The sequence below is a fragment of the Oncorhynchus mykiss genome, chromosome 22 (genome assembly GCF_013265735.2).
Source record: "Oncorhynchus mykiss isolate Arlee chromosome 22, USDA_OmykA_1.1, whole genome shotgun sequence".
Classification (NCBI taxonomy): domain Eukaryota; kingdom Metazoa; phylum Chordata; class Actinopteri; order Salmoniformes; family Salmonidae; genus Oncorhynchus; species Oncorhynchus mykiss.
The window spans coordinates 12,836,135-12,980,313 of NC_048586.1; the positions used below are offsets into that span (position 1 = coordinate 12,836,135).

General features: G+C 41.3%; 7 protein-coding genes and 1 pseudogene across 11 annotated transcripts in view; all 8 read right to left on the bottom strand.

Moving 5' to 3' along the window:
* Positions 1-379, bottom strand: part of ifngr2b (interferon gamma receptor 2b) — a 6,476-nt gene extending 6,097 nt beyond the window's left edge. Inside the window, exon 1 of the mRNA XM_021578978.2 lies at positions 55-379. Coding sequence (XP_021434653.1) covers positions 55-109 — 55 coding nt within the window. The 5' untranslated portion in view covers positions 110-379. The remainder of the gene's footprint in view (positions 1-54) is intronic.
* Positions 380-19,495: 19,116 nt separating this feature from the next.
* On the bottom strand, positions 19,496-31,101 carry LOC110501422 (interferon alpha/beta receptor 1a-like). Its single transcript, XM_021578981.2, has 6 exons — positions 27,601-31,101; positions 26,894-27,020; positions 26,567-26,745; positions 25,988-26,145; positions 20,449-20,593; positions 19,496-20,329 (listed from the first exon to the last, which is right to left on the bottom strand). The coding sequence occupies exons 1-6, from the start codon at positions 27,647-27,649 to the stop codon at positions 19,917-19,919; spliced, it is 1,071 nt and encodes a 356-aa protein (XP_021434656.2). The 5' UTR covers positions 27,650-31,101; the 3' UTR covers positions 19,496-19,916.
* A 1,283-nt stretch (positions 31,102-32,384) lies between these two features.
* crfb5 (cytokine receptor family member b5 precursor) lies at positions 32,385-51,801 on the bottom strand. Its single transcript, NM_001281380.1, is given in 7 exon segments — positions 32,385-33,040; positions 33,498-33,652; positions 33,840-33,993; positions 35,991-36,151; positions 40,983-41,167; positions 41,537-41,669; positions 51,699-51,801. Coding segments are annotated over 7 exon segments (1,209 nt in total). The 5' UTR covers positions 51,751-51,801; the 3' UTR covers positions 32,385-32,671.
* A 14,039-nt stretch (positions 51,802-65,840) lies between these two features.
* LOC110501423 (interleukin-10 receptor subunit beta) lies at positions 65,841-76,520 on the bottom strand. 2 transcript variants are annotated; one of them, XM_021578982.2, is made up of 7 exons: positions 76,312-76,520; positions 75,585-75,708; positions 69,485-69,654; positions 69,077-69,231; positions 68,118-68,265; positions 67,790-67,935; positions 65,841-67,650 (listed from the first exon to the last, which is right to left on the bottom strand). In XM_021578982.2, exons 1-7 carry the CDS (start codon positions 76,373-76,375, stop codon positions 67,552-67,554), a joined length of 906 nt encoding a protein of 301 aa, XP_021434657.1. In that variant the 5' UTR covers positions 76,376-76,520; the 3' UTR covers positions 65,841-67,551. The 2 variants fall into 2 exon arrangements, with proteins under 2 accessions (XP_021434657.1, XP_021434658.1); XM_021578983.2 differs by having other exon boundaries at positions 65,841-67,653; positions 76,312-76,519.
* A 106-nt stretch (positions 76,521-76,626) lies between these two features.
* Positions 76,627-83,039, bottom strand: LOC110501424 (interferon alpha/beta receptor 2-like). Of its 2 annotated transcripts, XM_021578985.2 has the most exons (7): positions 82,875-83,039; positions 82,269-82,392; positions 81,248-81,423; positions 80,826-80,989; positions 79,861-80,020; positions 79,572-79,687; positions 76,627-77,103 (listed from the first exon to the last, which is right to left on the bottom strand). In XM_021578985.2, the coding sequence occupies exons 1-7, from the start codon at positions 82,912-82,914 to the stop codon at positions 77,077-77,079; spliced, it is 807 nt and encodes a 268-aa protein (XP_021434660.1). In that variant the 5' UTR covers positions 82,915-83,039; the 3' UTR covers positions 76,627-77,076. The 2 variants fall into 2 exon arrangements, with proteins under 2 accessions (XP_021434660.1, XP_021434661.2); XM_021578986.2 differs by lacking the exon at positions 79,572-79,687 and having other exon boundaries at positions 82,875-83,037.
* Positions 83,040-92,067: 9,028 nt separating this feature from the next.
* Positions 92,068-99,213, bottom strand: LOC110502048 (annotated as a pseudogene).
* A 7,203-nt stretch (positions 99,214-106,416) lies between these two features.
* On the bottom strand, positions 106,417-115,963 carry LOC110501425. The gene is made up of 9 exons (XM_021578987.2): positions 115,896-115,963; positions 115,605-115,656; positions 115,106-115,215; positions 111,378-111,498; positions 108,662-108,819; positions 108,285-108,433; positions 107,989-108,148; positions 107,773-107,900; positions 106,417-107,482 (listed from the first exon to the last, which is right to left on the bottom strand). Exons 3-9 carry the CDS (start codon positions 115,152-115,154, stop codon positions 106,586-106,588), a joined length of 1,662 nt encoding a protein of 553 aa, XP_021434662.2. The 5' UTR covers positions 115,155-115,215; positions 115,605-115,656; positions 115,896-115,963; the 3' UTR covers positions 106,417-106,585.
* An 11,291-nt stretch (positions 115,964-127,254) lies between these two features.
* On the bottom strand, positions 127,255-139,711 carry LOC110501426 (uncharacterized protein C21orf62). 3 transcript variants are annotated; one of them, XM_021578988.2, is made up of 3 exons: positions 139,059-139,711; positions 129,777-129,911; positions 127,255-128,093 (listed from the first exon to the last, which is right to left on the bottom strand). In XM_021578988.2, exon 3 carries the CDS (start codon positions 128,028-128,030, stop codon positions 127,302-127,304), a length of 729 nt encoding a protein of 242 aa, XP_021434663.2. In that variant the 5' UTR covers positions 128,031-128,093; positions 129,777-129,911; positions 139,059-139,711; the 3' UTR covers positions 127,255-127,301. The 3 variants fall into 3 exon arrangements, with proteins under 3 accessions (XP_021434663.2, XP_021434664.2, XP_036814675.1); XM_021578989.2 differs by lacking the exon at positions 139,059-139,711 and adding an exon at positions 130,037-130,131; XM_036958780.1 differs by lacking the exon at positions 139,059-139,711 and having other exon boundaries at positions 129,777-130,027.
* Positions 139,712-144,179: the final 4,468 nt, after the last annotated feature.

Consider the following 144,179-nt stretch of genomic DNA (forward strand, 5'->3'; position numbering starts at 1 on the left):
TCAAATCGAAAATAAAGAGTGAGGAATAATCCAAGGGAGAAAAAAGTGTTTTACCTTGTTTGATGACTTGACAGAGTGCCCAAAACGACAAAACACATTTCACACACATTTTACTCGATCAGTGAGCTATATGCGACGGCAACATAACCTTATACATCACTACATTGTGACTAGCATTATAGCGAAACCTACGTGCAATTGAGAAAAACTATGTTCACGTCACTTCAACACAGCTACGACCGGGAAGCGGTGTTGCCAAGTCCAGGGAAACTCTAGGGCTAGGCCAATAACCCCGGAAAACCCGCCCACAAAGCCTGAAAAATCCCCCCCAAAATAGTTTGGCAGCATTGGGAGTTTCCAGGTTCATCCATTAAACCCTTTTTCTTAACGTTATCGAGCTAATTAAGAAGGAATGTCTACGCCATTTTTAAAGAAGTACAATTCGGTTTTCCATCGAAATAATATTTTTTTTTAAGTTTAAGAATATTTCGAAAGAGAAAAGATAAATCGACCTTATTAAACTCTCCAGATCATTTTCCATCAATGGATATCGATGTAACTTGTTTTGACTGCTATGATTAAACAATAAGGCCCTATGATGTGTGGTATATGGCCAATACACCACGGCTAAGGGCTGTTCTTTCAACATGTACCACAAACCCCTGTGGAGCCTTATTGCTATAAACTGGTTAACAATGTAATTAGAATAGTAAAAAGTGATTCCCATGGTACACAGTCCGCTATTCAACCATTTATTTTTACTGTTCTAATTACGTTGGTAACCAGTTTATAATAGCAATAACGCATAATATATGCGTAAGAACAGCCCTTGAATGTATATTGGCCATATACCACAACCCCTCGTGACTTATTGCTTATTAAATGAATAAAAAATTGTGCATCTGCATAACTATAGATAAATCCAACAGGAGAGTTTGAGTGATAAAAGTTGGACAGAAGATCTCAAAAAACGAACGGCTATTTTCTGGCAGTTGTGCCTTCATTATGTGCCAGATTTTAAGACTACAAACCATAATAAATTGCCTATTTTCGAGATTGACTTGTTATTTCAATAGGCATAGGCTACTGACTAAAATTGCAATTAAACTTTGCCATGGTTTGCTGAGGTAGATGCAGGTAGCCTGTAGCCCCTGAAGGCCAACATCTAATTTAATGGAAAAGTCCAATATTAAACTGACATTTAAATGTGGAGAAGGATACATTCGCGATAGAGCTGTGATCGTGATCACAATCGATAACTTCCCATTTAATTAACTAAACATTAACAATTGCATAATAACACAAGGCTACAACAACAAAAAATGAGTTATAGGCAAGTTATTAAATTCGTTTGCCAGCTCCAGGTAGGCAATAAGTGGCACAAATTGATTTGCAATGATTCCAGTGATATCATCAATTCAGAATCTCTATTATACTGTATCAAATGGTAGGCTACAGTAGCCTACAATGGCATAGAAATTAATAGCCCACTTGATGGCCAACAGATGCAAATGTAGCCTATCATTCTCCACATTTAATGTCATTTGCATTGTGAACTTTTTCCCCATAACAGAAGCACGCGAGGGAGTTCCATAACTTCCATAGCGCTCCAGAACCTAAAACTAGACCCTAGAACTGAGCATGAGTAAAACCCTTCGCTTGATACGGTATCCATAAGAAAGGTAGACGTTTACTTCAAACCACCTCTGAGCGAATTTATCTAAAGAGATCTAGTGCGCCTAAAGACATTTTCCAATGCCTTGTCTCAGTTATATCAGTTCTAGCGCGTTAATATGTTTTATGGAAAAAGGGTGTCTCGACCAATCTAAATAGCCGACCTACAACTGGTAAAACTTTGTCACGTTGTGCGCGCGATGTGTTCTGGCTCCTTGACTCAGCTGCCTCTGTTGCAGCACTCTCAACCAGTGCTCTCAACGCACCCACCTCTTTGGCCCTCCCCAACATTCATTCACTCACCCAGTCACTCAGTAACAACCTGCTCACTGCCTAAAAGCCGGCAGCAGATCAGTTAAATATATATATATATATACAGTACTGTTCAAAAGTTTGGGGACACTTAGAAATGTCCTTGTTTTCCATGAAAACATACATGAATATGAATAGGAAATATAGTCAAGACGTTGACAAGGCTATAAATAATGATTTTTGAATTGGAATAATAATTGTGTCCTTCAAACTTTGTTTTCGTCAAAGAATCCTCAATTTGCAGCAATTACAACCTTGCAGACTTTAGGCATCCTAGTTGTCAATTTGTTGAGATAATCTGAAGAGATTTCACCCCATGCTTCCTGAAGCACCTCCCACAAATTGGATTGGCTTGATGGGCACTTCTTACATACCATACGGTCAAGCTGCTCCCACAACAGCTCAATAAGGTTGAGATCCGGTGACTGGGCTGGCTACTCCATTATAGACAGAATACCAGCTGACTGTTTCTTCCCAAATAGGTATTGCATAGTTTGTAGCTGTGCTTTGGGTCATTGTCCTGTTGTAGGAGGAAATTGGCTCCAATTAAGTGCCGTCCACAGGGTATGGCATGGCGTTGCAAAATGGAGTGATAGCCTTTCTTCTTCAAGGTCCCCTTTTCCCTGTACAAATCTCTCACTTTACCACCACCAAAGCACCCCCAGACCATCGCATTGTCTCCACCATGCTTGACAGATGGTGTCAAGCACTCCTCCAGCATCTTTTCATGTTCTTCTTTGTGATCTGAACACTTCAAATTTAGATTAGTCTGTCCATAACACTTTTTTTCCAATCTTCCTCTGTCCAGTGGCTGTATTCTTTTGCCCATCTTAATCTTTTCTTTTTATTGGCCAGTCTGAGATATGGCTTTTTCTTTGCAACTGTGTTTAGAAGGCCAGTCGCCTCTTCACTGTTGACGTTGAGACTGGTGTTTTGCGGGTACTATTTAATGAAGCTGCCAGTTGAGGACTTGTGAGGCATCTGTTTCTCAAACTAGACACTCTAATGTACTTAGTTGTGCTTAGTTGTGCAATGTGTCCTCCCACTCCTCTTTCTATTCTGATTAGGGCCAGTTTGCGCTGTTCTGTGGAGGGAGTAGTACACAGCATTGTATGAGATCTTCAGTTTCTTGGCAATATCTCGCATGGAATAGCCTTCATTTCTCAGAACAAGAAGAGACTGACGAGTTTCAGAAGAAAGTTATTTGTTTCTGGCCATTTTGAGCTTGTAATCGATCCCACAAATGCTGTTGCTCCAGATACTCAACTACTCTAAAGAAGATCAGTTTCATTGCTTCTTTAAGCAGGACTACAGTTTTCAGCTGTGCTAACATAATTGCAAAAGGGTTTTCTAATGATCAATTAGACTTTTCAAATGATACATTTGGATTATCTAACACTACGTGCCATTAGAACACAGGAGTGATGGGTATTCGTTTGACTAGTGCAATTTATCACTTTCGCTATAAACGCAACTACGAAAACTTACGCAGCAGGCTAGGATAATTAACGTAGCCGGTTAGGAGACTGGGTTAAGGTTAGGAAAAGAGAGGGTTAGGGTTAGGGGAAATGCTCTCCAAACTTATGGAAAGGTACTTTGTTTAGTGCAAGATTTCAAGTATGGGTAAATGCAAACGGAAGTGTCTGAAAGTGGGCGTGTCAACAGAAGTAGGAGGCTCAACATCCATAGGCGGTACACCAGCGCTCTGTAATTGGTTAGCAGGTTTTGATTGAAAGTGTTTTTTTTAGTTTCTTAACACGTTTTTATTGGGTCAGTTACCGACCATGTGAGACAAGACTTGGAGAGCTAAAAGGCACTATGTTCTTGATAGAGAATCATCCTGTGTCATTTGAATATTAACAAAACACAGAATGAACACCTCACTTATAGCCTAATTATTAAAATAACATTCATTTTGACATCAGTTATTAGTCTTTTACCAGTTTTTCATTTATTACAAATAATAATAATTATAATTACTGTTGTGTAATTGGGCAGCAAACACCCTACCGGTTTTTCATTTACCAATAAATCTATCTTTGATTATTATAGCATCTATTTTATATTATCATAGCATCTATTTGACGATCATCAGATGATGACAATAAACTTGTGTTTGGCTCAATATAATATCATTTCATCGCTATTCTCATGAAAACGAATGGCACAAGTAATGATAGATGGACTCTCAAAATCACTCATAAATGTTTAGCCTGGTTAGATGGTTTCCAACATGAAAAGCATTCAAACTTGTCATGTAGGACAATGATGAAAGACAGAAAGAGGGCATTTTAATATGAGATATTCATCTAACAAGGTACACCCCAAACAGAATGGCATCTGGAGTATACAGGAGGAGGTACTGTAGATGTTGACTTGGAGGGGTGTCATGATGTTATGTCAGTGTTATCATCCTGACTAAACCAGTTGCACATTACAAGCATCTACGCCTAATCTGAATCCTAAAGGAACCCACCACTCTTCACAGACCTCTTTTCGTACACTTGACATTTCTGCCAATACAATGTACAAATTGTAGCTTGGCATGGCATCATGACAATAATGAAAGCCAGAAAGAAATCATGAAAGAGGCCTTCTATGCGATGTTTCTTGCATTACCATGACTGATCAAAACTTGTTTTCTCATGGGTCTCTCTTGTCCCGATGTGGCAGACATAAAGTGAGAAAAATGTTTTGAACATCAAATCCCTGTATCGAATCGCAATACATATCGTATCGGTACCTAAATATTGTGATATGTTATTGTGAGGTCCCTGGTAATTCTTAGAAGAATGTCTTGACCTCCCCCCTTTTTTCTGGTTTGTCAAACTTTATTCCCACGTACACATTTTGAGAAGCAACTGCTGTAAAAGATGGGCGTCATTGTTGTTGTGTGTGTGTGTGGGGCACATAGCCAAAATATTAAAATAAAGGTAATTTTGACATTAGTTAAGTCTACCCGTTTTTCATTTATTACAAATAATTATAATTACTGTTGTAGAATTGGGCAGCAAACCAGCTTAGAGTGGATAGTATTTAAGGAATGACAAGGGTTAACAATAAAATCCATCACTAATAGGACTCCCACCAGAAAACAACAACAGACGATGGCAAATAAACTTAATGACTTTTACATTACTTCTCTGCCAAGTGTGTTGAAGGGATAGCCCCTTTTTTTTTTTAAATGTCACCTAAATGACATACCCAAATCTAACTGCCTGTAGCTCAGGCCCTGAACCAAGGATATGCATATTCTTGGTACCATTTGAAAGGAAACACTTTGAAGTTTGTGGAAATGTGAATTGAATGTAGGAGAATATAACACAATAGATCTGGTATAAGAAAATACACCAAAAATAGAAAAAAAAAATATAGAACAAAACAGACATCATGACAAGAGAGACACCACGACACTACATAAAGATAGACCTAAGACAACAACATAGCATGGCAGCAACACATGACAACAACATGGTAGCAACATAACATGGCAGCAGCACAAAACATGGTACAAACATTATTGGGCACAGACAACAGCACAAAGGTCAAGGTAGAGACAACAATGCATCAAGTGAAGCAGCCACAACTGTCAGTAAGAGTGTATATGATTGAGTCTTTGAATGAAGAGCTGGAGATAAAACTGTCCAGTTTGAGTGTTTTTTGCAGCTTGTTCCTGTCGCTAGCTGCAGCGAACTGAAAAGAGGAGCGACCCAAGGATGTGTGTGCTTTTTGGGACCTTTAACAGAATGTGACTGGCAGAAAGGGTGTTGTATGTAGAGGATGAGGGCTGCAGTAGGTATCTCAGATAGGGGGGACTGAGGTCTAAGAGGGTTTTATAAATAAACATCAACAGTGGGTCTTGCGACGGGTATACAGAGATGGCCAGTTTACAGAGGAGTATAGAGTGCAGTGTCCTATAAGGAGCATTGGTGGCAAATCTGATGGCCGAATGGTGAAGAACATCTAGCCGTTCGAGAGCAACCTTACCTGCCGGTCCATAAATGACGTCTCCGTAATCTAGCATGGGTAGGATGGTCATCTGAATCAGGGTTAGTTTGGCAGCTGGGGTGAAAGAGGAGCGATTACGATAGAGGAAACCAAATCTAGATTTAACTTGTGCTGAGAGAAGGACAGTGTACCGTCTAGCCACACTCCCAAGTACTTGTATGAGGTGACTACCTCAAGCACTAAACCCTCAGGAGGTAGTAATCACACCGGAGAGGAGAGGGGCATTCTTCTTACCAAACCACGTGACCTTTGTTTTGGAAGTGTTCAGAACCAACCCATACAATTCCAATCCGTCAATATAATTGACAACTATCATCAGAAATCAAGCAATATCAATCAGAAAATGGGGCGCCCCTGACCCAATAGTTGGTCAGAAAGTTAAAATCATTGTTTCATATCGTGGTGTAGCTGTACTGTACAGACAATGACACAATAACGCAAGATCACAATTCCAGCATGGCCGACAACCACAACTCCCTTGCCCGCTATAGGAAGTTAAATGGTAATTCATAAATTATAAGTGAGCATTGCATTTGCAGCTCCAAAATTAATAAAAACATTTAAAGGGTAGTTTTAAACGTGATCTCTGAACGAGCTCCGGCAACTCGTGGCCCAGCTGGCTTTTCTGACACTGACACAGCTTTACTGACATTGCTAGGCTGCGGTTGCGTTGCTGGCCTGTGGGCGAATCGCAGATCTTCACGGGGGTGTTCCAGTTGATCTTCATTGCTTCATAATTTCTGGGTGTATTACAACGGATAGATAACATGCCAGATTAACATAATTGGTTCAGATTATTTAAAGATTTATTGGCATCTACTTGTATTCAACTTGTCAACCAGTTAGTTAGGTGCACTAGATAAGGGTCTGAACAAAATCCTACAATCCCATTCAAACCCAGAATCCTGTACTGGATTTCTCCAGACTTCTAAAACAAGATTTGGAAGGATGGCCACGCAAGGCTAGTGTTGAACAGATCACCTAGCCACATACTGGTGCTGTTCCTGCCTGATTATGTCGAAGACGTTGCATTGCACCAAGCAATGGTTGTGCGCCACGTCATCGACTGTCGGGCATTACATTCCTATATCATATGATGTGGTTAGCTGATATGTTAAACACCTATCCAAGCTTTGTGAGATCTGGCAGCTGTCTGCAATGTAGTCAGGCAGGAATGGCACCCATGTGATATAGTGGAGCGGTGTAGCAATCTAATGCCCGACTGCCAATGGCGTGGCATGCACATGACGTGCTATGCAACTATTGGTTGATACAATGCATTATCTGCAATTTGGTTAGGGCCTGGAACATGACCCTCAACTAGTTGAATCAGATATGTTAGGTTAAGGTTGGTCTGAATACCAACAGGATGGTAGATCTCCAGGATGAGAGTTAGGTAGATCTGTTGACATCTATGTAAGTACAAGGTCGTGTTTATTGGTGCGGACCACAGCAGAATTTCCTTTTTCAATGTAAAACTAAAAACAAGCGTTTCTTATAGGACAAGTTCAAGTAGTCCCTTGCAGTTTCAGTCCATTTTCATTCTGTTTGGTGCCTATTGAATACGACCCTGTACTGCCTCCAACCAAGTCCCAGGCTTTTGTGGGCTGACTGCCCCACAACGGCTCATTTGCACTTCTATAGTTTCAGTTTTGTTTTTGTGTAGAGAGCAGTCTCACTAATTGGTCGTTGACCAATGGCCGACCAAGATTCTACTTTATGAATTCAGAAAGACTGCCACTGCTCACAGGAAAGATCAAAAGCAATTATGTACTGGTCGTGGTCTCCCATTTCATCTGTGTGTAGTGTCTTTAGATTGGTCTGTTACGCTGGTCGCAGCAAGACTCTTTACTGCCACACAATCAGAGTTGGTGGCAATTGCTTTTGGTACAGCATGATAGAAAAAAACTCTCACAAGGTTTGAGTTTGAATTTATTAGTAGACAAGTAGAACATTTTAGGGCACAGTGTGAATAGCATTTACTCTTGAATTACAAGAGACAATATAATATAGAACAGTAAAAATAAATTGAAAAACTGACATTATACAGCTGTGCCAGGAAAATAACCTCTCCCTCAATGTCAACAAAACAAAAGAGCTGATAGTGGACTTCAGGAGACAGCAGAGGGAGCACGCCTCCATCGACGAGACCGCAGTGGAGATGGTGAAAAGCTTCAAGTTCCTCTGCGTACACATCACTGACAATCTAAAATGGTCCACCCTCATAGACAGTGTGGCGAAGAAGGCGCATCAGCGCCTCTTCAACCTCAGGAGGCTGAAGAAATTACTCTTGGCCCCTAAGACCCTCACAAACTTTTACAGATATCACCGCCTGGTACGGCAACTGCACCGCCCACAACCGCAGGGCTCTCCAGAGGATGGTGCGGTCTGCCAAACGCATCACCGGGGACACACTGCCTGCCCTCCATTCCACCTTCAGCACCCGATGTCACAGGAAAGCCAAAAAGATCATCAAGGACATCAACCACCAGAGCCACGGCCTGTTCACTCCGCTATCATCCAGAAGGCGAGGTCAGTACAGGTGCATCAAAACTGGGACCTAGAGACTGGAAAACAGCTTCTATCTCAAGGCCATCAGATTGTTAATTAGCCATCACTACCCAGTACCCTGAACTTAGTGACTTTCACTAGTCGACTACTACCCGGTTACTCAACCCTACACCGTAGAGGCTGCTGCCCTATGTACATATCATGGAATCACTGGTCGCTTTAATGTTTACATACTGTTTTACTCATTTCATATGTATACACTGTATTCTAGTCAATGCCACTCCGACAATGCGCATCCTAATATTTATAGATTTCTTAATTCCATTCTTTTGCTTCTAGATTTGTGTGTATTGTTAGCTGCTGTAGCACTGTTGCGAAACATTTCACTACACTCGCAATAACATCTGCTAAATATGTGTATGCAACCAATACAAATGTATTTGAATATATCATAGAATCATGTAGACATGTATCTCTACCAGTATAGAGTCGTTTTATTTTTTATTTCGCCAAGTTCTCATTTACAACTGCGACCTGGTCAAGATAAAGCAAAGCAGTGCGACACAAACAACAACAGAGTTAAACATGGAATAAACAAGCGTACAGTCAATAACACAATAGAAAAAAAAAGTGCCATGAAGAGGTAAGGCAATAAATAGGCCATAGTAGCAAAGTCATTACAATTTAGCAGATTAACACTGGAGTGATAGATGTGCAGATGACGATGTGCAAAGTCTGATAGCATAATGTAGGACATAGTGGGAATGGCTTTGTCCTAGCAGGTAGAACTGAGAAGATGTCAACTGTCAGTGCTCTCTGAGTGTAACGGCTGTTGGAAGGAAATTACCTCTATGGCCAGGGCGTGACGCTGAGTGGAGGGAGGTCGTGAAAGGGGTGTGATGGATCACTCATGTCTTTGAGGAGTAAAATGATGGCTTCCTATCTACATGGCATTAAAGTCAGCATCCACGGCCAAACAACGTGAGGGTAGAGCTGGGGAGCAGGGTGGCAAGATAACTCGCTCAAGCTCTTTCTCTAACTGACAAGCTGAACATCACCATACTCCAGCACAGTATCCTTGGATACATGAGCATTTTGTAATATGTATATCAGCACCATGTCACCAGGTCAAATTCCTGGTACATGTATATGTTCTTGGTTAAGCTTGTTCTGATTTTACAGCCCATTGTTAGACAATGATTTGGAAACAGAAGCAAAATCAACATTACAATTACCACACAGTAACATGACAATAGTGTACCGCATCAGCCGACATATCATGGAAACAGCCTCACTAGTAAGTCCCAGCAATAATCAGTGGAGTAGGTTCTTAGTGTGTTCATGGCTAAAGGCACAAAGCTTATACTGTAACATGCCTTATTGCATCCTGGATATGAATAATGTGAAGTCAGTATCATCTACTATGGGGTTTACCTTGCGCGTCATCTCGTATTATGCCTTAGTGATTTCTTAGCTGATTATGGCCCACTTCTCATATGAAGTCTGTGGTAAGTACACTGATCCATTTATGACATTGGATTAGGATATGTCTTAACAAGTGTCCTTCTGTTCTTAGGACAAAGAAGATCGTACATTTTTCCTGATCAAAGAGAGGTTTTGAAAGCCTTATTTGACCAGGGAATGACCAGGAGAGGGTTGCCTCTGCTGGCTGAGGCAGCCACCTGAACTGGACTGTCAGAGAGTGTGGTGGTGGTGAGGGTCATTAATGTTCTGTTTTATATTCTGTGAACATAAGAAATGGTTCTGTGTTTTTGTAATATCTACCTGGGTTCTGGGCAAAACATTTGGTTTAGGACTACTTCCTGTGGCCTTACTGATGATTCCCCTTTTATATAAGACATTCATTGAAAGCATCCTAACCTGCTTCCTTGAGTGGCATGGTTTGGCAGGGTCAAGTCTCAAAGCATCCCATCACTCTAGGAATGAAGAACCATCCATAAATCCAAACAATTTTACTAAGACACACCAGTATGACCAGTACTAACGGCTGCTGTCAGGTCGAAGGTTCAAATCCCCACTCTGTAGAACAAACAGGGCACTCAAGTCATTCATATCAACCAGCATCAGGTTCCTAAATCCAGGATGACTAAACCGTAACCCACCACTTACAGTATACTTTCTGTGATAGTTATGTTGTATTTAAGTGAAGTGTTGAATGTCCTGTGATGTGTTACGTGTGCCATTATTCCCAAAACAAATGCCGCTATGGAACAAGGAAGTATTCCTTCATCCATTGTTGTCGGGCTATTGGATTCAATATAGATCATTCGTTGTATAGAAGGGCTCCTTTTTCAATCATCTGCAAGATAAAAAGCTGAGTTTGTGGAGCAATATTTTTGTCTAACCTTTTAATAAAGTATTACGTACAATTACAATGTGATGCAGTATTCTTTACTATTGTGTTGCCTTCCTAATGTTTCCTCTAGAATTGGTTAGGGAATGAAAGAAGAAAATTGGCCCAGGGTCAAGCTGTCCCTCATAAAACGAAGCTCTACAAAACTGTTTATGTGTCAGCTTACAAACTGTTTATGAGAGACCACCATAAAGCAAAAAGTTTGTGCAGGTTTGGCACTTTTTTGGTATTTTACCCCCTTTTTCAATCTTGTCTCATCGCTACAACTCCCCAACGGGCTCGGGAGGTGAATGTCAAGTCATGCATCCTCCAAAACATGACCCGCCAAACAGCGCTTTTTAACACCCGCCTGCTTAACCCGTAAGCCAGCCGCACCAATGTGTCGGAGGAAACACCCTTCAACTGACGACCGAGGTCAACCTGCAAAAGCCCGGCCCACCACAAGGAGTAAAAGAGTAAAGCCCCCCCGGCTAAACCCTCCCCTAACCCGGACGACATTGGGCCAATTGTGCGCCGCCCTATGGGCCTCCAGATCACAGCCGGTTGTGATACAGCCTGGGACCGAACCTAGGTCTGTAGTGACAGTAGTGCGGCGCCACCCGGGAGGTCAGGTTTGGCTTTAATTACCTGTTAAATTGCAAAAGCAAGGCGGGCATTCAGGTATTGTGGACTGTATACATTTCTCAATCAGTGTGTCTTTGATGTAGGTTAATTATTATATTTAGATGAATTATCACAGGGTTTCCCTTCAGAACTTTTGGGGGTGTAACAACAAATTCTAAAGTCTACTGTCTCCATCTGACACATATTTTTTACATTGTTTCAACAAGTAAATGTTATGTTGTTGTAATGCCCTGATAGAATAGATAAATAAAACAATAGATAGATAAAACAGTGTCACTGATATTGTCATGTTTTCTGTTGTATGTCAGGAGTTATGGAAGGTACACAGGTTAAATTGCAGGCATTACCACCTGACACAAAACCCCATTACAGTGAGGAGGCAGGCAAACTACTGGCAGGAGATCAGGAGTTGAAAGAGATCCTGAAGGCATTAAAAGTCTAAGTTTACTGAAGAAGGTTGAAATCAACGGTGGCAATATATAGGGTCACAATAGTAAGTCATGACATTTTGAAACTTTTACCTCAAAAAAATAATGGATTTGGATTTGATAGTTGGAGTTAGATTTGAGATACAGATTTAAGATACAAAGAACAGGCATTTTTCTTATGGTTTGCAGTCTTTTTCTATAAATATTTTTAGATACTGTATTTGTTTTGACATTAATTTAATTTATTATTTATCTTGTCTATTTTTACATAATGTTTTGTTATCGAGTTGGAAGGTCATCTGGGAGGAGAAAGGAATTTGTTGAGGGCCAGGATGTGAGGGTGTTGGTGAATGGAGAGGTAGAGTCAGGCACAGGACACAGAGATGAGTATAGTCCGACAGTTCTTCAAAAATGAAGAAAAATATTCCAACACGGAAAACACAAAAATCCAAAGCACAAGAACACGAACCCACATGATAAACAATAACGCAGAAAACAGAGAGGGAAGCCAGAGGGTTAAATGAGGAACATAATTAATGTAATAGAAATCAGGTGTGTATAATGAAGACAAAACCAAACGAAAATGAAACATGGATCGGTAGCGACTAGAAAGCCGGTGACGTCGACTGCCGAATGCCACCCGAACAAGGAGAGAAGATGTAAAAAAACAACAACATGTAAATGTATTATAATCTACATAACAATTCATATTTCCTGTTACTGCACAATTATTTTCCTGCTGTAGCAAACTGACTCCTACATCTGTACATTTATAATGCTTTTAAACACACTCATACAGCACTGGGCCTCTTTTATTGTTACATCTAGGCAAGCATGCAGCTTCACAGTCAGTTTAAGGGTTTGACAAGGCTAGGGTGCAAGGAGTACAAGCCTTATTCAACCAGAAGTATAGTATATATAATTTTATTTTTAGGTAACTATTAAAATGTACTGTATATCTGTGATTCAACAATTAAATAACGGTCCTGCTCCTGCTTATAGCTGTGCCTTGTTTGTTTACATTGTTGATATTCAAGAAAGCAGATTTCTAGATCACTGGTAGAAGCTTGGAATAATCTGTACACTTGGGGTATGCCAGATGGGATATAGAGTTAAAAAAGCCCTCCCACTGGCACGGACCGACTATCTAGCATTTTGGAGGCAGGCCGTGGCATCAAGTTCACAATAAGTAAGATGCAATGCTCTTTACAATGTTTCAATGCAGAATTGTAATGTCTTGGTCATTGAGAAGAACAACATTGACATGTACAGTACAGGCAGTGGCTTGACATATTACTCCCTGTAATCCTAGATTCAGATCATTCAGGCGAGAAAAAACATCACCCAGATAGGTCAGTCGTGTCAGAAACTCGTCATCATGCAAGTGGTCAGACGAGTGAAAATTATGGTCATTAAAGAAAACTTTAAGCCCTTCTCTCAATTAAAAAAAATATGTCAATACTTTGCCCCTTGATAACCAGCGCACTTCTGTATGTTGTAAAAGCGTTACATGGTCTTTGCCCATATCAATGCATAGTGCAGAAAATACACGAGAGTTCAGGGGCCTTGCTTTAACAAAGTTAACCATTTTCAGTGGTGTCCAAAACGTCTTTCAAGCTGTTAGTCATTCCCTTGGCAGCAAGAGCCTCTCGGTGGATGCTGCAGTGGACCCAAGTGGCGTCGGGAGCAACTGCTTGCATGCGTGTTACAACTCCACTATGTCTCCCTGTCATGGTTTTTGCGCCATCAGTACAGATACCAACACATCTTGACCACCAAAGTCCATTTGATGCTGTCCAAAGCTGTCCAGTTCTTTAAAAATATCCTTTCCTGTTGTCCTGGTTTCCAGAAGAGGATATCTTCCTTAATTGACCCCCCGTAAACGTAACATATACCAGGAGCTGTGCCAGGCCCGCCAAGTCTGTTGACTCATGCAGTGGTAACGCATAGAATTCACTGGCTGGTATGCAAAGCAGTAATTGTTTAAAAACATCTCCTGCCATGTCACTGATCTTGTCACTGATCTGTCATGAAACTGTTGTTTGATGAAGGCATTGTCTGTATTGTTTTTTTGGCCTTTCCCCCAGCATTGTCCCAGCCAGGAAGAATGAAGCCTTCCACAATAGCATGGGGCTTGCCTGTCCTAGCCACTTACCATATAAGATGCTTCTAGCCCCTTCTTATTAATGTTATCTGTTGCTTTTATACAAGTCTTACTACCCAAAGGTCATCTTAATTATTGCGCCAAAAACTCCTGTGGCTTATTTTTCAAATTGCCATGTTTTGTTTCCAAATGTTTGCGCAAGAGTGAAGGTTTCATTGAGTTGTGAGATAGTACTTTTGCACTTATAACACACTGTGGCAAGGCACTACTCCCAATATAAGTGAACCCCAAATCAATGTAGTTCTCATCATATTTGCGCCTCTTCGATGGTCCAACATCCCTGTCTGTTGTTCGGTGTGTTCCCGTGTAAGGGGACAGTAGCTCTTCAGCTGCATCAGATTCACAACTGTCAGTGTCCATGCTAGCGGGGCTAACCACAAATGTAGAATTACTGATGCTAGCATTGGATGTGCTCATGGAAGCAGAACAACTTGTATTGTCGACAGGTGCATGTGTAGTACTGCTGGTTGTAGCAGTACTACTAGTAGAGCTGGTATGTGTCTCTATGGACGCGGGATTCCTTTTTTTTAAAACCATTTATCAATTTTCGAGCAAACGGAATGAGTTTGGCTATATACGGACCGTTAGTGGAATTCCTGTGAGAGAGTAACGGTTAATGTGATTGGATGTTAATTATTCAACTAGGCTACCTGTATTTGACATTGTGTTGTTATTTCGCTGAACACTAGATGGTTGAATTTTATTTTTGGCAGTGAAACGAGGCTACTTAGGCGAGAAAGAAACCTCACCCAAATGTATAGCCCCGTTGGAAAATATAAATGACTCTATGAAAATGTGAAGATTTTATTTTTTATTTAAAATGTGAATCACATTTTTATTTGGCGGACCCCCGACAGCATTGTGCGTACCCCAGTTTGGGAATACCTGCATAAAGCATCCACTTTTATTTATACGTTTATTTGGATAGGGAAAATGTACAGTACAGCAAAAACATAATGTATGTTAACAGCTCATCTACATCTGTAGTCCCCGTTTACTAATGCTGAAATTCTTCCACCTGTTAACAGAAAAACAATGCCAATTGAAACAGCATATCTGATCCGAAAGGATAATTACTAGAAGACAACAGCACATAACCCTGTGGAAGCCAAAGCTGTCTGTGTGTGGCATCGTACATATTAAGCAGCTCTTACCCACTATTCAGGGTCAAGATTCAGATGGACAACAGGCAATCAAGCAGTTAGTTGGCCAGGTACAAAGAGGCTTCTTAGCTAATAGAGCACAGATGTGTGGCAAACAAACCGCAGTTACATAAACATCTGGTTTTCATCGTCTAGGTGAAATCTTGGTGGGGCAAAATCAAAAAAATATATTTTGATGCATGCCAGCAAAGCTACTCCCCAACAATACATTAAATGGTGACAAAGGGAGGCCACAAACTGTTGGGGTCTATATAAAGCTGTACCAACAGCAGTCCCAACACCTTACCACTGTTAGACCTGGCTATCAGCGGAGCCTTGTCTGGCAGCGAAACAGTTCATTCAGCCTCATTTTTTGCCTTTGCTGATATGGCTGACTTGCTTAAACAAATGTTGTTTCTACTGACAATTGAGATGTACAAACTATGGCATCAGCGATGACGAGAGGATAGGAGGCAATCCGTAATTTTGATTAAGACATTAATGAGCGAGCTAGTCTGGACGTAGTCAATATAACTATTTGTTCAGCACTTCTTAAATGGACAGCAACAGAATTCAGAACATGGGCCTTTCTTACAGTGCTCTCCCTGTACACCAAGTTAGAACCGTAGGATAAATAAAGGGGCATATAAGCAGACAAGGAAAGCTCTTACAATATTTGATAATTACATTTCTCTAAAACAGGTTATAGGCTACATATGTACCACCAAGTCAGAACAGTAGGCTAAATTCTGAGTGGAAAATTGACCAGATCTTCAGGTCGGAGCTCTAGAAAGAGGCTAGAGTTCCCGACTTGCAATTCAGAGTTGGATGACCGTTCAAAACGTATTTTCCAAGTTGGAGCTCGTTTTTTTCAGAGTTCCCAGTTGTCTTGAACTCACTGAAGTCTGAGATTTCCCAGTTCTGAGTTTCAAGTTGTTTTCAGCGCAGCAGAAGTCATGCTGGACTGCCAGTAGATTGTCGACTTTATTCATGATGATGACTGCTAGCTAGGATTTTGAAAGTATGATGTTAACATGATCTGTCCAATCAAAGCTAATGTCGATATAACGTGATTTGATGTCATTTTAGCTATGGTCAATGACCTTGAGCCTTCTTGGATGGGCACTTCAAATGTAACTCTATGGCAGCACCCAAGGGGCTTGAATTTTCGAGCTCTCCCTGTAGATTTTGCGGTGACTTTGTGTCCCCATGAGTGACAGAACACTGAGCCAATCACGGCGCAACTAGAGAACATTACCAACCCCTACGCTCTGTATTGTCCGCTGGATGCCTCACTACCACAGAAAGCACTGAGCTAGGCTGAAACACCTGTATTTTGGTGCTGCCTTTCTAAAGATAGCAAAAAAAGAGACCTTGTTCATACGCAGCTTTATTAACTAAATTATAAAATGTACGTATTTTTTTTTTTTTACATTGTTTGCAAACTGATATGTGACAAGCATTAATGCCAAAATAACATTCAAAACAAGCTCTGCCCCACATGCCCTTAATGACGGCCATTGTGGGTAAAGATGAAATCTTGAGTCTGTATTTTATTTGAGTGGTTTATTAATATCTTGACCGGCATTCAAAAAGGAGCCTAAATGATTCTTATTTACAGTACAGTAGCAAATCACTTACATAATAACAACTTGAAGCATTGTTCAAGATACCCAAGGACACGTGACAGTAAACATTTGAATTGTTCAAGTAGTGGTATGCACACCGGTGGTATGCTAATATGGATGTTGGAATTGAGCCCGTCTCCCTCTACTGGGATCTCTTCATTCATTAATTTTTTATTTTTAATTATAGAGTTTTTAGGTACACTACTGTTAGTAATTTATGTTATTCTTCAATAACACAAACTCCAACGCAAATCAGGGGGAGAAAAATAGGTTTATTCAGATAGGACAAATCAAGATGTTGTGCTGGAAGGTAGATGTTCAGTCTCCCCTGTCCTCAGCTTTTTCCCACTGAACAAAGGAACATGATGCCATTTATAACCCCCCACCCTAGCCTGGGGTTGCCCAATCAGAAGTCCTTACAGTACAACTTGGCCAATAGCCAAATAACAAGTATCCTGCTCTCGACTCAATGTACAGACCAATGAAAACCTGGCACATGAGTTCAGAAGTGACATTCCACAGATTCTAACATATGATGAACTGAAACCCAATTCCTATTTACAATTCACTATTGACCATTAGTACTCTAGTTTTTAATCCTCTCCTCTTCTGCGTTCTGTATTTATTTTCAAAATATTCTTATGCTACCGTTCAAAAGATTGGGGTCACTTAGAAATGTCTTTGTTTTTGAAAGAAAAGCACTTGTCCATTAACTTCTTGGTGACAGGAGGGCAGTATTGAGTAGCCTGGATGAATAAGGTGCCCAGAGTAAACTGCCTGCTACTCTGTCCCAGATGCTAATATATGCATAGTATTAGTAGTATTGGATAGAAAACACTCTGACGTTTCTAAAACTGTTTGAATGATGTCTGTGAGTATAACATAACTCATATGGCAGGCGAAAACCTGAGACAAATCCAACCAGGAAGTGGGAAATCTGAGGTTTGTAGTTTTTCAACTCTTTGCCATTCCAATACACAGTGTAAATGGGGTCATATTGCACTTCCTAAGGCTTCCACTAGATGTCAACAGTCTTTAGAACTTTGTTTGAGGCTTCTACTGTGAAGTGGGGCGAATGAGAGGGGAGTGAGCCCAGTGTCTGGCAGAGTGCCACAGCTATTGCTTTTCTACAGACAATGGAATTCTCCGGTTGGAACATTATTGAAGATTTATGATAAAAACATCCTAAAGATTGATTCTATACTTAGTTTGACAAGTTTCTATGACCTGTAATAATAACTTTTTGAACTTATCGTCTGATGTTTGGCTGGACCTGAACGCGCGTTTGGATTTGTTTACCAAACGCCCTAATAAAAAAAGCTATTTGGAAATAAATGATGAACTTCATCAAACATTTATTGTGGAACTGGGATTCCTGTGAGTGCATTCTGATGAAGATCATCAAAGGTAAGTTAATATTTAATGCTATTTCTGACTAATGTTGACTACACAATATGGCGGATATCTTTTTGGCTGCTTTGTTGTCTGAACGCTGTACTCAGATTATTGCATGGTTTGCTTTTTCCGTAACGTAAAAAAAAAAATCTGACACAGCGGTTGCATTAAGGAGAAGTACATCTCTAATTCCATGTATAACACTTGTATTTTCATCAACATTTATGATGAGTATTTCTGTAAATTGATGTGGCTCTCTGCACAATCAACGGTTAGTGATTCATTTTATCTCTATTTGTGCTTTTTGTGACTCCTCTCTTTGGCTGGAAAAATGGCTGTGTTTTTCTGTGACTTGGTGGTGACCTAACAATAGTTTGTGGTGCTTTCGCTGTAAAGCCTTTTTGAAATCAGACACTGTGGCTCGATTAACGAGAATTTTATCTTTAAAATGGTGTAAAATACATGTATGCTTGAGGAATTTTAATTATGAGGTTTTGTTGTTTTGAATTTGGGGCCCTGCACTTTCCCTGGCTGTTGGCGAGGTGGGACGCTATCGTTCCACATATCCCAGAGGGGTTCAAATAACATAAAATCGATCCGAAATTCAGTGTAGACATTGTTAATGTTGCAAATTACTATTGTAGATGGAAACTGATTTTGAATGGAATATCTACGTAGGCGTACAGAGGCCCATTATCAGCAACCATCACTCCTGAGTTCCCATGGCACATTGTGTTAGCTAATCCAAGTTTATCATTTTAAAATGCTAATTGATCATTAGAAAACCCTTTTGCAATTATGTTAGAATAGCTGAGAAATGTAGTCCTGCTTAAAGAAGCAATAAAATGTGCCTTCTTTAGAATAGTTGAGTATCTGGAGCATCAGCATTTGTGGGATCGATTACAGGCTCAAAATGGCCAGAAACAAAGTACTTTCTTCTGAAACTCGTCAGTCTATTCTTGTTCTGAGAAATGAAAGCTATTCCATGCGAGAAATTGCCAAGAAACTGAATATCTCGTACAACGCTGTGTACTACTCCATTCACAGAACAGTGCAAACTGGCTCTAACCAGAATAGAAAGAGGAGTGGGAGGCCCCGGTGCACAACTGAGCAAGAGGACAAGTACATTAGAGTATCTAGTTTGAGAAACAGACACCTCACAAGTCCTCAACTGGCAGCTTCATTAAATAGTACTCGCAAAACTTCAGTCTCAACGTCAACAGTGAAGAGGCGACTCCGGGATGCTGGCCATCTAGGCAGAGTTGCAAAGAAAAAGCCATATCTCACACAGGCCAATAAAAATAAAAGTTTAAGATGGGCAAAAGAACACTGGACAGAGGAACTCTAAATGGCCTGTGAATTATCTGAGCAAAATATATTTCATATCTCCTATTGCATGGGAATAACATAAAAATAATAACATATACAGTACATTCCATAACCTGCATTATTGGCCATTATTCCCAGGCAACTCAATAAACTCAACTAGAGAAATGCATCGGGTCTTATAGCTAGTCTAAAAAAGTCTTAAAAAGTAATTTGACTAAAAGAGAATTTCCCCAAGAGCTCTCCTCTTGACAGTGAATCCAATCTGCTCCCCAAAATTCCACTAATTGCTCTACAGCAGTTTGCTATGGGGATCCATTTTTTTTCTTCTCAGTGTGTCTCTTTAGGTTGACTTGTTGTTGTTGATCCTGCGCTCTTCTTTCCACTGTCTTCTCCTGAGTAGATCCCAGAGTCCTGACTGGAGCTGCCTTGTCCTCTCTGGATGGAGGAGGAGCCACTGTCCTGCTCCGCCTCAACATCTCCCTGACCCTTGACCTGTTGCTGTTGACCCTGGCTTGTCTGCTCTACCTGTACAGCCACCACAACTGTGGCCACACAGCTCTCCTCCTGAGGCAGGAGGAGAAGGGATATTGTATCCTGTGTGTTATGCAGTATACTGCTGGGAAATGTGTGCTTTGAGACCAAACTTTTTCTCTTTTTGTGGCATCTGTAGACAGGCACTGTCGTCATCAGAGCTACACAGCCCAGCAGAGCCAGCAACACCTTCCACAACGGAGAATATCCTTAAAGGGACAAACAGAGCAGGCGTCAATATAGATGTTAAGCTCAAATCTGAAAGATCCCTTTTTCAGGGACAATGTGTATTTAAATGTAATGGTGTGTAAATGGTTCTCAATTTTACCCAGGGTCCTCACACACTGTTGCTGTGTGTACGGGCTGGTCTTATTGTACAATTTGCTGAATGCATTGACCTGCAGGCAGTACTCTGTCCAGGGCTTCAGCGGGAACAATGTTCCCTCTGTGGAGTCAAACACTTTCTCTTGTTTCTGTATGATGTAGACAAAAGCACACAGTAAGACATATAAATAGTACTTGAGTTGAGCATTTTGAAAAAACAAAAAGGTGTGACATTGATTGATAAAGCAGTGAGCTCTACTTTTTTCAGATATCTCAACAACAACAAAAATGTCAAAAATGACTTTGTTGTCCTTAAGCCATTTTGACACAACTTTGGAAGTATGCTTGGGTCTTTAACTTACTGACTGATGTCTAGAGATGTTGCTTCAATATATCCACATCCTTTTCCTCTCTAATGATGCCATCTATTTTGTGAAGTGCACCAGTCCCTCCTGCAGCAAAGCACCCCCACAACATAATGCTGCCACCCCCGTGCTTCACGGTTCGGATGGTGTTCTTCGGCTTGCAAGACTCCCCCTTTTTCCTCCAAATATAACGAGGGTCATTATGGCCAAACAGTTCTATTTTTGTTTCATCAGACCAAAGGACATTTCTCCAAAAAGTATGATCTTTGTCCCCATGCAAATCTGACTTTTTTATGGTGGTTTTGAAGCAGTGGTTTCTTCATTGTTGAGCGGCCTTTCAGGTTATGTCGATATAGGCCTCGTTTTACTGTGGATATCGATACTTTGTACCTGTTTCCTCCAGCATCTTCACAAGGTCCTTTGCTATTGTTCTGGGAATGATTTGCACTTTTTGCACCAAAGTATGTTAATCTCTAGGAGACAACACGTCTCCTTCCTGAGCTGTATGACGGCTGAGTGGTCCCATGGTGTTAATAATTTGCCGTACTATTGTTTGTACAGATGAACGTGGTACCTTCAGGCATTTGGAAATTGCTCCCAAGGATGAACCAGACTTGTGGAGGTCTACAATCTTTATACTGAGGTCTTGGCTGATTTATTTTGATTTTCCCATGATGTGAAGCAAAGAGGCACTGAATTTGAAGGTAGGCCTTGAAATACATCCACAGGTACACCTCCAATTGTTGAACTTCTCTAGGGTAGGGGGCAGTATTTTGACATCCGGATGAAAAGCGGGCCCAAACTAAACTGCCTGTTACTCAGGCCCAGAAGCTAGGATATGCATATATGGTAGATTTAGATAGAAAACACTCTAAAGTTTCCAAAACTGTTAAAATTATGTCTGAGTATAACATAACTGATATGGCAGGCGAAAACCTGAGAAAAATCCACCCAGGAAGTGGATTTTTTTATGTTTGTAGTTTTCTATTGACTGTCTATACAGATTCCATTGATTTAGGACTCACATTGCACTTCATATGGCTTCCAATAGATGTCAACAGTCTTTAGAAATTGTTTCAGGCTTGTATTCTGAAAAATGAGGGAGTAAGACCACTCTGAATGAGTGGACACTGCAGTGTCCCAGAGGTTTTTAATGCGTGCAACCAAGAGTGCGCCTTTCTTGTTTTCCTTTTATATTGACAAAGCTTTTGTCTGGTTGACATATTATTGCTTATTATGACTAAAAACAACCTGAAGATTGATTATAAACATAACATAAAACCCAGTCTCTTTCACTCCTTATATTCTATGCTTCTGATTTATCATTTATTTAATATCTCAATGTTCAAAGTTTAGCCAATTCCAACAGTCATGACGTGGACCTTTCTGGGTGTAGATCATAGCCCCCCCCTCTCACTCGCTCTCCTAACCCAGGTTTATTACCTCAGGTCATAAATACCGGGTAGAAACTACCATGCCATTACGAGGGAGAGAGTCTCCCAGAACAGAGACTTGGCCAAACACCTAAATCTCCAAAATGGGAGAATTAAACAATATGTCCACTTTTGAGAATGTGGGAAGGGTCCGTGGACACTTAAGGGACAGTTATGACGAGTGTGTTTCATTTGGGGACCTCATGAAGGACAGGAAACACACAACTATATCTCTGAATGTGTACATTTCTCAATTATAGGGTGTGCATCTAATTATTGTATAAAATGAATGAGTAAAGATGTAACTATTTGCGAAATGATGTAATGTGATGTTAACCTTTTTAAAATGAATTGTTTTCATCAGTAAAATATGCTCACTCAGTGGCCACGCCCAAGTTAATAGGCAATGGTTGGAAATTATGAACCAACACCTTTTCTACATTTCTATAAGAGGCCCCGTGACCCAATTCATGGCAGACTAAGCAAACCCCAGCGGGAGCTGTGGTTGCAAATGGTTGAACGACTACAACCTAATGAAATTGACTTTAGTTCCCGATGAAGTGAGGACTGGTGTCCACACATTCAAAAGGGCTAATTTCAACGTGGAGGTGACATTCGCCACGCTGGAAGGATACATTAACTATACCAGCCAGAATACAACACGAGCTGAGTATGGCAACTTGGTATCAACTTTGAACTCTTATTCACTAAAGAAATTCTACATCCTAGAAGTCGAGTTAGCAGCAGCAGCTGTAAATGTGCGTGGACTAGGAAAGGACAGACAATCTCTTCAGAAAGACAGTGTACTACAATGTAACTGTTCAACCACACGACGACAGACGACAACGTATCCGCCCTACAACCAGAAATATTCTTCAAAGGAGATGGGACATCTCTGCTGGGCAACTCAGGCTTCCATCTTCTAACAATCTATCGAAGCGCAGCCTAGAGTAAATATATTTCTTGCATTTTCCTTTTTCAAATGGGAGGTTATTTAGAATGCATAAGATTCTGTATTTACGATAGCATAGCTTCATAAGGTCCGATAGAGACACAATCCTTTTGTTCCTCAGTCTTCCCGCGCTTTCATTCAAACCCAACCCCCTTTCTTTGTGCAACCAGCCGTCATATCAGTTTTGTCCGCTAGGGACGTTTTCTTTTATGATATAATTAGTAATCAATGTATGATCCATCCTGTGTGATTATTTAGGTATTTAGTAAATAAACAATTCAACCAAATTTTGTATTGCTGATTCAACTTGTTAGCCAGGGTTCGTGAAGATAACCAAGAATTTTACAACGTTCAGATGAGACTGAATAAGGTGACGATTAATAATTGACTGCTATTGATATAAAAGATTAACAGGTCTTTAAGAGTTTATTCGAAAGATAACAGCTCTATAAACATTCTACCGTGGGGCCCCCGACTTCCTAGTTAATTACATTTACAGTGCCTTGCGAAAGTATTCGGCCCCCTTGAACTTTGCGACCTTTTGCCACATTTCAGGCTTCAAACAAAGATATAAAACTGTATTTTTTTGTGAAGAATCAACAACAAGTGGGACACAATCATGAAGTGGAACGACATTTATTGGATATTTAAAACTTTTTTAACAAATTAAAAACTGACAAATTGGGCGTGCTAAATTATTCAGCCCCCTTAAGTTAATACTTTGTAGCGCCACCTTTTGCTGCGATTACAGCTGTAAGTCACTTGGGGTATGTCTCTATCAGTTTTGCACATCGAGAGACTGACATTTTTTCCCATTCCTCCTTGCAAAACAGCTCGAGCTCAGTGAGGTTGGATGGAGAGCATTTGTGAACAGCAGTTTTCAGTTCTTTCCACAGATTCTCGATTGGATTCAGGTCTGGACTTTGACTTGGCCATTCTAACACCTGGATATGTTTATTTTTGAACCATTCCATTGTAGATTTTGCTTTATGTTTTGGATAATTGTCTTGTTGGAAGACAAATCTCCGTCCCAGTCTCAGGTCTTTTGCAGACTCCATCAGGTTTTCTTCCAGAATGGTCCTGTATTTGGCTCCATCCATCTTCCCATCAATTTTAACCATCTTCCCTGTCCCTGCTGAAGAAAAGCAGGCCCAAACCATGATGCTGCCACCACCATGTTTGACAGTGGGGATGGTGTGTTCAGTTGCGTTGCTTTTACGCCAAACATAACGTTTTGCATTGTTGCCAAAAAGTTCAATTTTGGTTTCATCTGACCAGAGCACCTTCTTCCACATGTTTGGTGTGTCTCCCAGGTGGCTCGTGGCAAACTTTAAATGACACTTTTTATGGATATCTTTAAGAAATAGCTTTCTTCTTGCCACTCTTCCATAAAGGCCAGATTTGTGCAATATACGACTGATTGTTGTCCTATGGACAGAGTCTCCCAACTCAGCTGTAGATCTCTGCAGTTCATCCAGAGTGATCATGGGCCTCTTGGCTGCATCTCTGATCAGTCTTCTCCTTGTATGAGCTGAAAGTTTAGAGGGACGGCCAGGTCTTGGTAGATTTGCAGTGGTCTGATACTCCTTCCATTTCAATATTATTGCTTGCACAGTGCTCCTTGGGATGTTTAAAGCTTGGGAAATCTTTTTGTATCCAAATCCGGCTTTAAACTTCTTCACAACAGTATCTCGGACCTGCCTGGTGTGTTCCTTGTTCTTCATGATGCTCTCTGCGCTTTTAACGGACCTCTGAGACTATCACAGTGCAGGTGCATTTATACGGAGACTTGATTACACACAGGTGGATTGTAGTTATCATCATTAGTCATTTAGGTCAACATTGGATCATTCAGAGATCCTCACTGAACTTCTGGAGAGAGTTTGCTGCACTGAAAGTAAAGGGGCTGAATAATTTTGCACGCCCAATGTTTCAGTTTTTGATTTGTTAAAAAAGTTTGAAATATCCAATAAATGTCGTTCCACTTCATGATTGTGTCCCACTTGTTGTTGATTCTTCACAAAAAAATACAGTTTTATATCTTTATGTTTGAAGCCTGAAATGTGGCAAAAGGTTGCAAAGTTCAAGGGGGCCGAATACTTTCGCAAGGAACTGTACATTATATGTTTATTCAGGTAATATAAATTACAGAGAATTGATTTGATAAAATAGCATGTCAAATATAATGTAATCCATAGTAAAGACACGACAGTATGTAAGTAACAGATGGATTATGAGAGAAAACCACCAAAGCGCCTTCACGTCCTGTTTCCTGCCCTTCTTTTCTATGTCACATGGCCCAACCACACAACAGGGGACAATAACACAAGTGAGTCACTTGAGGATAGGCATTGAAGAGTGAACAAAGAAGAAATGGAAACCTTTTCTTCATCTTTGCAGGCTTCAAATACACCAAAAACTTGTTTGATGTGGCAACATTTGAAAAGGCAATGCAGCGTGTCCCTTTTAGACAGAGGACATGTTACACCCCACCCCCCGGTCTCTTATCACAGCATATCCAGCTGCTAGACTTCAAAGAAAGGACAGCACAGTTTGTTTTATAATTGGTTTGGAGGATATTATGTTACGAGAAAGGGCAGTGGAGTGGCGCTATTTGCTTGTGCACATGAGATGACATGACATTTGTCTGGCCCTCCGCAGGTGCTTCCGAAAGAGCTGTTCACGGCAGTCTGCCGTTTATTCCCATCTTAACAAAACTCCTACCACCACTCTACTTGTGAATCATCACTACTACTTAACCATAAAAGCCTAGCTGTTGAAGTGAGTCCTGACCTTGCTGGGTGAATGCTTCTCCCAATACTGCAGACTGAAGAACATGTCTAACACAGATCTCATGGGGGTGTTCTGCTCCGTCATTGGCTCCCTGAAGCTCACTGTTAACATGGTGTCCCCTGGATCGAACGCCACATGGGATGGGGGGCCTAGGTCCGCTGTAACACAGGAACAAACAGTGTTGTCAATGGCTACATCACAGCCTCAACTGCAATGACATATGGCACTTGAGCACATGCTGTTTTTAAGTCTGTAAGCTAGCATTGTTCCACTTTACAGACATGATTCAAATGATCAACAAACTCACATTTTAGACCAGTTATTTGAAATCAGGTGTGTTTTATGAATCCTGTGTAGGTCAGTTGTTAGAGCATGGCACTTGCAACGCCATGGCTGTAGGTTCGATTCCCACAGTGGACCAGTATGAAAAATGTATGAAAATGTATGCACCTACCACTAAGTTTGCCTGGTTAAGAGCCTCTGCTAAATGACAAAAAATGTGTTGGAGTTGGGCTGAAACAAAAGCTTGCACACAGCCACAAAGTGTGCATGTCCAGTTACAGATGTTGTTGGCCTCACCATGTTCATCAGGAACGAACTCCAGCCTGTACCAGTCTGACATCTGACCCCTGCCCTCGGCCCTCACTCTCAGTATGTATGACCCCATGTAGGCCAGCTCCCTAGAGAAGTCACACCTCTCCTCAGTTATCCCGATACACATCCCTGTGTAGGACCTCTCGTCCGACTGTTTATGAGAACTATGAGGAGACAAGAGAGGAAAAATGGCTAGCTTGTTGGTGAGGTTCATTCAAGTACCAGACAGCATGCTTAAAACAGAGTAAACATATTTTTTACTGAATATGTACCTTTTATTGTCCTGGATTAAGAAAGGCTCTTGGTACTCACAATGTGAATTGAGCGGTGAACGTGATGTTGTGATTGGCCATGGAGTGATTCCAGTCCCATTTCATGATGTATCGAGTGTTCACTGCATCCATCCTCACATTATAAGGTCTAGGCAGCGCAGCAAACACTGAGGGAAACGCCAGAATTATGTCAGAATTCAGATGTTCTTTAGTATCACAGCAGTGTTGATGTTATAGTAACATCATAGCAGAGGTGGAGGACAATGACGACATTACACCAACATCTAGGCCTACTGAGACGTTTTAGTCTGCTGGAGCAGTATCACTCTAAGACATGATAAAGCTGTTGTAGAAGGAGTGTGAAATGAATAGAATTCGAATTAATGTGGTTAAGATATGAACCACTCATAACACACCCATGCCTAGACGAGACAGTTTACTGACATGTAGCACAGGATGTTGAGAAAGAAAAGGAAACCAATACATCTTCAGCCTGTTTTATTATGTTATGTACATAATTTTTAAACCCGTGTGGCAGCTCATCCTAAATCTGCAAAGATTGGTACAGTTCAGAGAATACACAATGACTATACACGATTAATATTGCAAGCTTTTAGATTAATTTGTAACACTTCTTTAGGTGGGATTTATTTGAATCAAAATGTCTATTCACCGCTCAATCATTGCAAAAATAAACCGAGTGGAGCGGTCTGTCGTTTCGCTTTCATTTTGAATCAAAATATTTACCGGTGTATGCAAGGAGAAAAACTGGCCATGCAAATAGGCGTAATTTCATATCTTAATCCCCGGTCTCGATCGCTTCCCTCCCCTCTATTTCCACGTCGACCCTTCTTCAGTCACGGCGACAAGGATGCGCGGCATTGCGTTGTTCTCATTATACCCTACACACGTGGAAGCGTGTGTTCACGATCGTACCTTTCCGCGCCAGTATAAGTCAATGTAGAAACCAACCACACACACAGGAAATCAAAATTACAGTGCTAAAAGTTAGTCACTGTCTGGAAGAAGCAGCACGTGACCGATACAATTTTTTTTTCAAAGAACAAAAAAGTGAAATCACAAATGTAACAGAGGTCAAGTTCACAGCATGTTACAGCATGTTACACATCAATTAATCAGTATGCAATCAAACACTTAGGCAAGACGTATGAGGTGAGTTAAATACTTTAATATGAATTAAACTCAATTTGGATGCAATAATACAGCATGTTCAGTATTGTACAGCATGACCAAAGATATAAATGAAGACAACCATTGTTTTGTGCATACTATTCACCAGGACTACTTTCAGTGGCAATTTTAGCATGTCAATCTTGGTGAGGCAAACATGTTATTTTATATGCATGCCAGCGAAGGCACGACAAAACTCTAAACAATACATGAAATGTACAACACTACACCAAACGTGATCACGACACGCAGGTTAAAATATCAAAACAAACTCTGAACCAATGACATTAATTTGGGGACAGGTCGAAAAGCATTAAACATGTATCGCAATTTAGCTAGTTAGCTTGCTAGCTCATTTGTCCTATTTAGCTAGCTTGCTGTTGCTAGCAAATTTGTCCTGGGATATAAACATTGAGTTGTTATTTTACCCGAAATGCACAACGTCCCCTACTCCGACAATTAATCCACACATATAACGGTCAACCGAATCATTTCTAGTGATCTCTCCTCCTTCCAGGAGGATGCGTCTCTCCTGAGTCCGTATGGGAGTTGGGTAAAAATCGGTAAAAATAGAAAGGACTTCTATTTTAGCCCTTGGCAACGCAGACGCTCGTTGACGAGCACGAGCAGTGTGGGTGCAATAAATTAATAACATAGATTTCTAAATGTATTTTTGCAAGCTGTGTAGTCAGGGTAGGGTAAAACTCTAAAATTCAAGCCCCTTGGGTGCTGCCATCGAGTTACATTTGAAGTGCCCATCCAAGAAGGTTCGAGGTCATTGGCCACAGATATGTGATCTGACGTAATTTCATCTAAAGTAGCTTTGATTGGACGGATCATGTCATCAACATACTTTCAAAATCTTAGCTAGCAGTCATCATTATGAATCAAGTCGACAATCTACTGGCAAATCCTAACTGCAAGCATTGCAAAGCAATCACTAGCCTGCTATTCAGTGAAGTGGCTGTGTGGTCCCAAGTCTGGGTTTAAGGGCGTCTTTTCCAAGCTTAAAATTATAAAACTTTCAACATTGGCATGCTTCATTGACAGCGTGGCCATAGTTTGTACATCTCAATTGAGTTTAAATGCATTTGGCTAAGGTGTACATAAACTTCTGACTTCAACTGTACAGGCATGTAATACAAAGAGCTGTTTGTAGCTGGTTATAATAACAAAGCATAGGAAATTCACATTTGTATTGGCTTCGGTTTTGAGGCTTTAGCTGATATACATTATGGTTATTTGTTGAATATATCTTATGTCACTTTTATCAACTTAAGTGATGCTGATCATTTCCACTTTTTTTTTAACTTTGACAAAATGTTGTTGTATTTACAATGAAAAACCTCTAGGAGGTATTTGTTCGACAGGGGAGTTTTCAGCTCAGAGAACAAATACATCAATAAACAGACCTTCAAATAAATCACACACGAGATTCAGTTCTTCTATAAGACTCAGGGGTCCAATCAGCAACAGTTGGAGCAAAGCACCTTTCATGACAAAGAGGAAGTCAAATAATGAGAAGGTCTCAGAGAACATGACACTATTCTTGATTTCAGATTCTATAAGAATCATAAAAAGGACAAACTAATGCGTTTAACATTTACATAAAAACCAACATGCACGATGGGCTTCGTTTTGAAGATGTCTTGACTGGACAAACTTGAGGTTGATTATCTGCACCATACTTGTGATTGAAAATGTTCAAATTTAACCGTTTAAACTGACGAGCTACCCTGTTTCCCCATGAATTCCTTCATTTATTTTGAATGGGGATTACCGCTTTAGTTACAGTATAGGGAAACACACAACATCTTGCAGCAGTCAGTCTTCATACATGCCAATGGACCAACGGTCACAGAATTTGCTGGAAAAAGAAGGCATGCCATTGGCAGTGACCAGCACTGTCTGACATGTAGTTTGGAGCACGCCCATCTCACGACACCATGCCACTACACTCTTCCAGCAAGGCCATAGAAAAGAAAGGTGGGCTGGGGTCTTGTTGATATTCTTAATCTGATAGATGCTCCTTCCTCTCCCACCTTTAATATTGTTTCTATGCCCTTAAAACACATAGCAACATGGGATTCCCAGAACAACCCAGGCACAAATTCACAACTGTCGCAGTGAACAGGTAGAATAAAGACAAACAGGAATCACATTAATAACATGCCATCCTGTCACAAGGTGGCTATGGATGGTACCTTGAGTAGGGGTGTAAAAGTTCACAGAACCTGGTTTTGGGGTCGCGCTACGGTTCGGATTTGGTACAGCGGGAAAATGTCAAAAGTTACTGTAGTTAATTTTTGTTTATATTTTCTGAAATGAAAACACATGATTACTCAACAACACTAAAATAAAGTGCAATATGTGTGTGAAATCAACATGTAAACATGGCTCAGACATTGTAGAAGCCTATGCTATAAGGTTTTCTTACAAAGAGAAAAATATGTGCACTTGTGTGACTCTCATAAAGGGGGCGTGTCTGTAGCGCGGTACTTTTCATTTCCCAGTTGAGGGAAATGTGAAGGGCTGTCACTTAAGTAGCTCTCCGTAGCCCTGGGAGGTCCATCCATCTGTAGTAAGCACAACACAGGGTGCATTGGCCTATTTATTGACAACTTCTGTTTCAGCTTGCTTATATAGAGTGGGTACTCGACCCCACCACTCGCCATTGGACAGAACTATTTCCTGGCTGCGCCTCACAAAAAGGACAGTTAGAAATCCGTCAATTAAGATTCAAATTGTAATTACAACATGCACATTCTGTAGTCTCTAGTTGTTTTAACGGGATAGCCTGAAATGTTTTTGTTGTTGCTCAGATTTACCCAAGAGGCATACAATGCAGCCTATAGGCCTAGTGAAATATCCATGTACAGTACCAGTCAAAAGTGTGGACGCCTACTCATTCCAGGGTTTCTAGATTTTTACTATTTTCTACATTGTAGAATAAAAACTATGAAATAACAGATATGGAATCAAGTAGTAACCAAACAAGTGTTAGAAGAATATAAAATATTTTGATTTCAGTAGCCACCCTTTGCCTTGATGACAGCTTTGCACATTCTTGGCATTCTCAACCACCTTCATGAGAAATGCTTTTCCAACAGTCTTGCAGGAGTTCTCACATATGCTGAGCACTTGTTGGCTGCTTTTCATTCACTCTGCGGTCCAACTAATCTCAAACCATCTCAATTGAGTTTAGGTCGGGTGATTCCATCACTCTCCTTCTTGGTAAAATAGCCCTTACATAGCCTGGAGGTGTGTTCTGGGTCATTGTCATGTTGAAAAATGAATGATAGTCCCACTAAGTGCAAACCGATGGGATGGCGTATCACTGCAGAATTCTGTGGTAGCCATTCTGGTTAAGTGTGCCTTGAATTCTAAATAAATCAGTGTCACCAGCAAAGCACCCCCACACCATCACACCTCCATGCTTTACGGTGGGAACTACACATGCGATCATCCATTGACCTAATCTCAAATTTGGACTCATCAGACCAAAGGACAGATTTCCACCGGTTTAATGTGCAATGCTCGTGTTTCTTGGCCCAAGCAAGTCTTCTTCTTAATGGTGTCCTTCAGTAGTGGTTTCTTTGCAGCAATTCAACCACGAAGGCCTGATTCACACAGTCTCCTCTGAACAGTTGATGTTGAGATGTGTCTGTTACTTGAACTCTGAAGCATTTATTTGGGTAGCAATTTCTGAGGCTGCTAACTCTAATGAACTTATCCTCTGCAGCAGAGGTAACTCTGGGTCTTCCTTTCCTGTGGCGGTCCTCATGAGAGCCGGTTTCATCATAGTGCTTGATGGTTTTTGCGACTTCACTTGAAGAAACTTTCAAAGTTCTTTCCATTTTCCGGATTGACTGACCTTCATGTCTTAAAGTAATGATGGACTGTCGTTTGTCTTCGCTTATTTGAGCTGTTCTTGCCATAATATGGACTTGGTCTTTTACCAAATAGGGCTATCTTCTGTATACCACCCGTAACTTGTCACAACACAACTGATTGGCTCAAACACATTAAGAAGGAAAGGAATTCCACAAATTCACTTTTAACAAGACACACCTGTTAATTGAAATGCATTCCAGGTGACTACCTCATGAATCTGGTTGAGAGGGATGCCAAGAGTGTGCAAAGCTGTCATCAAGGCAAAGAGTGGCTACTTTGAATAATCTAAAATATATACTTCGATTTGTTTAACATATATTTGGATACTAATGATCCCATGTATGCTATTTCATAGTTTGGATGTCTTCAGTATTATTATACAATTTAGAAAATAGTAAGAATAAAGAAAAACCCTGGAATGAGTGGGTGGCCAAACGTTTGACTGGTACAGTAAAATTGTTTGTTTTAATCTGGGTTCACAGTGCAGACTGAACAGAGGTCCCCCATACCGAACGAGTTGGTATGAATATGTTTACCGTTACACCCTTACTTTTGAGATGTGTCTTTTAATCTGTGTGATGTCTTTTAAGCGAGATGTCATCAACTTCAAAGTGTCCTTTGAGGGGTAGAAAGACAGACTTCAGAGAACATTCCGTATGACCCTCCTCCTTTCCCTATTACAATCACCTACAGTCTTTCCACCCAGCGCTCCTCTCGCTCTCTCCATCTCTCCTCAGACGCACACATCCACAACTCCCTCATCCGGAACTCCTTCGTCTCCAGGCTCTTCCCCCATCTCCTCCAGCTTGACCTTCTCCACTTCCTTGTCTCTCCTGATTGGCTCACCCCCACCACTAGAACCCTGCTGGCCGGAGCCTCCCTCTGTGGAGTAGACCCCAGAGTCTCCGCTGCCTTCACTGCCCTGGCGGCTATGCCTGCTGCTGTCATGCTGCAGCCCTGAGGGGGGAGCTGTGAAGGGAGGAGCTATGTGGATCTCCAGCGGCACCACCTCAGCGTACACGCTCAGATTATCACAGCACAGCTCCGACTCAGGAGTGAGGAGAATGGGCATTTCAGAGCCGAGGGAGGAGTCACAGAGATACTGGTGGTGGTGGGGGGGGGAGAAGAGGGAGCAGCATACGATTACTCAATTTATCCCAACACCCCGGAGACACACACCCACCCAAAGATACCTAGATATTACTGTTGTTTACATGCTAGCCACTGTGAGGCATGCTGCTACTCTCTGTTTATTATACATACATAGTCATATACATACATAGTCACTTTACCCCTACCTACATGTACAATTTACCTTGACTAACCTGTATCCCCGCACATTGACTCGGTACCCGCTGTATATAGCTTTGTTAATTGTGTTACTTTTAAACTTTTGTTTATTTAGTCAGTTTTGTTTTACTCTATTTTCTTAACTGCATTTTTGGTTAAGGGCTTGTAAGTAAGCATTTCACGGTAAGGTCTACACCGGTAGTATTCGGCGCATGTGACAAATAAAATTTGATAGGATGTGTGTGCTTGTTAGCCCATGTACAGCCTACCTCCTGGATGTATGCAGGCAGCTGGATGGTGGGGTAGAAGGTGTGTTTGAGGACTCTGTAGAACCTAAAGAAGGTGTAGGGCAGCAGCACCAGCAGGAAACATACTACCAGGGAGACCAGGAAGTACAGGAAGATCTGCCTCCACTGGGTGTCACCTGTGGATGAAGACAATCACACAAGTGTCCTTCAGATTACAGTGCCCTCATTAATGTGTAAATACTCCTGTAAAAAAATATATATATACAAAAAAATACACTCATACAGTATACTTACTCACACAGATACAGGTAGGTTATACACACACACGTCATGCTATTTCAAAACCAATCTCAAAGTCTTTACCTTCTGTCTGCATGCACTGGGGTGCCGTGTAGCCGCTTGTCTTGTTGTAGTAGTCGTAACGAGACTGAACCATGACACAGTACCACGTCCAGGCCTCCAGCTCAGGCAGCGTCACCAGGTTGTTGTTAGAGTTCACCACATTAGGCTTTAGACCCTGTTCAAACAATAAAAACATGTTAAAATAGGTTTTTGCAGAGTGAAATAAGATAGGGCTGTGTTTCTCAAACCTCTCTGGAGTACCTCCAGCCATTCCACTTACTTGATGTAATGCAGTACTAGCACAGTTGATTCCACTGGTGAACTAATCACCAAGCCCTTCTTCGCATGAACCATCTATGCTAGTACTAGATTAAATCAAGTAAGTGGAATGGCTGCAGAAGAGCAGATACAATTGATGTTGAAGCCCTGGGGGAGTTACAGAGAATACGTAATAAGAGCTTTGCATTCAATCTGATGCGCATTTGAATGCCCAGTCCGATATCGAACAGAATAAAAACCCTGAAACGTGTTGGCTTTACTTTTTAGAATAAATACACTTTTTTAAATATTCAACCCTTCGCACTCGTGGGGATTGTCCTATATGGATAGGGCTAAATTGAAATCGTACAGAAGAAATATGAAAAGTATATGCATAACCATGAGTACACAACTCATCCAATTACGATCGTGTTTCATCGCTGCAACTTCCCAACGGGCTCGGGAGAAGCGAAGGTTGAGTCATGCGTCCTCCGAAACATGCCAAACCGCGCTTCTAAACACCCACTGCACCAATGTGTCGGATGACACACAGTTCAACTGACGACTGAGGTCAGCCTGCAAGTGCCCAGCCCGCCACAAGGAGTCGCTATAGCATCAAGGAGCCAAGTAAAGCCCCCCCTGCCAAACCCTTCCCTAACCCGGACCACGTTGGGCCAATATTCCTGGAAAATGTGAGGTAGGTGCAACATAAGACAAATAAATTACAAGGGTTTGAGTGAGAGGTCTAACTGGTGTTTCCAAGTGGCCACACACCTCAAGTGCACAGTCCCTTACATAGGATGCCACTACAGTAACAGGTGGATAGCAACAATTGATAACCTGATGTACCTTTTCAGACAGAATTCTGCTCCAGCATAGAATGTTTGGTATTGTTTCCCTGAAAACAATAAATGTTGCTCATTGATGTGCTGTTGTTTTTATGGTAGGGTAGAAATTGTTTTTTTTCACCCTACAAAATGTATTGGTAAGTCATATTTTAGGAACTTCAAAAAACTTTTCTTACGCCTCGACCACACCGACAGCATCATTGCATTTTTGTACACCAGAAATACATTCATTTCCAATGGAACACTGCGTTTGCCTCACAGCATTGCGTTGCAGAGGCAGTTGCAGTACGTTCTGTGTGGTGCATAACGTTGGATTTATCGAACGTACCCGTCAAACTATGTGTAGACGGCTTGACGGAAATGGTAGCGGAAGGTGAACGTTGAACTTTTGTTGCACACATACCCAGATGATGCTGATGCTCATTTGATTGACAGTTCTGGTTGCCTAGAAATTGATGTTAGTCCCGTCATTCCTTGACAGACAAGTTAAATTCCTGTTTTCAATGGCGCTTCGAAACTACCTCCAGAAAAGGTTTGGTTGCGGCATTTAAAAAGCCGTAGTGTACCCTTTCAGACAAACACACATGCCGTAGCGCTTTCAAGGCGCCATATTCCATAAGTCTGAAAGGTCTATTATTGTGTTGCGTTACATAGAAACCCTGCATAGAAAACCAGAGTAGGAACACAGGTGTGTTCTTTTTAAGGTTGCGGTTTAGAGTGTTACATGTTGTGGCTTCTGGTGTGTGGGGTTTTATAGCAGTCACGGGGTTACTGAAGGGAGGCCCAGGTGCCTTAAGAAAACATAGAAAAGGGAAGTGTGAGCTGGAGAAACAAAGGTATTTTAAAAACTTATCTCTGAGGATTTCTAGTTGTTCCAAAAAAATAATGAATCTGTCCTAGTTTCAGCTAGAAACCAAAAAAAGTAACATTCACATTTGTCATTTAGTAGTTACTTAGTGCATCCATTTTAAGGTAGCTAGGTGAGCCACCACATATCAACAACAATACATTTTCCACCAATAAAGTAGCTATCAGAAAAGTCAGTGCTAGTAAGAAAAGACAGTACCCGAGGGTCATCAGACAGGTTCCAGTACAGGATGTGGTAGTACAGGGAGAGGACGTGTTCCTTCATGGAGCCCTGGGTGCTGGTCAGGGGGTCAGAGATGGTCACGTCCAGCAGGTTCCCCACAGGAGCCAGCTCAACCCTGGATGGTGGGCCCAAAGCAGCTAGACGGGGAAGAACAGAAAAATAAGCATACATAAACTTTCAGTAATCATCAAGTCAGAATCCAGCCGAGCCAACTCCAGAGAACGATTATTGGTGATCGATAGCGATCTTCCTGTGCTAGTTGTGTGTTAGGGTGTCTACGTACAGTACCAGTCAAAAGTTTGGACACACCTACTCATTCAAATCAAACTTTGTCACATGCGCCGAATACAACCTTACTTTGAAACGCTTACTTACAAGCCCTTAACTCTTTCTTGAACTGCATTGTTGGTTAAGAAAATATTTACCAAAAAAACTAAAGTAAAAAATTATAAAAAACAAAATAACGAGGCTATACACAGAGGGTACCAGTACCGAGTCAATGAGCGGGGATACAGATTAGTAGAGGTAATTTGTACATGTAGGTAGGGGTAAAGTGACTATGCATAGATTAAACAGCGAGTAGCAATAGTGTAAAAAACTAAATGGTGGTGGGGGGTGTAAATAGTCCGGGTGGCCATTTGATTAATTGTTCAGCAGTCTTAGGGCTTGGAGGTAGAAGCTGTTAATTAGTCCAGGCTCCAGTACTGCTTGCCGTGTTGTAGCAGAGAGAACTGTCTATGACTTGGGTGACTGGAGTCTGACAATTTTGGGGCTTTCCTCTGACACTGCCTAGTATATAGGTCCTGGATGGCAGGAAGCTCGGCCCCAGTGACGTACTGGGACATATGTACTACCTTCTGTAGCGCCTTACGGTCAGATGCCGAACAGTTGCCATACCAGGTGGTGATGCAACCAGTCCAACCATGCTCTCGATGGTGCAGCTGTAGAACTTTGAGGATCTGCGGACCCATGCCAAATCTTTTCAGTCTCCTAAGGGGGAAAAGTTGTTGTCGTGCCCTCTTCACGATTGTCTTGGTGTTTTTGGACCATGATCAACATGTTGCTGATGTGGACTCCAAGGAACTTGAAACTCTCGACCCGCTCCACTACAGCCCTGTCGATGTTAATAGGGGCCTGTTCGGCCCGCTTTTTCTTGTAGTTGACGATCAGCTCCTTTGTCTTGCTCACATTGAGGGAGAGGTTGTTATCCTGGCACCACACTGCCAGGTCTCTGACCTCCTACCTATAGGCCCTCATCGTTATCGGTAATCAGACCTACCACTGTAGTGTCGTCAGCAAATGTAATGATGGTGTTGGGAGTCGTGGGTGAACGGAGTACAGGAGGGGACTAAGCACGCACCCCTGAGAGGCCCCAGTGTTGAGGATCAGCGTGGCAGATGTGTTGATGCCTACCCTTACCACCTGGGGGCGGCCCGTCAGGAAGTCCAGTTGCAGAGGTAGGTGTTTAGTTCCAGGATCCTTAGCTTAGTGATGAGCTTTGTGGGCACTATGGTGTTGAACGCTGAGCTGTAGTCATTCTCACATAGGTGTTCCTTTTGTCCAGGTGGGAAAGGGCATTGTAGAGTGCAATTGACATTGCGTCATCTGTGGATCTGTTGGGGCGGTATGCGATTGGAGTTGGTCTAGGGCAGCAGTTTCCAAACTTTTTATAGTCCTGTACCCCTTCAAATATTCAACCTCCTCTAGCACCAGGGTCAGCGCACTATCAAATGTTTTTTGCCATTATTGTAAACCTCCCACACATACTATACGATACATTTATTAAACATAATGAGTGAGAGTTTGTGTCACAACCTGGCTCGTGGGACAAAGAGCTCTTATAGGACCAGGGCACATATAATAATCAATAATTTTGCTCTTTATTTAACCATCTTACATATAAAACCTTATTTGTTCATTGAAAATTGTGAACAACTCACCACAGGTTAATGAGAAGGGTATGCTTGAAAGGATGCACATAACTCTGCAATGTTGAGTTGTATTGTTTTAAATCATTTTCCACACAGTCATCTGTTTCGGGAAAGTACCTGCGTAATTGCGCAACAAACTCACTCAGGTGCTTCGCTATATCACATTTGACATTGTCCGTAAGCTTGAGTTAATTTGACCACAAAAAAAAAAATCATACAATGATGGAAAGACCTGTGTGTTGTCCTTGTTAATGCAAACAGAGAAGAGCTCCAACTTCTTAATCATAGGCTCAATTTTGTCCCGCACATTGAATAAAGTTGCGGAGAGTCACAGTAATCCTAGATTCAGATCATTCAGACGAGAAAAAACATCACCCAGATAGGCCAGTCGTGTCAGAAACTCATGCAAGCGGTCAGCCAAGTGGAAATTATGGTCAGCAAAGAAAACTTTAAGCTCGTCTCTCAATTAAAAAAAATGTGTCAATATGTGCCCCTTGATAACCAGAGCACTTCTGTATGTTGTAAAAGCGTTACATGGTCGCTGCCCATATCTTTGCATAGTGCAGAAAATAGTTCAGGAACCTTGCTGTAACAAAGTTAACCATTTTCCACTGTAGTGTCCAAAACGTCTTTCAAGCTGTCAGGCATTCCCTTGGCAGCAAGAACCTCTCGGTGGATGCTGCAGTGTACCCAAGTGGCGTCGGGACCAACTGCTTGCATGGTTGTTACCACTACGTCTCCCTGTCATGGCTTTTGCACCACAAGTACAGATATCAACATGAACAGCAGCTAACTTTGGCTACATATGGACCGTTACTGGAATTTCCGCGAGAGAGTAACGGTTAATGTGATTGGATGTTAATTATTTGACTAGGCTACCCTTATTTGACATTGTTGTTATTTCGCTGAACACTAGATGGTTTAATTTTATTTTTGGCGGTGAAATGAGCCTACTCAGGCAAGAAAAAAAAAACTCTAACCCAAATGTATAGCCCCGTTGGAAACTATAAATGGACTGTTTGAAAATGTGAATAATGAAAAAAAAAAAGGTGGGACTATGGCGGTCTGCTTGAAACATGTAGGTATTACAGACTCAGGGAGAGGATGAAGAGGATGAAAATGTCACTGAAGACACTTGCAAGTTGGTCCGCACATGATTTGAGTACACGTCCTGGTAATCCGTCCGGCCCGTGGCTTTGTGAATGTTGACCTGCTTAAATGTCTTGCACATCGGCTACCGAGAGCATGCTTCAGTGTTGCTTGCCTCGTAGCGAGCATGAAAGGCATTTAGCTCATCTGGTAGGCTCACGTCACTGGGCAGCTCGTGGCTGGATTTCCCTTTGTACTCTGTAATAGTTTTCAAACCCTGCCACATCTGATGAGCGTCAAAGCCGGTGTAGTAGGATTCAATCTTAATCCTGTATTGACGCTTTGCCTGTTTAAATGGTTTGACTGAGGGTGTAGCGGGATTTCTTATAAGCGTCCGGATTAGTGTCGCACTCCTTGTAAGCGGCAGCTCTAGCCTTTAGCTCGATGCGGATGTTGCCTGTAGTCCATGGTTTCTGGTTGAGATATGTATGTACGGTCACTGTGGGGATGACGTCGTCAATGCACTTATTGATGAAGCTGATGACGGAGGTGGTATACTCCTCAAAGCCATTGGATGAATCCCGGAACATATTAGAGACAATTGAGAAACGTATGTTTCACTGGCAGCTTCATTAAATAGTACCTGCAATATACCAGTCTCAATGTCAACAGTGAAGAGGCAACTCCGGGATGCTGGCCTTCTAGGCAGAGTTCCTCTGTCCAGTGTTATTTTGCCCATCTTAATCTTTTATTTTTATATGCCAGTCTGAGATAAGGCTTTTTCTTTGCAACTCTGCCTAGAAGGCCAGCATCCCGGAGTCACCTCTTCACTGACGTTGATACTGGTGTTTTGCGCGTACTATTTAATGAAGCTGCCAGTTAAGGACTTGTGAGGGGTCTGTTTCTCAAACTAGACACTAATGTACTTGTCCTCTTGCTCAGTTGTGCACCGTGGCCTCCCACCCCTCTTTCTATTCTGGTTAGTGTCAGTTTGCACTGTTTTGTGAAGGGAGTAGTACACAGCATTGCACGGGATCTACAGTTTCTTGAAAATTTCTCGCATGGAATAGCCTTCATTTCTCAGAACAAGAATAGACTGATGAGTTTCAGAAGAAAGTTATTTGTTTCTGGCCACTTTGAGCCTGTAAATCAAATCCACAAATGCTGATGCTCCAGATACTCAACTAGTCTAAAAGGACAGTTTTATTGCTTCTTTAAATCAGAACAGTTTTCAGCTATGCTAACAATTGAAAAATGGTTTTCTAATGATCAATTAGCCTTTTAAAATGATAAACTTGGATTACCATTGGAACACAGGAGTGATGGTTGCCGATAATGGGCCTCTGTATGCCTATGTAGATATTCCATTAAAAATCAGCTGTTTCCAGCTTCAAAAGTCATTAAAAAAATTAAATGTCTACACTGTATTTCTGATCAATTTTATGTTATTTTAATGGACAACAAATGTTGCTTTTCTTTCAAAAACAAGGACATTTCTAAGTGACCCCAAACTGTTGAATGGTAGTGTATGTGGGAACTCCTTCAAGATTGTTGGAAAAACATTCCAGGTGAAGCTGTTTGAGAGAATGCCAAGAGTGTGCAAGGCTGTCATCAAGGCAAAGGGTGGCTACTTTGAAGAATATCAAATATATTTTGATTTTCTTAACACTTTTTTGGTTACTACATGATACCATGTGTTTTTTCATAGTTTTGATGTCTTCACTATTATTCTACAATGTAGAAAATAGTAAAAAGAAAAGAAAAACCCTAGAATGAGTAGTTGTCCAAACTTTTGACTGATAATGTATGTTGGTGTGTGGTTGTGCTTAGATATGTGACTGCCTCTTTGCAACTGTGTTTATTTTGTTATGTTCTCACATTTACATCTCTTTAGTTTGTGTTTTTAAATCGGTGCCAAAGTCAGTCTTCCCCATTTCCTCTCTCTCACCGTCTTTATCGGGGCAGAAGTCTTTAAGGACCCAGTCTGAGTTCAGTCCGTCTGCACTGGCTCGGACCCTGAGCACATACATGCCCAGGTAGTGCAGATCAGAGCCTGTGAAGTTACAGTGGGTATGTATGGTCCTCTCACACACACGGCTCCAGTTCTTCTTCTTCCTCTGCATCTTATACTTCCTATTGGGGAGAGAGAGGGTCACTGATTTACATTTTAGTCCTTTAGCAGACATCGCTCTGGATAAGAGTAATTAGGGTTAACCGCCTAGCTCAAGGGCACATCGACAGATTTTTCACCTAGTCGACTCTGGGATTCGAACCAGCAACCTTTTGGTTACTGGCCCAATGTGCTCAACTACTAGGCTATCTGCTACTGATGAGACGCAGTCTTGGCCAAATACCAGATCATGAAACTCATATTGTAGCGCAAGAAGAATTAGACCAGCCACAGTTTGGGTGTACTGTAGCATGCAATATATATTATAATGTGACATGGGGAGGGGTGGAGGATGTGTCCAAGAGTGTGATACTGTGTGTGTGGTGATTTACCCCATGTACTCTGCAGTGAAGGTAACAGTGTTGCCTGTGGTCGTCTGGTCCCGGTCCCAGTCCCATGTTAGTAGGTACTCTGTGTTCAGGGTGAGCAGAGTCAGGTTCTGAGGTACAGGCAGCTCTGCAAGCACTGAAACACACAAAGGAAGACAGGTTTATTAACTTCTTGGTGACAGGGGGGCAGTATTGAGTAGCTGGGTTGAATAAGGTGCACAGAGTCAACTGCCTGCTACTCTGTTCCAGATGCTAATATATGCATATTATTAGTAGTATTGGATAGAAAACACTGAAGTTTCTAAAACTGTTTGAATGATGTCTGTGAGTACAACATAACTCATATGGCAGGTGAAAACCTGAGACAAATCCAACCAGGAAGTAGGAAATCTGAGGTTTGTAGTTTCATTTAAGTGATTGCTATCCAATATGCTGTGTCTATGGGGCCAGATTGGACTTCCCAAGGCTTCCAGCAGATGTCAACAGTCTTTAGAAAGTTGTTTGAGGCTTCTATTGTGGAAGGGTGTCGAATAAGAGCTGTTTCAACAAGTGGACTAGGCTGAGGCCAATCAGTTGTTTACTGCGCAGTCACGCAGGCACGCCGTTCCTTATTTTTCCTCTGTAATGAATACGCTATTGTCCGGTTGGAATATTATTGTAGATGTATTATAAAAAGACCCTAAGGATTGATTGTAAACATCATTTGACATGTTTCTACAAACTGTAATGGAACTCTTGACTTTTCGTCTGGATTTTGCGCTCGCGCATTGTGCCTTTGGAACAGTGAACTAAACGCGTGAACAAAACGGAGGTATTTAGACATAAATATGGACGTAATCGAACAAAACTAACATTTGTGGAAGTGGGAGTCCTGGGAGTGCATTCCGACAAAGATCTTTATTTTTATTTATTTTAAATTTTAACCCCTTTTTCTCCCCAATTTCATGGTGTCCAATTATTGTAGTAGCTACTATCTTGTCTCATCGCTACAACTCCCGTACGGGCTTGGGAGAGACGAAGGTTGAAAGTCATGCGTCCTCCGATACACAACCAAACCTAGCCGCACTGCTTCTTAACACAGCGCGCATCCAACCCGGAAGCCAGCCGCACCAATGTGTCGGAGGAAACACCGTGCACCTGGCAACCTTGGTTAACGCGCACTGCGCCCGGCCCGCCACAGGAGTCGCTGGTGCGCGATGAGACAAAGACATAATTGAAAATAATAATTTGTTCATAACTGACTTGCCTAGTTAAATAAAAATAAAATTAAATTAAAATGAAGCTTGGAATGTGCTGAGTGCAGGGAAGACGATCACGTTGGCAGGCACTGATATGGGTAGAGAGCTGTGGATTAGTGAGGAGCGGGGTCGAGGTCATTAAGAGAAAAGGAACAGTTTATTGCCCTTATGATTCTCACATATTATGGCTGTTTCATGACATTTATGAGTATAGCTCACTTCCTGTAAGACACCAGGGGCTAAAATGCACATGAAGGGGTACTTTGGGTAAAGGCAATAGTGGCTTTGACTTGCAAACATTGGTTGTGCAGATCTCTTTTCACCCATCACCAACAATGTCTGCAATCCTCTATGACATTGACCTTCTTGGTTGTCTCTGTATTGTAAAATCATGTTCACACAAATTTTTAAAAAGGCAGAATTACAACGCTCCCCAAACCTATTTTCCTTTTTGACATCTTTTATTAGCCTAATAATTGCCAGCTACTTATTTTGATTAACATTACTGTACCTAGAACACAAGGGTTTAATTTTTACTAAACAATTTGTCACAAAAATAATGTAGGAAATCTTTCTGCTTTATGGGTTAGCCGCATATACATTATCTACTGGTATCATTTTAAATTGAGAACATACAGTGCCTTCAAAGTATTCAGACCCCTTGACTTTTACATATTTTGTTACGTTATAGCCTTATTGTAAAATGGATTAAAAAAAATTAAAAACTTAGCTATCTACACAAATAACCAAAGTAGCAAAAACATCAGTGGTGAAAAAAAGAATAGGCACGATGACATTGACCTCACTAGCTAGCCAGTGCTTTTATACCAATTTTACACAGACATTTTGAATAGGAAAAACCCTGTAGAGCTAATCCTAGACAAGAGGTTTCAGTCTGCCGCGTGACTCAGAACTTGCAATAACACAACAGGAACTATCAGATGGGCTGGAATAAATAAATAAAAATGTAGAGTAGAGAATGGTTCCCTTAACAGCTGTGTGTGTGTGTGTGTGTGTGCGTGCGGGCCTGCTAAACTTCAGTGCACCCATGGGGCTGCGATTTAAAAGGGTCATTACATAATATTTCCCTATGACTAAATCTGTACGTCTCGCTCTTTTTCCACTCTCTTTCTCAGTTGCGACTCAGAATGTCTAGCCCTCTTTCTAGATTGGGAGGGCCTTGATCGAGATGAACACAATTACCCCAACCTCCTGATGGTGGCAGGCACACACACTAGTGATATGTGGGTTGACCCATAACCCACAGCCTCTGCGGATAACCACATGGTGGACGGGTTCAGGGTTATTACATTGTAGAATAAAGATAAATAATACCTTTAAAAGAAATGGATCATTGTGCAATTTAGGCTACATTGAGGTTTTACTTTCATTATTTTAGGCTATTACTGTATAAGCGTAAACTTCAGGGCTTAAAAAGGGAAACACTTTTGGAAGTAAAGCTAAGCAAAGAGATGTATTCAATCCACTAATACAAACATGTGTATTTAACACAACATCTATATTTTGATCGCCAACAAGGTTTATTTGGAGGCATGGTCAGCAACATTTTAAATTGCCATAGTAACAACTGACGCCAGTGCGCCACTGGCAGGAATCAGCAAATTGTCTGTGGTACTGAGTTTTCGCGCAGAGAGTGAATCGAAGAGAGTGGAGTCAAGTGTGGACAATGAAAATGGCAACAAGTAGTAATTCAAACACGAACTGTATAGCGCCAGGCTGTATGAATTGGTTCCAAAAAATCCATCGGAATCCCAAGGACGCACAACTTTCGAAGAAGTGGCTCCACATCCTTTAGTTTGAGCTAGCAGGATCTGCAGACAGCACTTCGCGGAGGCAGACTTCGCGATGAAGGGCACTTTCGATGCGTCAACCGGGAGTTTCCGAATGGAAAGGAGTCATAGGCCTATGTTGAAGCCCTCTTCTTGCGCCTCCATTTGACATTGAGGGTTATGGTATAGTGGTTACCGACTGTTTTTGTCAACGTTAGCTCCACCTCATTTAACTAGACTGAAGTTGACACAGCTTTTTTATTTTTATTTAACTAGGCAAGTCAGTTGCGACTCTAGGGGCAGTATTTTCATTTTTGGAAAAAAAACGTTGCTGTTTTAAATGGGATATTTTGTCAGGACAAGATGCTAGAATATGCATATAATTGACAGCTTTGGATAGAAAACACTCTAACGTTTCCATAACTGTAAAGATATTGTCTGTGAGTATAACAGAACTGATGTTGCAGGCGAAAGCCTGAGAAAAATCCAATCCGGAAGTGCCCCATATTTTGAAAGCGCTGCGTTCCAATGAGTCCCTATTGAGCTGTGAATGTCCTATCAACGAGCTTACGCTTTCTACGTATTCCCCAAGGTGTCTACAGCATTGTGACGTAGTTTTACGCAATTATGTTGAAGAATAGCCGTAGGTGGCTACATTGCGTAAGTGGTCACACGATGGCTCCCAGGGTGACTCTCGCGTAAAATACAGAGGTAGCCATTACTCCAATCGGTCCTACTGAAAAACGAATTGTCCCGACAGATATATTATCGAATAGATATTTGAAAAAGACCTTGTGGATTGATTATAAACAACGTTTGCCATGTTTCTGTCGATATTATGGAGCTAATTTTGAATATTTTTCGCCATTTTCATGACTGCAATTTCCGGGTGATTTCTCAGCCAAACGTGAAGAACAAACAGAGCTATTTTGCCTACAAAAATAATATTTTGGGAAAAAATTGACTTTGGCTATCTACCTGGGAGTCTCGTGAGTGAAAACATCCGAAGTTCATCAAAGGTAAACTATTTAATTTGATTGCTTTTCTGATTTGTGACAAGGTTGCCTGCTGCTAGCAGGGCATAATGCGATGCTAGGCTATCGATAAACTTACACAAATGCTTGTCTAGCGTTGGCTGTAAAGCATATTTTGAAAATCTGAGATGACAGGGTGATTAACAAAAGGCTAAGCTGTGTCTCAATATATTTAATTTGTGATTTTCATGAATAGGAATATTTTCTAGGGATATTTATATCCGTTGCTTTATGCTAATTCGTTTCAGGCGATGATTACGCGCCCGGATCCGGGATGGGGAGTCACAAGAAGTTAAGAACAAATTATTATTTACAATGACGGCCTACCAGTGAACAGTGGGTTAACTGCCTTGTTCAGGGGCAGAACGACAGATTTTTACCATGTCAGCTTGGGGATTCGATGGCCCAAACGCTCTAACCCCTAGGCTACCTGCCGCCCCAAAGTTAATGTTTGCTGAAAAGTAAATGTCCCTGTATTTGCTGTGTGTGTGTGTCTTGACAAAGCATACAAGACAGGAAGCTTGTTAATTCCAACTGATATACATTTGGGTTCAGTGGTCTTAACTAGGATGACATCTTCCCTGAAAATGTTTATCCTAGAGGAGACTGTGCAGGAGGCAGAGGAGGTACATGCTAATCCAAATTATTTTTAAGGCTATTGTTTATTTCAAGTATATGCAGTTATTCTTGAATATAACTATAGCCTGATAGATGCCTTAATTGTTTTCTACCAAAATGAAAGAATGGTTAGTACAGCATGCCAAACTGACCCCTGGGTGCCAGTGGTCCTGTGCTGCGGTGGAGAAGAGGTCCACCAGGAACATCACTAAAGAGCTTGGGGCCCAGCTAGATTGGCAATTTATTAGGATCCCCATTGGCTGTTGCAAAAGCAGCAGCTACTCTTATTGGGGTCCACACAAAACATAATACAGAACATCAATAGACAAGAACAGCTATTCACACTCAATCATTTATATCTATATGGTATACAATGCGGGTTTCTTTTCAATCTTTTTCGATTTGCGATTGTTGTTTAGCTCATAGTACTTTGTCCTATATTCCACTTTGTCGTTGTCTATTGTGTCACTCAATGCTAGGGGGTTAAGAAATAACGTCAAGGGCAAAACATTTTATTTGCCGAACAGCTTAAAACAGATTGGTTTTTTTCAAGCGTCTCATTCAGTTGCTACCGAAATCAACTTCTGGAGATCTCAGTGGGGTAATGATGTATGGCTCTCTCATAGCTCTGAACTCTCTGCTGGAGTTATCACTCTAAAGAATCATTTCAATGGAAGTATTTTGCACTCCGACTGTGACCCTTTTGGTCACTTTCTTTGTCTTGTTATCAACTGTAACAACATCATCCTTATTCAACTTGAAAATGATCACTTACTTGAATCTTTAGAAAAGCGTATTCTCCATTGGCTAACCAAGTTCCCGAATGCTTTACTTATTGTAGGTAGTGATTTTAATATTTCTCCGAATAATTTAATTGATAGATGGCCTCCGGGACAGTCCACTTCTATGAATACAAGTTTGAGGCAGTTTATGGAAAGGTTTGAAATTATATACAGTGCCTTGCGAAAGTATTCGGCCCCCTTGAACTTTGCGACCTTTTGCCACATTTCAGGCTTCAAACATAAAGATATAAAACTGTATTTTTTTGTGAAGAATCAACAACAAGTGGGACACAATCATGAAGTGGAACGACATTTATTGGATATTTCAAACTGTTTTAACAAATCAAAAACTGAAAAGTTGGGCGTGCAAAATTATTCAGCCCCTTTACTTTCAGTGCAGCAAACTCTCTCCAGAAGTTCAGTGAGGATCTCTGAATGATCCAATGTTGACCTAAATGACTAATGATGATAAATACAATCCACCTGTGTGTAATCAAGTCTCCGTATAAATGCACCTGCACTGTGATAGTCTCAGAGGTCCGTTAAAAGCGCAGAGAGCATCATGAAGAACAAGGAACACACCAGGCAGGTCCGAGATACTGTTGTGAAGAAGTTTGAAGCCGGATTTGGATACAAAAAGATTTCCCAAGCTTTAAACATCCCAAGGAGCACTGTGCAAGCGATAATATTGAAATGGAAGGAGTATCAGACCACTGCAAATCTACCAAGACCTGGCCGTCCCTCTCATACAAGGAGAAGACTGATCAGAGATGCAGCCAAGAGGCCCATGATCACTCTGGATGAACTGCAGAGATCTACAGCTGAGGTGGGAGACTCTGTCCATAGGACAACAATCAGTCGTATATTGCACAAATCTGGCCTTTATGGAAGAGTGGCAAGAAGAAAGCCATTTCTTAAAGATATCCATAAAAAGTGTTGTTTAAAGTTTGCCACAAGCCACCTGGGAGACACACCAAACAAGTGGAAGAAGGTGCTCTGGTCAGATGAAACCAAAATTGAACTTTTTGGCAACAATGCAAAACGTTATGTTTGGCGTAAAAGCAACACAGCTGAACACACCATCCCCACTGTCAAACATGGTGGTGGCAGCATCATGGTTTGGGCCTGCTTTTCTTCAGCAGGGACAGGGAAGATGGTTCAAATTGATGGGAAGATGGATGGAGCCAAATACAGGACCATTCTGGAAGAAAACCTGATGGAGTCTGCAAAAGACCTGAGACTGGGATGGAGATTTGTCTTCCAACAAGACAATGATCCAAAACATAAAGCAAAATTTACAATGGAATGGTTCAAAAATAAACATATCCAGGTGTTAGAATGGCCAAGTCAAAGTCCAGACCTGAATCCAATCGAGAATCTGTGGAAAGAACTGAAAACTGCTGTTCACAAATGCTCTCCATCCAACCTCACTGAGCTCGAGCTGTTTTGCAAGGAGGAATGGGAAAAAATTTCAGTCTCTCGATGTGCAAAACTGATAGAGACATACCCCAAGCGACTTACAGCTGTAATCGCAGCAAAAGGTGGCGCTACAAAGTATTAACTTAAGAGGGCTGAATAATTTTGCACGCCCAATTTTTCCGTTTTTGATTTGTTAAAAAAGTTTTAAATATCCAATAAATGTCGTTCCACTTCATGATTGTGTCCCACTTGTTGTTGATTCTTCACAAAAAAATACAGTTCTCTATTTTTATGTTTGAAGCCTGAAATGTGGCAAAAGGTCGCAAAGTTCAAGGGGGCCGAATATTTTCGCAAGGCACTGTATATTTGGAGAGTAAAGTTTCCTAATGACAAGTCTTTCACAAGGAGTAATGAGGCATGCTCCAGACAATCATTCATAGATTTTTGGCTGGTGTCTAAATGTTTTGATAAACAGGGTATTTCTGTTAACATCCTGGCCACTCCCCTTACTGAGCATAGAGCTATTTATATTGACATAACTTTTCTCTCTGATAATGGCCTTGGCAGAGCTTCCTACTGGAAGCTTAATAAGTCTATATTAAAACATGAGTTGGTCAAGATGGAGATAAACAATTTAAATTACACACTTTTGGAACAAAGCTATAAATGACAATTCATACAGTAATAACTGGGAGCTTTTTAAATATGAGGTTGGAAAATATTTAAGAAAATATGGAAGTATTCTTGCCAAGACAAAGAGAGATGAAGAAGGTGTAATTACAAAGATTGTTCAAAAGCCTGTTGAAAGTCTCTGAGGAGAACAAATCTGTTCTGTTTGAGCTACAAAACAAGTTGGATGATATGTATAAACTGAAAGCAGAGGGAGCCTTTGTCAGATCCAGGAAGAAGTGGCTAGAGTTCATATTTTTCAGGTTAGAAAAATACCACTAAAAATAATACAAATTCAATAATTAAATATTAATGATCTCATCACAGATGATCCCAAATTAATCTCTAACTTTAGTTGCAACTTCCACAGGACTTTATATTGAGGCGGCAGAGTCGCCTAGTGGTTAGAGCGTTGGACTAGTAACCGAAAGGTTGCAAGTTCGAATCCCCGAGCATGGCACTTCAAATAGATTTAATTTGAAGAGGAATTAGGCAAGGTTGCCCAATTTTGCCTTACCTCTTCCTACTTGCAACCCAACTTCTTACAAGTTCTGTTAAATCTAATGATATAAAAGGGATCTCTATATCTCTTTTATCATAAGTCAGCTTGCAGATGACACAACCCTCTTTTTGAAAGATGCTGACCAGATTCCTAGAGCAGTCGCTGTGATAAATATACTTTCCAAAGCATCTGGTTTTTGCCTGAACCTTAATAAGTGTGAATTGTTTGCTGTTAAAGACTGTGTAATACCCTCTATATGCAATATTTCAGTCAAGGAAAAAGTAACATACCTTGGGATTACCATATCTACGGATCAACAGGAAAGATGCTCATTAAATGTTATACCTATTATTGAAAAAACCAAAAAGAAGTTGAACCATTGGTTGCAGAGGGATTTATCCTTGAAAGGTAGAGTATTGCTTTCTAAAGCTGAAGGTATCTCCAGACATACTTATGCAGCCCAGTCCCTATATCTTGACAACAAAATAGGTAAAGCTGTTGACCAGGTGCTTTTCAACTTCATCTGGTAAAATCGTACACATTATATTAGGAAATCTGTCGTTATGAACTCATATGAATATGGTGGTCTCAATTTTTTTGTTGTTGATTTTCCTACTTTGAAAAATACTTAAGAAATTGGGCTAAACATTTTTTAAAGAATCCTACTTCAATTTGGAATTTCCTCCCTCATATCTTCTCCTGTTTTGGTGGCCTCAATTGTATGTTACTTTTTAACTACGACATTGATAAGATTCCTGCAAAATGATCTGCTTTTCAACCACACTAAGTATTCTTAGCATGGTTGTTAATATATTTTTAAAAAATCCCTGCATAGGTATTTCATTTGGAACAACAAGGACGTTTTGCATTTATTTTTTAAGAACTGGTTCAATAATCATATCCTGCTGGTGAGTTAACTTTTTAATGCAGAAGGATTGTCACTCAATGATGAGGAATTTTTTATCTAATTACAATATCCCTGTAACACCTAGAGTTCGCCATAGTCTTTGATGCTATTCCATCTGGAACTCTCATGTTATTTATAGGTGTAGCCAGACCTCACCTTCCTGACCTACCCTCTCTTAATCCAGTTGACTCTCCAATAGGGAAAATATGTTTCTCCTTGCTCCCTCAGAACAACAGATGCTATACCTGCTTTATTTCAAAGGGATATTGTATCCATTCCTTATGTTAGAAGTTACTGGAATACATTGTTCACTAATATCTGTTGGAAAAAAGTCTGGTTATTACCACACAAATACTTGCTTGTTAACAAGGTCAAAGAGGTCTCTTTCAGAATGATCCATAAGCATTACCCTGCGAATCTTTACCTGAAGAAACTCAAAATACATTAACATTGATTGTACTTTTTGTGTTGAGCATGCAGAAACCGTTTCACATTTATTTTGCCATTGTCTACATGTAAAACAATTATGGAAAGATATTCACAGTTTTATAATTGTTAATACTCTTGATAACTTTTGTTTTTTTTATGTGAGAATGTGCTGCTCGGTTTCCTTAACCATAATAAAGAAAAAACAATTACCTCCATAAATCTAATTGTGCTAATGGAAAAATGTCATATTCATAAATGTAAGTTCACTAATAATAAAAAAAAACACTTCTGTGTTTTCTAGAAGGAATTCGAGCAGTACATTAAGACCATTCTACATTCTTCTAATAAGAAAGCTGTTAAAACAATCAATATGTGTGCATCTTTTAAGGTCTTTGTATAATCTGTAATTTGGTGTACCTCCTAGTATACGTTATCATTGTCTGTATACTTCTTGTATGAATACATTAGCCTAGCTAATGCTGTATCACATTAGTGGATACTTACACTGCTCTCAGGGCAGGTTTGTCGGTTTTGACTAGCAGAAGTGACTTTTCGTGGCAGGTTAACACAGTGAACGTGGCAGGTTACGAGAATTAGGTTAAAGTTAGTTAAAGGGTCAGCTAAAATTGTCCATAACTGCGCTAAAACCAGTCTTGGTTTCCACTACATAATAGTACATGCCATCACATGAATATTTAGCTACTATAGCTAGCTAACGTTACCTATATTAGAAAGCAAGACACGACAATATAGAGCTAGCATTAGCTAGCTACTTACCATTGGTTATTAGGAGAGACCAGAGGAGAACGAGAGCAAAGCCCACGTTCATGATGAATAATTATTATTTAGCAAGGAATCCAACAGTACGTTTGCTCAAGCTGCCTTCACAAATCGTTCATTTCACCAGTTGCTGCGGCCAGTTGTTGTGATTGCTGCCTGGGTCTACATTACCGTTCTTCTAGCAGCAGGATATTATGCTGGCATCACATGGCGGATTTGTTTTCTTCAAAATAAGAGTCTCATTGAAAAAACACGCTAAACTTTGGGAATATCTTTTTTTTTACACTAATGTAGTACAACTGTTTTTCACAGCATTGCGACCACCAAGTTCACACAAATACTGGTATGTTGAAAGCTATTGTGTAGGCTATATTTAAGTTAATACACTTTTAAATGTTTTTTTTAACTAGGCAAGTCAGTTAAGAACAAATTCTTATTTTCAATGATGGCCTAGGAAGAGTGGGTTAACTGCCTTGTTCAGAACAACAGATTTGTACTTTGTCAGCTTGGGGATTTGAACTTGCAACCTTTCGGTTACTAGTCCAATGCTCTAACCACAATACTAATATATGTTATTGGAATTACTCAATACTTACTGCAATACCTAAATGAGTCTCTTGTGCTGGGCAACAGGTTGGAATATGGAATATATAAATATTAGGATGATATTAGGATGAGCAATGTCAGAGTGACATAGACTAAAATACAGTAGAATAGAATACAGTGTATACATATGAGATGAGTAAAACTAAATATGTAAATATTATTAAAGTGACTAGTGTTCCTTTATTAAAATTGCCAGTGATTTCAAGTCTATGTATATGGGGCAGCAGCCTCCAAGGTACAGGGTTACGGAACCAGATGGAACCCACCTAGTGATGTTAACTTAACAGTCTGATGGCCTTGAGATAGAAGCTGTTTTTCAGTCTCTCGGTCCCAGCATTGATGCAACTGTACTGACCTCGTCTTCTGGATGATAGAGGGGTGAACAGGCAGTAGCTCGGGTGGTTGTTGTCCTTGATGATCTTTTTGGCTCTTCTGTGACATTGGGTGCTGTAGGTGTCTTGGAGGGCAGGTAGTTTGCCCCCAATGATGCGTTGAGCAGACCACCCTCTAGAAAGCCCTCCGATTGTAGGTAGTGCAGTTGCCGGTGATACAGCACGTCAGGATGCTCTCAATTGTGCATCTGTAAAAGTTTGTGAGGGTCTTAGGGGCCAAGACACATTTCTTCAGCCTCCTGAGCTTGGAGGGTACTATGGTGTTGAATGCTGAGCTATAGTCAATGAACAGCATTCTTGCATACTGTAGGTACGTAGGTAGTCCAGATGGGATAGGGCAGTGCGATGGCGATTGCATTATCTGTGGATCTATTGGGGCGGTAAGCAAATTGAAGTTGGTTTGTAGAGAGAACTATTCTACCCGTCTCAGATAGTGGGGTGGGAAATACTCAGTAGGTTCTCTACTAACCAAATATGTGTAGTTTTGGAGGGGGACTGTGTCACACGGCCTGCTGATGGCTTTTCACTCTGCCCTCTTTATAGTGCCCAATGCAATACACTGTTATAGACTGTGCATGGGATACATATTGGCTTGTAGAGAGAACTTTTCTATCTGTCTCAGCTAAATTGGGGTGGGAAATACTCAGTAGGGTCTCTTCTAACAAAACCTGGTTAGTTTTGGAGAGAGACTGGTTCGTACATTTTCAGCAACACAGCTTTAAATGACCTGGGCCTGAAATCGATACACACTCAACAACAAAAGGAGATTTTAGCATGTAAATCTAGTCTAAAAAATGCAAAAAATGGGATGCATGCCAGCAAAGCCACAACACTAAACAGTACATTAATTGCACGATAACGGTGACAAACGGTGCCCCCAATATTTTAGGGCCTTCATAGAGCTGTCCCAACAGCAGAGATTTATTTTCACCATGGAGTGAATCCTTACCACTGCTACATCTGGCTATCAGCATAACCTTGTGAACCTTGGCAGCGAAACAGTTCATTCAGCCTCATTTACTGTCTTTTTTAAAAACATAGGTGAAATGGCTGACTTGCTTAAACAAATGTGGTTTCTACTGACAATTGAGATGTACAAACTATGGCATAAGGGGACGACAAGCGGATAAGAGGCCATCCGTAATTTCGATTAAGACAATTTTGATTAGGACATAGTCAATATAACTATTTGTTCAGCACTTTTGAAATGTACAGCGACAGAATTCAGAACATGGGCCGTTCTTACAGTATTCTCCTGTACACCAAGTCAGAACCATAGGATAAATAAAGGGGGCATAAGCAGACAATGAAACCTCTTACAATATTCAATGATGACATTTCTCTAAAACAGGCTATAGGCTACATGTGCACCACCAACAGCTAACAGCTTACTACACAACATACACTTTGTATTACTTTCTTAGCTACAGTACACATTATCTCTGGCATATTACAGAGTTTATGCAGCAGCATACAAGACATTTTTGGACTCACCTTGTTGTGCTGCGCTCACATGAACAGGAAGATGGTGCGGCGGTACTTTGTGGGCAAACTTTGTCATCATATTTTGTCATCAAAGTCTGGCATTCTCTGGATTTATGATGCTTTCAAGAGAACTGGGAACTCAGAAAAAAACAAGGTTTAATCATGAAGTCAGTGATCTTCAGGTTGGAGCTCTAGAAAGAGGCCCGAGTTCCCGACTTGGAATTCTGAGTCGGATGACCGTTTGGAGCTCGTTTTTTCCTGAGTTCCCAGTTGTCTTGAACTCACTGAAGTCTGAGATTTCCCAGTTCCGAGTTTCCAGTTGTTTTGAAAGCGGCAGAAGTCATGGTGGATTGACAACATGGCCAATGTTGAATGTTTATCCTTTTAAGCTTGGAAAAGCGACCCTTAAACCCAGACTTGGACCACACACCCACTCCACTGAATAGCAGGCTACTGATTGCTTTGCAACACTTGCAGTTAGCCACGGATTCCTTCCAAACTACTCATTGTTGAATTTGTGATTTCCAACTTGTGTAAAGTTTATGTCCAATGGCCGATGAGCACCGATACATTTTATCTATCATTTCTCTATAATTATATTAATCTATAATTTATTTTCATATGACAAAGTTTGAAAAGAACTTGCCAGTAGATTGTCAGCTTCATCCATAATAAGGACTGCTAGCTTGCTAGCTAAGATTTTGAAATATGATGTTGACTTCTCCAATAAAAACTACGGTAGATAAAAAGTGATTTGACACATTTTATCTGTGTCCAATAACCTTGAGCCTTCTTGGATGGGCACTTCTAATATAACTCTATGGCAGCACACCAGGGGACTTTAATTTTTGAGCTCTCCCTGCAGGTTTTGAGGTGACATAATTTTTATTTAACCTTTATTTAATTAGGCAATTCAGTGAAGAACAAATTCTTATTTACAATGACGGCCTACACTTGACAAACCCGAACGACGCTGGGTCAATTGTGCACCGCCCTATGGGACTCCCAATCACGGTCGGTTTTGATATAGCCTGTCTATATATGTATATATATATTTTTTTACCTAAACAGGTGGGGCTCTGCCTGCCCTGAATGAAGGATTGCCACTGCTCAACAACAACAAAAAAGAAACAAAAGCCACACATTTTTATTAAAACAAAATCTAATTTATTTAAAATTAAATGTAATGAATATTAACCAGGCTATTAGGACACAGTATAATCACATTTCTGAACAGTAATGGAGAAAATGACTTACAATTCGGAGGCTGATACTGTATGTGATTCTAATCTACAAAGGTTTGCAGTATACAGTAAAGGCCTATTACCTAGTTCAAATAAATAATAACAGAGACCAGATTATTTGCAAGCTATATTGTCATGATTATCGATCAAGGTGAGCAAAGGCACTTTTTTGTAGAGTTTAAAATGTATTACAAGAGAAAACAAGGCTACAAGTCTAACATTACACTGTTTAATCAATGGAGGACATTAATCATAAGTATTAAGCCTCTATGTGTTGCTTTCCAATCAAGTTTAGCAGTATGCGGGATGCTCTTTCAGAAATATAACTTGGTTCAACTATTTGTTTTTTAACCCTGGCTATAGATGACTTTCTTGCACTGACTGCAATTTTGAGAGCATAAACTGTAAATGTGGAGGAGATCACTGGCTAATACATTTACAGGTAGCATTTCCCTCACAAATGATTCTATAATATCACACATTGCCATTTTGAAGTCTCTGAAGCAATGGTTGTGAAGTCTGTCCTGTTTTCACTGCATCCAACTGTGAAATTACTTTGCTGATTTGGACTCATACGGTTTGCTTTAAAGCTGCACCATGCAGAAATGTCTCCGCCATTTCCTGGTTGCTATAATTCTAATAGTTAACCTAATTTCAGTTTGTGACAAAACAAGCAAGCATAGTGTAGAGAATCGTTGTACCATTTAAACCGGTGTGAAAAATATTTTCCATAACCCAAAACTGTTGTGTTTGAAGCTGGTGCACAAAACCAAAAGTAAAAGTTTAGAAAAGGAAGCATAGAAATAGCATACATGGAGCAGATCTACCGCTTACAAGCTGACCACACCGCTCGTGGGTTTATGCGCCTAAAAACCAATGAGGAGATGGGAGAGGCAAGTCAGTGAAGCTGCATGTCAAAAATCACAAATAGAACTAAGTTTTTTATTTTTTATTTGTTTTCATAAATTACTTATTGCATTTTCTTGTTGGCACAATAAAAGTGGCCATTGATTAAAATTCAATATCATTTGAATGAGTTATCCACATTGTAATGTTTTGAAATGCTGGCTTTTATTACAAAGGTTTCGTCATTACCATATGAACTTGATGTCATTGTTTGTGCTGCGGGCAGAATACCAGTTAGGAATGCCTAGATAGAAAATGGGGGGATTAATGGATGAAAATTGGCAAATGGTGGAAAATCTGATAGAAATTAACGATCTGGTGTGCCTGAATGATGGCAGAGAGACCAGGATTGATGTAGACAAGGGAATAGTCTGCCTTGGATCTCACTCTGGTATCCATTCAAAATTTCAATAAGCATTTCTCTACGGCTGGCCATGCCTTCTTCCTGGCTACTCTAACCCCGTTCCAACAGCTCCGTCCCCCTTCTTCAAAGGGGGTGAAACTCTAGACCCAAACTGTTACAGACCTATATCCGACCTGCCCTGCCTATCTAAAGTCTTCGAAAGACAAGTTAATAAACAGATCACTGACCATTTCGAATACCACCGTACCTTCTCCGCTGTGCAATCCGGTTTCCGAGCCGGTCACTGGTGCACCTCCGCCTCAATCAAGGTCCTTTACCGATATCATAACCGCCATCGATAAAAGACAGTACTGTGCAGCCGTCTTCATCGACCTGGCCAAGGCTTTCGACTCTGTCAATCGCCGTATTTTTATCGGCAGACTCAACAGCCTTGTTTTCTCTAATGACTGCCTCAACAGTTTCACAAACTACTTTGCAGACAGAGTTCAGTGTGTCAAATCGGAGGGCATGTTGTCCGGACCTCTGGCAGTCTCTATGGGGGTACCACAGGGTTCAATTCTCGGGCCGACTCTTTTCTCTGTATATATCAATGATGTCGCTCTTACTGCGGGCGATTTCCTGATCCAACTCTACGCAGACGACACCATTCTGTATACTTCTGGCCCTTCCTTGGACACTGTGCTAACTAACCTCCAAACGAGCTTCAATGCCATACAACACACCTTCCGTGGCCTCCAACTGCTCTTAAACGCTAGTAAAACCAAATGCATGCTTTTCAACCGTTCCCTGCCCGCACCCGCTCACCCGACTAGCATCACCACCCTGGACGATTCTGACCTAGAATATGTGGACAACTATAAATACCTAGGTGTCTGGCTAGACTGTAACCTCTCCTTCTAGACTCATATTAAACATCTCCAATCCAAAATCAAATCTAGAATCGGCTTTCTATTTTGCAGCAAAGCCTCCTTCACTCACGCCGCCAAACTTACCCTAGTAAAACTGACTATCCTACCGATCCTCGACTTCGGCGATGTCATCTACAAAATAGCTTCCAATACTCTACTCAGCAAACTGGATGCAGTCTATCCCAGTGCCATCCGTTTTGTTACCAAATCACCTTATATCACCCACCACTGCGACCTGTATGCTCTAGTCGGCTGGCCCTCCCTACATATTCATTGCCAGACCCACTGGCTCCAGATCATCTATAAGTCTATGCTAGGTAAAGCTCTGCCTTATCTCAGTTCACTGGTCATGATAACAACACCTACCCGTAGCACACGTTCCAGCAGGAATATCTCACTTAAATTGTCATTCTTCACTACTATGGCCTATTTATTGGCTACCTTCTCATACCTTTTGCACACAATGTATATAGACTTTCTTTTTTTCTACTGTGTCATTGACTTGTTTATTGTGTTATTGGCTTGTTTATTGTTTATTCCATGTGTAACTCTGTGTTGTTGTCTGTGTCACACTGCTTTGCTTTATCTTGGCCAGGTCGCAATTGTAAATGAGAACTTGTTCTCAACTAGCCTACCTGGTTAAATAAAGGTGAAATAAAAATAAAAATAAATCTAGTGCGATGGCAGAAATCTGTGAGTTGAGGAGTCGGTAGTAGGTAGAGTGATCATTACCCCATAGTATGCACAGTAAGCCAGAGGGAGGAGGTGTCAGGGGATGGAGTAGGCAGGTGGGTGTTTGGAAGGGCAAAGTGGGATCAGTTTCAAGAGTTGAGTGAGCAGCAGGTGATGTGGATATGAGAGGGGATGTGGATAGTACCAATAACTGGGTGAGAACAGCTTTAGCGGGGGCAGCTACTGAGGCTATACCTAAGAGTTCAGGGAGAAGGAAGAGGAGGAGGAGGAAAGCAGTCCCATGGTGGATGGAGGAGTGTGGGGCAATGGCGAGGAGTAGTAACAGGGCATTTAGAGTACTGAAAAGGAAACTTCCAACATCTGATTCAGTATAAGCAGGCCCAGACCCTGGTGAGAACTATCCGTCAGGCAAAGAGGTCATGTTGGTGTCAGTTCTGTGACACCATTGGAAGTGTGACACCTGTGGGAGTAGTGTGGGTTATGATTAAGAGGATGAGTGGGGTCAGAAGGGAGTGGGATTATCCAGTGTTGACAAGTGGGAAGGATGTGGCAGTAACAGATGAGAAGGCAGCGATGCATAGCTCTGCACATTTGTCAGAGGAGGAGCAGAAGGGGAGAGAGGAGGACCCTGGAGTTCTGGATCGGAGGGAGGATGTAAATGATGCGTTGAATGCACCATTTACCATGGCAAAAATAAAAAGGGCAATAGGTAAGCCTGGGTTAACTTCACCTGGGAAAGATGAGGTGTGCTATGTTATGTTGGCCCATCTTAGTGATGAGGCACTGGATAAGGTATTGGTGTTGTACAACAGAGTGTGGGAAGACGGGAAACTACCCGGCGGCTGAAAGGATGCAGTAGTGGTACCAATCCGGAAGCCAGGAAAGGACCCAACGAGGCCAACAAGCTATCGGCCAATAGCTTTAAAATCAACAGTGTGTAAGATTAAGGAAGGTATGATTACGGAGAGGCTAATTTACTTCCTGGAGAGCAGGGGGCTAGTAGGGGGCCAGTTCAGAGTTGGTTCAGGAAGGGGAGGGGAACTATGGACCCAGTGCTCTGCTTAGAAACAGTGGTCAGGAAGGCTAAGGTGAATGGTTGTTGCCGTCTTTTTTGATGTGGAGAAGGCATATGATATGATGTGGAAGGAGGAGTTAATCAAGCTTGATATTATGGAGGTAGGAGGAAGAACGTACAACTGGATAAAGGATTTCTTGTTTGGAAGGTCTATCCAAGTGAGGGTGGGCAGCTACCTGGTGGATAACGGTATACCGCAGGGGAGCGTGATTCGTCCTCGGTTGTTCTCAATCATGATCAATGATGTTTACTCTCAGGTATGGACGGAATATTGGGAGGTCATTTTTTTTCAGATGATGGGGCCTTATGGAAGAGGGGAAGAAATGTAGTCAGGAAGGTACAGGAAGCAATTGATGGGGTAGAACGGTGGGCATTAATGTGGGGATTCAGGTTCTCTGTGGAGAAAACTCAGACAGTGTTCTTTACCAGGAGGAAGGTGGGAGATGAGGTACGCTTGAGGTTATATGGGAGAAACTTGGAGAGGGTGGGGGTGTTCAGGTTCCTTGGGGTATACTTTGACACTAGGCTGACCTGGGCAGAACACATTGACAGGTGGGAAAGTGTAAGAAGGTGCTAAATTGATTGATTGATTAAATTTAATATTTTAACACAATAAAGCTTATTTTCATTGTGGTCCTTTCGGAGGGGGAAGGGGGTGGAGCAAGGTTAGGCGGCAACTGGAGTGGCAACAACCAATGACAGACACAATAGTTGTTTATTTCATAAAATGAGATAATTAGTACAGTTCCATTTCCTAATAAACAACTCTGAACAGGTACATCTCCCTGGTCTTACTTACCCCTAATATATACAGCATTCATTGTCTTACATATACACACAAGACTATCACAAAATGATGCACATTAGGCATCAAAATCCCGGGCATTTCCTTCTCATCCACGTATTATAATCTTACGACTCACTTTTGAGACGTGCTACTAATTAGCATTTTTTTCCAGTGAGAACTTGAAACTGCCCATTGACGGTATACGTTTCCAATATTTTGAAATACTGTGTGATGCACTGTCTGACGGGAAGGAGTTGGGGGGCTGGGCGTTCCCCGTTGAGGACCATTTATGTTCCATTGATCCAATCTGTAATAGACTATGGCAGTATAGCGTATGGTTCGGCAGCCCCGACCTCATTGGAAAGGCTAGATGTGGGTCATATAGGGTCAAGGACTAGAATATGTAGTGGAGCGTTTCGGACGTCTCCAGTGGCTGCACTACAGGTGGAGATGGGGGATATGCCATTGCAGATTAGGAGACAGCAGCTGGCAACTAATTATTGGGTCAGCCTACAGGGACATGGTGTGTCTCATCCTGCAAAATATATTTTACAGGCATACTGCAAACATGAGAAAGGACTGAACACAAGCTTTGGGTGGGTGTAAATCCACCATGGCTACTCCTTCCTCCAGTTGTAGATCTAGAAGTATTGGAGAGACTACAGAAAGATAGGGAGGGTGTTGAGCCATCTGATTGGTTTAAGAGTCGTCTGGTCATATACACAGACGGTTCAAAAGATCCAAGGACAGGAAGTACTGGGTCAGCATTTCTAGTGCAGGAATATGGGGTGAAAGTCAGGAAACGTATTACTAATCATCTGGCTGTATATACGGCGGAGCTGATGGCCATACTGTTGGCCTTGCAGTGGGTGGAGGAAGTTAAGCCAGAAAGAGTAGCTATTTGCAGATTCATGAGCAGTTTTGATGAGTCTACAGTCTTTCAGCTCACGTAGCAGACAAGACCTGCTTTATGAGGTGCTACAAACCCATGGCAGGATTAGACTGATGGTTATACAGATAAGATTTACTTGGGTCCCAGGACATGTGGGGATGAAGGGGAACAAGGCAGTGGGTGTACTGGCTAAACAAGCACTTAGTAGAGGGGATGTTGATGTTGTAGTTTCAATGAGCAAGGCAGAGGCAAAAAGTCTAATATGGTCAGTGATGGTGTAGAGATGGCAGGAGCAGTGGAATAGAGATACTAAGGCAGGCAGTACAGAGGAATGTCGGGGAGGAGAGAACGGCAGGACAGAAGAGCTATTTGTACAAGATTAAGGGTGGGACACAGCCATTTAAGTCATTAAATGTGATAGGAAAGCATCCAACAGAAAACTGTTATTACTGACAGGAAACAGAGACCGTGGAGCATGTATTGCTACAGTGTGGGCAGTATCAGAGGGAAATAAGAGAGGCTGAGATCTAATGAGGGAGAAGGGGATACAGGAAATTAGTTTAAAGAGTATAGTTAGTTTCTCCCTGTCTCTGGCCCACACTCCAGTACAGTAGGTGGCGGTAATGCACCATAGCTTTGGATGTCAACTGCCGATAAACCCCACCGAAGAGGACAATGAGAACAGCTATATGGACACGCCTGGTGCCCAACATGGATGACATATTTCTTAAGAGTTGAGTGCAGGCCAGTCAAGTTCTTCCACACCAATCTCAACAAACCATTTCTGTATGGACCTTTCTTTGTGCTCAGGGGCATTGTCATTCTGAAACAGGAAAAAGCCTTCCCCAAACTGTTGCCACCCAGTTGGAAGCACATAATCGTAGGGACAAATGCCACTGTATGCTGTAGCTTTAAGGGACCTAGAACTAAACAGCCCCAGACCATTATTCCTCCTCCACCAAACTTTAGTTAGCACAATGCATTCTGGCAGGTAGCGTTCTCCTGGCATCCGCCAAACCAAGATCCACCCGTCGGACTGCCAGATGGTGAAGCGTGACTCATCACTCCAGAGATGGCGTTGGTGGTGTCCAATGGTGGTGAGCTTTACACCACTCCAGCCAACGCTTGGTATTGCACATGGTGATCTTAGGCTTGTGTGCAGCTGCTCGGCCACGAAAACCCATTTTATGAAGATCCTGACGAACAGTTCTTGTGCTGACGTTGCTTCCAGATGCAGTTTGGAACTCGGTAGTGAGTGTTGCAACCTGAGGACAGACAATTTTTATGCGCTACGCGGTTCAGAGCTGAGCCGGCACAATTGTTTAGTGACTCCGTCAGATCAGAGGAAGGAGGGAGGACCAGGGATATTCTCTTGATATGTGTGTGAATTGGACCAAATTTAGTGATGCAGAAACAAGAGACCACATGTTGCCGTTTTATGAAATCTGATTATTCTGGTGACATTATGATCGATGCTTGGTTGCTGACAAATGAAAATATTATCACTTTTGGCGGCAGATAGCCTAGTGGTTAAGCACATTGGGACAGTAACCGAAAGGCCGCTGGTTTGAATCCCGAGCTGACTGGGTGAAATATCTGATGATGTGCCATTGAGCAAGGCACTGAACTCTATTTGCTCATGTAAGTCACTCTGGATTTGCAATAAAGCACTAAAGTAAAACTGCAAAAGATGTGGCAAAGCAATTCACTTTTAGTCCTGAATACAAAGTGTTATGCTTGTGGCAAATCCAAAAACGTACCACTCCCCATATTTTCAAGCATAGTGGTTTTTCAGAATAAAAAAGGAATGAGGCTAAGCACAGGCAAAATCCTGGAGGGAAACCTGGTTCAGTCTGCTTTCCACCAGACATTGGGGAGGTAAATTCACCTTTCAGCAGGACAATAACCTAAAACACAAGGCCAAATCTACACTGGAGTTAATTACCAAGAAGAAAGTGAAAGTTCCTGAGTGGCCGAGTTACAGTTTAGACATAAATTTACTTGAAAATCTATGGCAAGACCTACAAATTTGACAAAATAATAAATGGCCTAATTTTGCACAATCCAGGTGTGGAAAGCTCTTAGCGACTTATCCAGAATTATTCACAGCTGTAAAAGCTGACAAAGGTGCTTCTTCTACAAATTATTGACACAGGGTTGTGAATACTTATGTAAATGAGATATTTCTGTATTTCATTTTAAAAAAATTCTAAAAGCATGTTTTCACTTTGTCATTATGTAGTATTGGCGCAGCGGTCTAAGGTACTGCATCTCAGTACAAGAGGCATCACTACAGTCCCTGGTTCTAATCCAGGCTGTATCATATCCGGCCGTGATTGGGAGTCCCATAGGGTGGCGCACAATTGGCCTAGCGTCGTCCGGGTTTGGCCGGGGAAGGTCGTCATTGTAAATAAGAATTTGTTCTTAATTAATAATATCCTCTTCGTGCTAGGGGGCAGTATTTTCCTTTTTGGAAAAAAAACGTTCCCGTTTTAAACGGTCAGGAAAAGATGCTAGAATATGCATATAATTGACAGCTTTCGATAGAAAACACTAACGTTTCCAAAACTGTAAAGATATTGTCTGTGAGTATAACAGAACTGATGTTGCAGGCGAAAGCCTGAGAAAAATCCAATCCGGAAGTGCCCCAGGTTTTGAAAGCGCTGCGTTCCAATGACTCCCTATTTGGCTGTGAATGTACCATCAACGAGCTTACGCTTTCTACGTATTCCCCAAGGTGTCTACAGCATTGTGACGTAGTTTTACGCATTTCTGTTGAAGAATAGCCGTAGGCGGCCACATTGCGTTTGTGGTCACATTGTGGCTCCGAGAGAGATTCTCGCGTAAAATACAGAGGTAGCCATTACTCCAATCGGTCTTAGAGAAAAACGAATTGTCCCGACGGATATATTATCGAATAGATATTAGAAAAACACCTTGAGGATGGATTCTAAACAACGTTTGCCATGTTTCTGTCGATATTATGGAGCTAATTTGGAATATTTTTCAGAGTTGTGGTGACCGCAATTTCCGGCCGATTTCTCAGCCAAACGTGAAGAACAAACTGAGCTATTTCCCCTACAAAAATAATATTTTGGGAAAAAATGAACTTTGGCTATCTACCTGGGAGTCTCGTGAGTGAAAACATCCGAAGTTCATCAAAGGTAAACAATTTAATTTGATTGCTTTTCTCATTTCCGTGACAAGGTTGCCTGCTGCTAGCAAGGCATAATGCTATGCTAGGCTATCGATAAACTTACACAAATGCTTGTCTAGCGTTGGTTGTAAAGCATATTTTGAAAATCTGAGATGACAGGGTGATTAACAAAAGGCTAAGCTGTGTCTCAATATATTTAATTTGTGATTTTCATGAATAGGAATATTTTCTAGGGATATTTACGTCCGTTGCGTTATGCTAATTCGTTTCAGGCGATGATTACGCTCCCGCATGCGGGTTTGGGAGTCACTAGAGGTTGTTCTTAACTGATTTGCCTTGTAATGGTTAAAAAAAATGGGTGAGGAAAATAATCTATTTCATCCATTTGAATTCAGGCTGTAAAACAACAAAATGTGGAATAAGTCAAGGGGTGTGAATACTTTCAGTTCACAGAAGCTACTCGGTAAACAATATGCCAAGCCGTCAAATTCACTTGGTATTGACCCCACGGCTGGTATCTGGGGTACTTTCTCATTAAGGGCTGGTTTAGGAGACACATATTTAGCTTCCAATGTAGAAATCCAGTGTAGAAATCCCCTACTATAACCCATGTGTAGCCTATAATATGTATTCAATTCTCACGCTTAATAGACATTTGACAATATTGTTTGTGACAACAATATTACAGACAAGACAAATTGTAGGCTATAACATGGGACACAACATTACAGTAACATCTAGATAAATACATTAGCTATGTTGTCACAAGATAATATATTTCATTTACTTATGTTAGAGATTTGGATCACATGTAGGCCTATGTAATTAGATTATAAGGATGTAAGCATGAAGATAGATACTGGGAAAAAATATAAACGCAACATATAAAGTGTTGGTCCCATGTATCATGAGCTGAAATAAAAGATCCCAGAAATGTTCCATACACACACAAATATGTTTTCTCTCAATTTTGTGCACACATTTGTTTACATCCCTGTTAGTAAGCATTTGTCCTTTGCCAAGATAATCCATCCACCTGATCAAGAAGCTAATTAAACAGCATGATCATTACACAGGTGCACCTTGTGCTGGGGACAATAAAAGTCCACTCTAAAATATGCAGTTGTGTCCCACAACACAATGCCACAGATGTCTCAAGGTTTTGCGGGAATGTGCAATTGGCATGTTGACTGCAAGAATGTCCACCAGAGCTGTTGCCAGAGAATTTAATGTTAATTTGTCCAACCGGCCTCACAACCGCAGACCACATGATACCACGCCAGCCCAGGACCTCTACGTCCAGCTTCTTCACCTGTGGAGACCAGCCACCAGGACAGCTGATCAAACTGACGAGTATATATGTCTGTAATAATTTCCCCTTTTGTGGTGAAAAACTCATTCTGATTGGCTGGACTTGGCTCCCCAATGGGTGGGCCTATGCCCCACCCATGGCTGTGCCCCTGTCCAGTCATGTGAAATCCATAGATTAGGGGTAATGAATTTATTTAAATTGACAGACTTCCATATATGAACTGTAACTCAGTAAAATCTTTAAATTGTTGCATGTTGTGTTTATATTTGGGTTCAAGATATTTCAACTTTAAGTAAACATGCATTGATAATAACCAATGATAGGTGACAACACCAAACATTTATGAGCATTTAAAAATATATATTTATTCCCTTGGCAAGTCATTTTTAACTGTTGGGCACATTTTTTACTTGTTTGTGTGTGTGGTCTCCCACAATATAAAATGGTAAAAAGTCTATAAAACATGACTTCAAATGTCAAACGACATCTTCCAAGTGCTAATAGAGTACCTTCAACTGTTAAAGGGCCAATGCAGTCAAAAACGTGAGTTACCTGTGTTTTAAATTTCCACACTATGAGCTTGGAATAATACTGAAATTATGAAAATTATGATAATGTCCTTTAAGTATAAGAGCTGTTTGAAAAGACCATCTGAAATTTCAGCCTTTTTACGTAGGATGGAGTTTTGGCCTTCCATGGTAACATCACCATGTGGTAAATTAGTTAATAGACCAATAAGAAAGAGTTCCAAACCTCTCTGCCAATAACAGTTCATTTTCTGTTTTTGCCTAAAGCACTCCCAGACAGTCCTAGCAAATGTCTTGATTAAGAAGTTGCTATTTGCTAAAAAAGTACCTTACTCTGATTGTTTTCATTGTTACTTATAAATGATTTGATATTTAGATAAAAATGGCTGCATTGGTCCTTTAATATCCTTCACAAACACAGAGTCACACAGAGACATATAGGAACAAGCACAGAGTCACACAGAGACATATAGGCACAAACACAGAGTCACACAGAGACATATTAGGCACAAACACAGTCACACAGAAACATATAGGAACAAACACAGAGTCACACAGAGACACATAGGAACAAACACAGAGTCACACAGAGACACATAGGAACAAACACAGAGTCACACAGAGACACATAGGAACAAACACAGAGTCACACAGAAACATATAGGAACAAACACAGAGTCACACAGAGACACATAGGAACAAACACAGAGTCACACAGAGACATATAGGAACAAACACAGAGTCACACAGAGACACATAGGAACAAACACAGAGTCACACAGAGACACATAGGAACAAACACAGAGTCACACAGAGACACATAGGAACAAACACAGAGTCACATAGGAACAAACACAGAGTGCATCAAGGCATAAACACAGACCATGTAATACTCCCTTCCTGGTGTTGTGCCATTTGGACTGTGTTGTAAGTCTCTCTGATGACAGTGGTTGAACCATTCCGTTGCCCTATAGCCATGATTCCCCAAAAAATGCCAGTGTAGGCTTACCATGCATGGCCGTAATGAATGATAGGCAATATTGATCATTATCATACACTTAAAGGTCACATAAATAAACACATCACAGTAAGTAGCTCTCTTAGCATTTCATCAACATTAATAAAAATCACTAAATCCCAGATGTCAGAATATTATTTCTCAATTCTCAATAAGATACACGTCCTCTTTTCTGCCATCTATTTCAGTCCTTGTTCTCTTTTCTTACTTCACCTGGGACTACTCAGTTCCTATTTTTGACCCATATCTTCCCCACCCACTTTGGGCGTGTTCGACATTGCAGCCGACTTTAAAGGCGAGTCGAGAATGACTGATCAACAAATCACCTTGCAACGTAAATAACTTTTCAATATTATTTGTAGATCTGTCAGTCAGTCTCAATCCACAGTTTTGATACTCTCGAACACAGCCAGACGGTCTGTGTGTTTTCTCCCAGTCTGTGTGTATTACGTTCTTCCGACCAACAGATAGAGCTCTCCTTTGTCTATGCCCCACCTGGCATGACGCGGAGCTCATGGTACACCTCCTCAGGCTGGAGGCTGCTCTGTATGGCCAGGATGGAGGAGCATGGTGAATCCAACAGCTACTGCATAGAATAGAATACCACATAATTGTGTTACAGAGAACAACATTATTTTGACCCATCACCCTCCACTGCTACACACAAAGAAATACAGTCTATTATTCATTAAAACACAATGATCATGAGTCATACTACTGACCTCTGTGAAATGTTCAGGCAGCTTGGCCTTGGGTCTGAGGAAGCGGACCACCCTGTAGCAGTACCAGAAGGCCAGGGCCAGCAGGGCCACTGCCACAGCCATCACCACAAACGTCACCAGGGCTACCACCCAAGGCCTGTCATTGCCTGAGGAGTGGTTGGGGTTGGAAAAAGGACACCAGGGAGGAAGAATTTAGTTGAGCAGAGGGGACTTGGAGAAGCACTGAAGGCAGCAATCTAATCAAATCCTCATCATTTGTGTTTAACCGATGAAAGGGAGGAAGAGAGAGAGAGAGAGGCGGAAAGAGAGCGAGAGACATGGGGCTCACCCTTAGCGGTGCTCTCACATGTAACATTGCTGGGCTGGCTGTGTTTGGAGAACCTCTGGGTGTACACCCAGACCTGAACACAGTACCTGGTCCATGGCTCCAGTGCCAAGACCACTTTACGAAGTGGGGTGCATTTCATACTTTTGTCCTGGGAGGGGGTGATAGAGAAGTAGTGAGGATCGACAGCGCCATCAGATTATCCCACCCACAGTCATAACAGTTACCATTGGCAGATGGATAAGTAGTTTTTGTGCTCTGACCCTAAACCCAGAAGGTTCCCCCTAAAAGCAACAACGTGAAACCGATGCTCTAAGTAATGCTAATTTCACCATTATTTTATTTGTTTAAAATGCAATTTATACTGCCACAGTGGTAAATATTAAAATAAAAGTGTATTCCAAATTAAACAAACAACCCCACCTGTGTCAAGGCAAAAAAAACAACAACAAAAACACCCACGTGTCTGCACTTGTCATCCTGGGACAGTCAGCAAGAGGCATCAATTAATTCAGGCTACAAGAGCGTCGACCAAATGATAATCGCCGATTGTCATTAAACTGTTAGGTGTTTTGTAAAAGATGTCTCTTTCCATTCATCAAATGGCGTAAGCGCACAGTGCACTGTTCGGATGCTGGAACTATTTTGGAGTGGACGAGCATGCACAAGTAGTCTACTCTTTTTTTTTTTTGACAATAAGACAAAAACATCATGACTGGTTGTGTTCATGCCAAATTAAAAAGGTAATAAAACAATTTCGAATGTTAAATGACACGTCTTTACTATTAGATCCATAAACATGTCACGGTATAATTCGCAATCTGCTTAAACCTGTACCTCATACTCCTTATTGGCTCCCGTTACTATGAAGTACTGCTTGTTAACCACCAGGTGTGAAAGATCTGGCGACAGTCTGTTTTCCTTTGTTTTAACATGATCAGATCCCAAAATGGTCACCATACCTTCTCCTCCTGACCCTCTTTCCAGTAGGTGATATTAAAGTGTGCGTTGTTGTATAAGTCTTTGAACTCAGAGATCTTGAGCACTGGGTCGTTGATGCTCACTTCAATGACAGCACCACTGGAGACGAGCGCCACACCGGGAGGGCCTAGCGTGGCTGTAGAGAGACATTTGAAAGGAAGTGACCTAGAGGAAGTGAACACCTCTCAGATGAGGAGGGTTAAAGAAATCACACTTGCTAGCTGATAACCATAGACTAGTCTATTAAAGAGGCAATTCTGTCAGGCTCCAGGCTTTATTCACAGTGACACACTGTGTTTTACCCAACCTCTGGTTGAACAGTGCATGTTAATACACTTTCATACCCTGAAGATCTGTCAAAGCTGTTACGGAGATGGGTATAAACTCACTGTGTTCATCCATGACAAACTTCTTAGTCTTCATCCAGCGAGATGTGTCCCCCTCTCGTTCTGCCCTCACTTGGAAAGTGTACACTCCAAATTTGTTTAGATGACTGGTGAAGTCACAGCTTTGGGCTGTTGTGTTCCAACATACAACCTCATTGCGTCCGACTAAGCCCCTGTATCAAAACATGGCATAATAGTTATTGCAGTAGAATATTATTACCAGCATGGTCGGATGCTCATTAGGCAGGATTAGGTGGCGGCAGATTGACGAGGGCGGCATCTTCGGAGCTAAACTGACCAAGACGCACCAACAACAACACATAGAACCTCACAAAATTCTGCCCAAAAACAATGATAATTTCTCTCAACCAGTGGCATATGGGCTTTTTAGATGAACGCCGATGCCGCCCTGTGATAATCAGGGCCAACTTTATCAAAGGCATGGGCGCAAATGATTTTGCTTGTCCATTCCCAGCGTGCCTCTCCAGTGTGTTGTTGGACAAATAAAGGCAACAGCCTGTTTTACAAATGGTGGGCCCACCACATGGATGGATATTCATAAAATTCCATTGCCCGACACCCCAGTAAGCACGAGCAGACGTCTTTTTTTTGGTCCTGTCCGGATGTCTTTTTTGGTGTTTTACAAACGGAAGGCTTATCACATAATTGGCCATTCATAAAATGATATTTCAGGCAACAGGCTACACCTCAGTCAGCACGGACCGATGCAAATGCCTTTTGGACGTCTATTTTTGTCCAAGTCCAGATCGGCCTTGAGTTCCACAGACATTGGTTTTTGGTCCGGTCCAAATCTGAACCAATCATAGAAGTCTATGTTTGGTTCAGATTTTGTCCGGTCTGGCCCAGCCTTGATTTGGCCCAAACATAGACGTCTATAAATGACGTCTTTTCAACGTTCATACAATATCCAATAAATACAGTAGCTAACATCCAATTTGGGCCAAACTTTCTTTCAAACAATGAGTAAGACATGAGGAATACAAAGAAATGGTCAACAGCCACCGACGGACCCTCAACCAAACCCAGCACAACAAAAAGTACACAGGTGCTCTGAGTATTGTTTCTTCATCCAATGCAATGTTTTCTGAGTGAATGTATTATTATTAAACGTTTTTCTTTCAGAGAAATGTCCTATCCTACATCCTGATATTACCAGCTTCTGATCACTAGATGTTGCTGTTCCTGCTACTAGATGATTAATAGGCAGTTTATGGAAGGTATGACAGCAACCCATGCTTTGGTTTCTTTACCTGGCTACTGCTTCAAATGCTAACATTTTAGCATTTGTGGCACAAATCCAATGCAAGTAAATGGACTTATTCCATATTTTGTTGTGTTACAGTACCTAACATCTGATTTGCCAGTGTGAGTATTCAAAATGTATAACTTTTTTTTTATTTTTCTCTCACCCATCTACACACAATACCCGATAATGACAAAGTGAAAAGATGTATTTTTTGTGTGCAAATGTATTGATAAGTTAAATACGGAAATATCTCATTTACATAAGTATTCACACCCCTAAGTCAATACATGTTAGAATAAACTTTGGCAGCGATTACAACACATTATTATTACTTGTTAATTCTTCAAGCTCTGTCAAGTTGGTTGTTGGTCATTGCTAGACAGCCATTTTCAAGTCTTGCCATGGACTGGACTAGGCCACTAGTCAGGTCTCTGACTAGGCCACTCAGGAACATCTTGGTAAGCAAATACAGTGTATATTTGGACTTGTGTTTTAGGTTATTGTCCTGCTGAAATGTGAACTTGCCTCCCAGTGTCTGTTGGAAAGCAGACTGAACCAGGTTTTCCTCTAGGACAGCAGTCACCTTTTCTGAGTCAAGATCACTTTCACAGTCAAAAAGCAGCTGAGATCTACTGCTCAGATTTTTTTTTTTTACATTAACCTCACACAAACAATTTTGTAGGAATGAGGTTTGGGCAGTAGGCCTAATAGATTATCACAGGATATTGGCTCTATGATTGGCCTGCCAATATTGTTAATCAGACCATGTTATATTTAAAAACTTGAGCTTTGATAACAAAATAGAGCAGTTGGTTTAGCACTTGTGAGCCACTGTGGAGCATGAATTTAAATAATTAGCTTTTTTATTTTACTGAACTGATGGTACCTGCATCTGATGTTCAACGAGACCAAATCACGACGTCAGTGATCTTCAGGTCGAAAAGTCGGAGCTCTAGAAAGACCCCCGAGTTTCTGACTGATGACCGTTCGAAACTATTTTTCCCAACTGCCTCTCACGGCCCCTGCTCTCTCCTTCCTTACCTCCGCTGAGACTGACCAGAGAGAGGGGACACCGTCTTCCACCTGCTCTCTCCTTCCTTTCCTCCGCTGAGACTGACCAGAGAGAGGGGACACAGTCTTCCACCTGATGGCAAAACTTGAGTCGCACCGCATCTGCCTCATGCACAAATTCATGTTATTCCTATGACCAGAGAAAGTTAAATATTCCTTCATATTAAAATCGACACGATGAGCAGCTAATAATAATGATAATAAAACGCAGGGCTTTCAATACTTGGCTATTCATTCATTGCAACTGCAGCCCGAGCGGAAGAACGGAGAAGCGCGTTTTGTAATAGTGTTGAATAAAAACAGTGACAGTGCTACATATACATTTAAACATTAACTCACTCATCAAAACAGCAGCTCTTTGCTGTATTCGTTAACAGTCCCTCTGTGGTCATGGTTTTAAAAGTTATTAAATCTTAAGCAGGCGAGTAGCCTATTAAACTTGACTGTGGCCAGGGTCATGGAAGCTCTGTAGCCACGGTAATTTGAGCTATCCGATTGGGCAGCCCAGTAGGTGCTCTCCATTTAGTCACAGATATTCCGGTCCGCCGGGTAGGCGTAGTTTGTCTCATAGGAACTCTTTGCTTACCCGGTGCGCAGGACTTTTGAATCAAGTGCACCTACCGGCAACAACTCAACAGGTTTAAAAAAGGAGCGCAAGCCTTTATCGTTCGTTGGCTTTTCTACAGAAATATTTGGTGATCGACTAGGAATGCCTTGAAGACCGACCAGCTGATCGTGATCAACCAGTCGGCGACCACTGCTCTAGGACTTTGCCTGTGCTTATAGCTGTGTTTCTTTTTATCCCCAAAATTTCACTAATCCTTGCAGATGACAAGCATACCCATAACATGATGCAACCAACACCCTGCTTGAAATATGAAGAGTGTTACTCAGTAATGTTTTTGATTTGCCCCAAACATAACACTTTATATATATTTGTATATATTTAACCTTTATTTAACTAGGCAGGTCAGTTAACTTCTTTGGGATAGGGGGCAGCATTTTCACTTTTGGATGAAAAGCATGCCCAGAGTAAACTGCCTCCTACTCGGTCCCAGATGCTAATATATGCATATTATTAGTAGTATTGGATAGAAACTCAGAAGTTTCGAAAACTGTTTGAATGATGTCTGTGAGTATAACAGAACTCATATGGCAGGCAAAAACCTGAGAAAAAATCCAAACAGGAAGTGGGAAATCTGAGGTTTGTAGTTTTTAAACTCAGCCCCTATTGAAGTTACAGTGGGATTTTTGTTATGTTGCACTTCCTAAGGCTTCCAATAGATGTCAACCGTCTTTAGAAACTTGATTGAGGCTTCTACTGTGAAGTGGGGCCAAATGAGAGGGGAATGAGTCAGAGGTCTGCCAGCAGCCTTGATCAAAGTCATGCGTATTTACAAGAGAGGTAGCTCTCGTTCCATTGCTTTTCTACAGACAATTGAATTCTCCGGTTGGAACATTATTGAACGTTTATGATAAAAACATCCTAAAGATTGATTCTATACATAGTTTGATTCTATACATAGTTTGATATGTTTCTACGACCAGTAATATAATTTTTTTGAATTTTCGTCCGACCTTTCTGCTGGAAGTTGCATGCTCGTTTAGATTTGTTTACCAAATGCCCTAACAAAAGGAGGTATATAGACATAAATGATGAACTTCATCGAACAAATCAAACATTTATTGTGGAACTGGGATTCCTGGGAGTGCATTCTGATGAAGATCATCAAAGGTAAGTGAATATTTATAATGCTATTTCTGACTAATGTTGACTGCGCAACATGGCGGATATTTCTTTTGGCTGTTTTGGGCTCTGAGCGCAGTACTCAGATTATGCTTTTTCCGGAAGTATAAAAAAAAAATTAAGGAGAGGTTTATCTAAACTTCCATGCATAACATTTGAATTTTCATCAACATTTATAATGAGTACTTCTATGAATTGACGTGGCTCTCTGCAATATCACTGCATGTTTTGGAACTACTGAACATAACACGCCAATGTAAAATGAGATTTTTGGATATAAATATGCACTTTATCAAACAAAACATACATGTATGGTGTAACATGAAGTCCTATGAGTGTCATCTGATGATGATCATCAAAGGTTAGTGATTAATTTTTCCTCTCTTTGGCTGTAAAAATGGCTGGGTTTTTCTGTGGCTTGGTGGTGACCTAACATAATCGTTTGTGGAGCTTTCGCTGTAAAGCATTTTTAAAATCAGACACTGTGGCTGGATTAACGAGAATTTTATCTTTAAAATGGTGCCTAACACTTGTATGTTTGAGAAATTTGATTTATGAGATTTCTGTTGATTTGTATTCGGTGCCCAGCAATTTCATTGGCTGTTGGCGAGGGGTTCCCAGACAGGTTAAGCCTGGGCCAATTGTGCACCGTCCTATCCTATGGGACTCCCAATCACAGCCAGATGTGATACAGTCTGGATTCGAACCAGATGAGATGCAGTGCCTTAGACCGCTGCACCACTCGGGAGCCCCCGAGGACATAAAGTAAATTTCTTTGCCACATTTTTTGCAGTTTTACTTTAGTGCCTTTTTGCAAACAGGATACATGTTTCGGAATATTTGTATTCTGTACAGGCTTACTTCTTTTCACTCTGTCATTTAGGTTAGTATTTTAGGGTAATTACAATATTGTTGACCCATCCTCAGTTTTCTTGGTGAAATCCCTGAGCAGTTTCATTCCTCTCCGGCAACTGAGTTAGGAAGGACACCTTTATCTTTGTAGTGACTGGGTGTATTGATACACCATCCTAAGTGTAATGAATAACTTCACCACGATGAAAGGGATATTAAATATCTAATTTTTAAAAATTTTAATTACCCATCTACCCATCCTTCTTTGTGAGGCCATTGTAAACCACCCTGGTAGACGTGGTTGAATCTGTGTTTGAACTCCACTGCTCGACTGAGGAACCAAACAGATAATTGTATGTGTGGGGTACAGAAAACACTATTATCATACCCAGAGTGAATCCATGCAACTTATTTTGTGACATTTTAAGCACATTTGTACTCCTGAACATATTTAGGCTTGGCATAACAAAGGGGTTGAATACATTTTAGCTTTTCATTTAATTTGTAAAAGCTAACAACTTCAATGACAAATTTCTCTGATCAGGGGAATAAAAAACATCCCAAAATTCACGGGGATTGCATTGCATAGGATGAAGAAACAATACTCTGACTACTTGTCAGAGAGAACTGATACCATATACTCATTGTTGGTGTGGGGGGGGGGGTCCATGGGGGGCTTTTGACAATTTCTTTGGAATCCTCATTGTTAGAAAAATGGGTTCCAACTCAGGTGTTAGGTCCTATATTTACTGAATATGAATCCTATCAATTAAAATACCCAATTAGCTTAATTTCTCAGAGATTATATTATATGTCAACAAAATTATGTTTCTAATAGATTGTGGGGTCAAAATCCTCTTTCATGTGCTTTTTGAGGTGGAAGTGAAATAGTTGCACTCATTTCTTAAAAATATACTGTCTGTGTGTGTGTCAGTGTGAGCAATACTGTATGAGAAAAGTAGGAATGTGTGTAGGTACAAAGAGCACGCCAGAGTGTGAGCATGCCTATGTATGACACATTGAGAGTCTACTGGTAAAGTCGACTTGAAGGTGTGTCAGTTCTACCCTTTCCCAGCACCCACAGGAGGAAGTTCCTCATATTTCAAAGTGTCACCCTCACTTTGCTCCATTGTGTTGTTTTTCATATTACCACAGTCTCCACTCACCTGTACTCTGCTCTGTAGGTTATGTTTTCTGTGTGGTTCTGAGGTGCATCCCACTCCAACACTAGTCCCATGTTGACAGAGTTAATCCTGATGTTACTGGGACTTGGAAGTTCGGCTAACACTGCTGTAAAGCACCGAGATATACATTTGAACATACCGACAATATACTGTACACCAGTGATAGGCCTACTAGTAAAATTTAGATGAGGGGGCACATCAACATCAGGCAGAGCAAAATTCAGTTGGTGGTACAGTAACCGAAAAAGGTTGGGATGCTATGCTGTACATCATGCAGCAGGTGTGGAGAAATAGTATTGTTTCAGGTCTTAGACTATTTTAAGAGGTACTCGAGATATTAAGCCTGCTTCATAGAGAGAAACACTCTTGCGCAAATCTGCCATACAGCAATGCTGCTGGATAAAACCTTTAGCCTATGTGTATTTACATCATCCGTAACAGAGACCATTCCTGTGCGTTACAGAGAAGGAAGTAAACTAATATTTACCGCAATGACGACGACGACAAAATGTCAAGTGTTTCCATTGGTTCTCACAATTGGCAATACAATAGATTGAGGAATGTATGAGAGTGTTAAATACATGTATAATAGAAGTTGAAATAAAGGAATATCTACAAAAGGAGGTTTAAAACCTTCACCTACAAACATAGACAATCGCCTGTTGGTTGGCTATGCCTCCTATGGTAAGACCAAGATCAAAATACTGACCTGTAATTCCATGTAAAGTTAAACATACTTTGACAAACAAGATGGTAAAAACTGTAGATTGCATGTTATCCAAGAGATTTTCAATGTAATCCAACGACACTGAAATGTTTTGTTGGCTATATTTTTCTTGCGGCTGCTCTTGAGTTTGTCTAGCCAACTTTCTGAATGGTCTGAGAATTGCGAGGTAAGCGTAACTACGCTGCGTAAGAATACTGAAGCTTTACGTACGGTTCAAACGAAAAACATGACACGCACTGGGCATTTCCTAGCTTCGCAATATTCAGTGTCAATAATAAAGAATCGCAATAAAACGTATTCAATTTCCTCCTTTTATTACAGGTCTATAATGAAACCTCAACTACTTGTTGAATAGGACATAGTTCAATACATTTATAGAAAAATCGACATACATTTCACATTTTGTTTTTGCTTATGCCTTTTTTTTTTTTACATGTTATAATCAATCACAAAGTAGCTTTATTCACAATAAAATAATAATATAACTTTGTCATGACTCAGACATAAATATAAAGCAATGGGTTGTTATAATCTTATCACTGGATAATTGTGGGTTAAATATTTATTTGATCTCGAGGAGACCACCACCAGTCCATAGCCCAGAGTAAACTGCATCATCATCTTCTTCCTTGACACGTCTCCTCCCCTGTGTATGGCCTGGGAGGGACAAAGTCATGGTGATGGGGGTCCAACTACAGGCAGGACTGAGAGCAGGTTGAAGGGGTCAGGCTAGGGATCTGTGGGTATCTAACCACCACAGAGAGGAACAGAGGACTGTAGGCAGAGAGAGTAGAGCCAAAAAGGGTTGGGTGTTAAGCCATGGAAGAGGCAATATCAAAAGCATTATAATGATGGTGATTTAATTTCCTTTCCCCCTGAGTGAATAAATAACAATAATAATAATAATCTGTATTGATTTACATTGGTGTCAGGCAAAGTTTCAGTAGCAAAATGATCTATGTTCATATCCTGGTGTAAGCAGTTGTGGTGTTGATGTGGTGTTAATTTGTGTTACTATGAACAGACTGTTAAAAAATACTGTTTGTTGTTCAAGCAGGGTGTCAAATTAATCAGTGTTACATAGTGTTGATTTTTCATTGTAACATTTCAAGTGTTGATTCAGGTGTTAAATTAACTCTGTAAGTGTTACATTATCACTCATTTGTGTAAAAGAACCCTAATGTTGGTGTTAATAACCAGTATTACACCAAAACCACATCCATCATTTTCATATTTCCCAGCATGCCCTATTGCATGTGTTGATTAATTAATCTTGTGCTTATATAAATAACATGCATTTTTCTAAGGTAATCCAATCTGTTATATGGATTTATTGCACCTGTTGATGAAATGCAAGTTCCAGTTTAGATTCTTAAGGTAGCCGCATATCTTAGTCTTCCCAACCCTGAATGCAGGTTGTGGGTGAATAAAAATTCTAAATGTTGGATATCCCCACTCTGGTTGGATTCCAATAGGAATTACATCACTTTGCCATCCAGTATAATGTGACTTGCAGGCCTGGTTTTGCCTGTAAACCATGACTTTAAGGCAACTGTATTAGGAAAAACTAGGCTCTCAAAATGAGGCCTTATGAATAACAGTGCATTTGGAAAGTATTCAGACCCCTTGACTTGTTCCACATTTTGTTACGTTACAGCCTTATTCAAAAATGTATAGAATAAAACAAATCCTCAATTTACACACAATACCCCATAATGAAAAAGGGAAAACAGGTTTTTAGAAATGTTTGAAACTGTGTCAGAAATAAAAAAGATTAGAAAATGATTTACATACAGTACCAGTCAAAAGTTTGGACACACCTACTCATTCCAGGATTTTTCTTTATTTTTACTATTTTCTACATGTAGAATAATAGTGAGGACATCAAAACTATTAAATAATACATGGAATCATGTAGTAACCAAAAAAGTGTTAAACAAATCAAAATCTATTTTATATTCGAGATTCTTCAAAAGAGCCACCCTTAGCCTTGATGACAGCTTTGTGAACTCTTTTTGGTTACTACATGATTCCATATGTGTTATTTCATAGTTTTGATGTCTTCACTATGTGACGACCCTCCCACTCTGTCTGCCGTGTTCTCTCTTTGTTCTTGTTTCCTTATTAGGATGCCGGTGGGCGGAGTTGGGAGGGTCGTCAGCTACATGGGAAACACCTGGGCCAGGTGTGTCCCAGGATAAATAGACCTCTTCCACATTCATGGAGGAGACTCTCTCCATGCAGACACCTTTGTAGATTGTGTTGTGGTTCTTGGTGGCCTTTTGTTTGTTTGTTTGCCTTGGCACCTTTCAACACCCTGCATTATCACATTCATGCATGCAAAACACTCACTTACACTACTGATTACTGATTACACACACCATTGTATATTTTCCTTAGTTGCTTTAGTTAATAAATATATATTTTGTTACTCCTTATCTCCACGTTGTCTCCCTTTGTTACGGGCTTTGAGTCGGTTCGTGACAACTATTATTCTAAACGTCTACAAACCTGTTTTCCCTTTGTCATTATGGGCTAGTGTGTGTAGATTGATGATAATTGTATTTTAAATACTTTTTGGAATAAGGCTGTAACGTAACAAAATGTGGGAAAAGTCAAGGGGTCTGAATACTGTCTGAATGCACTGTATGCGTTGTATTGTGTTAAAGAATTGTATTTTAATTATAAGACATTTGCTTAGGATCTCACTAGGTGAAGATGGATGAAAATGGATGCAACAACAATGTCTCTGTCACTAACAAATACAGTTATGGGCCGTAACTCCACAATTCACTTGAAAAGCAAGGCACTCTGGGAAATATGCAAATAAGGCTTTACACTGTGTGTTAAACAGTGTGTTAATTTAACACTGAAAAGTGTGGAACCCTATAGACACTAAAACAGTTTTAAATTGTTGATTTAACACTTAACAAAATGCTCTAAAGGGAAAGGTGAACGCCATAACTGTATACATTTATCACTGACGTAGTGTAAACATTGAATTCTGAAGTGTTAAATACAAGATATTAGTCAACACTATAACAGTGTAACTTTAATACGAAGTTAGTGCACCACTGGTGTTGCAAAGTATCAGTGTTAAATGGCAGAATTTTGAAATGTATAAATTCAACACTTTCTGGTGGTTCTCATTTAAACACTTCAAAAGTGTGAAATTGAACACCTGCAGTGTTCAATTTACCAATCAAATTTCGCTGTGCAGTTGAATGAAGTGGCAATAGTACCAGTGTTTTGGGGAGAGGTTTGTGCATACAGAGCAGGCGACCACTATAGACCACTATTCCACAGAGGAGCACCACCAGGAGGCTAAAGGCACACAGTACACTCAGAACCACAGGCACTGGGGGACAGACAGACACCAAGGGTTACGGACTATAATTGCTAACAGATGTAAACACTGATGTAAAATAATGGCCGTGCCTGTTGTGTATGACTGATTTACCAGTGCTGTATTGCTTTGTTGTACTACACTGTGTGGTCTCTTAGCTGTGCTGTTAGGCCCTGGTACTGTACCTGTGTTGGCAGCAGTAGGGCTGGTGAAGGCACAGTGGGGCTCAGAGGGGACAGAGTGAGGGTTAAAGCTCGTAGATGGGGTGACAGTCACGCAATACTCCGCCCCTGGCTCCAGGTAGCCAATCACAGTTTTCTCAGTGGAGGTGACCCACATGCTGAACTACAAAAAGGCAGAGACATTGTCACAATGTTTATATAATGTTTATAGACCCGTTTACCATGCTGTAATGCTTTGGATAAGTAATCCACATTGATCATTGTCCACAACGGTCTAATTCATAGCCATGTGTGTAGCTATAATACCAATATCTCATTAAGAGATTAGTCCCTTGACTAATGATTTGTTCATTCATTGTTTTCTTGTATTAGATTCACTGTATCTGTACTGAATTGACAAATAACTGTGGGTTAGAGATAGGGAGATGAGATGACTGACAAAGAGATGAGGAGAAGAGACCCCTCCTCTTGAATCTGTGTAGGCGTACTTTTTCTCAGAGCAAGAGGCAGTTTCCTCGAACACAAACCAGACTGAGTGCTCCTGAGAGGTGTGGGCAAAAACCACACGTATCTACATCTGTATTCATGAAAGATAAACAACCCTCAGAGAGGAAAAATGTGCACGATTAAATTATTATATTAAACAGATACTGATCTGCTTTCTCATCAATGCCCTGATGTTCATCTCAGGTTCTATTCAAATATAACGTGTGTGGGTTTGACCACATTCTCACAACTTTATTTTCTTGGTATATGTCCTTTCACATATCTTTACACTGTAAAAAACAACATCAACCTCAAAATGATGCTGATAGGTCAAACCCAACGTGACAGGGCAAGGTATCAGAATGAGTGTAAGATCAAAGCTGTAAGGAGATGTCAGATGTCAGCTAAAGAGATATGTTAAGAAGTCCCCCCCCCCCCCCCCCCCCCCAACTCACATTTTGAACGACCAAGTCAAGTCCTACCTGAGATCCATCCCTGGTCCGGCGCACCTTGCAAGTGAACTGTCTGTAGTAGAGCTGTGTGGGGGACAGGGAGCGCTGCAGGCCCCTGGATGTGGGGGGAGTTACCTGCAGGAGCAGGCAGTTCCCACAGCCGGACACGGACACCACTGGAGGGCCCAGCAATGCTGCAACATCAGGGGTCAGAGGTTACAGTGAAGACTGAATGATTATATACAGGTAAATCTAAACAGGTAAATGATGTAACGAGGACCTCTAGAATGGACAATATTTTGTCAATTTCCTAATATTTAAAAAAAGGGTAGACTAATGTTTCACTCAAATACCATTCTCAACATGCATTTTGTCTAGTGAGCCGCGGTATTCCAAGGAAAAGAAAAGGAGACTGAAATGGAGGGGGAAAAGGTAGAGTAAAAGCATCTCACTGTCAGTCAAGGGGTAGAAGAGCATAGAGAGGGACCAGTTGGACTTCTGAGTAGTGGTGATGGCTTGAACACGGGCTTTGTAATGATAGAAGGGATCCTTGAATGTGTTAGTGAGGTCACATGACTGGCGGGTCTTCAACCTAGCACAACCCTTCACGAGCTGCCATGAGTTCTTCCTGGACGAGGGAGAGAGAGATGTAAAGAAATTAGAGAGTTTAATTTCACCAAATCTGAAATCATAATTCAAGGTTTCCAAGACCTCTCTGATGAGAAGAGGCTACCCTTCCTGTAGGGGGGAGGACGCAGAGAGCTGTGGGTTGGCAGCGCACCCCATTGCTGGGCGTCAGGTAGCCGAGCGGTTAAGAGCCTTAGGCCAGTAATCAAAAGGTTGCTGGTTTGAATACTCAGAGCCAACTAGGTGAAAAATCTGTCAATGTGCCCTTGAGCAAGGCACTTAATCCTAGTCACTCTGGATAAGAGTATCTGCTAAATGACTAAAATGTAACCAAAATGAGGGACAGTGTCTGACAAACAAACCTGCACACATTTATTTACTTACTGATTTCCATTTCTAATACAACTCCACCCACCCCCCCACCCTAGATTATTGCTGTTACTGATAGTCCTGTCTGTGAAAATCTTGACAATTTTTCATGATGTTGTTATTGATATTATTAATGAATCATTCCATTTCCAAAGTACACTTTGCCAATATGTACATTGTTATGTCATGTACGAAAAAAAGCAAATGAAAATGAATTGAAATTGATTTGAGAGAGAAAAAGAGAGAAATAGAAGGGAGAAGCTAAGGAAATGCAACACTGATGAAGATATCTACACGGCTCTACATTGCACAATTGCAGTGATTCAGTGTTGGCCTTGACCAGCTAACCAGACGAAACGAAAGCATTGGATCATCCTGGAAGACAACCCTGAAAAGAAAGTGCTTATTCAGCAGCTACGTATAAGGAGAAGTTAAATGAAATGAAAGCATGGGACTGAAGTGTAAGTGTGAGCTAACCTGAGGCTCTGAACTGTGAAATGTGTGTTGTCAGGAGTCTCTGGACCTGGCAGCCAGGTCAGAGTGTGCTCCAAGTTGAAGGAGACAATGGACACGTTGGTAGGGGCTGGGAGCATGGACACCACTGGAAGATACACACACACACACACACAGATAGACAGAGTGAGACAGACAAAAAAAAAAACATCCAAAATGATAGACAGACACAGAACAGGACAGCCAGAGAAAGAGACATTTTAGCAGAGCAAAATGTTAGTAGCAGAGACAATGCAAACGAAAACACATCAAACATTTACAGAATTTTTTTCTGTCTCAAATAATACTAACAATGAAGATAAGATACTGTGGTGTGTCAATCAATATACAGTACATTATACAGGCCTCCTTCAAGAGTTGCAACTTGCAAGAGGAACATCCTACATTAAATACTGCAGTCCTCGCCAGAAAGTAAAATGCATGACCCAAACAATCAACGAAAATCAATTGAGGGGCTGGGTTAAATGCGGAAGCCAAATTTTGTTGAATGCATTCAGTTGTGCAACAGACAAGATATTGCCTTCCCCTTCATTTCCCCCCAGAGACCCCCTTCAAAAAAACAGAGCCTACCCAGGGGTAGGTGCAGGAGCAGCAGGGTCCAAGGCCCCATCTTTCAGATTGGGTCAGGTCAGTCCAGTGGTAGCTGTGTAGGATGGCAGGCCTGGTCGTGTGTCTCGGGGTTAGAGTGCAATGAGCTGGGGCAAGGAGCTGCTGCTGTCATTATGTAAAGGTGTAAGTTTCATTTCCCCAGAAATCCCTCCCTGAGATGTTCCCCCTAACTCACTCACACACCTTATAATATCCCTGTGCCATGTTCTGTCACTCCCACACTCACTGGAATGCTGCATGCTAAAATGGGACGTACAACACTGGATTGAAGATGAATTTCTCTTTCTTTGCTGTCCATTTCAATGTAATATTTGTGTTTGTGAATGTTTGAAGTGTATGCTGTATTCGTTTCTGTATGAGGTAAGTTTGAAGGAAGCTACACAGTATACATATTTCTGTCATGAACATGAAGCTTGCTTATAACGTTATACTGAACAGAGTGCTGTCATCAGTTTATTAACTGTGTTTATAACATACAACTACAAAACAAATGTTAAGATGGTATATACAAATATTTCATTTTATTAAGTAAGTACAAATAAAAAAGGATACAAAATGTCTCCAAAAGATTCATTACAAAATGTTTGTATTAGTCATTTGACCGTTAACAGTTTGGCATGAACAAATATTACATCTCAAAACAACATTCTTTTTGCATTGATTACATACATATAAAATAATACAGACTTCAAAATGACTATATATTCCTGAATATGTAACAGTTTGGGGTGGCAGGTAGGTAGCCGAGTGGTTAGAGCATTGGGCCATTCCAGAAAGGTTGCTAGATTGAATCCCCAAGCTGACAAGGTAAAAATCTGTCGTTCTGCCCCTGAACAAGGCAGTTAACCCACTGTTCCCCGGAAGGCCGTCATTGTAAATAAGAATTTGTTCTTAACCGACTTGCCTAGATAAAAAAAATATTGGATTACAAAAGTGTTCTATAGTATGGCAAAAAGCACGTAAAGGCTACTATACATTTGTAACGGTCAAATGACGAATAATTCATATTTTGAAGACTACTTTGTATCCTTTTCCCCCCACATTGGCTTAAACACTGAAAATTATGTTGACCATAAACTTGTGAATAAGTACAGAATACTGTATTGTATAGCTTGACCTACCATTCCCTTGACGTTTGCCCATGAGCATCCCACAAACACATACGGTACACACACTGATCCCCACTTTAAAAATGTTAGGCACCAAACAGAATTTCAGGAGTACCAGAAAGAGATAAATATTTTTAAATATAGTTTAGCACATCTCATGACAACTTGGATGGTAAATGATGATAGCGAACGATATTGCCACTCCTATTTGCCATCTCTTCAATCAGGCCTACAGGAAAGTGTGTGCCCTCAGGCCTGGAGGAAAGTAAAAGTAATTTTGCTACATAAGAATAGCAAAGCACCTTTTACTGGCTCAAACAGCAGTCCAATCAGCCTATTACCAGCCCTCAGTAAACTTTGGGAAAAAGTTGTGTTTGACCAGATACAATGCTATTTCACAATAAACAAATTAACAAGATTTTCAACAAGCTTATTCAACATGTCCGGCACTTACACAAATGACTCATGATTGGCTGAGAGAAATTGATATCAAAATTGTAGGATGCTGGTTTGTTAGACTTCATTGCAGCTTTTGCCATAATCTGCTGCTGAAAAAGACATGTGTTATAGCTTTACATCCCCTGCTATATTGTGGATTAAGAGTTACCAGTCTAACAGAACACAGAGAGTGCTCTTTAATGGAAGCCTTTCCAAAATAATCCACATAGAGTCAGTTGAGCAAGAGCAAGTTGAGGAGACTAAACTGCTTGGAGTAACCCTGGATTGTAAACTGTCATGGTCAAAACATATTGATGCAACAGTCACTAAGATGGGGAGAGGTCTGTCCATAATAAAGCACCGCTCTACTTTCTTAACATCGCCATAAACAAGACAGGTCCTTGTTTTGTTGCACATGGACCACTGTCCAGTCGTGTGGTCAGCTGCCACAAAGAGGGACTTACGAATGGCCCAGAACAGGGCAGCACGGCTGGTCCTTAAATGTACACGGAGAGCCAACATTAATAATACGCATGTCAATCTTCCTGGCTCAAAGTAAAGGAGAGATTGACTTCATCACCACTACCGAGCTGTCTGTTTAAACTACTAGCACAGAGCTCAGACACCCATGCATAACCTACTAGCCATGCCAACAGTGGTCTCTTCAAAGTCCCCAAGTCCAGGACAGACTATGGGAGGTGTGCAATACTACATAGAGCCATGACTTCTCTATTCCACACCAAGTAACTCATGCAAGCAGTAAAATCAAATTTAGAAAACAGATAAAAAAAAAAATACACCTTAAACCAGGTGTACACTACACGACTTTCAAAATCCTAACATCGCTGAGCCTCTCACATTAAACAACCTTCTTTCCTGTAGTTATTTTTGTGTTGCCAACATAGTGGTGCGCACACTAAACGATGTGGCACAGACGGGGGGTCACACACTGCAAGATTCTTCACTTGGTCGTTATGATTCTCGATACCACGTGGTCTCACAAAAACAATGATGTGATTAGATTTAACGCACAGTAGCTACAATTAGCTGTGGCTCAAAGCAGCCTCAAATGTTTTCAGTAAGACATTCACGCTTGCCAGAGTTGAAATATCTTGCCAACATTTTGAATTGAATAATATTGCTTGTGAACTTCAGAGCTGTAGCAATGACACTTTTGCTTTGGTTAAAGACAAGTACAAAAGCATACTAGTAGTAGCTCCTGGTTGAGTCTACACATTCTGGGAGATGAAAACCAATGTCATCATCTCACTGGCTTCTTCTCTGGCGAACTCTCATTGGCTATTGCTGATCACTTTTCTCAAAACGTATCGTTGCACATCTCACACTACAAGAGCATTGTAGATTTTGTGCTGATAAAATCAAACATGTTTGAAAATGTTTGGACGTCTGGGACTACTCAAACACAAGATCGGTAGCCTTCAGATTGCGTCTCTGACCCGCTCACATTAAACAAGCGTCAGTGATGGCCATGCGCCCGAGTAGGCAGCGACATGGGGATTTTGTCTCCAATCTCAAAAACTTGACTAGGATAGCTAAACCGTGGCCAAAATTGTGTAGTGTACACATGACTTTATGGAATAGCAGGGACTGTGAAGAGACACACACACACAGGCACAGACAAACGAACACACACACACACACACACACACACACACACACACACACACACACAGATTGTGTGTAGATATGTGGTAGTAGGGTAGTGGCCTGAGGGCACACAATTAATGTGTTGTGAAATGCAATGTAATGTTTTTAATTGTATAGAACTGCCTTAATTTTTCTGGACCTGTAGGACCTGCCTTGATATGGATCCCCATGCCAAGGCAGCAAATAATGGGATCCATAATAAGTACAAATGAGTAGTGTAGCAGACCCATTTCCTTTACCAATCAAATTTCCCTAGACATACACTCAAGTTAGCAGGTTGTTAACTAGATAAAATGACTGAACATTTTTGTTTATCAAACCAATAATTAGCAACCTGGAATTAGTTTAAAACGGTCCACAACATGGTAAATTACGCAGGAATAAAAAAGGCAGCTCTGTTAATATGGGTCATATTTTTTTAACCGTTTGAGCTAAGACAAGACGTTTCCTTTGCAGTAAAGCTGCAAGCATGCCTGTTGCACAGCTGTGCTGTATTTGTCCTCCCTGGCACTGAGAGGCTGCGTGACAACAAACTTGCAGAGCCTACTCAGACTGGCCTGTGCTTTTGGTTATACCAGGGATTAAATTATACAATGTATTAACTTGACTTGCTCTGCTCTAATGTATGAAATGCAGAAATGTAAACACAGAAGACTCATCAGGGTCACTATCCCAGCTCGCTATCACGACTAAATTATATTTCAAAAACTGATTGAGGAATAGATGCGCAGAAAACTGACTTTATAAAACAAGTGTAATTGGCAGGGCTGAAAAATGTGGTATTATCATATGAAACGGTACTACAGTATTATAAAATGTTGGTATCATAAGTATTATGACGTTTCGGTACTGTGATATAACCGTGGTACCGGTATACGGTGCAACACTACATGAATGCATTTGTGCATTTTGCTAAAAGCTGCCCAGATTCAAGTAAATAAATCATGAGGAATAAGGTTTTGAACTGTCTGTCCTATATGTAGGGAATATAAGAAAGCTCCGAAAATATTTTTGTTCTTTTGGACACATATTTAACCCTTTGTTTTTATTGGCACAAAACTTCCTCCATACTTCCATTAATTTGTCAGGGAGGGGGTACTGTCATGTATACTTCCTCTCTGGCCTCTAGGTCACCAGGCTGCTTGTTATGGCGCGCTCCTGTCACCATTCGCTACGTGCACCAGCTCGTCATCAGACACACGTGGAATCCATCACCTCCCTGATTACCTTCCCTATATATGTCACTCCCTTTGGTTCCTTCCCCACGCATTATTGTTTCTGTTTCAGTTTCCTGTCTCTGTGTTGTTCGTGTTTCTTGTTTTGTATTATATTTCATTTATTTATTAAATGATTCACTCCCTGAACTCGTTTCCCGACTCCCAGCACACACACACACGTCACAACAAGCATGATGGTTGACGCAGCTTGTTGGTCATTAGCCAAGTGGCGATTCCCAGCCATTTCAAAGCACGTGAAGGCATCCAGTATGGTATTCATAACTTCACATCAGGAAAATTCCCACCTCCCACATGGTTACGAACACAGCTTTTTATTTAATATATTGGGTAGAAAAATCTACAATTATACTATTATCCGCACGTGTACCCAAAAAGGTACTGACCACTACCATGTGAGTTCCTATGTGAAGGTACACTATGTGTATGTATCTTTGACCTTTTTGTGCACCAGGGAACAACACTTGTACAGTAACTGTACTCTTATTTTTTAGTGTTTGTGAATATACACTACCGTTCAAAAGTTTTGGGACACTTAGAAATTTCTGTTTTTGAAAGAAAAGCTCATTTTTTGTCCATGAAAATAACATCAAATTGATCAGAAATACAGTGTAGACATTGTTAATGTTGTAAATGACTATTGTAGCTGGAAATGGCAGATTTTTTTATGGAATACCTACATAGGCGTACAGAGGCCCATTATCAGCAACCCATCACTCCTGTTACAATGGCATGTTGTGTTAGCTAATCCACGTTTATCATTTAAAAAAAGTCTAATTGATCATTAGAAAACCGTTTTGCAATTATGTTAGCACAGCTGAAAACTGTTGTTCTGATTAAAGAAGCAATACAACTGGCTTTCTTTAGACTAGTTGAGTATCTGGAGCATCAGCATTTGTGGCTCAGAATTATAGGCTCAAAATGGCCAGAATCAAAGACTTTCTTCTGAAACTCGTCAGTCGTGTCTTGTTCTGAGAAATTAAGGCTATTCCATGCGAGAAATTGCCAAGAAACTGAAGATTTGGTACAACGCTGTGTACTACTCCCTTCACAGAACAGCGCAAACTGTCTCTAACCAGAATAAAAAGAGGAGTGGGAGGCCCTGGTGCACAACTGAGCAAGAGGACAAGTACATTAGACACCTCACAAGTCCTCAACTGGCAGCTTCATTAAATTGTACCCACAAAACACCAGTCTCAACGTCAGCAGTGAAGTGGCGACTCCGGGATGCTGGCCTTCGAGACTGCACAACAATGTCTACACTGTATTTCTGATCAATTTGATGTTATTTCAATGGACAAAAAATTTGCTTTTCTTTCAAAAACAAGGACATTTCGAAGTGACCCCAAACGCTACACGGTAGTGTATGTTCTTGGTGGCACTGCTGAGACATTAATGCACTCCAGACCGAAAGGTTGCAAGTTCAAATCCCGAGAGAATTTATGCACTCTTAGATTCTATCAGATTCACGATAGAAAACATCTGCATTACGGTGTCGGAGGTGGAACTGAGTTAGAGCTATCAAATCCACAAGCATCTATCGGAATAAAAAATACACCATGTTTTATTGTCATATACACCAGATCGGTTCAGTGAAATGTGTTGTTTTACAGCAGGTGTCAAACTCATTCCATGGAGGGCAGTGTCTGCAGCTTTTCATTCCTCACTTGTACTCGATTGATGAATTAAGGTCACTAATAAGTAAGAAACTACACCTCTGACACCGCCAAAACACCAGCTATGCGGGTGTCGGCTATTGCGTGTTTACACTTGATCTGATTTAATCTAGGACATGATGTCAAGTGTCCCTGAGCACTGTTACTTTTTCTTAAAACCACTTAAGGATACACATCTTTTTTTCAATTTTCGCCATAAATTACATACCCAAATCTAACTGCCTGTAGCTCAGGACCTGAAGGAAAGACATGCATATTATTGATACCATTTCAAAGGAAACACTTTGTAGTTTGTGGAAGTGTTAAACTAATGCAGGAGAATATAACACATTAGATCTGGTAAAAGATAATACAAAGAAAAACATGTGTACCATCATCTTTGAAATGCAAGAGAAAGGCCATAATGTATTATGCCAGCCCAGGCACAATTTAGATTTTGGCCACTGGATGGCAACAGTGTTTGTGCAAATCTTTAGACTGATCCAATGAACCATTCTATTTCTGTAAAAATGTTTGTATCAAGACTGCCCAAATGTGCCTAATTGGTTTATTAATACATTTTCAAGCTCATAACGGTGCTTTCTCCTCAAACAATAGCATTGTATTATTTCACTGTAATAGATACTCTAATTTTGACAGTGCAGTTAGATTAACAAGAACGTGAGCTTTCTGCCAATATCAGATATGTCTATGTCCTGGGAAACGTTATTGTTACTTACAACCTCATGCTAATCACATTAGCCTAGGTTAGCTCAACAGTCCGACGGGGGACCCACCGATCCTGTTTGTGCCATAGGCCATCAAAAGAAGGCTATCCTATAGGTTTAAATGCAATTGCAAGTGAGGCATGCCAAGTTAATTTGCAGGACAGGCCAAAAAGTACCCAAGCGCATTGCATTTGACAGTAAATATATAGCAGAACACTAATACATACACTACCGGTCAAAAGTTTTAGAACACCTAGTGTTAGGGTTGCGTGAATTCGAATCTGGTATCAGGATAAATATGACATTGAGTCACCGATTGTATACTATGTATTTTTTATTAGCTAAGCAATAAGTGGTACATTTTCGTATATACGGGCTCTCTGTCCCACCTCGCAGGGCAAACAGAGAACTGACTTGTTCCTGACAAAGATATTATAAATATACTCTGACAGAGGTAGTTCCCGCGCCCGAGCCGGCCTGTCAGAGTAGAGACTGGGCGTGGTTTAGACTCACCCAGCCTATCGTTGATTGTTGGCGCAGAGGCTGGTCCCAGCCCCCTAAGCGCTTCAGCGGTCAGTCGTTGTAGTTGTGTAGAATATACAGTTATCAGGCACCTGGCTCCTGTTATCTAACAAAAGACTGTTTGTTCCCGCAACACTACGTTCTTAATGTGCCCCCCCCCAACTCAATGCACAGTTCCTGTCTTCATGTTATTCTGTATTTTTCCATAATGAGAAAGGCCCATGGCCCTGAAACTGTTAACAATGTTTCAAGTCAGATATGTTGCATAACACATACACCCACACAAGCCAACAGCAAATAATATTCAATCACATATGATATGGTAACGGGCTATAGTGCATAACACAGAACCTCGGTTTTTCTTTATTTTTCCATTTTTTTCCCCTACATTGTAGAATAATAGTGAAGACATCAAAACTATGAAATAACACATATGGAATCATGTAGTAACCAAAAAAAGTGTTAAATATATTTTATATTTGAGTTTCATCAAATAGCCACCCTTTGCCTTGATGACAGCTTTGCACACTCTTGGCATTCTCTCAACCAGCTTCACCTAGAATGCTTTTCCATCAGTCTTGAAGGAGTTCCCACATATGCTGAGCACTTGTTGGCTGCTGTCCCTTCACTCTGCGGTCAGACTCATCCCAAAACATCTCAATTTGGTTGAGGTCGGGTGATTGTGGAGGCCAGGTCATCTGATGCAGCACTCCATCACTCTCAATCTTGGTAAAATAGCCCTTACACAGCCTGGAGGTGTGTTGGGTCATTATCAATTGTTTTTCAACAGGACAGTCTCACTAAGCTCAAACCAGATGGATGGCGTATCACTGCAGGATGCTTTGGTAGCCATGCTGGTTAAGTGTGCCTGAAAAATCAGACTGTGCTTTGCTGGTGACACTACCACACCATAACACCTCCTCCATGCTTTACGGTGGGAAATACACATGCGGAGATCATCCGTTCACCTACATCGCATCTCACAAAGACACGGCGGTTGGATCCAAAAATCCCAAATTTGGTCTAAAACACATTGCTCGTGTTTCTTGGCCCAAGAAAGTCTCTTCTTCTTATTGGTGTCCGTTAGTAGTGGTTTCTTTGCAGCAATTTGACCATGAAGGCCTGATTCACACAGTCTCCTCTGAACAGTTGATGGTGAGATGTGTTTGTTACTTGAACACTGAAGCATTTAATTGGGCTGCAATTCCTGAGGCTGGTAACTCTAATGAACGTATCCTCTGCAGCAGAGGTAACTCTGAGTCTTCCTGTGGTGGTCCTTGTGGGACTTGCTTCAGTTTCATCATAGTGCTTGATGGTTTTTGCGACTGCACTTTCCAGATTGACTGACCTTCATGTCTTAAAGTAATGATGGCCTTTCTTTTCACTTTGCTTATTTGAGCTGTTCTTGCCATAACATGGACCCAGCCTTTTACAAAATAGGGCTATTATCTGTATACCACCCCCACCTTGTCACAACACAACTGATTGGCTCAAATGCATTAAGAAGGAAAGAAATTCCACAAATTAACTGTAAGAAGGCACACCTGTTAATTAAAATGCATTACAGGTGACTACCTCATGAAGCTGGTTGAAACAATGTGCAAAGCTGTCATCAAGGCAAAGGGTGGCTACTTTGAAGAATCTCAAATATAAAATATCTTTTGATTTGTTTAACACTTTTTTGGTTACTACATGATTCCATTTGTTATCTCATAGTTGATGTCTTCACTATTACTCTACAATGTAGAAAATAGTAAATAAAAAAATAAAAAAAACTTGAATGAGTAGGTGTTCTAAAACTTTTGACAGGTAGTGTATATTACTGTAAAAATCTACCGTATAATGACTATAAAATGTACCACTAAATTTACAGCAATGGCTAACAGTGTAGTTTCATGTTATCACATGTTGAAGCATACGTGAAATATGTGACATTTCACATATGAAATCATGTGAAAGCATGAAACTACACTGTTAGGAACATATGAAGTGTTTTGAAATGTCACAAAGTGTTCCAAAAACACGTTTTCACATATGAAAAGCCACATCATCACGTGACCGCTCCCTTCCTCCTCTTTCATCTGCTGTAATCCCTCTACGGTCCATGTAGTCTCTCTCTCTCTGAGAAAAGACTGAAGCTCAAGTCCTGTCCCAATGAACCACACTTGGCTGGCTCTGGAAGTTGACTGGTTTGTGAGGACACAGATAGTTGACAGTTGTTTGATGTGGACATTGAAAGGCAGTCAGGTCTAAGCAGAGATTCACCTTGTTGGTCTTGCGTTATGAAGAGAGGACATTGAGGGCGGTTGGACACTGTCTCAGAGGTGGTCTTAAGCTCTGTGGACGGGACAGTGGGATAGGCCGGAGAGTGTTTTTGGATGGGGTAGGAGCACCTCGGTTTTAGAGAAAGAAGAGGAGGAAGAGGAGAGGGGGTTGAGAGAGGACAGATCGACAGCGGCCCCTCGTGTCTCGTGCCCTCCTCCTCCCCCACTATTTATCTTCCCCTCCATCTCGATCACTGCCTCACTGCCGTCCTTACTCTCTCCATCCTTTCCACTGCTTCCCGAAGGTGACGATAGTGGAACTAAATGCACTGAGGACACCGGAAGCAGGTTCTCCTGGTGTTGTATTTATCTCTGCAAAGAGTCAGACAGTGTTAATATGTTTTAAATGAAATATGTTGATTAAAAAAAAACAGTCTTAAATAGTGCAAAGAGACCGTTGCTCCTCTTCTGACACCATGTGTGAGCCTGTGACTAAGGTCACCTCATACAATCCCCCATAAGGGAAAACCCCTCAACACTAAACCATTGCTGTGGTCAACGCTTCACAATGGAACAAATCAAATAGCGAGCAGATTGGAAACAACCTAGCTTTTATTAGCAGCGTGTTAGCCTAGACTCCCCCACTTGACACATTTATGTTAATTCAGCAATGTGGTATAAGTCATGCCCACGCTATTAACGGTTCCTTGTACCTCGTCTTTGTGACAACATATGTACAGTAATAACAATCCTGTTTCCATGGCACATGGTTTATGAACTGACACACAAAACACTGTATTCAAAACTTAAGTTTTTCAATTTAAATGATTATATATAATTCTTGCAACCAATAGAGCGTTATGTATATGGGGGATACAAACCATCTGTTTTTTTATGCATGATGGCTCACTGTTCGTTGTTGGCATATCCTGCCTATGTTTGCCCACTTTGCCAATGAAGTAATCATTCAAATAATTGCCAACATCAAATGGTTGTGATGAATAAGCCATCTGATTCGATGAAAGTTCGAGTTGAATTTATCTTTCTGCCCATAATTTAATTTAAAGTAATCCAAAGTGTTTTCCCACTCCATCATTATTTACACAGTATCATTGAGCTTGGCTTCATAATAGTTTATTCTTCTTTCTGTTGAGTTTAGTCACATCATTTCTCAAGTTGCAGTAAATCAGATGTGCAACCAAACTTATTAGCCACTCCTTTTTGCCCCATCTCTTTCAGCCACACAGCTTTTCAATTCCCCATCAATCCATGGAGCTTCAACAGTTCTAACAGTCAGTTTCGCAACCAGGTGCCACGTTCATCAATAATTGCAAGAAGCCATTTCATAAATTCATCAAGTGCAGCGGCTGGATGCTCCTCAATCACATCAGACCAACTAATATTTGTAACATCATCCACATAAGAGTCACAACAAAATATTTTGAATGATCTCTTCTACACTATTTTAGGCCACCTTTTGAAGCTTTCCTGGCTATAGCCACTATATTGTGACCACTACATCCAATGGATCCGGACAAAGCTTTCGAACAAAGTGCTACAGAATTAGTAAAAAAATGTGATCAAAACATGTGGATTATCTTGATCCTGTAGTGCTTGTAAACCACCCGTGGTAGTTTGATTAATAACCTGAACCAGATTACAGGCACTGGTTACAGTGAGAAGCTTCCTCTTGAGCAGACAGCTTGATGAAAGTCAGTCAATATTCAGTCAATCACATACAGTACCAAGCGTTTCAGACACATTATTTAGCTACTGACTTAACACTTGGTGGCCTACAGCAACACCCCAAAAATAATAGGCTTTAGATGAGGCAGGTGACCCTGCAACCACAGCACTTCAATAACACTTGACAGGAGATCTTCTCTAAGTGTTACAGGGATATGGCTCTGAATATATACAGCATAATCATTTCTGTCTCTTCTATAGATGTTATAAACCTTGTATTGCTACTACTGTATCATCCAAGGAAATCATCTAAATGAGTCTCAAAAATAGCTAATATATGAACGTTATCTGATGTTAGCAAGTTACTGTTTTCATGAACCTTATAAAATATGGGCTATTTTCCATCCCTATCCTGGGTAGCTTCTCAGACAGACATAATATGGAAAATACCAAACAAAGCAGAGAAAAAAAAACATTCAGCAGTCCATTTAACCAGTTGGCATGTGCAACTGTGTGTGTCTGCTGCAGGGTTGAAGCTACGAACCCATCCCTTCCAGGCTCAAGCTCTCTGGTAGCTTTCATGAACGGAATGTTATTTTCTCTTGTGGCACACAGCTTCCGGATAGTCCTTGTTGAGGAAGATGTACATTTCTTTCAAGTTCTTGGCTCTTTCGAGAACAGCTATCTTGCCCTTTAACCTCATGAACTTCACCACTATAGGCCTGGGCCTGTCACCTGGGCCGGTTTTTCAATCCTGTGTGCGCGCTCCACCTCAATCTTCCTGTGGTCCAGCTTCAGTTTCTCAGAGATAATTTCCATCACTTTGTCGTCAGACTTCATCCAGATCTCATGCGGAGATTCTGCAATTCCATCCACAACAATGTTGTTCTGCCTTGAATGTCCCTCGTGATAATCTGATTTCCAAGTCATTGTTATCACGGATTCACATACAGAACTGATGTCCTTCCTCAGTGACTTAAAGACTGCTGCCATCTTACTGTTTTCCTGTTTAAACTCATTGAGCTGACCCTGGGAGAACTACAAACTCTTCTTCAGGTCCTGGACCTCTTTGGTCAGGTTGTCCATTTTATTAGTTGACTCCACCAGTATTTGGACAAAACACTTGAAGCTATTTTCTCATTGTTGTAACAACTGCTTGTAGAACTATTTTTGTTTGTTTAAAAGTTCCTTCACCTGTGATAGAGACACACCACTGTCCTCGATGGTACTCCCACCGGCGTTTCTCTTTGTCATGTAGCAATGTTGGCTATGCTGTTGTTCCTCGCACTTCCAGACAGGGCAGGTCGCAGGGAAGATGGAAACAGCAACAAACTGCAAGGATCTATACAGTCCCAGCCACAAGGGCTAACCACGTCACGGGCTGCGTTCAAGCCCTCAAGGAAACCCTGCTAGCTTGATAGGCACCTAACAGTGGCAGCTAGGCTAGCTGCTACACCAAGCAGCTCATCAGACCCTTGATCGGCAGGATGCCTGGACAGATACTATAGCAGTGGTCCCAGCAACTGTTGCCAACTGCGTCGCAGGATCCAAACTCAAAAGGTAGCTCAGGGTTAAAGTTTGGGGAAGATAATTTTCACCATAAAAATGCACGTTTAAATTAAAAGCATTACATGCATAATTGCATTTGTGGTCACTTTTGAGAAATAATGGTGTTTTCCCGCTAATGGAACATTCACGCTTCTAACCTACTGCTGTGTGCGCATTGCTCTGCACTCAACATTTTAAGCTAAACGTTCAGATCTGTTGGGTCAGCCTCATTGCAAACAAAAGTTTTTTTGATGCTAGTGGTTGTTTTAATTTGGGATCTATCGCATCCCACAACTGTCCCAGACTGTGTTTGGAATATTTATTTCTTGCACAGAATATGTCAACTTTGGTACTATGGGATATAGTAGATTGGCTAGTGCTTTTGCTGTTCGTTAGGCTTACTCATCTTGTTGGCTGACGAAAAGTAAACGTGGACAGTTCTTCCAATATCTTCAATATGCACCTGGGAATGCGGGACATGCGCAGTTGCGTCCCCAATGTGTCGGTCTTCACTTGTAACCTGAGAAAGACCCGATCACGTGATGGAGAGCCATGTGAGTGAGATGAGAGGTGCTTCTGAGCGGGCAGTATTTAGGGAGAAGGGCTGCAAAAGGCATTGCTTTTTTTTAGGGTGCATTATAGCCACACAACGGGATGCCTATCAAGTGCTTCTCAAAGTGTGAATGAGAGACTGACGAAGTGTGTACATGCCTTTCAAGCAACTTTTTCAAATCATTAGGTCTCATCATGCAGCCTTACAATGTATTAAACATCTAAACATTTAGCCCAATGTTTGTAAAACAAATATAGTTACATTAATAACTCTAAATTAAAGCATATTGGAGTACTTATTTCTTTGTTACCCGCTCAACACAGAATAGCCGCATGTGCGCACTTCCTCAAATGGTTTGGAGAAAATGTCCTTTATTTTATTCATCTTTTTTTTTTTTTTGTATTTTTCATACTATAAAATAATGCCACAGAATTCTAAGCAAATCTTGTCTGCTAAATTAACTAGTGTAGCCCACAGCCATATGGCATAGCCACATCAGGTCCTATCAGGTCCAAAGGACAACTCAGAGTATGCTATTCTGTTCTTCTGAAATACTACATTTTCTTCATGTCATGTTTCTTTAGACCTGTCTAAAATAAACAATGGATTGACTGAAGGTGTAGGCTATATTACATGGATTTATTAGACTTTTTCAAATGAAGATGTTAAAGGTCTGCATCAGTGGCTTGTGTGGAAGCCAGGAGATGCTAAATGTGCTTATGTTAATTAACGGTCAATTACCGTGAGCCCGACAGATATTTGCTTGACAATCACCGACTGAAGCAATTTTGTGACTGCAGCAGCCCTTGTCATGAACGGTGCTTGTGCCCATAGAAATGCTGGAAGGGGGGCCCTGAGTGAAAAAGTTTGGGAACCCCTGCATTAGAGAGACAAAGAGGGGTTTGTTTTAAAGGTGCAATATGCAGAAATCACTTTGCCATTTCTGGTTGCCAAAATTTGAATAGATCGCCTCTTTTCAGTTAATGTGATAAAACAAAACAGTCATTGTGTAAACCGCTGTGAAATATATTTTCCATAACATAAGTTGTCTTTTCAGCTGTTTAAAACTGGTGTACAAAACCAAACGTTTTTAATAATAAAGACGCAAAAACTAAACTTAAGAACGGGAACCATAGACATAGCGCACATTGAACCGATCTACTGCTTCTTAGACTTGCTTTCAATGAGAATGACAGATCTGTAACTCACATTTCTATATGAATGTTTTCAGGTCAGCCTAAAAAAAAAAGATATATATCTTTGTAGCTACAGCTTTAACCAAACAAGAGAGAGAAGCAGATGGCGGGGGATGCAGCTGTCTGTTAAACACTCTGCCCTTTCTGTCTTTGTGACCACAGCACAACCACAGGCACATGTATCACAGTGGTGGCGTGTGTGTGACACAACAGAGGGGAGGCATATGCGACACCTGCAGCTCTTTCCTGTGTTGTGTCTCCACTGTGAGCCTCACGTTAACATTTTACCAAGGCCTAAGCTAAGGTTTATGATGTGACTTAATGCTTTGAGTTACCCAACACTTTTCAGACAGTGTTACTTTGTCCCAAATCCCTGCTGATTGAGTAACCTGCTATCTAGGGAGTTTTGCCTAGCCACTGCGCTTCTGCATCAGCATGTCTTGCTCTTTGGGGATTTTAGGCGAGGTATCTGTAAAGCACTTTGTGACAACTGCGGATGTAAAAAGTGCTTTATAAAATACATTTGATTGATTGAAGCCAGGGCTAGAATATCTGTATCAGTCTACAACATAACAGTATTTCTGGAAGAGGTCGTTTCAGACAGATGAATCCAGTGTGAACCAGTAGGGCTGTACAGAGCTCAGACAGCATCACAAGAAGACACAAAACCACTGAGACCTGTCTGTGAAGAGAGAGAGAGTCAGGGCACAAAGACCACTAACATGGATTCATGTGTGTACACCCATGCGCACACACACGTGCCTGCGGTGTACTTAGAAGTAGTGAAGCTACAGTGTGGTTGGCTGGAGGACGAGTTCCTGCTGCGTCTCTCTGGGCCGCCTAAGACCCTTTCGGAGACACAGTACTTTCTGCTGGGAGTCTTACCCTTCAGAGACACCTTGTCCACAAAGTACTGGACACAACAGATACCATCAAAACCATGCCAGGTTTTCTGCATAGAAAAGTATCGGGCGGGCAAAACTGTAAAATAAATACAAAAAAATATATTTTGTGGAATATGGAAATATGTATATTTGTATTACAATCGCAAAAATAACATCAGGGACAATCTAAAATTGAAAAAGTATGCATTCAGGAATATTTGTGTTATTGCATGAGGCCCCCATTGATTTTATTATAATGTTTGATACATTCAGATACAGTAGCATAAGCCATGGCCCAATGTGTAGAACTGCAAGAAATGTGCTTTAAAACTGCTAAATGTTCTCTTAGCCTCATGGCAAAACATGTAGAAGTGCAGCAAATTAGCTTTAAAACAGCTAAATTGTTTCACTGTGACCAACAGCTAGGCCTCTACATTTTTTAAATCAGCAACCACACTATTGGCCACGCCAACCACCTAAGTCCCATTTTGATCCAGAAAAATCCCTGCATGCATCATGCTTGAATGCACTGAAGAGATATTTAGCAATGAAAAAAAAACAACATTTAATGCATTAATAAACACCTCTGATGATTTAGTGAGTGCTTTATAATGAGTTTGAATCTGTCACTCAATTTCAAATTGACCCATATGGCACAGGTTGAGTCTTCAAAGGTTTGGACCATGATAAAGAAATTTAAGTGTACGTATCATGCTCTTCCTGTCCTTACTGTTGCGCCATCCCTGTTGCGGTTTGCGTCTGATGTGGCCTTTGTAGCTGAACCTGTCGTAGACATCTCGTTGGCCATCCACATGAGGCCTCAGGTCCACACAGAGTGCTGTCACAGGCTCTCACTCACCAAGGGTAGATCCAGGTGGGCTACAGGAAACAGAGGGACAAACTAGCTTAGTGACTGCTGTGCAACCAGGCTTTTATTTTTTTAAAGGCCCACTATGAGGTTGGCATATTACTGCGAAATTGCCAAAATCACAATAATGCCACTTTAGTGTTAAACCCGTTTGAAAAGACCGGCTGAAATTTTAGCCTGTTTTGGTAGGATGTAGTTTTGGCCTGACTGGTGACATCACCAGGCGGTAAATGAGTTAATAGAACAGTAAGAAAACATTCCAAACCTCTGCCAATAACAGCTGGTTTCCCGTTTCCCCTCTCCACTCAGAACACTCACAGACAGTCTTTAAAAAAATATCTGGAAGCTATTTTTGTTTCTTGTTGACCATTTTAATTGAAAACAATCACTATAAAAAGGTACTTAATCGTTACTCAGAAATTATTTGATAGCAAGATAAAACCACTGTATTGGACTTTAAGGTTGAGTAAGTAAGAATGTTGTCCACAAACGTACTGACATTTATATGATATGTAAATAGTTTATGATTAGTAAACGCCATAGTGTAGTTATTTTGTTGGATACTTCTCCCTATTAGCTGAAAGCATATATTTTTTAGAGACATTTTTTGCTATCAGGCTAGCTGTTGAGTCCGAAACAGATTCCTAAATCATGGTCATTGTTATGCAATGTAGACTCCACCCTCCGAGGCACGCGTTGCTAGGGTAACACTCCTTGCTGGGGCAGGCCTGCTTCCTCTGTGGATAAAGCCAGTGTGAGAAACGTGCTAACAAACATTTCTGCAATGAAACTAAATAAATACTGCACTCTGACCCAGAACATATTTGCTAGAGTCATTAGTGTTGTTAGACAAAGCAAGGAAACTTCAATACGCGATGTAGCCTAGTTTTATTGGAATTTGCAACTGTTGTTTGTAAGAAATTAATATGCTAGGTTCTGACATGACTCACTGCATCTTGAAAGTCTCTCCAAAGGGACCAGATGTTTTTAAAATGGAGAACGTATGCAAGCTCTTAGTGCTACTGAACACAACTCCAAAGTATTTGAACTTTAACCCTGAGGAAATGCTGATACTCATTGTCGTTGATGAGTTTAAAGCCATCTTGGTGGGTCGGGCGTGAGATGTGGTTCCCCAACACAGCGAACACCTGGCTGTGGTAGGTGGGGTTTCGGTCAGAGAAACTCTTTGGTCAGGCTACACACCAGAGGGGACTGCACATGCTCACAACCAGCCACCTCTTCCCAAGTCTGTCCGACCCTTCCCCTTCTATACAGGAGGGACAAAACAGCGACTAAGAGAGAGAGAGGGAAAGAGCAGTTGAAGACTAGCTGAAGTTTTGAACTTCAGTTACCTTTAACTAATCTTACTTGTTGGCTAAATATTACAGGAGTAACTATGGGTATGTATCATTTCCCTTAAATGCAGGAAGACACTCCCAGTCCTGTTCTGACAAGTCTCTCTTCATCTACGTGGTGTAATTACAGCAATGAATCTCCCAAAGAGTAAACGCCTCAAGGGAAGGCTATTTTTGCTTGTTGATTTAGATATTAGGGAGTGAGAGAGATACTCATACAGATCACAGAATGACACTCACACCCACAAGCAAACAGATACCTGTCTGAGCAAACCTTCACAAGGTAGTACACACCCCTGGATACCACGTCAGGATATGGACAAAATGGCTGGAGGAGAAAGTCACATTGACTAGAGCAGGCAGTTCACACATTGCTGAGACATAATTATATTAGTATATTTCAACTCAGAAATAAGGTAATGGCTAAAATGAAGCAGCAGGCCTTATGGAAAACAGTGCATTCGGACCCCTTGACTTTTCCCACAAGGCCTACTGCTTCATTGTAGTCATTAACGTATTTCTGAGGTAAAATATGCTAATATAAAATTGTGTCTCAGCAATGTGTGAACTGCCTGCTCCAGTCAATGTGACTCTTTTAGTCTTTTTCTAAAATTGATAAAATTGTTGTTTCTCAATCTACACACAATATCCCAAAATAAAAAAGCAAAAACAGTTTTTTTGATTTTTTTGCAAGGTATTAAAATAAAAAAGATATTACATTTGCATAAGTATTCAGACCCTTTACTCAGTACTTTGTTGAAGCACCTTTGGCAGCAATTACCTCAAGTCTTCTTGGATATGACGCTACAAGCTTGGCAAATCAAATCAAATTTTATTTGTCACATACACATGGTTAGCAGATGTTAATGCGAGTGTAGCGAAATGCTTGTGCTTCTAGTTCCGACAATGCAGTAATAACCAACAAGTAATCTAACTAACAATTCCAAAACTACTGTCTTGTACACAGTGTAAGGGGATAAAGAATATGTACATAAGGATATATGAATGAGTGATGGTACAGAGCAGCATAGGCAAGATACAGTAGATGGTATCGAGTACAGTATATACATTTGAGATGAGTATGTAAACAAAGTGGCATAGTTAAAGTGGCTAGTGATACATGTATTACATAAGGATACAGTCGATGATATAGAGTACAGTATATACGTATGCATATGAGATGAATAATGTAGGGTAAGTAACATTATATAAGGTAGCATTGTTTAAAGTGGCTAGTGATATATTTACATCATTTCCCATCAATTCCCATTATTAAAGTGGCTGGAGTTGAGTCAGTGTCAGTGTGTTGGCAGCAGCCACTCAATGTTAGTGGTGGCTGTTTAACAGTCTGATGGCCTTGAGATAGAAGCTGTTTTTCAGTCTCTCGGTCCCAGCTTTGATGCACCTGTACTGACCTCGCCTTCTGGATGATAGCGGGGTGAACAGGCAGTGGCTCGGGTGGTTGATGTCCTTGATGATCTTTATGGCCTTCCTGTGACATCGGGTGGTGTAGGTGTCCTGGAGGGCAGGTAGTTTGCCCCCAGTGATGCGTTGTGCAGACCTCACCACCCTCTGGAGAGCCTTACGGTTGAGGGCGGAGCAGTTGCCATACCAGGCGGTGATACAGCCCGCCAGGATGCTCTCGATTGTGCATCTGTAGAAGTTTGTGAGTGCTTTTGGTGACAAGCCGAATTTCTTCAGCCTCCTGAGGTTGAAGAGGCGCTGCTGCGCCTTCTTCACAATGCTGTCTGTGTGTGTGGACCAATTCAGTTTGTCTGTGATGTGTATGCCGAGGAACTTAAAACTTGCTACCCTCTCCACTACTGTTCCATCGATGTGGATAGGGGGGTGTTCCCTCTGCTGTTTCCTGAAGTCCACAATCATCTCCTTAGTTTTGTTGACGTTGAGTGTGAGGTTATTTTCCTGACACCACACTCCGAGGGCCCTCACCTCCTCCCTGTAGGCCGTCTCGTCGTTGTTGGTAATCAAGCCTACCACTGTCGTGTCGTCCGCAAACTTGATGATTGAGTTGGAGGCGTGCGTGGCCACGCAGTCGTGGGTGAACAGGGAGTACAGGAGAGGGCTCAGAACGCACCCTTGTGGGGCCCCAGTGTTGAGGATCAGCGGGGAGGAGATGTTGTTGCCTACCCTCACCACCTGGGGGCGGCCCGTCAGGAAGTCCAGTACCCAGTTGCACAGGGCGGGGTCGAGACCCAGGGTCTCGAGCTTGATGACGAGCTTGGAGGGTACTATGGTGTTGAATGCCGAGCTGTAGTCAATGAACAGCATTCTCACATAGGTATTCCTCTTGTCCAGATGGGTTAGGGCGGTGTGCAGTGTGGTTGAGATTGCATCGTCTGTGGACCTATTTGGGCGGTAAGCAAATTGGAGTGGGTCTAGGCTAGGGTGTCAGGTAGGGTGGAGGTGATATGGTCCTTGACTAGTCTCTCACAGCACTTCATGATGACGGAAGTGAGTGCTACGGGGCGGTAGTCGTTTAGCTCAGTTACAGTTAGCTCAGGCAAGCCTGTATTTGGGGCGTTTCTCCCATTCTTCTCTGCTGATCCTCTCAAGCTCTGTCAGGTTGGATGGGGAGCGTTGCTGCACTGCTATGTTCAGAGACTTGTCCCAAAGTCACATTTAAGAAGGAAGGATGGAGGCCACTGTGTTCTTGGGGACCTTGCAGAAATATTTTAGCACCCTTGCCCAAATCTGTGCCTCCACACAATCCTGTCTTGGAACTCTACGGACAATTCCTTTGACCTCATTGCTTGGTTTTCGCTCTGACATGCTCTGTCAACTGTTGGATCTTATATAGACAGGTGTGTGCCTTTCCAAATCATGTCCAATCACTTGAATTTACCACAGGTGGACTCTAATCAAGGCTGATCAATGGAAACAGGATGCACCTGGCCTCAATTTCGAGTCTCATAGCAAAGGGTCTGAATACATATGTAAATAAGGTATTTCTGTTTAAAAAAATTATGCATTTGCTAAAAATACAAAAAACCTGTTCTTGCTTTGTCATTATGGGGTATGGTGTGTAGATTGATGAGGATTTGTATTTATTTAATACATTTTAGAATGAGGCTGTAACTTAACAAAATGTGGAAAAAGTCAAAGGGTCTGAATACTTTCCGAATGCGCCGTATCTCTGACCGACAGTTCCATATCTGTATTCCCAGTCATGTGAAATCCTTAGATTAGGGCCTAAGGCATTTATTTAAATTGACAGATTTTCCTTCTATGAACTGTAACGTAGTAAAATCTTAGAAATTGTTGCATGTTGCATTTATATTCTTGTTCTGTGTACATGTGAATTGGGTAAAACAGTATGTAAATATTATTTAAGTGATTATGTACATAGTGCAGCAGTCTCTAAGGTGCAGGGTTGAGTACCAGGTGTTGCCGGCTAGTAACAGTGACTAAAGTTCAGAGAATGGTACTGGGCGGAGGCCGTCTATTGGTGACTATTTAACAGTCTGATGGCTTGGAGAAAGGTGTTTTTCAGTCTCTCGTTCGCAGCTTTAATGCACTTGTACTGTCTCCGCCTTCTAAATGGTAGTGGGGTGAATAGGCCGTAGCTTGGAGGAATGAGGTCCTTGACTATCTTCTTGGTCTTCCTGTGACACCAGGTGCTGTAGATGTCCTGGAGAGCAGGCACATATACAGTATAGTTACAGTTCATGAGGGTGTGATATGTGGGTTGTTTTATTTTGACATTACAAAGAAAATATTTTATAAACAATGGCATGTTGCACTGAGCCTTACTGTTGATAAATCACATCAGTGTCCGATTTTCGGCTGTTGCAGATGCACCTCCCCAGACGTCACTCCTTGACTTTAATCTACAGTCGGTTGCTTTCGCCTTACTACTCAAACGTGCCCTGTATGTACAAATGAATGGGATATTTGAGTCTCTCTCCCCAATTGATGTTAAAATGTACACACATGGGCAAGGGGTCGGGCACCGCAAGTTATAAGACCAGGCTTTTCCGTTGTTCTCTCTCTTTTCTTTTCCTGACAGTATGGTACGGTTACATAAGAAAGAAGGTTACTTAAGATTACTTAACATTAGCCACCTAGCTAATACTAGCGTTAGCCACCTAGCAAACATTAGCCACAACAAATTGGAATTCACAACATAGCATACTTTTTCCAAATTCGTAACATATTGTACGAATTGCAATTCGTAACATATCATACGAAATGGATGATGGCCATCCACAAATTAATATATACCATATGAAATGTAACATATCATCATAATAGGAGTGTCCAAGATTTACATTTATTATGTTACGTCTACCCCTATTCAATGTGTGGAACCACAATAACCAGCATGTTGTTGAAATGCGGCCCATCGGACCCATATATATGAATGGACAAAACCATCGATCACATGACACCATATATTCATTCAATGTGTTTGTCCATTCATATACACTATATATATATATATATATATATATATATATATATATATATATATATATATATATATATATACATACATATGTGGACACCCCTTCAAATTAGTGGATTCGGCTCTCTTAGCCAAACCCATTGCTAACAGGCATATAAAATTGAGCACACCGCCATGCAATCTCCATAGACAAACATTGTCAGTAGAATGGCCTTACTGAAGAGCTCAGTGACTTTCAATGTGGCACCGTCAATGCCACCTTTCCAACAAGTCAGTTCGTCAAATTTCTGCCCTGCTAGAGCTGCCCCGGGCAACTGTAAGTGCTGTTATTGTGAAGTGCAAACGTCTAGGAACAACAACAGCTCAGCCGCAAAGTGGTAGGCCACACAAGCTCACTGAACGCTGAAGTGTGTAAAAATGGCCTTTCCTCGGTTGCAACACTCACTACAGAGTTCCAAACTGCATCTGGAAGCAACAATGAAGTGGGTTTCCATTGCCGAGTAGCTGCACACAAGCCTAAGATCACCATGTACAATGCCAAGCATTGACTGGAGTGGTGCAAAGCTCGCTGTCATTGGACTCTGGAGCAGTGGAAACGCCTTCTCTGGAGTGATGAATCACGCTTCACCATCTGGAATTCCGACGAACGAATCTGGGTTTGGAGGATGCCAGGAGAACGCTACCTGCCCAATACATAGTACAAACTGTAAAGTTTAGTGGAGGAGGAATAATGGTCTGTGGCTGTTTTTCATGGTTCGGGATAGGCCCCTTAGTTCCAGTGAGGCGATATCTTAACGCCATAGCATACAATGACATTCTAGACGATTCTGTGCTTCCCAAATTTGTGGCAACATGCCCTTTCCTTTTCAGCATGACAATGCCCCTGTGCACAAAACGAGGTCCATTCAGAAATAGTTTATCGAGATTGGTTTGGATGAATTTGACTGAACTGCACAGAGCCCCTGACCTCAACCCAATCGAACACCTTTTGGAGGAATTGGAATGCCGACTGCGAGCCGGGCCTAATCACCAAACATCAGTGCCTGACCTCACTAAGTCCTCGCAGCAATGTTTGAATAACTAGTCGAAAGCCTTCCGAGAAGAGTGGAGGCTGTTATAGCAGCAAAGGGGGACCAACTCCATATTAATGCCCATGATTTTGGAATGAGATGTTCGACGAGCAGATGTCCACATACTTTTGGTCTTGTAGTGTATACAATCATTGGGGAAGAGTCAATAGCGCATTGATGCCAAATTAAGTCGGCCAAATTAAGTTGGTTAAGATGGCGTAACAATTTGATCTGAGCTCTCATTCTTCTCTCATGAAATTGCACTTACATTACAATAAATAAAACCGACATACAAAAATAAGTGCATGGCATTTTATGGAAATTATTATTTTACATTCACATCCTCAACAGAAGGCAATAATTGGGAAGGAATGTAGGCTTATGTGTGACAGGATATCCAACCAAGTGGAATATCTGTGCAGTTATCGGCTAAGGAACACTATTACACAGAGCCACACACACAATAATCAATGTCCCATGTACCCTGAGAAGTCTTCCTCTTCCTCCTCTTCTTCTGTCTCATTGTCAGCCTGCACAGTGCCTGTGTGCGTTACAAGGTAGCCAGAGTGTGTCTCTGTGCTGCTGTCAGCATGTCTATTTGAATATTCAGAGTATATCCATGTGCAGACTGTCTTTGGCAGTGTCAGTACTAGGCCTGTATCCTCCTGTATCTCACTCTGAGATCTCATGCTGCCCGGTCGTAAGTTCCTCTGTAAGGAGTCTATGGGAAGTTGAGGCTTCTGCTCCTGTTTCGAAAATTCTAACAGAAAGTCTGTCTCCTCTTCACACTCGCCCTCCTCTTCCCTCTTTAATGCCCCCAGAGTCACAGAGAACAGATTGACATTACCAGAGGTCTCCTTCTCCTCCACCTCTCTTTCTTTCTCCTCCTCCTCCTCCTCTCCACCCAACCATCCAAGTCCCAAAGGCCTGGGTCGGTCTCCGTCAAAGCTGGAAATGACCCTCGCCTGTTCACCTGTGACCTCTCCCTGAGCCTGACATCCTAGCACCATCACACCCACAGGGGCTTCCCTTTCCTCCTCAGCAGCAGCAGCAGAACTCAATCCCACAGAATGCCCTGCTGTGTCAAGGATGGCTACGTTGGCCCCTGATGCATCCTGGGACTGTGTGGTGCTGGAGCTGCTGTCAGAGGAGAGCCCCGCAGCGCGGTCCATGTAGCCGTCGTTTCCCCCCTCTTCATCTTCATCTTCATCCTCCTCCTCCTCCCCTGCTTGGTTAGAGTTCTCTCTGTCATGGTGTGTTTTTGATCTGCGGGCCTTCCCTTGTTCCTCTGTCGCAGAAGATATAGAGACCAAGTCAGGGATCGTCTGCTCTGGGATGAGGAAGTGGCCCTCCACCAGGGCAGTCTGCATGGGGGGAGGAGAGAGAGGCTGTGTTAAACACAGAAAGGTACAGTGACGTCAATTCCTGAATCTTATGGCTATAGATGTTGTGTGTACACCCCTTTATGTGGACTACATGGGTGACAGAGTTCCTCTTACAGTATTTTCCTACAGGAATTGGCTTTGTATTTGCATTGGCTTTGCATTTCTTAAGCTCCACAAATTCACATCCTAGATCCACAGATCAACATTGAAACAATGACAAAGAGTGAGATTGTGAGGTGTAGTTAGTTACAGATGTAGCCATTTCTCACCAGTCCTCTGGGTTGGTGAGTCTTCAGCTTGCACAGGAACCCCGTGTAGAACAGGCCAAACGTGAGAACCATCAGACCTACCCCACTCACAATGAGGACAACAGACACTCCAGCTACAACAGCAGGGACTGAGAGAGAGAGAGACAGAATCATGATCAAATTGGGGCTCTGTGCAATTGGGATGAAACATTGACTTAAACCATAGACAATATTCACCTCTGTTGGGCTCCAGAATGCTGGTGTAAGCACATTTCCACCCAGAGGACCGTGTGTTGAGGTTGGTGATGATCCTTGTGTACACCCTCACACAGTACACCATACCCACCTCCAAGTTCTCCAGCATGTAAGCTAAATGAGTTGTTTGGGTCATTTGGGGCTGGAAATGAACATGAATGAAGAGTAATAATTCACAATGAAACGGTCCTCTATAGTTCACATCATAAAAATAGTACAATTTGATACTGCAATGAAGACAAGGAAAGAATAGGCCTAGTTGTTTTTTTTTTTTTTACCTTTGTCTCTCCTGCTCTCTTCCAGTAGATGTCAAAAGATAATGATGTCCCATAGACCTTTTTGATAGTTTCTATCTCAAGCAGTGTGATGTTGATTTCCAGGCAGTTGCCACATCCATCCAAAGACAATATTGGAGAGCCAATAACAGCTAAGTAAGATATAATGGTACTGTAGCATCATTTCACACACAGATTAAACAATTTACAAAAACATTACATCAGACACGTTCACACACAAATACATGCCTAGATTGTGTAATTTAATGTCGACCTGGATAATGTAAATAATTGCACTCACACAAACACCTATTCGAAATCTCTAGCAAAGAAATATCTTAACATTCCTACTGGCAAGACAAAATGGAGAGCAGACATACTCTGTGTGAAGGGGGTGAAGGTGGTCTCGACCACGGGCGACTCTGAGAGGTTGTGGAAGGCCGAAACACAGAATGTATACTCTTCTTTGGGGAACTTTAGATCCAGCCTATGACTTGTCACGTTGGTTTGATGTGGAACTTGCGGCCTGTGGTTTCTTCTGTTGAGACAGAAACAAGGAGGGTCATTTGTGTGTGGTGCCGAATATTAGCAAATAAAACAAAGAGCAGGTGAGTTGAATAACTTCATTAACAAAAAGTATGTTTGGTTCAATTGCAAATGATTCAAAAGTTAAATTTGTGTGGTCTTCAAACCTCAATAATATCTCATTCGCAGTGTTGTGAGACAGAATTGTATACCCATATCACTCAGTAGTTTTCCCTATTCCATAATGAGTATTTACAGTGGGGCAAAAAAGTATTTAGTCAGCCACCAATTGTGCAAGTTCTCCCACTTAAAAATATGAGAGAGGCCTATAATTTTCATCATAGGTACACTTCAACTGTAACAGACCAAATGAGAAAAAAAATCCAGAAAATCAATGTAGGATTTTTTAATGAATTTATTTGCAAATTATGGTGGAAAATAAGTATTTGGTCAATAACAACATTTTATCTCAATACTTTGTTGACAGAGGGCAAACGTTTTCTGTAAGTCTTCACAAGGTTCACACACTCTAGAGCAGTGATGTTTTGGGGCTGTTGCTGGGCAACACGGACTTTCAACTCCCTCCAAAGATTTTCTATGGGGTTGAGATCTGGAGACTGGCTAGGCCACTCCACGACCTTGAAATGCTTCTTACGAAGCCACTCCTTCGTTGCCCGGGCGGTGTGTTTGGGATCATTGTCATGCTGAAAGACCCAGCCACGTTTCATCTTCAATGCCCTTGCTGATGGAAGGAGGTTTTCACTCAAAATCTCATGATACATGGCCCCATTCATTCTTTCCTCTACACGGATCAGTCGTCCTGGTCCCTTTGCAGAAAAACAGCCCCAAAGCATGATGTTTCCACCCCCATGCTTCACAGTAGGTATGGTGTTCTTTGGATGCAACTCAGCATTCATTGCCTTCCAAACACGACAAGTTGAGTTTTTACCAAAAAGTTATATTTTGGTTTCATCTGACCATATGACATTCTCCCAATCTTCTTCTGGATCATCCAAATGCTCTCTAGCAAACTTCAGACGGGCCTGGACATGTACTGGCTTAAGCAGGGGGACACGTCTGGCACTGCAAGATTTGAGTCCCTGGCGGCGTAGTGTGTTACTGATGGTAGGCTTTGTTACTTTGGTCCCAGCTCTCTGCAGGTCATTCACTAGGTCCCCCCGTGTGGTTCTTGGATTTTTGCTCACCGTTCTTGTGATCATTTTGACCCCACGGGGTGAGATCATGCGTGGAGCCCCAGATCGAGGGAGATTATCAGTGGTCTTGTATGTCTTCCATTTCCTAATAATTGCTCCCACAGTTGATTTCTTCAAACCAAGCTGCTCACCTATTGCAGATTCAGTCTTCCCAGCCTGGTGCAGGTCTACAATTTTGTTTCTGGTGTCCTTTGACAGCTCTTTGGTCTTGGCCATAGTGGAGTTTGGAGTGTGACTGTTTGAGGTTGTCGACAGGTGTCTTTTATACTGATAACAAGTTCAAACAGGTGCCATTAATACAAGTAACGAGTGGAGGACAGAGGAGCCTCTTAAAGTAGAAGTTACAGGTCTGTGAGAGCCAGAAATCTTGCTTGTTTGTAGGTGACCAAATACTTATTTTCCACCATAATTTGCAAATAAATTCATTAAAAATCTTACAATGTGATTTTCTGGATTTTTTTCCTCATTTCGTCTGTCATAGTTGAAGTGTACCTATGATGAACATTACAGACCTCTCTCATCTTTTTAAGTGGAAGAACTTGCACAATTGGTGGCTGACTAAATACTTTTTTGCCCCACTGTATCTGTAGTTCAAACAAAACAAAGCTGTGTTTTCAGTAAGCTCATCTGTAAGACTTGTTGCATCCTCACCAGACCCCCAGCAGAAGAGAAAGTGGTTGATTATATTGAATTTCCTTGAAATTCACAGCCTTTTTAAAGTGGTAACACCTGCATAACAGTCTCTAGAGCAGATACTATGAGGGTGGAAACAACGACCACGATGACACAAAGCTGTATCTACGGTCAAGTGAAAGCAATACTTGAGAAAAAAAACACTTCACACTGCCGTCAAATCTTCCAGCCACAACACACTTGGTAAGACAGGCAAATTATGCTGAATAGGCTAATGTTGGTTAAAGGTAAAGGTTATAGCTTATGTCCAAAACCAACACTTTTCTCCACAAGTGAAACCCAAAATGCTCTGACTGAAGTTTGAACTTTCCAATGACTGTCACTCTGAAAAGCAATGATTTACTACTGTAATTATAGTGTTATTACATCTAACCTCTGAGACAATCCACAACCCAGTCATATCAAGTGTGTCATGGGAATCCGATCAACATCATTTGTCTAAAGTCCAATAACGTAACCACAATGCAGTAGTAGAATTATCCAACAAGATTAACACAGACAAAATCATGACGATAGGTGACATTATACTCCGTTTTAATTTGAAAGTAACTGTCCAGTGTTTCCACCACTGCTAAATGCATTTGGGCAAAAGCACTGGGTTTGGGCGTACCTCAACAACAGAATGGTGTGGGAATAAACCGGTCATTAAAAATATTGTGACAACCTGCGGATGATCTTGTACACGGTCCCAGGAGGTGTGCCTGGACCGGCGCTCCAGCGTAGAACATGGTGGAAGTTGAGGGACTCTATGGAAACATTGACTGGAGCAGGGAGGGAGCACAGGGCTGAAAGGAAGAAGGTAGTACAGTGAGGGCCATTACAATCAAACTCATAAAGATAACATACAGTATATGGTACCACTATACTGCCCACAGACACAGACTGTTTGTGGGTGGGTATATACAGTGCCTTGCAAAAGTATTCGGCCCCCTTGAACTTTGCGACCTTTTGCCACATTTCAGGCTTCAAACATAAAGATATAAAACTGTATTTTTTTGTGAAGAATCAACAACAAGTGGGACACAATTATGAAGTGGAACGACATTTACTGGATATTTCAAACTTTTTTAACAAATCAAAAACTGAAAAATTGGGCGTGCAAAATTATTCAGCCCCTTTACTTTCAGTGCAGCAAACTCTCTCCAGAAGTTCAGTGAGGATCTCTGAATGATCCAATGTTGACCTAAATGACTAATGATGATAAATACAATCCACCTGTGTGTAATCAAGTCTCCGTATAAATGCACCTGCACTGTGATAGTGTCAGAGGTCCATCAAAAGCGCAGAGAGCATCATGAAGAACAAGGAACACACCAGGCAGGTCCGAGATACTGTTGTGAAGAAGTTTAAAGCCGGATTTGGATACAAAAAGATTTCCCAAGCTTTAAACATCCCAAGGAGCACTGTGCAAGCGATAATATTGAAATGGAAGAAGTATCAGACCACTGCAAATCTACCAAGACCTGGCCGTCCCTCTAAACTTTCAGCTCATACAAGGAGAAGACTGATCAGAGATGCAGCCAAGAGGCCCATGATCACTCTGGATGAACTGCAGAGATCTACAGCTGAGGTGGGAGACTCTGTCCATAGGACAACAATCAGTCGTATATTGCACAAATCTGGCCTTTATGGAAGAGTGGCAAGAAGAAAGCCATTTCTTAAAGATATCCATAAAAAGTGTTGTTTAAAGTTTGCCACAAGCCACCTGGGAGACACACCAAACATGTGGAAGAAGGTGCTCTGGTCAGATGAAACCAAAATTGAACTTTTTGGCAACAATGCAAAACGTTATGTTTGGCGTAAAAGCAACACAGCTGAACGCACCATCCTCACTGTCAAACATGGTGGTGGCAGCATCATGGTTTGGGCCTGCTTTTCTTCAGCAGGGACAGGGAAGATGGTTAAAATTGATGGGAAGATGGATGGAGCCAAATACAGGACCATTCTGGAAGAAAACCTGATGGAGTCTGCAAAAGACCTGAGACTGGGACAGAGATTTGTCTTCCAACAAGACAATGATCCAAAACATAAAGCAAAATCTACAATGGAATGGTTCAAAAATAAACATATCCAGGTGTTAGAATGGCCAAGTCAAAGTCCAGACCTGAATCCAATCGAGAATCTGTGGAAAGAACTGAAAACTGCTGTTCACAAATGCTCTCCATCCAACCTCACTGAGCTCGAGCTGTTTTGCAAGGAGGAATGGGAAAAAATTTCAGTCTCTCGATGTGCAGAACTGATAGAGACATACCCCAAGCGACTTACAGCTGTAATCGCAGCAAAAGGTGGCGCTACAAAGTATTAACTTAAGGGGGCTGAATAATTTTGCACGCCCAATCTTTCAGTTTTTGATTTGTTAAAAAAGTTTGAAATATCCAATAAATGTCATTCCACTTCATGATTGTGTCCCACTTGTTGTTGATTCTACACAAAAAAATACAGTTTTATATCTTTATGTTTGAAGCCTGAAATGTGGCAAAAGGTCGCAAAGTTCAAGGGGGCCGAATACTTTCGCAAGGCACTGTATATATGTGAGAGCAAATGTTCACAGTGTCTTGTCCGAGGCAAAGTAGGTAGGCACAGTAAATACATAACTTGCTGATAGTATCTGGCAGTAAAACTGGAATGCTATATTGAACCGGTTCTTTTATTATTATTTTTTACCCCTTTTTCTCCCCAATTTCGTGATATCCAATTGGTAGTTACAATCTTGTCCCAACGCCGCAACTCCCGTACGGACTCGGCAGATCGAAGGTCGAGAGCCATGCGTCCTCCGAAACACGACCCTGCCAAGCCGCACTGCTTCTTGACACACTGCTCACTTAACCCGGAAGCCAGCTGCACCAATGTGTCAGAGGAAACACAGTACAACTGGCGACCGTGTCAGTGTGCATGCGCCCAGCGCACCACAGGAGTTGCTGGGACAAGGACATGCCGGCCAAACTCTCCCCTAACCCGGGCGACGCTGGGCCAATTGTGCACTGCCTCGCGGCCAGCTGCTACACAGCCCGGGATCGAACCCGGATCTGTAGTGACGCCTCAAACACTGCAGTGCCTTACACGGAACACAAACCAGCTGCGTGCGTGCGCCATCGTGCATAAATGTATTTTGTCCCCCTACACCAAACGCGATCCTGACACGCAGGTTGAAATATCAAAACAAACTCTGAACCAATGACATTCATTTGGGGAAAGGCAGAAAAGCATTAGCTTGCAGCTAGCTAATTTGTCCTGGAATATAAACATTAGGTTGTTATTTTACCTGAAATGCACAAGGTCCTCAACTCCGACAATTAATCCACACATAAAAACGGTCAACCGAATTGTTTCTAGTCATCGCTCCTCCTTCCAGGATTTTTCATGTTTAACTTATATGGTGATTGGCATCTAAACTTTCATAGTATTACCACGACAACCAGCAACAGTTCGTCTTTCAATCACCCATGTGGGTATAACCAATGAGGAGATGGCACGTGGGTACCTGCTTCTATAAACCAATGAGGAGATGGGAGAGGCAGGACTTGCAGCGCGATCTGCGTCAGAAATAGGAATGACTTCTATTTTAGCCCTTGGCAATGCAGACGCTCGTTGACGTGTGCGAGCAGTGTGGGTGCAATAATTGAATAATATAGATTCCTACATTTATTTTTCAACGCTTGCGCACGTGACACAAGCGTTGTAGTCAGGGTATTAGACCACTGCGCCACTAAAATATTTTATTTTCCAGTTCAGTACAAAAACAGCTGCCAGAAATATAAGGTGGAATATTTAATCTATAAGGCCCGAGGGGGTGTGGTATATGGCCAATATTCCATGGCTAAGGGCTGCTCTTAGGCACGACGCAACACCTGGATACAGCCCTTAGCCATGGTATATTGTCCTTATATCACAAACCCTTGAGGTGCCTTATTGCTATTATAAACTATTACAACAACGTAATTAGAGCAGTAAAAATTCAAATGTAAAAGTGTTTTGTCATACTCGTGGTATATGGTCTGATATGCCATGGCTGTCAGCCAATCAGCATTCAGGGATCGAACCACCCAGATCATAATACTTATCATAAACTGGGAGGTTTGAGTTCTGAATGCTGATTGGCTGAAAGCCATGGTATATCAGACCGTATACCATACGTTGGCAACCAGTTCATAATAGAAATAATGCACCTCAGGGCTTTGTGATATATGAACAATATACCACGGCTAAGGGCTGTATCTAGGCACTCTGCGTTGCATCGTGCTTAAGAACAGCCCTTAGCCGTGGTATTTTGGCCTCCCTCGTGCCTTATTGCTTAAATAACACACACACTACAACAACATATATGGTAGTGACAAAAACAGTACAGTCAGATGTTGAACCTGTTCTTAACAATGATTGGTGTTGGTAACTTACCATAGCCACACTGCACCATCAAATAAATAGTCAGAAGGAAATGTTTCATATCTTCTTATTTTTTAAACATCACATAGCCTAAGTCTTCTAACTCATGGTTGGTTATTGACCTGAAAAACAAACAAAAAAGATCGAATACAGAAAATAAACTTGTCCTGCTCACACAATAGGAAAGGTTGACACTACGATTCGATCCTGTACATAACTACTGTGAGGTTTGCATCCCATCAAACATGAAGATCAGGTTGCATGTTGCAAAATTGAGACAGGAGAACAACACTTTACATCTAGGCTACTATTATTTACTACTATTATTTATGTATTTGGTGTCTATAAGCCGTCTACAAGTCTTGAAATTATTGAACAAAACAAACTATTTTTAGGATATTAAAAAACAGACCTGTAGTAATGAAAAGCCACAGTGTTTCTATAATAAAATGATACATGCTACACTGTTTCTTGATCTGAACTAAATGTGGACGTTAATAAATAATTGTACCTGAAGACCTTGCGTTCCTTGAGAATTCCATTCAGATGAAAGTGATGTTTACCTGTTCGTAAAAGCAGAAGCGAAAATATACATGTGAAAACATAAATGTAGATAGACGGTCTGAAGGAGCCAACACTCGCAAAAAAAGAGTCAAGCAATCCGCGCTTCAGGAGCCTCCTGGCTTTACAGTCCAAAGACACACCCTATCCCCTCAGCCCTCAAATTAAGTGTACACTTGACGACTGACGAGTATACACCTGCAGGGCAAGGGAGGAAGGAATGATTTTTAAATGGCCCAACCTTGACCGGAAATTCGTCACTCGTTCATCCCGCGATGTTTGTGTTTTCAGCCACCGGTGGGTGGGTGCTTTATATGCGCTACAGTCAATTATGAGTGCATGTTTGGACCGTACACCCCGGATTTGTGCGCGAATACACAACACTTTACGGTATCACCTGTTTTCTGGCAGGGAAAGTAAACTCTCATCCGCAGAAAGAGGCCAAAGCACAGGGTTTCTAAACCTAGCATCGAATTAACGCCAATTGTGTGCTTCGCCCATGTGTCGTTAATGGGCCGCGCGATGCATCCTGGCCGATTCTGGGACAAGAAGAGTTGAGCTGTCCTTCAAGGAGTCAATTGAGTACCACAGTGTGAGTCATAATACACAATAAACTAGCGGTAAAACCCGGACATGGTTCCAATAGTTTTTCCACCATTAATCATTAACAACTTCATATAAGGTCTGTATTTTCTGTAATTTTGTGTAGGTATACCCCGGAAAGACTCTCAGACAAGGTCACTTTTATCAATATATTTCCCTGTAATCACCCCCCCTAAATTAAATTCTAACCAGCTGCTAATGTGGCTATCATACAGAACTGTAGTGTTGGAAAAAGTACTAAATTGTCATACTAGAGTAAAAGTAAAGATACCTTAATGGAAAAATGACAAAAGTAAAAGCCAACCAGTAAAATACTAACGTTACTTGAGTTAAAGTCTAAAGTATTTGGTTTTAAATATACTTAAGTATCAAAAGTAAATGTAATTGCAAAAATATACTTAAGTATTAAAATTAAAATTATAATCATTTCAAGTTCCTTATATTAAGCAAAGCAGATGGCCACATTTTCTAGGTTTTTATTTATTTACGGATAGTCGGGCACACTCCAATATTCAGACATCATTACAAATTAAGCATATGTTTAGTGAGTCTGCCAGATCAGAGGCAGTAGGGATGACATCTAATGTTTTCTTGATAAGTATGTGAATTAGACCATTTTCCTGTCCTGCTAAGCATTCAAGATGTAACAAGTACTTTTGGGTTTCAGGGAAAATGTGGGGAGAAAAAAGTAAATTATTTTCTTTAGGAATGTGGTGAAGTAAAAGTAAAAGTTGCCAAAAATATAAATAGTAAAGTACAGATACCCCCAAAATCTACTTTAGTACTTTTTTTATATATTTTTGACTTACAGTTGAATACACCTTAGCGAAATACATTTAAAGTCAGTTTCACAATTCCTGACTTTTAATCCTAGTAAACATTCCCTGTTTTAGGTCAGTTAGGATCACCACTTTATTTTAAGAATTTGAAATGTCAGAATAATAGTAGAAAGAATGATTTATTTCAGCTTTTATTTCTTTCATCACATTCCCAGTGGGTCAGACGTTTGCATACACTCAATTAGTATTTGGTAGCATTGCCTTTTAAATTGTTTAACTTGGGTCAAACATTTTGGGTAGCCTTCCACAAGCTTCCCATAATACGTTTCCCATTATAAGCTTTCCATAATAAGTTGGGTGAATTTTGTCCCATTCCTCCAAACAGAGCTGGTGTAACTGCGTCAGGTTTGTAGGCCTCCTTGCTCGCACACGCTTTTTCAATTCTGCCCACATATTTTCTATAGGATTGAGGTAATGGCTTTGGGATGGCCACTCCAATACCTTGACTTTGTTGTCCTTAAGCCATTTTGCCACAACTTTGTAAGTATGCTTGGGGTCATTGTCCATTTGGAAGACCCATTTACGACCAAGCTTTAACTTAACTGATGGCTTGAGATGTTGCTTCAATATATCCACGTAATTTTCCTACCTCATGATGCCATCTATTTTGTGAAGTGCACCAGTCCCTCCTGTAGCAAAGCACCCCCACAACATGATGCTGCCATACCCATGCTTCACGGTTGGGATGGTGTTCTTCGGCTTGCAAGCCTCTCCCTTTTTCCTCTAAACATAACGATGGTCATTATGGCCAAACAGTTCTATTTTTGTTTCATCAGACCAGAGGACATTTCTCCAAAATGTATGAACTTTGTCCCTATGTGTAGTTGCAAACCGTAGTCTGGCTTCTTTATGGCGATTTTGGAGTAGTGGCTTCTTTCTTGCAGAGCGGCCTTTCGGGTTATGTCGATATAGGACTCTTTTTACTATGGATATAGATATTTTTGTACCTGTTTCCTCCAGCATCTTCACAAGGTTCACAACCTTTGCTGTTGTTCTGGGATTGATTTGCACTTTTCGCAACAAAGTACGTTCATCTCTAGGAGACAGAATGCGTCTCCTTCCTGAGTGGTATGACGGCTGCGTGGTCCCATGGTGTTTATACTTGCGTATTATTGTTTGTAGTACTTTACACCACTGCAGAGTTGCACATCCTGTCACATGCTTTGACGTCATCCCTCAAGGCAGTGTTGCAGGGATTGAAAAACTCTAAATTACTCCACGCAAATGCTCAGCAACAAGGAACCTAGCAGGTGAAATCAAATAGAATAAATAGTAGATATTATAACCTTTTTGTAGTTTCTCATTTAAATAATTGTGTATTTTGTCGTGTATATTGTGGAATAGCATCTTTCCAATTACACATTTTAGCTTTTTTTGTCTAGAATTATTGAATATCCCTGGCTTTTGTAGCTAACTAGCTAGCTAACCTTAGGTCTCTCTGTCGATCAGAAGCAAGGATGGTTCAGTGCTATGTACTGGATTGTAACCACTACTCCAATAAGCATAGGTGAATTTGATTGTTTTCCGACCTCTGTAATCGAGAGGCTAGCTGCTGACAAACTATTTTGGTTAGGTCAAAGATCTGTGGTTAGCTAGGTGTTTATGAAAATTAGCTAGATAACCACCGACTGTAGTTGTGTGTACAATGCACGTTAACGTTACCTTCCTTACAAGTGAAAAGAAAACCAGCACAGGCAAGCATAATGGCTGTTGTGACCTTTTTTATTATTTAGTGAGCTAGCCAGCTAGTTAACGTAAGCTCACAGGTTGTGTAGTCATACACTATACACACAAAAGTATGTGGACACCTGTTAAAATTACTGACTTCATTTGGCTTCAAATCGCCATTGAGTCTTCGCATAGGAAATAATGGAGTAATGTGATAGATGGAAACAGAGGCAGCTTATAAGAAGCGACACTAAAGTACCATACGATATTTAATTTATAGATAGTAATTTTAATACTTTAAACCAGACCATCAGGTCAGTGGGTGTGAAGAATTAGCTGTACTAAGTTACAGTAAATTTTCAATAACCCACTTGTAACTAGTTGACAGTAAGATTTGAAAATTAAACATCAACTTTCTGTGAACCAGCTGCCGTTAAGCTCCTGGAAACCGCACAGTAACCTTTTAACAGTGCAGGTCTTGATTGCCACAAGGTCTTACAAAGATTGCAAAACTGACAATAGCTAAAGAGATGCTCCCGAATACATTTGCCCCACCTACATTTTAAAGTCCAGTAATCAGTGTATTTAATGCTGCATTCATGACCACATGGGAAGTTGGATTTGACCACATACGACTGGGCAAAATCCACATGAACGGCCTTCCAACTGGTAATTACTAGTGGGAAACGCGTCTATCATCCCTGAGCTCTGGCTTCTCCCACATGCTGACCTATGATGTCACCTTGCCAGTAGTGTATCACCCTGCATCCCACAGCTGGCTTGCTTCTGAAGCTAAGCAGGGTTGGTACTGGTCAGTCCCTGGATGGGAGACCAGATGCTGCTGGAAGTGGTGTTTGAGGGCTAGTAGGAGGCACTCTTTCCTCTGGTCTAAAAACTATCCCAATTTCCCAGGTCAGTGATTGTGGATACGGACCTGTGTATGGTGCTCTCTTTTGGATGGGACGTTAAATGGGTGTCCTGACTCTCTGAGGTCATTAAAGATCCCATGGCAGTTATCGTAAGAGTAGGGGTGTTAACCCTGGTGTCCTGGCTAAATTCCCAAGCTGTCCCTCAAAACACCACGGTCACCTAATCATCCCCAGTTTAAATTCGGCTCATTCATCCCCCTCCTCTCCCCTGTAACTATTCCCCAGGTCGTTGCTGTAAATGAGAATGTGTTCTCAGTCAACTTACCTGGTAAAAAAACTAAAAAAGACTATTTATGCACTTTGAGATTATTCTTGAAAAGCACTTTACACGTAAAAAATTATTATTATTATTATTATTACTACTAAGGAAATGACCTTGATAACAGCATTTTCGGCAGTCAAATGTAACAAAACATTATTTAGAAAAAACAATAGGTTAATAAGGTTTTTGAACTCTATAATTTGTTCTGATAGCTGTACTTTTCATTTATGGTTGACGCAGCTTGTTGGCCATTAGCCAATTGGTGTTTCCCAACAATTTGAATGCACATCAATGATTCCAACTGGTATTTACAACTTCACAGCTAGTAAATTTCCACCTCCCACATGGTACGAACGCAGCTTTAAATGTAATATTTTGGGTAGAAAAATGTACCATTATTATAGATTGCCCGCACATGTACCCTAAAAGGTACCAACTAGTACCATGTGAGTTCCTATGTGTACCTTTGAAGGTATCTTATGTTTTCCTTTGGCCTTTTTGTACACCAGGGAACAACACTGTACCATAAACATACTCTTATTTTTGAGAGTGTGTGCATATACTGTATGTTCTTGGTAACAAATAACCAGCTGGTGGCACTGCTGAGACATTAATACACTCAGACAATAAGATTGCAAGTTCAAATCCTCAGAGTATTTATGCACGCTTAGTGCTAGATTATATCAGATCCATGCGAGTGGACACCTGTGTAACCGGTGTGAAATGGCTAGCTAGTTAGCGGGCGAGCGCTAGTAGTTGTTCAATTGGTGTCGTCACTTGCTCTGAGACCTTGAAGTAGTTGTTTCCCATTGTTCTACAAGGGCCATGGCTTTTGTGGAGTGATAGGTAACAATGCTTCGGGGGTGAATGTTGTCAATGTGTTCACAGGGTCCTTGGTTTGAGCCCAGGTTGGGGTGAGGAGAGGGACAGAAGCAACACTGTTATACCCACATAGCAGTTATTTTGGCGGTGTCGGAGGTGGAACTGTGTTAGCGCTGTCAAATCCACAAATGATCCCCAAAATATTTGTCTCATACACCGGATAGGTGCAGTGAAATGTGTTGTTTTACAATGTCAATCATAGTAGTATGGAATCCCTGGAGCAAATTAGGGTGAAGTGCCTTGTTCAAGGGCACAGACAACCTTTTGGTTACTTGCCGAATGCTCTAATTGCTAGGCTACCTGTCGTCCTATACCTAGGGAACGAAACTCCACTCCATGGTAAAGGAAGTTGATGATGAACTTCACCAACAGAGTGAAGCAGAGACTGGGCTTTGTGGAATCTAGCTGTCACTACATTGATTCGTCCAAGGTCAATACTTTAAAAAAATGTAATCATTAAACGCCTACCTTGTACTTATATTTGTCCTCGGTAGTTGCGTGACTTTCTTTGTTTGCTGATATTCATACCTTTTCCATAAAATGTTAATCAAATACAACCACCAACTTTGTATTTGCTTCTGTCTCTTGAAGTGGCTGATTTTTACAGTTCTTGCCATAAGTGCTTCAAAAGAAGGCTATCCTATGAGTTTAAATGAAATTGCAAGTGAGGCATGCCAAGTTGATTTGCAGGACGGGCCAAAAAGCACCCAAGTGCATTGCGATTGACAGTAATAATATAGTGAAACACTAATACAGTATCCTATTACTGTAGAAATGTACTGTAAAATGACTATAATTTACCATAAAATTAACAGCAATGGTTAACAGTGTAGTTTCATATTTTCACATGTGAAATAATTTCAAAACATGCTTTTGTAACACTTTACATGTGACATTTCTAGTGACGAGCGATGAGTGCATTTCGAGATTGGTTCTGTTTCGGTTCGATTTAAAAAAAAATGTGTCACCGTTTCATTAAAAAAAAATGCAATTTTAAACATTAAATCCATTATGCATTGTGTGGCTTGAATGAAGTAACTACACAGCATAAAACAATTAATACAAGTCCCATGATGGTAGTGACTGCCCATTACTGCTTATCACTTATTAACCATTATTTATTCACATTACTTCACTTTAATCAAATATTTGTTGTTGTGTATATTACATTTGCTTTATTTGATGACTTTATTTCATTCCTAGTCCATCTCTATAGAGTTGCTGCCTATGCTGTCTGAAAAAAACACACCATTTTGGTAGTTCTTCAATGTAAGTAAAGCATACTTTTATGACTCCAAAAAACATTCATTACCCCAGGATACTTCAAATGGTGACTATCTGGGAGAATGAAGAAAAATGAACACTTTGTTGCTACATAAATCAGATTTATTGAAGGGACAAGTATGAATCGCCTTCATCAGATACTTTTATGACTGCTGAATACCAACTATCAATTTCTTAGATCATGTATTTTCAGGTAGAGATAACTCTCTTGATTGTGCATTCTTCTGTCTCTTATACATAGCAGGCATAAAAGAAACACAGACTGGACAAGTAGGTGCGCAATGGATTATGGGCATTGTAGTAAATAAATTACCACATTTTCTGTGGTAAACTATGTAGAATATTAGCCTGTTGGAAACTACAACTCCCTACTACATCGCACAGTTCGGGCTTTGTCCGATTTATGAGAAACTGAGCAATGTGCGCATTGAGCTCACAGAATAATAAACTAAATGGAATTCAAATAATTGAACCGACATCATCAATTAGTGGTTTAAAAAAACAAAAAATAACCAAAATGTCAGCACTAGACATTTCACATGTAAAAACATGTTTTTGAAACACAACATCAGATTTTCAAATGTGCAATTCCATGTGTTATCGCTGTTCAGCTTAATTATGATACCATCTGGGATTTGAATTCACAACTTCTGGAATTGGAATACACTGATACTGTATTTCTGCTGCGCCACAAAGTCAATAGCATTCCCCTAAACATTCATTACCTATAATATATCTCAGTGCTTAGCAAAAGAGTGCAAGTGCACTGCTATTTTAGTTATCAGTTATTCTGACTATTCTCTCATCGTGGATTTCAGTTACTTATTTCAGCAATTTGAGGGTTTTCTGTATAGTTGTCAAATGTTGGTGGGGCATATTATTCTGATTTAATGTTACTCCTGAATCATTAATATAAATATATTACTTTTTCTTGAGTGTATTTTTAACAAAGCTGAGATTTTACTTTGAAGTCCAAAGTGTAGGAATACAGGTGAAGTCAGTTACTGACACAGACATGGTGGCGTAGCAGGAAGATCGGAATGCCGTGAACCAAGAGGCTATGATTTCAAATCCCAGGTAAGAACATGTTGAATAATAAAGACTTTATAAATACATGTACCCTCTTAAACCAGGTTTATGTCCAACCTTTTTATGTGTAAAGTTTATGGCGGATAAAAAAATGTCATGACGGACCTGCTGGTAAACTTTCCAAATATCGACAAAACAAAATACACTAGACAAGGTGGGATCTATTTGTGTCTGTGAAATGAATTAGACAAGAAATGTTGATGGAAACGCTTACATCATCATATTGTAGTAAACTTGGAGTCACGTGATGACATGTTGTGTGGTCCTCCCACTAGGACTTGTCGGGATGCAGTTTTTTGGTCTACAGATGAAATAAGTTACGATGAACTTCACAGGGTGGTGAATGTGCAAGGTGATGAGCTTGACGGGTACATGAGAAGACGCATGAGACCATAGGCCTACTGGTAAAATGGTAAAATGCACGAGGAGGTACTTCAGGGGTATTCTGGGCAGAGCAACATTTAGTTGGTGGTACAGTAACCGAAAAAGGTTGGGAACCACTTGTGTAGGCTAATACTGCACTGAATCTGTGAGCTGTTGGCTCGAGTCCATGTGCCAATACCAGAGTGGGAACACGCTATATAATGCAAACATTTTCATCAGTTGAAAAAATGTCCTGGAAACACTTAACTTGTATTTTTTATTCGGTATATGGGAATTTAACTGCAAAATGTATTTTATGTGCACTGCATCATCACATTTATCTGCAACAAGTCAATTTGATGGAAACACATCTTGTTTTCATGCGGATTTTAGAATATTCACATTAAAATGTGTTGCCAATTGGATGGAAACCTAGCTAGTGTAGTCATGTTTGTCAAATATGTACGTTGAAAACACGATGTGTATCATAACAACTTATTTTTGTTTGTTGGGCATCATCTATGAAATCTCATTTGAAAATGTTGATCCACAACGTGAAAATCCACATAACGTGAAGTGTTCCAAAAACACATGATTTCACATGTGACATTTCCATATGTTCGGCACATGTGAAATCATGTGGTTTTTCCGTAAGAGGCAGAGGGTTAGAGCAAGGAGCAACACATTTTTGATGACCTAGCCTGTATGTTTAATCCACAGGTAATGGTTTTCAGAGGTGTCTATTCATACATTCCCCAGATGGGAAGGACTAATGCCAGATTTCTGGCTGTACAGAGTGAGCCTGTGCTTGAGAGATTATAGCGGAAATACAGATTCCAACATCAACAGTCATTAGTGGGTGCCCACGTCCCAAATGGCACCCTATTCCCTATATAGTGCCCTACTTTTGACCAGGGCCCATAGGGTTACAATATGTAGATTAGAAAATAATATGCACACACCTATGCATGTAGGGAGCATTCAAGTATTCAAACGCTTGACTTTTCCACATTTTGTTATTTTACAGCCTTGTTCTAAAATGGATTAAATCGTTTTTTCCCTCATAAATCTGCACACTATACCCCATAATGACATAGCAAAAAAAAGATTATAGAGGTATTCAGACCCTTTACTCAGTACTTTGTTGAAGCACCTTTGGCAGCGATTACAACATTGAGTCTTCTTGGGTATGACGCTACAAGCTTGACACACCTTTATTTGGGGAGTTTCTTCCATTCTTCTCTGCAGATCCTCTCAAGCTCTGTCAGGGTGGATGGGGAGCATCGCTGCACAGCTATTTTGAGGTCTCTCCAGAGATGTTAGATTGGGTTCAAGTCAGGGCTCTGGCTGGGCCACTCGAATACATTCAGAGACGTCCCGAAGCCACTCCTGCGTTGTATTGGCTGTGTGCTTAGGGTCGGTATCCTGTTAGAAGGTGTACCTTCACCCCAGTCTGAGGTCCTAAACGCTCTGGAGCAGGTTTTCATCAAGGATCTCTCTGTACTTTGCTCCGTTCATCTTTCCCTCGATCCTGACTAGTCTCCCCAGTCCCTGCCACGGAAAAACATCCCCACAGCATGATGCTGCCACGCCCATGCTTCACCGTAGGGATGGTGCCAGGTTTCCTACAGACATAATGCTTGGCATTCAAGCCAAAGAGTTCAATCTTGGTTTCATAAGACCAGAGAATCTTGTTTCTCATTGTCTGAGAATCTTTGAGTACCTTTAGGCAAACTCCCAAGTGGGCTGTCATGTACCTTTTACTGAGGAGTGTCTTCCGTCTGGCCACTCTACCATAAAGGTCTGATTGGTGGAGTGCTGCAGATATGATTGTCCTTCTGGAAGGTTCTCCCATCTCCACAGAGGAACTCTGGAGCTCTGTCAGAGTGACCATCGGGTTCTTGGTCACCTCCCTGACTGTTCAGTTTGGCCGGCGGCCAGCTTAGGAAGAGTTTTGGTGGTTCCAAACTCCTTCCATTTAAGAATGATGGAGGCCACTGTGTTCCTGGGGACCTTCAATGCGGCAGACATTTTTTGGTACCCTTCCCCAGATCTGGGCCTCGACACAATCCTGTCTTGGTATCCCTACGGACAATTTCTTCGACCTCATTGCTTGGCTTTTGCTCTGACATGCACTGTCAACTGTGGGACCTTATATAGACAGATGTGTGCCTTTCCAAATCATGTCCAATCGATTGAGTTTACCACAGGTGGACTCCAATCAAGTTGTAGAAACTTCTCAAGAATGATCAATGGAAACAGTATGCACCTGTGCTCAATTTCGAGTCTCATAGCATAGGGTCTGAATACTTATGTAAATATAAGAAATAAGGTATTTCTGGTTTTTATTTTAAAATACATTTGCACAAAAAAAAAGTTTTTAATTTCTCATTATGGGTGTGTAGATTGATGAGGGAAAAAATAATTTAATACATTTTCGAATAAGGCTGTAATGTAACAAAATGTTGAAAAGGTGAAAGGGTCTGAATTCTTTCCGAATGCACTGTACACATGCACACATCGCGTAGACACACACAGTCATATGCACACACGCACACACTCAGAGACTCTGGATGATCTACAGAACAGAAGTGTTGGCTGCAGTCTTTGTTTGTGAGAGTGGTTTTAGATGAATTGAATGTTTACGTCTCTCTCAGGATGTGAGATGGAAATAAAGACCAGATTGGTGCCATTCGTTTTCTGAGTGGAGAATTTCTTTTTGAGTTCCTAACACCTCTTTGCATGCTCCTTTTTTTTTTACACCATGAGTACAATTTATTAACCCTTACTAGGCTGGTCTATAGTAGGTCCCTGGTCAAGGTACTACAGTAAATATACATGGTCATTCTAGAACAGGAGTGGGCAAACTACATTCAATCTGACGGGAGATTTGAGTATTTTTTTTACAAACTTTTGATGGGGGAATTATTATTTAGTGAAAAAAATAATGTGCTGTTGAATTTCAAAATCCCAATGTGGCCCTCGGGCCAAAAAGTTTGCCCATCCCTGTTCTAGAACATGAGCCGAAGAACACATTGTGGAACATAGAGATGAGAACACTCCACTCCAAGGTTGTTCCAGGACAACCCTGAATTCTAGAACACCAGAAACAGAGTGATGTAATCAATCCAGCATGGGCCGGACCAATCTCCAGATCAAACCAGTCCAGAACGCTTTTAGCTTCATCTTGAATAAAACCCCAACCAAGTCCAGCTTAAGTAGGTGGATTCAGAACTGTACAGTCACGAATAGTGAAGTCCATCGCCTGATGATCCAACAAGGTTCTAATCAGGCTGGCCCATTTATAAGGCAGCCATCGTAACCGGTTTCAAAACAACATGTTTTAATAGGCCATCTATCTGCACGCAATAACCGAGAGAAAAGAGCAGCTGGAAAATTTAACTGTCAGCAGCAGGTCTACAAGCTCTGTCAGTTTGTAGAGCAGCAGACGGATGCCATCGTTGTATTGAAATATGACTCCATCTTCTTCTCAGAGATGGTTGTGTTTTCTTGTCCAGAGTCCTCTTGAGGACAGATAATAGTGTTTTGTTTTTTCCTGCACTGTAGAAATGCACCATATAGACACACATTGAAAAGCAGCACAGCTCTCTGCACATCAAGCCCATTCAGTAACATCTGGGTGGATGGAGCTCTTGTAGGCACCTGTGTCATCCATCCAGCCCAGTCTAGTTTCCACAGATCTAGCTCTGAGCTCAGAGCCTACAGGTCTAGTATATGAAGGTGAGGAGGCAGTCCTGTTGGGGCTCCGGGGGTTGATCCAGGGCGGTGGAGGGGTGTAGGGGCAGGTGGGGGAAGTATTGGAAGAGGGTGGACATGGGAGTGGCACTCACACTGTAGGCCTTCAGGGACGACAACCCATTTAGCACTGACACATCCAGGATGGATACATGGAGAACGGAGGAGGGGGAGGCGGGGTCAGTAGAGGAGAGGTACCCCATCCCCTCCATATCCCTACTAGAGGAGATGGTGAGGACCTGCTCCAGGTGTGGAGCGTCCTGGGCAGCACTGTGGACCCTCAGCCTACGGAGGCCAAACAGGGCCAGGTACTGGTTGGGGATGGCCAGGGTGCCAGTGCCACAGAACGACAGGCGGAGGTCGAGCACCACACTGCCATTCAGCAGCTCTGTGAGAACCCAGGGCTCTCTGAGCCACACAGTCAGTCCGCCCTGCTCCCTCAGGCCACCGGGGGTCAGCTTGGAGCGCAGCACAGTGTGGCAGCTGCACAGCAGGTTGGCCAGCGCCTCGTCACAGTCCTGGATGTGGGCGGAGCAGCTGCAGTTCCGCAGGCTCTTGCTGTTGTCGGTGCTGTCAAAGAGCAGGGTGCTGTTGCCGGGGCCTGTGGTCAGGGTGACAGTTGAGGGGAGGAGTAGAACCCACAGAGTCCACAGCAACAGGGCACGGGGACGGCACCAAGAGGAAGCCCTGTTTAGAAACATCTCCAAGGCAACCAGTTGGACTACATCTTCACCGAGGGGATATCCTGAAGGTTGTATGCAAATCTGCATGATAGGAGAGAAAGTTATGTAAGTACATGTTTTTAAGGAGCTTCGGGTGTATACAAGGTTGAAATCACAACGTAGACACCAAGACCAATTCATAAACAAAGCTAAATCGAAAGCAAGACAAATCATACCAGTGGGAAAAATGAGTCAGATTGCTCTCTGCCTCTTCGTCACAAAGAACACACAATTATACAGACACTCACTTAATAGCACATGATCATAATAGCACATGATCCATAGCTGTTCTGTCCTACAGTAACCTAGCTGCTACTGATTAACATCTCCAGTTTATTGGTTTAAGGGCTGTGAGAGACAGCCAGCTGAATTCAGTCTGGCTACCGCAGACGCAATTGAGCCACTTATTTTTTTGCTCCACTACTTTATTAGGGCGAGGTCCTTCCAGGCCCTGGGCTACTGCAGATGGCATTTGGCTGTCTATAAAAGTGCCTGCGCCGCGCTGCGGTAAAGGCTGTGGCCAGCCACATTAAAACTGTCAGGAAAAATAAAACACTGCCTCTTTCTTTCCCCATTGAGGAGCGAAGGAAAAGTGGGATGAATAAGCCATCTTGACTTCAGGAAGCAAGGACTTTCCGATGCTGTGATTGGCATCACGGTTGGACATAATGTACGTAGATGGGAAAAAAAGAAAGATTGATCTGGTCACAAAGAACCCTTTTTATTTTTCTCTTATATAAACTGCGTATAGCGCTTATCAGGGTTTCAGTTGCTAAAACAGTGCCATATTCAGACTATATTTTCTCTCTAACTTAAGAGGATATATTTGTTTAAAAACCCAGCCTTGCAGAGGATTGGCTATGCCGATCCCAATCCTCATCTTAGCATCAACATGTATTATCCATCACACAGCACAAAACAATTCTCAGTCTTTAGACAGAATATGCCACTGGCCTTAAATCTAAACCTAAACCTCAGCAGCTTCATACAACACGGTGCAAACTTACTACCATTCTGTGCTAAGTGTCTGACTGCTTCGAAATCCCTCTGCCTGCAGCCACTGTATCCTTCAGTCACCTGACCCCTGCTAAGTACACAGAACCACAGCCCAGTCTTCATTACCGGAGCCCAAGCTCTAATAGACTACTGTTCCCTTCCTCCTCCAGACCACAACCCTGACTCACAGGTCTGCAATACTCAAAGCCTATGCAGCGCTATAAACTCCTGTTTAGATATCTCCCTCCTTATTTCCACTCCGTTACTGTCCAAGTCTCACTCATCTCGCTCTCCAGAGTTATTCTCCCTCTGCCCTACTATCTTCTTCGCTCTCTCCCTCCTTTCCTCATTTCCCTCCCTTCGCCGCAGGCTCCAGCTGCAGGGCCGGATGCTGAAGAAGAGGGAGGGCGGGAGGGAGGGAAGGTGGCTGCTGTTCCAGACAGCTATGAGGAGAGGCACAGAGCATTCCTCTGACATCATGTTCCACATGCGGCCGCAAGCAGGCACCCAATTCCCCCCTCTCCCCCTTTCTCCCTCTCTCGCCCCCTTTCTCTGCCTCTCCAAATCCTCTCTCCTTTTCCCTCCAAATCCAATCTCCTTCTCTCTCGTTTTCTATGTCTGTTACGTATACACACATGCGCACACAGACATAAGGCAGGCAGTTTAACAGATTCCCGTATGATAAATGACTCAAGGTGTGGCTTGACTATTAAATGTATGGCTACTTACAGGGATGGCGGTGGTCAGGGAGGCATGTTGTCGTCCTCTCTGCTTCTCAGATGTTAGCCTTTTAGCTCTGCTCCTGACGCAGCAACTTAGCCTTCCACATCTGCTGGGAGACACGCTGGAACTCCGCACCCCTGTCTAGCAGACGCAAGGGTGAGAAACGGTCAGCCCAGACAGAGAAGCAGAGAGAGGAGGGGGGGACAGAGAGCAGGGGGGAGAAAAAGAGGAGAGGAGAAAGAAAGATAGAGAGGACTTAGGCTTACTCTCTGAACACGGGATACCACGGACAGTCTTCAGTGATGACATGACAGACACAAATTCTCTGCCCATTTTCTCCCCATGTCACTCGCTTTCACTCTCGCTTTCACTCCCTCCCTCCCTTCCTCCCTCTCTCTCTCCTCCTCTTCTTCTAACTGCACCTTCCTCTCCATGTCAGTGATGTATCTCAAGCTTCCACCTGCAGTTAGAATATGGTACTACTAAAAACATTTTTATCACTCCAATTCAGACTAATCGAGACCACTTACATGATTAAAATAGCACTGACTCCCATACATTTCATCTGAAATGCTTTCAACTAATACAAGCTGCAAAAAAAGGAGACAATATAGCCAATGTGCATTACATTCTTGTCCTTTGAAAAGCTATGTAGACTTGGATTTTAAACAGGAGTCTGTTGGCCTGTGACAGGGTAACGGAAGTACACAGTGGTCTCTTCACGTCATACACTAGAGGGAGAAGACCCATGGACACATGGCCTGATGGTCCTCATTAATATTACTGCCGTTACTGAGTGTGTTTGTGTGTATGTGTTCCAACTAGTACATAAAACACATTCTTTCCCAGAGAAACACACATGCATATGTAAAAGAAAAACACCAACCAAAAAAACAGGCGCACAATAAATATAATTATACTCATGTATACTGTATCTCTTTGAATCAACAACTGATACACAGTAAAAATACCCTGTGTTAAATTAACACTCAAAGTGTGGACTTGAATAGACACTGAAGAGTGTATTTTTTTTTTACTAGGCATGTTATTTAAGAGCAAATTCTTATTTACAGGCGCAGAATGACAGATTTTTGCCTTGTCAGCTCGGAATATTGATACAGCTACCTTTCGGTTACTGGCCTAACACTCTAACCACTAGGCTACCTGCCGCCCCGAATTAACACACTGCTAAGTGTAAAGCTTGATTTCCATATTTCCCAGAGTGCTTTGCCATTCAAGTGAGTTGTAGAGTTACCACCCATTATTGATTTTGTTAATGACAGAGACATGGTTGTTTCATTCATCTATTTTCAGTCCTATGGGCATCACAGAGTGAGATCCTAAGTGGATATGTCATCGTTAATATTTTATTATTTAAAGGTCCTGAACAGTCATTCTGAAAATGTGTTTTTCTTTCACGGCTAACTACCAGCAGTGTTGTAGGAAAATCAGCTCAAGAAAATTTGGTGATCCACAAAACAACTCAAACAACATTGAAATTGCATGTCTCTTGTGATGCGGTTCACAGCAGCACTGAAGGACATGTTGACTTGACAACTGCTTCTATGATGTTGGTTCCAAGGCGGTACTTATTTAAATTAGGTAAGATAATATCAAGTTACCATTAGGTGTATTAAAATGAGAGTTGGGATGATGTCACCTTGTCCCCTTTATAATGAATTCAAGTTTGACATGGGGAAGGTACCTTTAGGTAACTTTATGATCAAACTTTATCAATGTAGAAGCAACAGTCAATTTTCATACTTTAGTCATCACACTTTGATCTGGTTTCATCCAAATATCATCCAAACATGATTTTGACTGTTCATCACGACCTTTAACAATGTTCCAGTGTCTATACAGGTCCACACTTTGTGTTAATTTAACACTGGAGAATTTGCTGTGAGACGGAAGCAGGAAACTACTAACATTGTGAAACTGAGGTGTGAAAAGAATGCAGACATGAAAAAAATATTTATGTCGGTAACAGCAATGGTCAAACAAACTACAATATAACTACCCACCTCTCCTGTTTGTCTTCCTAGGAATGTTGTGACATAGGGGCATGGGTAAATCTCAACGTCCCACAGGCTTGTTCCACTGAACAGATACATCATTATAAAGCACCATGCATGATTTGTACCATTCAAACCCTCTCAGTCATGACTCACTCACCAAAGCACACTAATACACTGTTTACTGACTAATATGTTAGCATGTTTACCTCATTGAGAGTAGGGACACATTCATTCATTCATGTTTGTGTTTGTGTGGCGCCGTTGTTGCTAGCAACCAAGAAAACTGTCCACTGCAGGGATGACAAAACAGATGGAAAGTTAGGCTTTTCCACCGAGGGCCAGTGCTTGAGTGAGATTACTTCCTGCCTGCGTGGTTCCAGTAAGTGTCTGGGCGAGAGAGGAGACGAGATGCCAACGTGGTTGCCAGGACAGTGGAACACACTGCGACCCTGCCGGCCATGTAAAAAATCCCATGGGTGGGTTGCTGGGCCTATCCAAAACATACACACACAATCCCAAGGCCTAGTGGGTGATGTGTCTGGATGCTCCAATTTTTTTTTTTTATGATATTATTTTATATCCTATTTCTATCCTAATCCTTGATATCCTTTGTCTGTGCTTATGGACTGTCCTCTTAAATTCAAACCATCAGTTTTAAATGGGGTTCAAGTCCGGAGACTGATATGGGCATGGCAAAATGTTGATTTTTGTGGTCAATTAGGACCCAAATGGAGCCCTAGATGTCTTTTGGTAGATAACATAACATCCTTGAAGATAACACAATTCTGGTAATTTACTGGAAAACTTAAGTTTCCAGTAATATATCCCCCTTTTGAAACCCTATTCTGCTGAGCCATGTAATGTAATGTATTGTGTAATGTCATGTCATGTATGTGGTACTACTTAAGTTGTTTTTTGGGGGTATCTGTACTTTACTTTACTAGTTATATTTTTGGCAATTTTTTACTTTTACGTCACTACATTCCTAAAGAAAATAATGTACTTTTTACTCCCCACATTTTCCCTGACGCCCTAAAGTACTCATTACATTTTGAATACTTAGCAGGACAGGACAATGGTCCACTTCACGGACTTATCAAGAGAATACGCGGTCATCTCTACTGCCTCTGATCTGGCGTACTCACTAAACACAAATGCAGTGTGTGTTGGAGTGTGCCCCTGGCTATCTATACATTTTAAAAACAAAGCACACACATCCCTCTTTTCAGTTCGCTGCAGCTAGCGTCTGAAATGAGCTGCAAAAAACTCAAACTGAACAGTTTTATCTCCTTCGGTTGGTTTAAAAACTCAATCATGGACACTTACTGACAGTTGTGGCTGCTTCGCGTGATGTATTGTCGTCTCCACCTTCTTGCCTTTTGTGCTGTTGTCTGTGCCCAATAATGTTTGTACCATGTTTTGTGCTGCTACCATGTTGTGCTGCTGCCATGTTGTGTAGCTACCATGTAGTTGTCAACTTGTGTTGCTACCATGCTGTGTTGCTGCCATGCTCTGTTGTTGTCTTAGGTCTCTCTGTATGTAGGGTTGTGGTGTCTCTCTTGTTGTGATGTGTGTATTGTTTATTTGATTTGGAATCCTAGCCCCAGTCCAGGAGGCCTTTTGCCTTTTGGTAGGCCGTCTTTGTAAATAAGAATTAGTTCTTAACTGACTAAATAAAGGTTTAAAAATTAATACAATAAAAAATGTGCCATCTGCTTTGCTTAAAATAAGAAAATTGAAATTATTTATACTTTAACTTTAACTTTTGATACTTAAATATATTTGATCAATTACATTTACTTTGATACTTGAGTATATTTAGAACCAACTTTTAGACTTTTACTCAAGTAGTATTTTACTGGGTAACTTTTACTTGATTTGATTTTCCTTGAGTAACTTTCTATTAACGTATCTATACTTTTACTCAGGAATGAAAATTAGGTACTTTTACCACCACTGCATGTAGGTCACCGTCTTATCCATCTCTTACTGTAAATGTCATATTCTGACTTGATGGTCACATTCATAGTGGGCACTATTCCATTTTCATAAATATAAGGGTACTACTTCGGTGGCAGGTAGCCTAGTGGTTAGAGTGTTGGGACAGTACCTGAAAGGTTGCTGGATCGAATCCCCAAGCTGACGAGTTAAGTATTTTTTTCTGCCCCATAACAAGGTAGTTAGCCCACTGTACCCTGGTAGGCTGTCATTGTAAATAAGAATTTGTTCTTAATTGACTTGCCTAGTTAAATAAATAAAAAATCAATTTCATTAACAAAAATGATACACAAAAGGTCAAAATGAGTCATCATCAGAAAATGTTTTGTCAAGGGCGTGTGTGTAGGGAGCTGGAACTGTAAGACCTGTTATGGATAATCAGGGGCGTAGGAGCGACTCTGACATTGTGGCACTCTGGTACAGTCCAATCAGTCTTAGGGCCATGGCCATTTATACTGTACTGAATAGCAGTGTTACTGTGGATATATTCAAGTAAACAACCATTGTGTACTCTCTGCTACTGTATGATTCATTTCGTATTTTTATCACTTCCCCTATGTCAGGTTGTTACTACTGCTGCTCTACATGCTGTATGGTCTTCTTATGGCTGGGGGGCAGTATTGAGTAGCTTGGATGAATAAGGTGCCCAAAGTAAACTGCCTGCTCCTCAGTCTCAGTTGCTAATATATGCATATTATTATTAGTATTGGATAGAAAACACCCTGACGTTTCTAAAACTGTTTGAATGATGTCTGTGAGTATAACATAACTCATATGGCAGGCAAAAACCTGAGGAGAAATCAAAACAGGAAGTGAGAAATCTGAGGCTGGAATGTACTCAACAGTTTCCATTGAAATCCGCTTGAGATATGAATGATGTTGCACTTTCTATGGCTTCCACTAGATGTCAACCGTCTATAGAAATTTGAATGAGGCTTCTACTGTGTTGTGGGACTGAATGACAGCAGAATGAATCAGGTGTCTGGCAGTCAGCCATTTTCTGGTCATGCGCATTGCACATGATAGCGACCTGTGTTCCATGGCTCCTGAAAACACAAAGGAATACTCCAGTTGGAACCTTATTGAAGATTAATGTTGAAAACATCCTAATGATTGATTCTGTACTTAGTTTGAAATGTTTCTTCGACCTGTAATATAACTTTTTGAAGTTTTTGTCCAACGTAACGCTGACCAGAACGAGCGTTTGGATATGTATACCAAACGAGCTAACAAAAGTAGCTAATTGGACATAAATAACGGACATTATTGAACAAATCAAACATTTATTGTGGACCTGGGATTCCTTGGAGTGCATTCTGATAAAGATCATCAAAGGTAAGGGAATATTTAGCATGTAATTAATGGTTTATGTTGACTACAACATGGCGGCTATTTTGACTTGATTGTTCTGAGCGACGTCTCAGATTATTACATGGTTTGCTTTTTCAGTACAGTTAAAAAAAAATCTGACACAGCAGTTGCATTAAGGATAGGCATATCTATAATTACATGTGTATAACTTGTATTATCATCTACATTTATGATGAGTATTTCTGTTGAATCGATGTGGCTATGCAAAATCACTGGATGTTTTTGGAACTAGTGAATATTACGCGCCAATGTAAACTCAGATTTTTTAAATATAAATATGAACTTTATCAAACAAAACATACATGTATTGTGTATCATGAAGTCCTATGAGTGTCATCTGATGAAGCTCATCAAAGGTTAGTGATTCATTTTATCTCTATTTGTGGTTTTTATGACTCCTCTCTTTGGCTGGAATATTGGCTGTGTTTTATTGTGACGGTGCTGACCTAACATAATCGTTTGTGGTGCTTTCGCCGTAAATCCTATTTGAAATCGGACACTGTGGTGGGATTAACAACAAGAATACCTTTTAAAACGGTATAAGATACATGTATGTTTGAGGAATTTTAATTATGAGATTTCTGTTGTTTTGAGTTTGGCGCCCTGCACTTTCAGTGGCTGTTGTCATATCATCCCGTTAACGGGATTGCAGCCCAAAGAGGTTTTAAAACGTGACAGAATATTTTCTACTTATAATACAGTTATTAAATTGCAATAATAACCAGCAACATACACAGTTAAAAAATGTCAAACTGAAATGAATCAATCTCCACTGTTATCTTAAATAAAATATCATGGCTGCCTCTCTCCTGAAGTTAAGGCATGCAATGCACCTTCTAGATCAAGGGTGTGTGACGACCCTCCCACTCTGTCTGTCTTCACACACTTATGAAGAGAACATCTCTGGTCATCCGTACTGCCTCTGATCTGGCAGACTCACTAAACACAAATGCTTAGTTTGTAAATGATGTTAGTGTGCCACTGGCTATACGTAACTAAAAGAAAAGCATCATCTGGCTTGGTTAATGTAGGGAATTTGAAATGATTTATACTTTTCATACTTCAGTGTATTTGAGCAATTTCATTTACTTTTGATACTTAAGTATATTTAAAACCAAATACTTTGACTTTTACTAAAGTCATATTTTACTGGGTTACTTTCACATCAGTCATTTTCTATTATCTACTTTTTCTACCACTGCTCTAGACTTAAGATGCTATCATTGAATCAGAAATCATATACAGCAGTGTCTCCCAAACCAAGCACTGTGTAGTGCTAGGACAAACATCAAAATTTGCACCCAGGGGTGGCCCCAGGACCGAGTTGAGGAAACCTTTATATACAGTGCCTTTAGAAAGTCTTCATAGCCCCTTGACTTTTTCCACATGTTGTTGTGTTACAGCCTGAACTTTAAATTGATTAAATTGAGATTGTCATTGTCCTACTAATTAATAAATAAAAAAATCTGAAATGTCTTGAGACAAAGTATTCAAACGTTTTATGGCATGCCTAAATAAATTCAGGAGTAACAATTAACTTAGGTCACATAACTTGCATGGACTCCGTCTGTGTGCAATAGTGATTTTGAATGACTACCTCATCTCTGTACCCCACACATACAATTATCTGTAAGGTCCCCCAGTCTAGCAAACACAGATTCAACCACGAAGACCAGGGAGGTTTTCAATACATCACAAAGAAGGGTGCCTATTGGTAGATATTTTTTTCTCCATATATATATATATATTTTTTACCAGTACATGTTACCTTCAGACAAGTCCCGTGACACTTGTGGGGGTCACATTCGTTTGTAGCCCAAACGGTATGGATGCTACAAACAGAAGTTACACACTGGTGTGTCAATCGACTCTCGGGGGATAAAAACAATGTGCATTTTCCCACCAGAGATGTTTCTATTAAATTGATTTGATGCAGATAAGGCTGTGTGTGAAGACATAGTGCAAATAACAATACCTTTTGATATTCAATTCCTATGTACTGAATAAAAAATACAAGTTACATGGTTTTACATCGCATTTTCAAAATTACTGATGGTTTTCTCACAAAAAATGTATTCGCGTTATATTGCGAGTGTGTCCACTATGGTATTGGCACGTGCGTTCTAGCCAACAGAGGTATCTGCACGCTGTTGGCTAGAGCGCACGTATAGCCTACATGATGAGATTATTATTATGGACAAAAGAGCAAGATTATCATGACACCAGAATAAGACCCTCAGAAATGAGCATCAAGCTCATCACCGTGCACTTTCACCACCCTGTGAAGTTAATCATCATTTATTCTGTAGCCTAATAAACGGCATGCTTTCCCGACGAGTCATAATGGGAGGACCACACACAACATGCCAGCGTGTGACTCTAAGTTTACTTCGATATGAAGGTTATTATATTAACATTAGCTCATAAAAGCGTTTCCTCCATTTCTTGCTAAATACATTTTACAGACTCAAAAAGAACCCACCTTTTCTAGCATATTTTGTTTTGCCAAACGTTTGGAAAGATAACCAAAAAAGGTTCTGTTTCCATCAGACCTGTCATGTCATTTATTTTATCTGACATAGACTTTACTCGCATAAAAAGGTTGGATGGAAACCTGGTTAGTGACTGACATAAGAGAAAAACTGCTGATGCACAACCACATTTCACAATTGCACCTTGTGTATTCTACTTTTCTAACTCAACAGTAAATTGACTGACTTCCTAAGAAAAAAAAACAAAAAACATGTGTTTCCACTCTGGTGGAAGGGGCTTCCTTATTCTATGTAGTTTCTATTTTACTTTAGCATTTAGCATTTTTTTTAATCTCTTTTCCTGCACGTCAATGTTGGTAAATGATTGTTTTGAAGACTGCTATCCACCACACCGTTGCTCTCACTTACTGACCATGACCAGAACATTACAAAGAGCCAACAGCCCACACCCAATCTGTTGTAGAGACACTCATAAACTTCTGCTTAATTATTTCCTAAAGTCTACCACATTCCAGACAGTGTGTGATGGGCTGGCAGCGCTAGCTGACACTCATCCACTTACCTAGCAGCTAATTCTAAAATGTAACATTTTCCTGTTTGGTGTGTTCTATATGTTATTATTAGGGCCCTTTGTTTTGGACAATCTTGTCACATGACCTAGATTTTATCCTTTATTTAAAGCTTTTTCATCAAACTGTCCCATTTTCATTTTATGTTAGATGGTCCAGCACCATCCTCAGACAATTACTTTCATTTCATTTTTCATGGGTGGTAACTCTAAAATTCACTCGAAAGGCAAGGCACTCTGGGAAATATTTGAATACAGTTTTACACTAAGCAGTGTATTAATTGAACACTGGTTCCAGTGTGTATATGGTCCTACTGTTTCATTGGAGAATATTCTGTGCTTTCTTTTCTATTCTTTATCTCTATCGATCTGTACTCTGCCTCTCTCTTTCTCCACCTCCCCTCTATCACCAACTCTCTCCCTCCTCTCTGGGTCATTTTTAGGCAGGTGGTGCGTCCCATCAGTTGTAGAAAATTAAGAGGTCGTTGTCAGCAACAAAATATGACGGTGTTCTACTGTGGGGGTAGGTTTTTTTTGTTCTCCCCCTCCCTGGAAAGGTGAACAGTAAGACACAGTTACTGGAACTAAAACAAAAAGAGTTCTAGAAATGAGTCATACCTATCTGACACACACCCACCAGAAAAAACACAAATAACACACACAGACCCACCCACTAGGCACAGGCGTCAATTCAATGTCTATTCCACATTTGTTCAACAAAATTGAATTGAAATTCTATCTCTGCGTTGTTGGGAAGGGCCCGTAAGTAAGTATTTATTTCAATGTTAGTCTAACCTGTTGTTTACGAAGCATGGGACGAATAACATTTTATTTGACTTACCTATTTGTTAATGAGAAGTCTTCAGCTTTCCATTCTTTCTCTCTTTCCCTGCTCCCTTATTCTTTCTCTTTCTTTTCAACCTTTCTCTCTCCTTCTCTTTGTCTTTAAGTTGTCTGTGTGATCTCCCTTTCACTGAGTCCACTTCTTCTATCCCATGGGAATTCTGCTTCAAATGTGCAACGATCAGGGTTGGAATGTTCGAGTCTCTCTCACTGAGTCCAGTCCTCTCACCCACCCCTCTCCCCGTTCCCAGTGTACCCATAGCAACCCCTACCAAAGCCACTGGCCAGCCTGTTTCATTATTTCACCAGCGGGACAACGGCTCCCTTTCTGCAGGCTCCCACTGAACTATTAATTAGTGTGTATGTGTGTTAAAAGTAGAAGAAGTATGGAAATGTGAATCTGGACGATCAAAACTAAGTGTATGTGTGTCTCCCTCAGTATACTTTCTAAGTACACAGGGGTGTGTGTGTGTGCTGTCCGTTGGGTTCTAAAGCAAACAGAAGACCAAGTGGGTCCGGGTCAGTCACTGGGCCTGAGTGTGGCAAAGCGGGCTATAGGCTTCAAACAGTGGAGAGAAACACAAAGACCTCCCTCTATCTGTCCCCTTCTCTCTCTCTGTCAGTCTTCCTCTCCTTCCCTTGGAATCTACGTGCTCTGGGTTCACGCTCTCTGCATATCTATGACCTCTCCCTCACAAACCTATTGGTCCCTGTCAGAAATTCAATGGGTGAAACGGGGACCGCTGAGAATTTTTTTTCTACCCTTGATCGACCCCAGTTAATACCTGACTCTCCTTTGGAGCGCCTGACTTCAGGAATTTCAACCCATTGGTGGTTTTCTTCCAGTACACATGATTTGATAAATGTTATTTGTTTAACTTTAGCTGACGTTGGAGAAATATGTGAACATAAAATATTAAGCAGATTGATCTGTGGACCTGGCACATTTCAAGCCCAGGTGCCAGAAACTAGAATGACAACTGAATCCAGCCTTTAACAGAGACAAAATGGCAAATTGGGACCAGTAGCGTTAATACAAATACACAACATTACTGAATAAAGACACCTAGAAAGGAGAGGGCATCCTGTGTAGAGGCTCCTAGCGGTTCCCTGGTGTCTACCTGGAGGGGTGTGGCCATCAGCGTTCTGACTGGCTCTGTACTACAGGACCCAGGGGTCAAAGGTCAACAGGCTGTGTAACTCAGCACAGTCTGAGGCCCACTTTACCCAAAACCTGGAGCCAGTGGACTGGGGTGTCTGCTAGGGGTCCGGAACAGATTGACATGAGGAATAGCTTCGCTGCCCTGGTGCCTGATCTACCGCCGCCTTCATCGCTGGGACTGCCTGTGCCTGCAACGGCTGTGCTGACTCCAACTACGCTGACTCTTCTTTCCCTCTCTCTGGGTCTGATGGGGCTCTGCCTGCTGTGGGAGGTCTGGACCTAACGGGGCTCTGCCTGCTGTGGGAGGTCTGGACCTAACGGGGCTCTGCCTGCTGTGGGAGGTCTGGACCTAACGGGGCTCTGCCTGCTGTGGGAGGTCTGGACCTAACGGGGCTCTGCCTGCTGTGGGAGGCCTGGACCTAACGGGGCTCTGCCTGCTGTGGGAGGTCTGGACCTAACGGGGCTCTGCCTGCTGTGGGAGGTCTGGACCTAACGGGGCTCTGCCTGCTGTGGGAGGTCTGGACCTAACGGGGCTCTGCCTGCTGTGGGAGGCCTGGACCTAACGGGGCTCTGCCTGCTGTGGGAGGTCTGGACCTAACGGGGCTTTGCCTGCTGTGGGATGTCTGGACCTAATGGGGCTCTGCCTGCTGTGGGAGGTCTGGACCTAACGGGGCTCTGCCTGCTGTGGGAGGTCTGGACCTAACGGGGCTCTGCCTGCTGTGGAAGGTCTGGACCTAACGGGGCTCTGCCTGCTGTGGGAGGTCTGGACCTAACGGGGCTCTGCCTGCTGTGGGAGGCCTGGACCTAACGGGGCTCTGCCTGCTGTGGGATGTCTGGACCTAACGGGGCTTTGCCTGCTGTGGGATGTCTGGACCTAATGGGGCTCTGCCTGCTGTGGGAGGTCTGGACCTAACGGGGCTCTGCCTGCTGTGGGAGGTCTGGACCTAACGGGGCTCTGCCTGCTGTGGAAGGTCTGGACCTAATGGGGCTCTGCCTGCTGTGGGAGGTCTGGACCTAACGGGGCTCTGCCTGCTGTGGGAGGTCTGGACCTAATGGGGCTCTGCCTGCTGTGGGAGGTCTGGACCTAACGGGGCTCTGCCTGCTGTGGAAGGTCTGGACCTAATGCCGGGAGCTGCGGGCGTATGCTATCCTGCTTCTTGTGGGCCTGTGAAAGGTTCAACAAATTATGTGACGGTTAGGAGTTGTGTCACTGAGTTGTCATAATGCTTCAGAAAATGTACATTATCCCAGGGGCGTTGGAAGACACAATGTAAGTAATCTAGTTTATGCCTATGAACCAGAGTCTTCCTGTTAGCAATGAGGCAGAGTCCACTGTGTGCAACTCATCCTGCACTAACATAAATAACATTACCATGTCTTCTTCTCCTAACCTTCCCAGTAAAGCAATGAAAACAATCAAGCATCCCAGAAAAGTGCTAAAAATAGCCCACATTAACATACAGTGCATTCGGAAAGTATTTAGACCCCTTAACTTTTTCCACATTTATTTACACTACAGCCTTGTTCTAAAATGGAGTTTGAGATGGTTATAACATATACAGATCAGACAGAAATGCCAATGGTGATGGTGTCACCGTTTTCATTCAGAACCACATTCCTGTGAGGCTTGGAGAGGGTCTCATGTTAAATACTGTTGAAGTAATATGGCTACAGGTTCATCTGCCTCACGTAAAGTCCATTCTGGTGGGAAGCTGCTATAGACCACCAATTGCTAACAATCAGTATTTGGATAATGTGTGAAATGCTTGAAAGTGTATGTGATATCAACAGAGAGGTATGTTTTCTGGGTGATTAAAATCTTGACTGGCTTTCATCAAGCTGCCCACTCAAGAAAAAGCTTCAAACTGTAACTAGAGCCTGCAACCTGGTTCAGGTTATCAGTCAACCTACCAGGGTAGTTACAAACAGCACAGGAATTAAAACGGTGTATTGTATTGATCACATTTTTATTAATGCTGCAGAAAAATGGACTTTAAAGCAGTAACCAAATCCATCAGATGTAGTGATCACAATGTAGTCGCCATATCTAGGAAAACCAAAGCTCCAAAGGCTGGGCCTAAAATAGATTTTGTAGTGATTCCTATGTTGTTAATGTAAATAATATTTTCTGGTCTGTGGTTTGAGGAGCAACCAGAAGCTGCACTTTTAGTAAAGCCAGTGTGACTATGTATGTGGATGACTCAACATTTTACACGTCAGCTACTACAGCGAGCAAAATCACTGCAACACTTAACAAAGAGCTGCAAGTTAGTTTCAGAATGGGTGGCAAGGAATAAGTTAGTCCTAAATATTTCAGAAACTAAAAGCATTGTATTTGGGACAAATCATTCACTAAACCCTTAACCTCAACTAAATCTTGTAATGAATGATGTGGAAATTGAGCAAGTGGAGTAACCCTGGATTGTAAACTGTCATGTTCATACATCTGTAACTAAAAATGGGGAAAAGTCTGTCCATTAAAAAACGCTGCTCTGCCTTTTTAACAACACTATCAACAAGGCAGGCCCTAGTATGGTCGTAACTGGACTACTGTTAGGTCAGGTGCCACAAAGAGGGACCTAGAAAAAAATTACAATTGACTCAGAACAGAGCAGCACGGCTGGCCCTTAAATGACTTGTAAATGTCAAGTCAAGTCAAGGACAGACTATGGGAGGCGCACAGTACTGCATAGAGCCATGGCTACCTGGAACTCTATTCCACATCAGGTAACTGATGCAAACAGTAGAATCAGATAAACAACTGATAAAAATGCACCTTATGTAACAGCGGGGACTGTGAAGAGACATACACACAGGGGACTGTGAAGAGACATACACACAGGCACCGATACGCATGGTACGACATGCATTCTACTCACACGTACATATGGATTTTGTAATGTAGATATGTGACAGTTGAGTGGTGTTGTGAAAAGTGTTACGAAATGTAATATTGTATAACTGCTTTGCTGATGCTGGATCCCAGGAAGAGTAGCTGCTGCCTTGACAGGCAGAGAGAGAGAGAGAGAGAGAGAGAGAGAGAGAGAGAGAGAGAGAGAGAGAGAGAGAGAGAGAGAGAGAGAGAGAGAGAGAGAGAGAGAGAGAGAGAGAGAGAGAGAGAGAGAGAGAGAGAGAGAGAGAGAGAGAGAGAGAGAGAGAGAGAGAGAGAGAGAGAGAGAGAGAGAGAGAGAGAGAGAGAGAGAACACACAAACACACACACACACACACACAATGACCTTCACATGGCACAAATGTTAAATACATTCAAGGAAGTTACATAACCTGTCTGGAAATGACTGTAAACTGGTCCAACTAATCCAGATGATTGGTAACAATAGCTATTTTGCAAAAGTCAGACCTAATTTAGTTTTGAGTCACATGATGTCATGTAGGTAGCTGTCTTATTTCGCTCTTACCATAAAGTTCATATTCTGCCTTCATGGTTACATTCATCATGGGAACAATTGAACTATTTGTGATCGTAAGGGTACTAATAGTCATCAGACAAATGTTTGTCAAGGGCGTGTGTGCAGGAAGACGGAGCTGTTAAAATCATCATGGGTAATCGACTTAGACAAATACTGGAGTATTTCTGGATTATTTACATCTGTTATTTTTTCAATCTGTTGGTACCGTACAGCAGACTTCCTTATTCTAGTTTCTAACCTACTTCTGCAAACATTTTTTGATGTTTTCCTGCATGTCAATGTTGGTCAATTATTGTTTTAGAAAACTGCCATCTTCCCGTCTACCACACTGTAGCTCTAACCTACTGACCACACTCAAAAAAATGACTCTGCCTGGCTAAAAACGACCTAATTTGGTCAGTTAGGATCACCACTTTATTTTAAGAATGTGAAATGTCAGAATAATAATAGAGAGAATGATTTATTTCAGTTTTTATTTCTTTCATCACATTCCCAGTGGATCAGAAGTTTACATACACTCAATGAGTA

Bases quoted from the DNA above. Each gene is read 5' to 3' on its own strand.
- LOC110501423 (XM_021578982.2), bottom strand. From the start codon at position 76,375: ATGCAATCTACAGTTTTTACCATCTTGTTTGTCAAAGTATGTTTAACT. The intron at 69,655-75,584 runs GTGAGTGGAGAC...GTTTTGATACAG, and splicing joins ACCTACAGAGCAGAGTACAG to GGGCTTAGTCGGACGCAATG. The intron at 67,651-67,789 runs GTCAGTAGTATG...TCTATGCAGTAG, and splicing joins TGCCTGAACATTTCACAGAG to CTGTTGGATTCACCATGCTC.
- LOC110501422 (XM_021578981.2), bottom strand. From the start codon at position 27,649: ATGAAATTACGCCTATTTGCATGGCCAGTTTTTCTCCTTGCATACACC. The intron at 26,746-26,893 runs GTGAGTACCAAG...GTCTCCTCATAG, and splicing joins TTCACCGCTCAATTCACATT to TTCTCATAAACAGTCGGACG. The intron at 20,330-20,448 runs GTAAAATTGAGA...TGTCCCTTTAAG, and splicing joins ACAGTGTGTGAGGACCCTGG to GATATTCTCCGTTGTGGAAG.
- LOC110501425 (XM_021578987.2), bottom strand. From the start codon at position 115,154: ATGAAACATTTCCTTCTGACTATTTATTTGATGGTGCAGTGTGGCTAT. The intron at 108,434-108,661 runs GTATGTCTGCTC...TATCTTACTTAG, and splicing joins CTTCACCCCCTTCACACAGA to CTGTTATTGGCTCTCCAATA. The intron at 108,149-108,284 runs GTAAAAAAAAAA...GTTCATTTCCAG, and splicing joins AGAGAGCAGGAGAGACAAAG to CCCCAAATGACCCAAACAAC.
- LOC110501426 (XM_021578988.2), bottom strand. From the start codon at position 128,030: ATGTTTCTAAACAGGGCTTCCTCTTGGTGCCGTCCCCGTGCCCTGTTG.
- LOC110501424 (XM_021578985.2), bottom strand. From the start codon at position 82,914: ATGGGGCCTTGGACCCTGCTGCTCCTGCACCTACCCCTGG. The intron at 80,990-81,247 runs GTGAGATGCTTT...CTGATGTTGCAG, and splicing joins CTTCTACCCCTTGACTGACA to CATTGCTGGGCCCTCCAGTG. The intron at 80,021-80,825 runs GTAGGACTTGAC...GCCTTTTTGTAG, and splicing joins GGACCAGGGATGGATCTCAG to TTCAGCATGTGGGTCACCTC.